At 35.4% G+C, this 107,554-nt stretch overlaps 8 protein-coding genes and 1 long non-coding RNA gene across 10 annotated transcripts; 5 read left to right on the forward strand and 4 right to left on the reverse strand.

Moving 5' to 3' along the window:
• Positions 1-4,207: 4,207 nt before the first annotated feature.
• On the reverse strand, positions 4,208-21,481 carry LOC128217507 (ADP-sugar pyrophosphatase-like). Its single transcript, XM_052924677.1, has 9 exons — positions 21,175-21,481; positions 19,789-19,856; positions 18,841-18,893; positions 16,915-17,022; positions 16,071-16,166; positions 15,173-15,228; positions 12,100-12,145; positions 6,594-7,709; positions 4,208-5,196 (listed from the first exon to the last, which is right to left on the reverse strand). Exons 1-8 carry the CDS (start codon positions 21,370-21,372, stop codon positions 7,684-7,686), a joined length of 651 nt encoding a protein of 216 aa, XP_052780637.1. The 5' UTR covers positions 21,373-21,481; the 3' UTR covers positions 4,208-5,196; positions 6,594-7,683.
• Positions 21,482-34,152: 12,671 nt separating this feature from the next.
• On the reverse strand, positions 34,153-38,725 carry LOC128217501 (uncharacterized). The gene is made up of 5 exons (XM_052924665.1): positions 38,577-38,725; positions 38,163-38,216; positions 35,932-37,920; positions 35,221-35,491; positions 34,153-34,929 (listed from the first exon to the last, which is right to left on the reverse strand). Exons 2-5 carry the CDS (start codon positions 38,194-38,196, stop codon positions 34,455-34,457), a joined length of 2,769 nt encoding a protein of 922 aa, XP_052780625.1. The 5' UTR covers positions 38,197-38,216; positions 38,577-38,725; the 3' UTR covers positions 34,153-34,454.
• Positions 38,726-41,800: 3,075 nt separating this feature from the next.
• On the forward strand, positions 41,801-44,844 carry LOC128217510 (uncharacterized). Its single transcript, XR_008258228.1, has 3 exons — positions 41,801-41,937; positions 44,458-44,524; positions 44,710-44,844. It is a non-coding gene; the product is annotated as an uncharacterized LOC128217510 (long non-coding RNA).
• A 3,256-nt stretch (positions 44,845-48,100) lies between these two features.
• On the reverse strand, positions 48,101-49,187 carry LOC128217454 (tachykinin-like peptides receptor 99D). The gene has a single exon (XM_052924610.1). It carries the CDS (start codon positions 49,145-49,147, stop codon positions 48,101-48,103), a length of 1,047 nt encoding a protein of 348 aa, XP_052780570.1. The 5' UTR covers positions 49,148-49,187.
• Positions 49,188-52,355: 3,168 nt separating this feature from the next.
• Positions 52,356-55,395, forward strand: LOC128217455 (tumor necrosis factor-like). Its single transcript, XM_052924611.1, has 4 exons — positions 52,356-52,820; positions 53,210-53,252; positions 53,533-53,598; positions 53,919-55,395. The coding sequence occupies exons 1-4, from the start codon at positions 52,356-52,358 to the stop codon at positions 54,314-54,316; spliced, it is 972 nt and encodes a 323-aa protein (XP_052780571.1). The 3' UTR covers positions 54,317-55,395.
• Positions 55,396-56,866: 1,471 nt separating this feature from the next.
• LOC128217503 (sodium- and chloride-dependent GABA transporter 1-like) lies at positions 56,867-102,615 on the reverse strand. 2 transcript variants are annotated; one of them, XM_052924670.1, is made up of 14 exons: positions 102,491-102,615; positions 72,813-73,027; positions 71,133-71,264; positions 69,717-69,861; positions 68,236-68,400; positions 67,724-67,856; positions 67,118-67,356; positions 66,480-66,604; positions 66,159-66,271; positions 65,789-65,926; positions 65,173-65,275; positions 64,437-64,537; positions 57,916-58,086; positions 56,867-57,641 (listed from the first exon to the last, which is right to left on the reverse strand). In XM_052924670.1, the coding sequence occupies exons 2-14, from the start codon at positions 73,012-73,014 to the stop codon at positions 57,501-57,503; spliced, it is 1,908 nt and encodes a 635-aa protein (XP_052780630.1). In that variant the 5' UTR covers positions 73,015-73,027; positions 102,491-102,615; the 3' UTR covers positions 56,867-57,500. The 2 variants fall into 2 exon arrangements, with proteins under 2 accessions (XP_052780630.1, XP_052780631.1); XM_052924671.1 differs by lacking the exon at positions 102,491-102,615 and adding an exon at positions 73,268-73,395.
• On the forward strand, positions 77,189-77,863 carry LOC128217456 (uncharacterized). The gene has a single exon (XM_052924612.1). It carries the CDS (start codon positions 77,189-77,191, stop codon positions 77,861-77,863), a length of 675 nt encoding a protein of 224 aa, XP_052780572.1.
• Positions 87,642-88,316, forward strand: LOC128217457 (uncharacterized). The gene has a single exon (XM_052924613.1). It carries the CDS (start codon positions 87,642-87,644, stop codon positions 88,314-88,316), a length of 675 nt encoding a protein of 224 aa, XP_052780573.1.
• LOC128217508 (uncharacterized) lies at positions 102,422-106,043 on the forward strand. The gene is made up of 6 exons (XM_052924678.1): positions 102,422-102,643; positions 103,524-103,643; positions 104,217-104,298; positions 104,890-105,045; positions 105,665-105,759; positions 105,968-106,043. Exons 1-6 carry the CDS (start codon positions 102,500-102,502, stop codon positions 105,989-105,991), a joined length of 621 nt encoding a protein of 206 aa, XP_052780638.1. The 5' UTR covers positions 102,422-102,499; the 3' UTR covers positions 105,992-106,043.
• The last annotated feature ends 1,511 nt before the right edge of the window (positions 106,044-107,554 follow it).

Genomic DNA, 107,554 nt, shown 5'->3' on the forward strand with positions numbered 1-107,554 from the left:
ATAAATCTTTTAAGAACTGAACATGACAGATGATAAAAACTTAATGTATCACATTATGTAAAATCAATTATTTTCATTGTCATATTGAATATGGCATTTAAAATATTCGAAGAAATCACAATGGTGACCTTCTATATGTATTAAAGTCAATCAAACTTTGATTTATTTTTTCCGGAATTAAATTGAGGATGCAAAGTTTGTCAGAAAAAGTTTTAAAATATGCAGGCATTATGGTAAACAAGGAAAAATCAGTTTGGTATTCGGTTCAATGACTAATGCACCAGTCAATTGTAACCACGCCCCAGGTCCAGGGAATAGCGGGGACTTTGACTTTCGGTCCAGCCAAGCCCGGGTAAGACCCCCCCCCCCCGCCCTGTGGTGAAGATTTGCTGTTAAAATCCCCGCCAAATGCCCCCGCACCCAAGGTAAGGCCCATTCCCCGCTTTTTTGGTGCGAAGACAAAACCACCGCATTCACCCGGCACTGAGGGGCAACATGTAAAAGTAAAAACACGGCCCATTCCCCCGGCTTCCTCCGGACCTGGGGGGGGGGGGGGTGCGTGGTTACAATTGACTGGTGCATTAAGTGCATGAGTTTATGGGATGGTGTACGGTTTTCTATTTGCATCCCTGATTGGAGTTTTGCAGATTTAAAATCTGTTTTGTCTCATGTAATAGGTTCCTTGTTTATGGTGAGCACAAGATAATTTGCTTTAATGTTTGGAAAAATAAATTTTAGGTTGTCTATTATCGGTAATCTCGCTAGACTTTGTATGAAGAAATTACTTCTCGTGTCACTAGGGATAAAAAGTTTGCCTTATCGTCAGAAAATTTTAATGTGTGTTTCTGAACTTGAGTTCTGGATGGATCGTATTGACCACATCAATTGTAAGATTTTGAGTAAAGATACATCCATTGACGTTTCAAGTTCATAGCGATTGGTAGTGGTTTTGCATGTAGTGCTTTGTTGCAAATTGTACAGGCTTCATTTTTTCATCATATGAGGTTTGACGAAGATTGTTATAAAAGTTCAACTTAAACGGAACTTAACGCTATTTTCTTAGCACACATATCTTATGGCGATATTCTTGCACATAAATCTGTTAAATGGCTCTCCGATTCACAGACATTTGTGCAAGTAGATAAGTAAGGCACCCCCAAATTAGAATTACACGAATTGGCGTTAGGTATTTTTAGTAAATAATTCACCAAGAATGTTCATCAATGGGGTACCTAGAGAGTTGAATAATATTGCTGATGACATTAGTATAAACAGAAACACTGATGACTGCGTGACGGGACGTAACGCTGATTGTTTTCCATTATGTCAACGGTTCTTGGGGCCCCTTTACGATTGATCACCAATGCAAATTTAGAAAGGCTGCATGTAACAATTCCAAGTTCTTTGATTTTGAAGCAGGTGCTTTTAGACAGTTTTACCCAAAATTGGGGAAACGATAACAACTGGCTTATTCCTTCCATTTATTTAGTCAGTAAGACAATTTTACATGTGTTAGCTTGTCAAAGTGACACACGGTTTTTTGGTAGTTCCAAAGTGGCCAAGCTTACCTCTGTATCAGATACAGATCAGTCGTACTCTGAGTGCGAATATCGATTGTGTATTAATTGTATTTATTTTCGAATTGATTATTATGATTATCCGTGCATTTGGAACAAACAAGAAGAGCTTCCTAAGGATCTCAGATGTTGCCGTGAAGCATTCTTGAACGTCTTTATATAATAGCCTTTTCCTAAAAAAAAACACAGGAACTAACTTTTAAACAATACGACTGTTATTTCAATTTTTCTTTACTTGGTGTAAAAGATATAATTTTAAATCTTTGCTTTTTGGTTAGTTGATGAAATGAATTATGACTGTTTAAATGCTATTTTCTATTAATGTATATATTTCACAATATATTTTATATTATATCTATATTTATATATGATCATTGTTATGATATTATTTGTTGTACACGTACCCGTTCTTTAACTGTCGATAAAATACCATGTTTGTTGGCACACCTGCACTGTGTTTATTTATTTATTTAAGGTCCATATAAGAAATATTTTATGTTTGGCATAAAGTGAAATGAAATAGAAAACATTAATCTCCCTTAAACTCATTTTTATTCTTATTTTCGATCGAGTGAAATCTATCGACAACGCCCGAGCTTTTCCTGCTCATAGTTCTTAGAACAGAAAATGACATTACGTTTTTGTAATAGCTTTTTACTGTTGAGATCGCAAATTGTTGATGGTGTATTTAATGTTTGATGTAGAAAACGTGCATTTTAATGCATCAATCATATCATGCACATTGCATATAACCTCGACCTCACGGTTAATCATGTCTGTAATAATTGTCGGTTGCATTAATCAAATAAATTAACCTTTTTTTATCTAGATGCACAAATTTGCATTTCCTATAAAAAAAACAACATCAACAACAACAAAACAACAACATCTGTCTATAAAAAACATAAAACTTAAAATTCAAGAAGACACCTGATAAATTCCCCCGATGCGACTTGTCTGAGTGATGATATCCCTCGACTGGTTATGCAAAGTGGATGGAAATCAAATGATTGTGAAATATTCCAACCGAAACATGCAATACGTGGATGATGGACTCTTATGAGCCTTGGACACAAAATATGAATTTGTTTGCAATCATTGAAATAAAAGAATATTTTTACCCCACGTTAACTAGTTTCAAACTAATAAAAACATTCATAAAGGCAAACATTCGGATTAAGTTTGTAGAAGATTGAGCCAGAAATATTGCACAAAATAAAAGTCTCTAGGTTGTTAACAATGTTTTTCTAAGCTTTGACCAAGTGACCTATTTTTCGACCCCATGTGACCTGGTTTCAAAAAAATCCAAGACTTCTCCAAAATTTAACCTAATGACTTGGTTTTCGACCCCATGTGATCTAGTTTTAAAAAATCCAAGACTTCTCCAAAATTTAACCTAATGACCTGGTTTTCGACCCCATGTGACCTAGTTTAAAAAAATCCAAGACTTCTCCAAAATTTAACCTAATGACCTGGTTTTAGACAATGCGACCCAATCTTAACGTCTTCCAGCGTTAAACAAAGGGGAACATTCTGACCACAGCTTGAACAAAGTCCAATATTTGATTCCGGGAATGACTTCAAAAGATTTTACCAAGTGGGCTATCTTCACATTTCTAGTATGTTCCCGAGATTTGACCTAGTGACCTTGTTTTTGACCCTATGTGAACCATTTTTAAACGCGATAAGATGTCATTAGAGTAACATTCTGATTATGTTTTAACATAATCTGACCAATTATTACCATGTGGTTCCGCCAATTTTTAAGAGTTTATCAAAAGGAACCGTTCAGATAAAGTTCTGATGAATAGTGGACCAAATATAATGCCTCAAGTGTGTTACAAGGATTTGACCTTGTGACCAAGCTTTGACCCCATGTGACCCACTTTTACAAGCAGGTCGACTTGATAAAGAGGGACATTCTGTTCAAGTTTGAACATAATCTAACCCATCACTACCAAGATATGGTTTCAAACAAATGTTTTCTAAGATTTGACCTAGTGACCTATTTTTCTCACATATTACCGAATTCAAACTTATCCAAGTGGGAAAAATTCTGATTAAGTGTGGGAAATATTGGACCAAATATAATGCCCTTAGTTTGTTCCAAATACTTGACCCCATGTGACCCAGTTTTACTAGAGGTCGGGCTTTCATCAAGGGAATCATTCTGACCAAGTTTGAACTTGATCTGACCCATCCCTGCCAAGACTTGGTTCTGGATGGACGAACGGACGCAATTCAATAACTCCCTCCAGAAACCTTCGGTTCGGCGGGATGATAACTAAAGAGGACAACCTTAGACCAAAGGATACTCTAGTTAGAAATAGTACAAGCTTTTTGTGTTTTGTTTTGACCCTGAACTTTGACCTAAAATCAATAGGGGCCACTTGTGGGCATGACCAACCTCCCTACCAAGTATGAGCTTCAAGGTCACCATGACGTAGACATGAAAATCAAAAGGTGCTATTTGCTCTTAATGACCAACTCTTAACAAGTTTAAGGACCTTAAACTCAAGTCATTCTCTTGTTATCAATAAGACAATGTTTTGTCTACTGAACAACATGTACAAAGCAATAAACCGCTACTTCTTCGAAAGGGGGTATAAAAACTGAAGAAGTCGTTGTAATGCCAATGTTTAATAAACATAATACATTAATTATTTCAGAAATTCTTAACACATTTTATTAGTAGACACTTTTACAATTAATTACTGTGTACACATTTTGGTTATAAATTTTGAACTTTTAAGAAAAAGTACTGGCACAAACCTAAGACAAAAATTCAGCGTATATTCCGATTCGATCAGTATCATATATTGTATATAAAAACATATATGTCAAGGACTTAGGGACGTTTTATTAATCAAACTGGCATTTCTTATACAACTTCCCAGTGCTGAAGAAGTCACAAATACCAAGAGTGCTATTGAGTGACCGATGGTTGTTTTTCAGTCATAACAGGGTATAACTCTACAATTATTAAAGCCAGAGATATTGCCTTGCAAAGGTTTACATGTATAATCATGTAAAAAACTGGTGCTTACAGTTATACTTATATTTTAGGTCTATTATTTAAAACTATAAATATACACCTATATACATTATCATCATAGATCTGAATAAGATTCATCTTAAAATTTCAATTCACATTACAATAGTTAGTATAATAAGCTGTTACTAAATGTTACTTATAATACAAGTAGATGGCATTCAATAGTCTTGTTCATAACCTCTTTATGCAAATACCTGTCATAAAGACATTTCAGTAGTTCCAACAAATATGCTTTAATATTTCTGATTTCCATCAACTTGACAAGCTTAAATTCATGTTACAAAAACTTCACTAGGTACATTAAGGTAATTTCAGCCTTAAACAACATGCAAACTCAAGAGATGTTAGAATGAAATGTACATGTAGTGAGGGAACATTACAGTCTTCGGTCTTCTGTGCGAGCTTGAATTCCTGAGTTGACAAGTAATTATGTATCCAATCAATAAAATTCTTCAAGTGGTCATGACAGATCTTTATTTTGCTGTAACATTTTACGAGTTTGTTCCATCCCAATAGCGTATGCAAACACACGAGAGTCGACTACCATACCCGCATCAGAGAACTCTGAAAATATAAAACAAACATGAGTTACCAAAATTATAAAACAGGAGCACTGCATGGGAGTGTCAACACCGGTCTGTTGTTGTTGCTGTTGCTGTTGCAACTTGATTAAACAATATTTATGAACCTTGCTACATATATGGGCATTTGCCACTGGTAACATGTGTATTAAGTTTCATGTGAATTTCGTTTGACTGATGGCCAAGTTTTTGCATGATTGTGCTGACGACACAATAGCTGACAACACAAGGCCATGACTGTATACCACATGACGTTGCTGGTTTCGAGTGTAATACAACCAATACATGTTGATATTGATGCGCTTCCATTGAACTTAGAGGGCAAGAAATTCATGCATTTCAAGAAAGGAAAACAATTACTTCTATTAGTGGACAAACAATTATTTTGAATTTAAAGATCTAACAGAAATGATTTTTGACATGTTTTATGCCGAAGTGGTTTGCATATTATGTCATAAAAAGGCAATAAGCTCATTTTAAACCCTTTGGTGCGTATACCTTGCTGGCACAACTCATCTTAATAAAGGCTGGTTGTCAGAATCTGGCGTTTTAATGGAGTCAAATTATGCGAGGTATTTAAAACACTGAATGTTGGAATGATGAGAGAGTAAGTCATCTGGCAGAATATCATTTTTATCCTGACTTGTTGATATCATTGTTTCCATTACACAAATCTTTTTGTTTTGCTCATAAGCATATGCTGATATTTACGTTTAAATTATTTTTAAATACCGATAACCTTAACTCATGCTTTTCAGAAAAGGGCGTTTAATCTGATGAATTGAAATGATCTTGCAAATTTGGTATAACACATTCAATAAAATTTGCATTTACAATTAAACCACATTCTAAATAAACAAGATAATGAAGAAATTATGCACAATCACTGACACGTACAGCTGTCAACTCTGATCCATCTGAAGTATTAAAATAACTGTTGACCTTATATATCAAACCCCATTCATGTGGTTAAAATATAAATTATTGTTATTCAGTAAAACGACAGGTTTGATATTTCATAAACAAAACAAGAATATAAATGTTTTAACGTGACAAGAATAGACGTTGGGAAGCATTCTATGACTATGTTCATGTACGTGTACCAAGTTTCAACATGGATAAAACAACTAAAGTCAACGGGTAGGTTCCCCTGTTTGACCCTAAATCCCCCCCCTATTCCCTGAACATCCCGAACATTTCAAATCTACTGTAAAATAAACCTTTCAAATGTGTACTGGAAACCTTAAATTAACAAAGAAAAATATCACTGAAACATATCTCAAATATTATTCATGTAGGTGAGATAAAAAAAGGTTTACATCCGGTTAGAAAGTCATGATAAAGAACCTTGCACTGTTTGTACGGTACATGTACACCTACCATTCAGCTTTCGGAGGAAGTCATCCATTGGAACACATATGACATCGATATACTCTGCATTGCAATATAAATGTGTTAAATAAGATTAATTTAAATAGTAGCATTACTATTAAGTTAAATTTAAAAGTAAAAGAAATATATATCAATTAAAAACATCACATAAAAGACAATCAATGTTTAATTGATTAATCTCCCTTTTGAAAGAGATGTTTGTCAAACATTATGCCCCACTGAGTGCAATGTTGTCAGAAATATGTGGACAATTTAATGAAATATGCATGGACCGAAATGACAGCTGATTTATCATTGAAATTAAATATCTTTGAGGTAGTTAAAGATTATGACCATTCAAAGTGTGAGGATAATAGGTAAGAATGATGCCATACCAATGGGGTAAAAATGGAGAGGATGAGGCATTCTTCAGTTACCAATCAGAAAAGCTTTTTATGTTGAAGGTCACAGTGACCATTTAACCTGATGACCCCAAAATCTATAGGGGACATCTACTGGTCCACACACACCATCAAAAATCCAGCCTCCATTTTGAAAACTAGCAAGATGGCTCCAGAGCAAACTAATGCTTGTCTTTTCATTCTTCCAATCAAAAAAGGGGCAAATTCGACAATTATTGTTATGTGCCTCGCTATAAATAGCATTTTGTCTCTGGCAACATGTGTACCAAGGTTTCTGCATGACCATAACCCCACCGCTGCCTAACCACACCAAGGCCATGTGAATAACTATAATTTTTCCTTTCAATGAACAGACAAGTAAAACTAAAAATAAATCCTTCAAAAAGGCCAAACTAAATCTGTTAAAACTTAAAGGATATCTTTATACAAGATATATTTGACAAAAGCTAAAACTATAACTTAATAATAGAATAAAAAAAACCCATTGACTTTGCCTTTAAAAAAATCAAATTGCATATGAAAATCTGAATTTACATATTTTCTATGAACAATTATTTTGGTGTCAGTAGTGAGATGCCATAATTGTATAATTTATCTGAATTTTATTGAAATTTATTGGAAAATATGGAATTATTTTAGAAATACTTAGGTTCTACAGAAATTGAAAGCATATAAGATTAATGTTTTAACATACCTCCCTCATCTATTTATACAGCCAGCAATATGAAAAGTAGAAAATAAATCATGGTTAACATTCTGCTGAAAGTTAAAACACAGAACAGTGAGTGCATCAATAATTGTTTTATATGAAAACTAGAACTCCGCGAGTCGGATGTGTCGCCTGACGAATTATTTACTGTCGACATTATAGCTGTTAGATTGGCATTTTATTCATTTATAGACAGTGATGTTGCCATTTAACTTTCAAGTGTAGGTGGCATTTGATAGTTTACGAGATATGCCACGGACAAAACCTAAGCCAGAACATTAACAAAGGGAAAATGGCAATAACTCTAAAAATATGGCAGCAAGAGTAACGGTTCTTGTGCATTGCACTTGCCCTCAATGAGATCTATCTAGCTATGAAGTTTGAAGTTGATACCTCTTATATTCTTCAAGATATGCCCCTGACAAAACTTACAAAGGGCAATAACTCTAAAAATATGGCAGCAAGAGTTACGGTTCTTGTGCACTGCACTTACCCTCAATGAGATCTATCTAGCAATGAAGTTTCAAGTTGATTCCTCTTATATTCTTCAAGATATGCCCCGGACAAAACTTTAAGCATGAAAATCAACAAAGGGCAATAACTCTAAACATATAGATGCAAGAGTTACGGTTTTTGTGCACTGCACTTTCCCTCAATCAGATATACCTACGGAATAAGTTTCAGGTTGATACCTCCTATAGTTCACGAGATATGCCACGGACAAACCTAAGCAAGAAAATTAACAAAGGGCAATAACTCTAAAATATGGCAGCAAGAGTAACGGTTCTTGTGCACTGCACTTGCCCTCAATGAGATCTATCTAGCTATGAAGTTTCAAGTTGATACCTCTTATATTCTTCAAGATATGCCCCGGACAAAACTTTAAGCATGAAAATTAACAAAGGGCAATAACTTTAAAACTAAGAAAGCAATAGTTACTGTTATTGTGCACTGCACTTGCCCTCCATGATATCTATCTACACATGAAGTTTCAAGTTGATAACTCTTATATTCTACAAGATATGCCCCGGACAAAACTTTAAGCATGAAAAATAACAAAGGGCAATAACTCTAAAAATATGGAAGCAAGAGTAACAGTTCTTGTGCACTGCACTTGCCCTCAATTAGATCTATCTACATATGAAATTTCAAGTTGATACCACTAATAGTTTAGGAGATATACCCCGGACAAGCGAAAATGGCAATAACTCTAAAGATATGGCAGCAAGAGTAACGGTTCTTGTGCACTGCACTTGCCCTCAATGAGATCTAACTAGCTATGAAGTTTCAAGTTGATACCTCTTATATTCTTCAAGATATGCCCCGGACAAAACTAACAAAGAACAATAACTCTAAAAATATGGCAGCAAGAGTTACGGTTCTTGTGCACTGCACTTGCCCTCAATGATATCTATCTACACATGAAGTTTCAAGTTGATACCTCTTATATTCTTCAAGATATGCCCCGGACAAAACTTTAAGCATGAAAATTAACAAAGGGCAATAACTTTAAAACTAAGAAAGCAATAGTTACTGTTATTGTGCACTGCACTTGGCCTCCATGCGATCTATCTACATATGAAGTTTCAAGTTGATAACTCTTATATTCTACAAGATATGCCCCGGACAAAACTTTAAGCATGAAAAATAACAAAGGGCAATAACTCTAAAAATATGGAAGCAAGAGTAACAGTTCTTGTGCACTGCACTTGCCCTCAATTAGATCTATCTACATATGAAATTTCAAGTTGATACCACTAATAGTTTAGGAGATATACCCCGGACAAGCGAAAATGGGACGCGGACGCCGCCACCGCCGCCGCCGCCGCCGCCGCCGCCGCCGCCGACAAAAGTAACCCCTATATGTTGTCTTTTCAGGCGACACAAAAACTGGTTTGTAAATTATTTCAGGAGAACAGAAATGCAGCGTAGTGAAGGGCAACACGGCATCCAGGTATCCATGGAGAGATCAATGGTGGGTTGGGTATCCATGGAGGGATCAATGGTTGGGTTGGGTATCCATGGAGAGATCAATGGTGGGGTTGGGTATCCATGGAGTGATCAATGGTGGGGTTGGGTATCCATGGAGGGATCAATGACAGGGTTGGGTATCCATGGAGGGATCAATGGTTGGGTTGGGTATACATGGAGGAGTCAATGGTAGGTTGGGTATCCATGGAAGGATCAATGGTGGTGTTGGGTATCCATGGAGGGATCAATGGATGGGTTGGGTATCCATGGAGGGATCAATGGATAGGTTGGGTATCCATGGAGGGATCAATGGTGGTGTTGGGTATCCATGGAGGGATCAATGTTGGGTTGGGTATCCATGGAGGGATCAATGTTGGGTTGGGTATCCATGGAGGGATCAATGGTGGTGTTGGGTATCCATGGAGGGATCAATGGATGGGTTCGGTATACATGGAGGGTTCAATGAATGGGTTGGGTATTCATGGAGGGATCAATAAATGAGTTGGCTATCCATGGAGGAATCAATGGATGGGCTGGGTATCCATGGAGGGATCAATGTTGGGTTGGGTATCCATGGAGGGATCAATGTTGGGTTGGGTATCCATGGAGGAGTCAATGGTAGGTTGGGTATCCATGGAGGGATCAATGTTGGGTTGGGTATCCATGGAGGGATCAATGAATGGGTTGGGTATCCATGGAGGGATCAATGTTGGGTTGGGTATACATGGAGAGATCAATGGATGGGTTGGGTATCCATGGAGGGATCAATGAATGGGTTGGGTATCCATGGAGGGATCAATGTTGGGTTGGGTATACATGGAGGGATCAATGAATGGGTTGGGTATCCATGGAGGGATCAATGTTGGGTTGGGTATACATGGAGGGATCAATGGATGGGTTGGGTATCCATGGAGGGATCAATGAATGGGTTGGGTATCCATGGAGGGATCAATGTTGGGTTGGGTATACATGGAGAGATCAATGGTGGGTTGGGTATCCATGGAGGGATCAATGGATGGGTTGGGTATACATGGAGGGATCAATGAATGGGTTGAGTATCCATAGAGGAATCAATGGATGGGTTAGGTATCCATGGAGGGATCAATGGTTGGGTTGGGTATCCATGGAGGGATCAATGGTGGTGTTGGGTATCCATGGAGGGATCAATGGTTGGGTTGGGTATCCATGGAGGGATCAATGGTGGTTTTGGGTATCCATGGAGGGATCAATGGTTGGGTTGGGTATGCATGGATAGATCATTGATTGGGTTGGGTATCCATGGAGGGATCATTGGATGAGTTGGGTATACATGGAGGGATCAATGGTGGGATGGGGTATCCATGGAGGGATCAATGGTGGGGTGGAGTATCAATTGAGGGATCAATGGTGGGGTTGGGTATCCATGGAGGGGTTGGGTATCCATGGAGGGATCAATGGTGGGGTTGGGTATCCATGGAGGGATCAATGGTGGGGTTGGGTATCCATGGAGGGATCAATGGTGGGGTTGGGTATCTGGAGGGATCAATGGTGGTGTTGGGAATCTATGGAGGGATCAATGGTGGGGTAGGGTATCTGGAGGGATCAATGGTGGTGTTTGGTATCTATGGAGGGATCAATGGTGGGGTAGGGTATCCATGGAGGGATCAATGGTGGGGTTGGGTATCCATGGAGGGATCAATGGTGGGGTTGGGTATCCATGGAGGGATCAATGGTGGGGTTGGGTATCTGGAGGGATCAATGGTGGTGTTTGGTATCCATGGAGGGATCAATGGTGGGGTTGGGTATCCATGGAGGGATCAATGGTGGGGTTGGGTATCCATGGAGGGATCAATGGTGGGGTAGGGTATCTGGAGGGATCAATGGTGGTGTTGGGTATCTATGGAGGGATCAATGGTGGGGTAGGGTATCTATGAAAGGATCAATGGATGGGTGTGGTATCCATGGAGGGATCAATGTAGGGGTTGGGTATCCATGAAGGGTTCAATGGTGAGGTTGGGTATCCATGGAGTGGTCAATGGTGGGATTGAGTCTCCATGAAGGGATCAATGGTGACAATGGGAGGAACAATGATCGGGGTAGCCATGGGAGGAACAATGATCGGGGTAGCCATGGGAGGAACAATTTAGGAGGTGGTTATCCATGGCCTGACGAAGGCATCCAATGGAGGATCAATGATGGGGGTGGGTATACATTGGAGTTACAATGGAAGGGGTTGTTATCCATTTGAGGAAAAATGGTTGGGTATTCATATTCTCTATCCAATTGAGGTCAAACTTTGATTTGATTTTTTTTTACATAATTATCATTTTGGAAAATGTTCTGATTGTTATGCAAGAAAATCATTCAAGCCGAATGTTTAGGGAAATAAGTTTAAGTATAATAAATTATGTAAACATGTAAACAGCTGGCTTACCACAGTTTGATTTAGGACTTTGGTTTTCAGGTAAATCCCCATCAATCTAAAATATAGCAGAATATCTTTCATCTTTTGAAATCTGTGAAATCACAATTGAAATTTCAAAATAATGCAATATCATTTCACCAGAGTAAAATGAGTTTAATCATTAGGACTTTTAAAAATACAAGCTTACAAAACACATATGAGCAAAGTCAGGAAACAGTACAAAACTCTTATGAGCATTCATGTGACAGTACATGACACTTATGAGCAAAGTCATGTGACAGTACAAAACACTTAAAACCAAAGTCATGTGACTATACAAATCACTTATGAGCAAAGTCATGTGACTGTTACAGTGACAGTACAAAACTATTAAAAGCAAAGTCCTGTGACAGAACAAAATACTTACAAGCAAAGTCAGGTGAAAGGACAAAAAAGTTATGAGCAAAGTCATGTGACAGCAAAAAACATTTATGAGCAAAGTCATGTGACAGTACAAAATACATATGAGCAAAGTCATATGACCATACAGAACACTTATGAGCAAAGTCATGAGCCTGTTACAGTGACAGTACAAAACTTTTAAAAGCAAAGTCAGGTGAAAGTACAAAAAAGTTATGAACAGTCATGTGACAGTACAAAACAGTTATGAGCATAGTCATATGACCTTACAAAACACTTATGAGTAAAGACATGTGACAGTACAAAACACCTACAAGGAGCGAAGTCATGTGACCATACAAAACACCTACAAGGAGCGAAGTCATGTGACCATACAAAACACTTATGAGCTAAGTCATGTGACAATACAAAACACTTATGAGCAAAGTCATGTGACAATACAAAACACTTATGAGCTAAGTCATGTGACCATACAAAACACTTATGAGCTTAGTCATGTGACCATACAAAACACTTATGAGCTAAGTCATGTGACCATACAAAACACTTTTGAGCAAAGTCATGTGACCGTACAAAACACATATGAGTAAAGTCATGTGACAGTACAAAAACTATTATGAGCCAAGTCAGATGACGGTACAAAACACTTAAATAATAATTCATGTGACAGGACATAACACTTATGAGCAAATTCACTTGACAGTTCAACACTTAAGAAATAAGTCATGTGACAGGACAAAACACTTATGATATAAGTCATACACAGTACATTTATATAAATATTAGATGGCCAATTATCTATTATTTGCCAGTGATAATCAAATTGTCAACTTGAAGAAAAACTGTCGAATCAGGCTAAGCTGAGGATGACAGTAATCTTGAAAGATAAAAATGTTGCTATCACTCTATCAGCAATCTAATATTTATTTCATAATACCAAACAATTTAAGGAGATCAAAAGCTTGTTGGTAATACAAAATGACATTTAAAACCAAAAAAACCTTCAATTCATCACACTAGACAGGAGAACTTCAAGTACGTAAAAGTCACACTTATCAAAATATCAACAATTACAATGTTTTTATATCAAGGACTTAAGATTATCAGTTTTTATAGCAATTTATATTTGTCTTTTAATAATAAACAAGTGAAATTTCTGATGTAAACAGACAACATTGGTCAATCAAAATGGCCAATAATAAATGATTTAATGACTACCAGCACCCCATCAGCCATCTAATATTCATTTTGTTAAATAAAAAAATTTAAGGGGATGGCTTTTTTTTTCAAACCTCATTTTCAAACAAAATACAGTCAATTACAACATTTTTTTATTGAATGATTAAGGAGTGATCATCACTTAGCTATTTCTTCACAAAACAAGTGAAATGAATACATGCTAAATATGACAGGTCCAAAGACTGGCAACAATTTACATTAAAAATATTACCAATATTTGCCATTTATTAAATTTCTAACAGCAAATGCTGACTTGGTTAAGAAACAGAGGTTCTCCTGACCTCTCCTGATGAGGAAGTACATGAGGTCAAACCAGACCTTGTTTTGTAGTCAACATGTGGTGGTAACATTGAATGAAATACAATCTTTGTGCAATTTTCTTAAGATCGCTGCCTGATAGTAGTTGTTTCACCTTCAATTTGTAACTGTCATTGCTAGATTAGGATACCTTGTCATCTATGTAATTTGCTTATTTCTATCAGAGGTTTGGAAATCCCATACTCCAGACTATCAAGAGAATTTCCCTTCAGCTCTTCACCATTTTTTTTTCTTTCAGAAGCGTAGAAATATCGCAGGCAAAAGCCCAGAGCATCAACCAGATCACTTACCAAACGGTTGCCATACAAATACTCCTTAGAAGGGTTTTATCCCCTTTTGTCCTACAAATTTCCTATTCTTCGAATGTTTTTTTTTCATCAAGAGTAATCAAACTGGCTTCAACTATGACGCAAAATCATTTACTAGCCATATTATTATTTGTTGTCGTATATTATTTATTATCTTACTTGGTTACTTAAGTAGATTGGATGGTTGAGTACCATTGTATAAAGTCTCGATGCAATACATCAAGTAGTTGCTGAGATATTAACCTACATGTATGTGTGCTTACATGCAAAACCTTAACCAGAATTTCTAAGTTAAATAATAAAGGCCCATTTTTTGCATTATATTCAAATAATTGTTATCTAACTCCATTAATTAAGTAGGTTAGATAGTTGGGAATAAATATCCAAAGTTTTAATGCAATAAATGATGCATTTACTGATACAATGACTTAAAGGTGCTTACATGCAAAACCTTAACCAAGGTGTGACGCCGAGGGTGAGTAGTATAGCTCTCCTTACTCTTCGAATAGTCGAACGAAAAACTTATGAGATAAGACATGTGACGGTACAAAACAATTATGAGTGAAGTCAAATTACAGTACCATGCATTTGTGAGCAAAGCCAAATGACAGCACAAAACACTCACTGGTATAAGCGAAGTCAGATTATAGTACAAAACATTTTAATATGGGATAAGTCACATGAAAGTACAAAACACTTACCGATATGAGAGAAGTTAAATTACGGTACAAAACACTTACAGATATAAGCCAAGTCACATGACAGCACAAAACACTTATGAGCCAAGTCATATGACAACACTTAATTATGAAGCATACCTCAACAGAAACAAGCTGGGCTGTCATATCACCAAGTCCTGGCTCCAAACTTGTGGCTGTAAATACATTCCATGAATAACTATGTTATCCGTGTAATATATATATATAATAACAGTTTTTAAGTCATGACCTGCAGGAACACCAAGGCTTTGACAATACCTCAATTCTTTATATATCACAGAATACCTTTATCTGTGGTATGCCATGTTATATCATAACAAGTATCATTACACAATGTTTAAATGATAAGAACGTTATTAAACTGTTATAACTTGTAATCTTTATGATTTTAACCAGTAAGGTATACTACAAGCCTAAAGGTGACATGTTGAGCTAGTTGAAAGAGTCCTAGACACAGATGTAACACTCTTCCATGCAACTGCAATACAGAATAACGTGGAGTTGAACAATACATTGAACCTGTGACACTACGCCTCAGCATGGTAAGCCTCCATGGAAAGTTTTTTGAAAATCCTAAAGTGTATGGTCAAGATACAGCGCAGACAAGGATCATTTCAAGCTTTGTCCTCTTACGCCGTCCTTGAGCGTACAGACCTGGGTCTTGTGCAGACCAAGCCGCCACATCATGGTTAACCTTTATGGCAAGTTTTTTTTAAAATGCTATAATACATGGTCAAGATACAGGCCAGACAAATTCAGTCAAGATGGTCATACACAGAACCGCAATTGTGACAACTATGTCTCACTCTCAGCAAGCGGGCTTGACAATAATAAAAAGAGTTATTGGTATTGTTACATTATTTCATCTGGGAGGTCTTATTCTACTTTCTTAGATTTTTTTTTAGATTTAATCTAAATCTGTCAACTCCAGTGAAATATAACTTGCCAGATCAAAATGCTGTAACAATAACCCAAATGTTTATTTACAATCCAATACCAGGTGATGTGTGTTTCACTGTGCCAGTGTAGCCTGTCTCCTCAAGCAGCTCCCGGACAGCACACCTCTCAGCTGTCTCACTGGCATCCAACAGACCTGCCACAATTATATAACAATCATGTAGTTGCAAGCTGGGGAAAGCATTTCAGAAAGTGTGGCTACAGTGCTAGGACATGTAAAGCATGTCATGCAAACTTTTCAGAACACATGGTAATGGTACATGTATATACTGGTGAAGACAAGTCTCTTATGAATCTATTTTAAACCAAAATAAACAAACAAATTATAAAAAAATGAGCATTTCCACTTACATTATCCACATATTGAACAAAAACTTGGATGGGATAATGATTATGATGCTTACATGTGTAATAGCTTAAGTTGCCTTTTACTCATGAAATACAACTTATGGACAACAACATATGAAACCTATATTTGTGGCTGGATTGGGAAACATGGCACACACCAGGGTTTAAATAATTCCAGTAACTCACAAGGGCATTATTTAATCATTCAAGTAACTGTCCAAGGGCACACTTTTACAGTGCATGCACTTAGCCAGTAATCAAAATTAGACCTTTTTATCAACAAAATTGAATTCTTATCCTTGTGCTAGGCATTAAATCTTCCAAGCCCTGCTATATAAAATTCAGAACTTTATCAAGCTTCCAAAACGTAGTACCAGTTAGGTTCTTGGAGGTTTATTCTCATTTCGACCACGGCTTAGTAAAACAACTTTAAGTGAGTCACCATAGTGATCAAAGCTTTATAATATTGATAGAAAATTGAATTTTGTTTAATAACATCCATATCAGTTATTAAATGAAGTATTTAAGAGAGGTACCTGCAGGAAACTCTATGGTGTATTTGCTGATGGGTGGACGAAACTGTTTGATCAGAATGAAGCAATCATAGTGCAGAGTTCTTCTGAGGATTGGAATAGCCACAACAGCTGAAATGTAAACAGACATAGGTTTTTTGGGAAGCATAACACATAAAGAGAACAAAATTTTCTTGGAAATGTTTACAAATGAAGTTAATTTCAATCCGCATTGATTTCATAAGACACTACACATAGATTTCTGGTAGCCATCACATCACACGTAAGTGAACTTGACATGGGTCCAAACTAGCTCAACATTCTCAAAAAAGGTAATAATTTTTACAGCATGATAACACCATATTTTACAGGTTAATTTCCCGCTTAATTTATGTGACATAATTATCATGTCTAGACTCAATTTCATGAAAAGTTTAAGACAAAATCTTAAGCATGAACCATTACGTTAAGAAATTCAAGTAATAGTTTCAGAAAATAAGAGGATGATGTGAGTGGTTTAGTGGTATAGGTGTCCACCTCTCAAAGAGGTTTTTGGTTTGATCCCCAGCAGATATACTATTCACAGCCTAATATGTTTTGTAGTAAACCTTCTAGCAGTTCACTTGTACTAGCTGTAACAGCTGTAGATTACAATTTGTGATAAACTGACCGTCTGGGATGTTGCTGGCTACTACATTCGTGATTGTGTATAATGTAAGTTGTTATAAACTGACCGTCTGGAAGGTTGCTAGCTACTACATTCATGATTGTGTATAATGTAAGTTGTTATAAACTGACCGTCTGGAAGGTCACTGGCTACTACATTCATGATTGTGTATAATGTAAGTTGTTATGAACTGACCGTCTGGAAGGTTGTTGGCTACTACATTCATGATTGTGTATAATGTAAGTTGTTATGAACTGACCGTCTGGAAGGTTGCTGGCTACTACATTCATGATTGTGTATAATGTAAGTTGTTATAAACTGACCGTCTGGAAGGTTGCTGGCTACTACATTCATGATTGTGTATAATGTAAGTTGTTATAAACTGACCGTCTGGAAGGTCATTGGCTACTACATTCATGATTGTGTATAATGTAAGTTGTTATAAACTGACCATCTGGAAGGTTGCTAGCTACTACATTCATGATTGTGTATAATGTAAGTTGTTATGAACTGACCATCTGGAAGGTTGCTGGCTACTACATTCATGATTGTGTATAATGTAAGTTGTCATGAACTGACCGTCTGGAAGGTTGCTGGCTACTACATTCATGATTGTGTATAATGTAAGTTGTTATAAACTGACCGTCTGGAAGGTTGCTGGCTACTACATTCATGATTGTGTATAATGTAAGTTGTTATAAACTGACCGTCTGGAAGGTTGCTAGCTACTACATTCATGATTGTGTATAATGTTAGTTGTTATGAACTGACCATCTGGAAGGTTGCTAGCTACAACATTCATGATTGTGTATAATGTAAGTTGTTATGAACTGACCGTCTGGAAGGTTGCTGGCTACTTCATTCATGATTGTGTATAATGTAAGTTGTTATAAACTGACCGTCTGGAAGGTCACTGGCTACTACATTCATGATTGTGTATAATGTAAGTTGTTATCAACTGACCGTCTGGAAGGTTGCTGGCTACTACATTCGTGATTGTGTATAATGTAAGTTGTTATGAACTGACCGTCTGGAAGGTCACTGGCTACTACATTCATGATTGTGTATAATGTAAGTTGTTATGAACTGACCATCTGGAAGGTCACTGGCTACTACATTCATGATTGTGTATAATGTAAGTTGTTATAAACTGACCGTCTGGAAGGTTGCTGGCTACTACATTCATGATTGTGTATAATGTAAGTTGTTATGAACTGACCGTCTGGAAGGTTGCTGGCTACTATATTCATGATTGTGTATAATGTAAGTTATTATAAACTGACCGTCTGGAAGGTCACTGGCTACTTTTGTGGTTCTTCTTACAGCCTCCCACTCCCTGCAAAGTAAATGAACTTCAGAGGAGCGTAGCCACTGGTCAAATTTTGCCGTGCTTGTTTATAGTTGCAGTGTAGAGCTTGTTATGTTTTTGGATACATTGCAATGCCAAAAGTAATTTGGCTTAGAGTGGTTTCAATATTTTTTAGACTTCACACATCATTAAAATTATGATCTATTTTTTTAAATTAAAATATGAATTACTTAAATCTATAAGGAGTAGGATTTCATTTTTACACAATTACTATTGCTCTAGTCTTTTTTATTGAGCAAAACTTTATTGTTCATCCTGCAAGAACCAGAAGGAGTTGTGACAACATTTTTTATTTTTATACTGCATTCTGATGAAAACAAGCTAGACATAGTTTGCAGAATAGTAAACAACACATCAAATATAAGACATTATTTTCACAGGAATAAAAAGCAAAAACAACCTTTCCATAGTTTTTCCTAAAGTGTGAATTCAAAACAGGTAGAAGCAACAGAGTAAAATGTAAATAAAAGGGTTGATAATCACTTCGAAAGCATTCATGCAATCATGAAGGCTCTGGTCAATCTGGCAATTCATCCAACAAATGCTAGCGGGAGCACAATTCATGCAAATTGCTACGTACTCCAACCAAGACTTTCAAGATAGCATGAATGTCCCTAAATACCTAACTGAAGAAATTTACTTAACACTTCTTTAAAAACAAGTTGATTTAACATAATATAAATCATTCTTGCTGAAGCAATGTTTTGGAAAATGTGGAATTTTATTGTAGGGGAAACCAGAGTTCTTAGAGGAAACCCACTGGTCAGACTTGGTGACACCTCACATATGCAATATCATAACGCATTGGTGAGAAGTGAGTGTGGTAACCACAGCAGTAACCTGACAAATTAGAGTTGCTTGCCTTTGTTTTCCTGTTGGGTCAGTGTATGTCACCTTTGAAAGCTTCACCCATTTTCCACTTGCAATATCCTGAAATTAAATGTGGAGTCTACATACATGTAGTTATAGATAAACAATACAAGATTCAATCATACAAATAATGATTTATCATGCCATTTCAGGCGTGTAGCTGCCTATATGCGAGTACGCGGGTGAATCCACATGATTCTGACAAAAAAATAAAACAATTCTGCCGAACTAAATGGATGCGTACTTGACTTTACATGCTGTAACAGACATATGGTCATTGACATTAAAAATTAAATGTACAGTTCAATTGCAAAAAGGACAGAAAATAAAACTTCTTTTAGACAATCTGAGTGTCATCAATTTAACATAACTGGGGATTATTTGTTTGCTATTTGAGAGAAAAAATTCTGAGGAAAGGTTTATTTTTTGAATTTGTATCCTTAAACTGTTCATTTTCCAGTACTAAACAAAACACCTCAAAACACCCAGAATGCACCAGATTGCAGCATACCCCCAGACCCCTAAGCAAAATTACCAATTACAATCACCAGACCGCTTACACACCTCCTCACTACAAGTGTAGGTATCGGTACTGTGACATACTTCCCTGCAAACTGGAAATTCATTCCAAATTTGATGAACACCAGTACTAAGGAATATACATAAATAACACTGAGTGCATGTAATGCTGCCAAACAGTGCCGCCAGTGCCTTTTGGTGCCAAATGTGACATGGTGAGAAAATGTGCAGCCTGACCGGAACTCGAACCCGGGACCCCTTGCTATCAGGGCCAGTGCTCTACCGACTGAGTTACCCAACCATTTACACACCTCCTCACCACAAATGTAGGTATCGGTACCATGACGATTATTAAAATTGCTGTTTCTCAATCTATTTACAATACAGTAACACAATAAAAACATTTTGTAGACATTCCTATCTTCACAGTGTATACACGAAACTGTAGGCATCTAAGATATTGCAAGGTGATTCAAATGGCTGATACATCTTTCACAACATTCTAAAAAGGTGTTATTTTTATAAGGGTTAGATGGTATTTGTCCTGTAGATAATATTCAGAAATGTAGTCAAAGCTTTAATTTGAATACAAGTATGTCAACCTTTAACTTGAATACAAGTATTTAAGTATTTTGTGGGATTTTTTTTTCTTGGAATTTTTGGTTGATAGTTAGTGTTTTGTGATAGATGATCATGTTTTGAGTAATTTTAGTCTTGAAAAAAACTGCCACCTATAGAAACTTTGCACTCATTTCTAACGCAAGCTTCTGAATCGAGATCAACGAATCAATTCTCAACAAACACAAGTTTTAATAGATAATAGGTATATATAAAACTGAAAGTTTTTGAAATACCCTACCGATTCACTCACAAATCTGCATTGATTTGCGTGAGCAAGGCCTGAACCGGCTTCCATTTTCTTTGATTTCCACTGGAAGTAAGAATTTATCGCAAACAAACGCTTGCAGAATAGAAAAACAACGCCGGTTGGGTATAACTGATTAGGTTTGAAGAGATGACACGGTTTAAAACCTTTATAAACAGTTATCTTAAACATGAAACTTTAAGTGGTTTTTCCCTTATTTTCACAAAATATACTTCCTTGAGAAATTGGCAAACTGTACTGGAGCACACAATACTTTTGATGATATTCACAGAGCGGTTACTTCCCATGCATTCCTTCTAAAATGACCTCACGATATGTAATATTTAATAACATGTACAGTATAAATAATGTATGATTTTCAGTCGTTTACATGGAAAGGTTTAGCAGTGAAAATAACTTAATAGAATATTTCACTGTATCAAACAGTTCAGTTACAATTACATGTATCCGTTTGATAAATTGTGTTTTCGCTGTTGTGTCATTTTTGTACCGTACATTGTGTACAGTACATGTATTACTTTACTGGCAAAGACATTGTTTATTATAGAAAAATACTGTAGTTATTCTCTCTGCCATTTGACTACCTGCGGTGACGTTCTGAAGCTACTACTACTACTACTACTGCTGCTGCTGCTGCTGCTGCTGCTGCTGCTGCTGCTGCTGCTGCTGCTGCTGCTGCTACTACTACTACTACTACTACTACTACTACTACTACTACTACTACTACAACTACTACTACTACTACTACTACTACTACTACTACTACTACTACTACTACTACTACTACAACTACTACTACAACTACTACTACTACTACTACTACTACTACTACTACTACTACTACTACTACTACTACTACAACTACTACTACTACTACTACTACTACTACTACTACTACTACTATTAAAACTACTACTACTATTATCTAATAATAATAATAATAATAATAATAATAATAATAATAATAATAATAATAATAATAATAATAATAATAATAATAACAATAATGCACAGGAGTTATGTTTTAACATTTAACATAAAAATTAAAAACACATGCAACGATATGTTATTACGCGAAATATGCGTGGATACGATTGCCCTCATCGGAGGTGATTTTGGCGTCATTGTAGTGTTTGTTTATGCCCGCACGTCTATATGTACACCGAGCGGCCATCCAATCAATAAAGAATGAGGCGTTTACCCTGCAGTGGCATGCCTTGTAGAATTATATGCGTTATCTTACGGATCTATGTACGATTGTTCATTCAACATTCTTGTCCTCCGCCAAGGTCCCTAACATATTAAGTGAAACGCAGTCGTAAAATATTTACATCCGCCGTTTCCCGATATATGGTACGGCGTCGTCCTTTTCTAATATACTGCTGCAAGACCAAATAGTAATTTTATTAACTTACAATATAAATTACGAACTTAATCCCAATGGAATTGCTCTGCAAATAAAAAGTTTGAAATGCAGTTCTATACAATACTTTAGGTGGGGATTGAGCTGTAATCTTCTTTTTCATAACGTGATGAACGTAAGATGATCCGTTCTAACAAAAATGCATTTGCCTATATTAACCCTGAGAACATCCATAAACATACAAGTTGCACAAAATTGTTAACTTTTGGTGGAATTTCAGCCCTCGGCTTCGTCGAAGTTTTGCGACAAACGAAATTTTGACAACCAGTGACGCTCTTGTCTATATCTGCCTTCATACCAGGCTAATAGAATCGCTGTCTGGTCTACCACATGGTCTTATTGCCGGGTCGTCCTACGTCGACATGAACGCCTTCAATGAAGGAAAGTTCTCCCAGCTCTTCCACGAGTCTATGCATTATTGTTAATTATAGAAACGAAGCAAATAACGAACCATCATTTATCAAAAGTTCATTAGCAAGTTATAATACAACAATTTCTAAAAAGTGTGTGGAAGATTGTAAGTATCTATCATGTGTTTCCGGTACGGATAGAAAAATCCGACCCGAGGGCACGCGCGTTAGCCGGTAACGAGGCTTGCCGAGTTACCGGTCACGCAGCGTGCCCGAGGGTCGGATTTTTCGATCCGGACCGGAAAAACATGATTGATATTTTTTCTTGCATACCTAAAATTATGAATTTATGGAAAAAAATGACGTAGAAAACGAACTTTCGTACATTTACACAAAAAAGCGCGTGCGACGTTGTTTGCTGACGTCATAGAGCGCAGTAATTTTAAATAACTAAAAATTAAAAGACTTGCAAACATATATATTTGATTGCGCTTTATTGAAATGGCATTCTATATCTTTCATAAACCATACAAAGGGTATATAAGAAGTGGCGCGTTGTTGCGCGTGACTCATCTTACATGGGGTATGTAAGATGGGTTTTTCCAGCACTGGTCACATGACCGGAAACACACGTCCGGTATGCAAGAAAATGAATTATATTGATTTGAGAACAAGATATTTCAGTAATACAATGAAAACTACAGGGACATGCACAGAAGTCGAAAATTCCAAAATTAACTCTGTCAATGGCCAAAAGAACAATTAAATAAGGACACAATTGTATAAACTCCTTAAAAGACCCCCCCCCCACACACACACACACGCACACACATACCAAGTAGGTTTATCGATAAATGATGGGATTACCGCATTGGAACGGTCAAACATTATTTATGCCAAAGACCTACGACACAAAAGTTTACAACATACATTTCATCCGACCATGTTTAAGCTCATTTTTATGTTGGTTTTGCTATTTATGGCGATGCATGTGCATTATGTGGAGATTTTTTTTATTGCAAATCATTTATCATATATTTAATACACGTGAGAATAAACTATATTTTGATACAGTACAACAGATATTGACTTCATCGTTGCAACGTGCAATACGATAAACATGTATATTCCCTTTGATTGACTTTGTACAACTGGACCAATGATAACTGCAACACGAGATTACGAGAAAACGAACACACGGAACACATTTGAATAATCGATTACTCAATACATGTGATAAATTAACATGCCATCAAAATAAGTTCATAACAAATGCTACGTGCTAGTCTTGCTTGATAACGAACAGTTTCAAGCCCGAGACTTTAGAGAAGCCCTTTTATGTAATTTTAAAGAATCATTTTTACAAACATAAATGTCAATTTCAAATAGAAATACAAAGCAGTAAATTTCACAATCAATACTCAACTATAAAGAAAGTTACATTGAAATGAAGATATGCAGTTTCGATACTTAAAGGGACTGTGTCACAGATTGGCACCAAAAAAAAGATTTTTTTCTGTAACGAATCTCAGGACAATTATCTAATAGAATGTGTTACGCTTTGATATCGTAATTGTAAAAAAAGTACCAAAAAGTAAAAAAAAAATGTGTCAGAGACCGGGTTCGAACCCGCGTCGCCAAAATTGAAGTACAAAGGCTTATTCTAATCGGGTGACATAATTAAGCTATACACCTACCTCGGTAATATCACGTGATCACACCGACTAGCCAATCACGCATAAGGAATAAATTCTACCTGGTAGACATACCCAGTAATCTTTTTTAATGGAAAAAATATGAAATAACTGCTAAACTTAAATAAATTGTAAACTATGTTGTACTTCAGTTAGTAAGTTTCAATGCATTGTACACTTCGATGCCAAGTTTATGTCAGTTTTCGACAATTTTGTTTTCGCTATTTTATCATACTTGAGACAGCCCCTTTAAGTCTAATCTTAACTTGTGATTGTTCGAAATAATGGCGACTGGTCGCTGTTTCATCAAGACTCGAAAGAAGCAATTTTGTGTATAGGAAGGACTTCAAACACAGAAGCATTACTGTTGAAAATCGTGCTTGGTACGAAATTGCTCAAGATTTTCTGATGAAATGATCCCCTGCTCTATCACTTCAATTTCAAAATCAAAATCATGATTCATTAAGCATTAAGAATACATACACATATAACTCTATCAATAAGACATATCTGAGTAGGGATCACTGAAATGATTTCGATATAAAAGTCACAGACATTTGAAGCAGCTATGTAACTGAAGAAAAATATATCAAATATATTTATAAAACCTAGTGATCGATGACTTTATTAAGAAAACATAACATAACATATCACATTTAGTCGTAAATTCATGAGGTAGATATGTAAATAAAAGAAAAATATTTCATAAATAAATGTACAAGTATAAATGCAAACGAATGATAAATAAGGTGTGCTCCCTTCCTAAAATAAAACTGAATAATCATGAAATATTTTCAGACTTTTGAGGAAAAACAACAAGTACAGATACACTTTCGAAAACACAAGAATATTGATACTCATATAAATACTATATGAAAACATTTCATTTTATAGATCAAAAGTTATAGTATCATTATTCTAGAAACAATGATAAACATTTCGCGAAAGATGCTTTTCATGAGCTCAAGTCTAGCTTTTTTTGCAACTCGTGTGCATATTTGAAGTTCCTTTTCACGTTTGCATCAATTTCCTTACGTTTTCGTACAACTACAGCCTCTTTCAGGACGGTGATCACTTTTTCACGAGTAAACGGTGATTCTCTATCAAACCAGTCAAGCTTTGCAATGCTAAAAATCCCGGGGGCGTTTTGTATTTTCTTTGAAATTTTGGACTGGAATGAACGGGTTTTAAAATACTATTTGGTAGCATTTCCGTCCCTGTTTCATGGCTTTCTAGGAACGTTCTCGCTGTCGCTTCTTCACAAAAAAGGTTAAAATACGGCGTGTTAGAGTTTTGAGACAGATAGAAGAACACAATGCAGCTTCTTGACAATATATCAACTATGACTTGTATTTTGGACTGCGCAAACTGTTCACTGTCAAAAAGTTCAATTCGAATGATATCTGGTACTGGGATTTCCTTTGTAAGTGATTCAATAAATGATTTAAACTGCAATACATAGTCATAATCTCTTGAATCGTAAACAACGACGGCATCAAAACATTTATACTCTGCAGGCTTTGCGCGGACTATCTCTGAACGAATGGATTCGCGAATAAACACTTCAATAACGTTTTCATTTTGGTTTGGTTCTGTTGGTTTTGTATCCCTAGGAACATCGTTTGCATTTTTAGGCATTGAATCTCGGTGAAGCGCATAGTTTTTCGTCTCTTCTATTCCATGAAGCACATGTGTCTGTACTGGATCTTGGCGGATGTTTGTATTGGACACTAGAGTTCTGCCTTTTCTCATACCGTTTTGGTTTGGCCTGGATGATCGCGCACAGGAATATGGTTCTTGGCTACGCGTAATGGTTTGTGAATTATGATGACGTTTATCTTGGTAGTTCTCGGTGTGCGTGACAATATCGCCCTCTTCCGCCGATTCATCAACGCCTTGAACAGATTAGATATTGCAAATTAGGTGATGTATTACAAGCGTAGGTAAATTTACACACGCCCAGACTATTAATTAATTATATAAAGATTCTATTTGTAGGTGGGAGTTAAACAGTTTTTAAGATATATATTGTAGAAATACCGACAACATCCAAACAAAAACAACAACCAAAAGACCATAATAAAAATAAACCGCAAAAGTAGAATGTGATTAACGTATTATGTATTGGTTGTGATGTTTGAAATAACAAAAGACTTATCTTATACACATGTGTATGTTTCTGCGTTAAAAACGTTATGTTATCAAGACAGAAATAATTATAGAAAAACATTTGATCGATCGAACAATAAGTTTATTCATATTTATATGAAAAAACTACAGAAACAAGCCAACAAGCCAAAAGTTTAAACATACATCCCGCTTAATGGCACAGGGTAAACGCAAAATACATAGAACACAAAACAAAAACATCACAAACAAGAAACATGGAATAACAACACAAAACTCCACAAAAACACAGTTCATATATACTATATAATTGTAGGTGTGTTTATCATGGATTGTTAGCCTAAGAACGGTTACCCAAATAATATTTTTTTACTTACATGTGCACCCGCTTTTTAAACTAAGTCGGAACCTTAAAAACATCTTGCTCAAATCTTCAGCGGTAGAGGAATAGAAAAGTATATAAACTATTCAACTTTATACCTGTATGTTTTACGTCGCAGGGCTTCCCGCTTATGCATACGAAACATTCTACTTTTCCTTTCGAAAAATAATTAAATATGGGCTAATCTACTTTTTCGTAGAAGAGAGACAGTTCCGATTTCCGCAAATACAGAATGGTGACTGGTCGTTTCTTTACCTTACTAATACAAAATATCGATGTCTTGTTTAAATTTGAGTTTAAAGAAATAGTTCACAATACTAAAACAACATTTTTGTTTTTGTTGGTAAGAGTTGACATAATATAGAATAAACTAAACTTTACACCGGACAGTTAATAAAGTTTCAGCATTTCATATCTGTAATATTTTTCTCTTTGCGCCTTAAAGTAAGTCAGAAATTCACTCAGAATTAATTATTGATCATGATTTTTTCCGTTTTTTTTTTCAAATGTTTAATCGTTAGTAATCATAATTCCATAATTTTACTCAGGTGTGGCATTTGGAAAAAGACATCAGCAAATACAGTACTGCAATTATATTTTTTATTAATGGTTTTCTTTGTTTATTACCAGCATAAATCGTATCTGTTAGTCGGCAATCTAGAGTCGAGATCCCCTATAAAAGAAATGCTTGTGTTTACTTTTCATTGGCTATCATGATTTCTTTCATTCTTATGTTTCATCCAGTCAATTCATACTTTGTGTTCGCGCGTATACGAAGTCAATGCCGATCGAGGATTTACCCCATTTACTGTATCTCCATTTTTGACGGTGAATAGAGCTGCAGTAATTAGTGTTCCTGATTGTCATTTGCCAACAAATATGTGCGAACACCAAGTTTTTAACACAGGCATCTGAATCATTGTTTGCCTGTGGTTTTTAATAAAGCATATTTTGTCGGTCTACGTGACTTGGTACAGTGGATCGCTCTGCCTTATGTGCAAGGCTGGGGTTGTCTGGAGGATGTTTAAGCTTACGTTATGAACCAGAATTTAACATTAATGTGTAAACACTTTACAGCTTACTTATCGTATTGACAGCTATTTAGTAAACAAATGGATTATTTATGTGGAAATATTCGCCACTCGAGGAGGTATGTTTTCTATGATAAATGACAGTCGTGACATAAAGTACGATCATACACTAATATAAACAATATATCTGTTTCTTTTATGCTTATTTTCGGACTTTCATAAGGTCTTAATATTTTTTTCTAAATGCCACCTTTTTTGAAGAGAGCATTTTCTATTATAGCTGTCAATTTTCTGTTTCCTGCTTGTGGAGAAAAAAGTTATTCCATATGTTTTTATAGTTTATTATGCATTCGTGTTTGGTGCATTTAATTGATTAACATTAATAAATGATCTTTTATGAATGTATTTTTCTTCCAAATAGTAACAGTTACTGCAGGAAAGCACATTTTAATTAAACAGGACATAAAGACATGACCGAATTAATACGCCGCCATGTATTGAATGAAAGCAAATGGTTTTAGCAAAACAATTGCGGATAATCATTGTAAAAATAACTTTTCATAGTTTTAGAGTTTCTTCATGAAACATAGGTATTCTAAGTGACCACAATCAATGCAATCGTTTTGATTTATCGAAAAGGATGAATAAGTCTCGAAAACAATGGTTCTTATCGTGTTTACTTTCATAGAAATGTGCACAGAAAAACACGGTATATCTACCTTATGAGATGAGAGTTGACCGCTGCAAATATTTGAGGAGCCACCAGTCATTTAATATTTGTGCGATTTTAGCTAAAACATACATGGATACACTCTTGTTATCAGTAATTAATATTTTTCATAAATGCATTATCCAGTGAGTTGTTAAAGTTTTATCACTTAAAAGGTATGTTTGTATACATGTGTATGTTTTGATTTTAAATATGAGTATCACTTTAACCATCAAGCAAATTCAGAACGCTTTGTTGGTCCATATGAATAAAAAATGAAACAAGGTCATCCAAGTAAAAGTTATGTACTATCAATACGGAAAAGGGAAACGCACAAGGTTTCAAAATAAACCCCGTTTAATGGCACTGGGTAAACGCGAAAGACATACAACACAAAAAGCAAAAACATCACAAACAAAAACATGGAACAACAGCACAAAACTCCATAAATAACACAGTGCATATATTCTATATAAAGAAGTAGATGTGTTTATCAAGAATTGTTTGGTACCGCTTTGGAACGGTCTGTAAAATATTACCAAAATATTGATTTTTACTTACATGTGCACCCGCTTTTCAAATTTAGTCGTAACCTTAAAAACATCTTGCTCAAATGTTCAGCGGTAGAGAAATAGAACAGTATACGAATTATACAACTTTATACCTATATGTTTGACGTCGCTGGGCTTCCCGCTTATGCATACGAAACATTCTACTTTTCCTTTGGAAAAATATATATCGGCTGATTTACTTTTTAGTAGAAGAGAGACCGTTCCGATTTCCGAAAATACAGAATGGTGGCTGGTCGTTTCTTTACCTTACTAATACAAAACATCGATGTTTTGTTTGAACTTGAGTTTAAAGAAATATTTCACAATACTAAAACAACATATTTGTTTTTGTTGGTAAGAGTTGACATAATATAGAATAAACTAGCATTTCATATATGTAATATATTTTCTCTATGCCCCTTAAGGTAAGTCAGAGTTTAACTAAGAAAATATTTATTAATCATGTTTTTTTCCAGATTTTTTTTTTATTGTTTAAACCTAAGTTATACTGAAACTGTCAGATACCTGTCTGATTCGCTTGAAGACAGGGCGTTTTCCCGGTAAAGAGTGAAAAACAGCTTAGGTTGTTAACACATTTTGAGGCGTGGATCGGGTTGAAAAATCATCTGTTAATTGATGTATAAATTTTTAGGGAAGTTCGTATCAAGTTTTACAACAACAAACAGTTCAAAAAATATTTGAACGATGATGTACGTGTAATTTCAAAATATTTTTGAAACATTTTCTGATTTAAAAGTGATGTGTTTTGTTTTAATCAAGATTTTTTTAAACATCGTATTACTGTTCGAGAGTTTGTTTTCGCCTGTCTGTTATTTGTTTTTAATGATAGCAAATGTTCGAACATTTAGCTTCAAAGTTCAAGAAAATGTTTAAAAACAGGATTACCATTTTTCTAATTAGCGTTAACTTGTTTATTTCCAAATATCTTTATTTAAACTTATGAGACCTTTTTTAAATTTCAAATTATTTTTGGAACACTTTCTTATTTAAAGTGTTTTGTTTTGATCAAGGGGAAGTTACTACAATATATTTTAAATGTAGTTCTTAAAGTTGATAATTTCACTCCTTAGTTTGAAATGAACATATCTTATTGGTATTTTCACTGTTGTTATTTCACTGATAAAATTCCATATTTCATCAATAAGCATGAAAGAAAAAAATAAGCATATACGTTTCTTTTTTAAATATGCTCTTTATAATATTTAAAGGTTCATTCTTATTGCAAAAATATGATACACCACAATTGATACACTTGTTTTAATGTACCGAAAAAGATGAATAAGTCTCGAAAACAATGGTTCTTACCGTGTTTCCTCTCAATGAAATGTGCAGAAAAATACCATACCTTATGAGATGGTAGTTGATCGCTGTAAATATTTGTGGACCCACCAGTCATTTAATATTTGTGTGTTTTCAGCTAATAAATACAGAGTTACATTCTTGTTATCAGTAATTAATATTTTTCATTAATGCATTATCCAGTGAGTAGTTAAAGTTTTATCACTCAAAATTTATGTTCGCATACATTTGTATGGTTTGATTTTAAATACGAGTATTACTTTATCAAATCAAGCAAATTCAGAACGATTTGTTGGTCCTTATGAATATTTTTTTTTAACGAGGTCATCCCAGTAAAAGTTATGTACTATCAGTACGGAAAAGGGAACGAACGCGATTTCAAGATAACCCCGTTTAATGGCACAGGGTAAACGCCAAAGACATACAACACAAAAGCATAACAAATCACAAACAAGAAACATAGAACAACAACACAATGCATATATACTATATAAATAGTAGGTGTGTTTATTAAGGATTGTTGGGTACCGCATTGGAGCGGTCAGTAAAAATGACCAAAATAACAATTTTTACTTACATGTGAACCCGCTTTTCAAACTTAGTCGTAACCTTAAAAACATCTTGCTCAAATCTTCAGCGGTAGAGGAATAGAATAGTGTATAAATTGTACAACTTTATACCTATATGTTTGACGTCGCTGGGCTTCCCGCTTATGCATACGAAACATTCTACTTTTCCTTTGGAAAAATAGAATATCGGCTGATCTACTTTTTCGTACAAGAGAGACAGTTCCAATTTCCGCAAATACAGGATGGTGACTGGTCTTTCGTTTACCTAACTTATACAAAATATCGATTTTTTGTTAATATTCAAGTTTTAAGAAATATTTCACAATACCTATATGTTTGTTTGTTTTTGTTGGTAAGAGTTGACATAATCTAGAATAAACTTAACCCTACACCGGGAAGTTAATGAAGTTTTAGCATTTCATACCTGTAATATTTCTTATCCTTGCCACTAAAGGTAAGTCAGAGATTCACACAGAAAATATTTATTATTCATGATTTTTCCCGGATTTTTTAAATGTTAAATTGTAAGTTTTAACTTAATTGAAACTGTCAGAGACCTTTCTGATTCGCTTGAAGACAGGTCGTTTTCCCGGTAAAGAGTGAAAACCATGATAGGTTGTTGACAAAATTTGAGGCATGGATCAGGTTAAAAAACATCTGTTAATTGATGTATGAATTTTCTGGGAGGTTCGTATCAAATTTTACAACAACAAGGAGTTCAAAAGGACATATGAACGATGATATAACATTGTTTTTATGTTCGAGCGTTTGTTTTCGTCTGTCTGTTATTTGTTTTTTAATAAAATCAAATGTTGCTGAACCGCTAATTTTCTTGTATTTTAGTGTCAACGTTATCGCAATAACTTGCTTTTGCTTGGAAATTCACTCTTTCGCTTTTCTTTGGGGGAATTGTTCTTGTTTTGGGGGAAAACTCGCTTCGCTTGTAGAGGTTGGGGGCAGTTCAGTTAACAGTCCGTCTTAAGCCTATATACAATATCCAGCAAAGAGCACAGTTAATAGTTTATTACGAAGATGTTATTTCGTTAAGGAATCAATGTTAAGTGAATATATTGTTTGCAACACGGAGATCTTCGAGAGCTGCGCGCTGATACCAATCAACAGCCAATCACCATCGATTCCCTGATCGGTCACGGGTCATGTGACCAATAGATCGATTACTATTGCACTGTGGGGTCCCTTGACCCGCGTGGATGTCACGCCTCTTGTTTAGGTAAAATGCCCCTAAGGCAGCCATAAAGCTGCTAAAATCCGACTTAAAGGTATTCTATTGATAAAAGTATTTGTAGACATTAAATTACCCAAGAAGTCAAATTGAGTGATAATGCATGTCATTAAATGACAGCATGAAACGTAATTTATCTTTAAACTTAAATTGCTATCAAACCGCCTATCTACTTTATTTAAAACAAAGAAGCCATACTTTAAAAAGTACAACTTAAGCAAAATGTTAATCATATAAAAATAAACAATATTAATTTAATTAAAAGAGCTACAAAAAAGACTATTTTATTTATCTAAAGTAATTTATACAGAATATAACTCTATAAGAATTAATTTAATAATCTTAAAAGGCGACCATGAATTATAGCATGGTAGCAATGTTCGAACGTTCAGCTTCATAGTTCAAGAAAATGTTTGAAAAACAGGATTACCATTTTTCTAACTAACATTAGGTTGTTTGTTTCCAAATATCTTTACTTAAATTTATGACACCTTTTTTAAGTTTCAAATTATTTTTTTGCAATATTTTCTGATTTAAAAGTGACGTGTTTTTCTGTTTTGATCAAGGGGAAGTAACTACAATGGAATTTAAATGTAAGTTTTATAGTTGATAATTTCACTCCTTTTGAACTGAACATATCTTATTGATAATTTCACTGTTGTTGTTTTTTTTTGGATAAAACTCCATATTTCATCAATAAGCATGTAATAAAAAATAAGTATATACGTTCCTTTCTTAAAAATGCTCTTTTTAGTATTAAAGGTTCACTGTTATTACAAAAATATGATATATGTATACCAGAATCAATACAATTGTTTTAATTTACCGAAAAGGATGAATAAGTATCGAAAACAATGGTTCTTACCGTGTTTACTTTCAATGAAATGTGCAGACAACACGGTATTTCTACCTTATGAGATGATAGTTGGTCGCTGTAAATATTGACCCACCAGTCATTTAATATTTGTGCGTTTTCAGCTATTAAATACTTGGTTATCAGTTATTAATATTTTTCATGAATGCATTTTCCAGTAAGTAGTTTATTTATGTTCTTATACATGTGTATGTTTTGATTTTAAATACGAGTATTACTTTAACCATCAAGCAAATTCAGAAAGCTTTGTTGGTATATATGAATAAAAAATAACGAGGTCATCCCAGTAAAAGTTCTGTACTATCAGTACGGAAAAGGGAAACGAACGAGATTTCAAGATAACCCCGTTTAATACCCGGCACATATCGTATTTTGTCCCCATGACACGGCTCCTGTTGCTTCGACCCCGAGAATAGGCGACACTGTGTACGAATTATATGCGAGAATAATGAGTGCTTCTACGCCGTTCCCATAAATATGTGAAGAATGACGGAATAAGTTCAACCTCTTATCGACATTCCCATCCTGTGTGACATTGTAATAATGATACATTGCTAAGTTTATATTGAACCACGCTTTATAATATTAAAAGGCTTTGACTACGTTCGAACCCTGCATTTCTGCGACGCATTTATGTCTTTCAGTTCGACCAATTGAAAACTAGTGTAAAAATAAACAAATTATTTCCATTGAGTTTATTTTCTTTATTTTTCACAACACAGATTCAAAGTGATTAAACCAACATATTTTTTGTAATATTTTATTAAACTTTAATAATTGAGAAAAAAATAATCACTCAAATATATATACTAATGGTTATTGATTGTATAGACTGGCTTATAGCAGTCAGTTGTGGTTACCCGTTGAGCCGTCATCTACAAAATCTTGAGATTATTTATTGGTTATAATTAAAACCAATTTCAGATTATAACGATACTCGGATTATCGGTGCTAAATAATTAAGACTTAAGTTTATAACATTAATCTACTTCGGAATTAGAATTTGACTGACAAAGACTAAGTTTAATTTTAGAAAATGGTCCTCGTAAAAAACCCTGTATTAAACAATCACTTTTCATCTTTGTATTTTTTATCTGATTAAATGAAAATGTTCGTTCGGATATTGAAGAACCATCAGAAAATAATTCAGAATCAGAAATAAAATCATCGACATGTATGTTTGATGTAAATCTTGATCTTGCATTTGTTGTGTTTTCATCGTCTAGATAGTTGTTTTCCGAATCCTTTCGACGATATTTATAGCTGTTAGAGACATCGTTTTCCGATTCCTTTCCACGATCAATATGGCTGTTAGAGACATCGTTTTCTTTATTAGGCGTCGTTGGTCTATTAGATACCTCACCATCTATAATGTTGAATTTCTCGTCCCAATTTGTCTTTCTATTACCATTTGTTTTCATCGATGAATTTTCTTGATATTTACCTTTCAAGCCACTGAAAAATATCATATGATACTAAAATATAATTCTTAACGATTAAGATAGAGATTGTTTTCATAATACTACAGTATGTCTGGTTTAAACTAGGTATAACTGGTTAACTGATTTGTTTGCATTCTTTATCGCGTGATATTCCGTGTACAGTATCCTCATGAAACTTATCTCGATAAAGCCAGTTTATTCACAGCGATAACATGCGTTCATGCTGATTTAAAACTTTAGGTTTATTTAACATATCGGAAATTATAAGATCATGTGACATATGCTACATGATTAATATACACACCTTTTCCGTTCGCCAATGGTGGTGCTAGATACACTGTTATTGCTGCCTATCTGCACTATAGAACTGCCAACAATATTGACAGTTTTACCGCCATGAGGGTGGTTCACAAAGAATTTAGCAAAACCCTCGTCATCGCTGTCAGACTCGCCCTCGTCATCGCTGTCAGACTCGCCCACGTCACCGCTGTCAGACTCACAGGTAGATGACTCTGATGTTTGGTCCTCTGTAAGGTACTCGTCATCTTTAGTTGCAGCAAATTTGTCCTCGCTATCTAAAACAAGAATTAAGAACATTAAGAACGAAACGCAAACAAATTTAATTCGGTATAATTTAAGTTACCAGCCGAAAAGAAAAGACAATTGTCCATCAAGGTCATACGCCGTCAAAGCTTATTTTGCTTAACACTAGTTACTGAACATGATTAAAATTATTCCTTTTATAGGTAAGCTGTAAGCTAAATTTACGTCGAAATGATCATTGGTGACCAAGAACATGTAACATAAGCTTTGTTAATGAATTAAGTGTCGAACGTATGTACAGCTTTTAAAATTTATATATACACGTGATTAAGAACCGTTTACCATTCTATAACTATAATTGGCAAAGCTCGAAGTCCAATACGCTAACCACGTCAGCGTTACTGATAAGTGAATATTTAAGTTCCCAGGAAAACAACACTTTCAGTAACAGCTTTTTCTTAGAAACACTTACTGTATTTATGGAGAGTGTCAATTGCTGCTGTATGATTCGACCGTGAAGAGTGCTCTGTGTCTATTTCAACATCATCTGTTGAAAGCTCTGGGTTTATGATTAATTTTCCTGTGACCTTTGACACAACCGTCAGCTCGGAGTTCAAAGGTGTATTATGAGTGTCTTCATGTAGAAATGAGTGTTGGCGGCTGGATTGGGGATTGCTAGTGACACCGTCATGACTAGTTACACTGTATTGAGGCTGGTGTTGGCGACTAGAATGGATTTCATTTGTATCACCGTCATGTCTGGATACACTGTTTTGAGGCTGGTGCTGACGGCTTGCATGGGGAATGCTTGTTTCACATTCATGGCTGGTTAAACTGTAGTGAGGCTGGTGATGATGGGGAGGTAGATTGTGGTAGAAATTAGCTCCGTTTCGATGATATCCATGATGGTGTGAATAGTCTGTTGGGTACGCACGATTACCGTATGCACCTAGATGCTGACCATTTGTCGCACTTTGCATCGTATTTAACGTCGGTTCTGCAAAAGCCTGTTGGTTAACTCTACCGTTTGCGGCCGGTGTTAGGTTTTGTTCATGTAGAACATACTGAGTATCTCTTCTAGCATAATCATAACTATTGACATTATTATTTGGCGTGGTTCTGGTCAAATTCGGTACCATGTGAAATGTGTTAGATGGCATTGCCTCATAATAATGCCCATGTTGATGTCCACCTGTACTTGTCTGGTTAACCGAAAAAGGTGAATGGGAAACATTGCCGTTATTATGATTTAGAGGTATATTGTGTCTATACAAATGATCGTCATTCTCATGCAAGAGCATCCTCGATTGTCTTATCATTTCTTCATCCTGCTTTGTTTTAAAGGTGTCTTGTGTATCTAATTGAACATGATGATTTCCTTGGTATGGTGGGAATTGACGAGTTGGTGGTGCCGGCACTGAAGTAAACGGCACAGTTTGTACATGTTCAGTTGTACCATTAAAGTTACGAGTGTGACTTGATGCTGGAATTGTAGATGTTTGTTGTTCACGATAAATGTGCTGGAATTCCCGATTAGTGTTAACTTCAGTTTCATGGCGTTTTCTAAGCTTCTTTGCACTTTTCATAAGTTGTATTATTTTATCACGTGTAAACGAAGACGTTATGTCAAACCAGTCAACTGCATTAATAGAGAATAGCCCCGGTGGTGTTGAATAAGTTCGTAAATGCTTTGGCTTTGTATGAACTGGTTGAAGTAAACACCTTGAAGGTGTATCTAAGGCAAATGCGGAAGCAATTTCACTCTGGTTACATGGATCAAGACGAAGTCGTCCAATAGCCTCTTCACAAAAGAAATTAATATCAGGCGTATTTGTATTATCAGTCAAAAACACGAATATTACACAACATTTTGAAATAATATCTTCCACATTTCGAACTTTAGATTGAATAAATTTTTGACTTTCAAATAATTCTATCCTTATATGTTCATGTTCCGTTCTCATAACATCTTCAATAAACCTCTTAAACTGCAATACATGTTCATAATCTCTTTGATTAAATACTATAACACCGTCAATGCTTTTCCATTGCTTAGGTTTTTTACTTTGTAAAACATTTTTAACAGTAGATTTTATCCACTGACGTAACGTGTCTTTGTCAACACCGCTGTTTCGGTCACTAGGTGTATTGTCTTTCGCAGAAGATAACCCCTGATTTTGATTGCAAGTCTCTTCCGCTGATCGCGTTTCAGCCCTGTGGCTCTTGAATGTCTTCGCGTTACCGTGTGTTGTACTGTGTGTAGATGCTAACTGATCAGCCGACATAGCCGACATTCTATCGTCCTCGATAGGAACAAATGAAGATGGCACACCTCGGGTAACATCTCCAGCTTCCTTGCTGGATTCTTTACATACACCAGCCTCATTTTCTGATTCCGATTCCGAACTCCCACTTGAGTCATCCTCGCTTAGATCGTTGATATGTACATTCTTAGTGTCATCTGTAATTTAAAACGTTAATTAAAGTCCAAATCGATGCACTCAATATCAAACTATTGTTCAGTATCCATTTATCAGTACATCTGTAGACAATTTACTGTCAATTTAATCCCAACTGTTAGCTAGGTTGAACATTTTGTACAGTTGCCAACTCTATAATGATAAGTGGCTGACATGTTTCTATTTAAAGAATGTGCTTACAATTCCTATTCATTTACTGCGTCTCAACTTTCAGTTAACTTACCCTCGTCAGGTAGTGGATTTGCCTTAACACCCATGGTAATATCTTCCTCAGAGTCTAAATAATAATAATAATAATAATAATAATAATAATAATAATAATAATAATAATAATAATAATAATAATAATGATCGAACTACTTAGTATTTTTGTCGAGACATGTTTATTATATTTATAACGGATGAGCAAAATAACAATTGTACTGTATAATATGTGGTCAAAGCTTAATATAATAAATACATACATAATGTTAAGACATAGAAACTGTATGTACAATAATGAATATAGTCTTATTTTTTAAAAAAAATAATATATGGATATATTTTATTTATTCACCAATATATGAATTAAGGCTTAACATATACCGTGAAAAATATTTATCTTTAATACATAATTTCAAATAAGTTACAAAAATACCTTGAAATGGGTAGAATAGACGTTTAACCTTCACAATTTTGTAGAATTTAGTTATGTATCCAACCAATTTGCATGGAGAAAAAGTCCGAATAGCGGGTTGCGATCGCTTTTATAGAAAGTAACTTGGATTTTCCTATGTTACTATAAATACATGTTTGGTTACCGGCCATATTCATTACTACTTAGAATGGGAAACAGTGCTTATCTCGTTAACTGCGTCTAGCGATACACCTAAATGAGATCAATAATCGTCGCTTAGTCGTATATTATTTTAGGATTTTTAATTACCGTATTCATTTACTCTCGTCATAGCGAGGATATTTATTTCCTTTTTCCAATTTATTACTTTATACACGTTTCTTCAATCCTACGCATTTATAAATATCAATATTTACAGGAAAACACGTCATTTTTCCGAGCAGTAAAAATAGAAGTGGTGATTCCAATATTCGCAAGTTCTATTCCGCGGGTTTACACAAATTCTCACTCAAATTAAAATGAATATATTTACTTTTGTACGTAGCACAGTGCATCGGTATATTCATAAAGCCGACACGTTTATCAGTTGACGAACAAGATTTATAACTTAAGCTGTACTCTAAGCACCATTCGGAACACCTCGGCCATTTTCAATCGAAAACGACCTAGGATGTATGCCGGTACATCAGTACTGGTAGTAAGGTTGCTATTTTCCCCAGATCAGTAGAAGTAGTTCATTAAAATTTTAATAATAGTATTAATTAATTATAGAGTTTTAACGTGTGGTTTTTAATAAGTTTAAAATAATTGCCGGTGACATGTCTTATTGCATAAATAATGAAGATTCACAAGAGAGAAGTCATTTATTTTAACTGCTAAATTAAAAAAAAAAAAAAACACCATCTACTTAAAGCGTAGTTAAATGTTATGATTTCTGACAATGTAAACCGTCTGTATACTTCCGTGATTGTTTTCGATGGAAAATGGCATTTGCAGCATATGCAGAATGTTTCAGTCAGTGGTTTTGTGCTATGGTTTAAATGGCCGACTTGGTTCTCCAGGCTACTTTTATCTGTTATATATCTGCTAACAGCTAAACCTTCGAAACGGCCATTACACCAAGCATAAATTGCAGGGGAGCAATATGATTTGGGTCGGTTTTGGAACAATCTTTCTACTTAGGTTAAACGCTTTATCTCAATTTGTTTATTTCGATACTTGTCAAACATAAAACAAATATTTCAACAGTAGTTTATCTTTGAAAATAGACATGGTTTCCTCAACTATAATCTAAGTATTCAATATTTGATATTGTTTATAAACTTCCTCCTTGACAACCCTCTAAACCACACACTTGAGTTATGTTTAAAGATTGAAAATATCAAGTGCAAATCGATGGGTGAAAGCGAAAAGGTTCTATCTGCTTCTTTATTTAATGTCACTTAAAACCTTTTCGCATTCACCCCACGAAATGTAACTAATTATATTTACATCTAAATATATTAATATAACGCCTTTAGCTTAAATTATGTCGGCAAGTTTAACAACTTGATTACGGTATTGTTGTATGAGGATTTTGCCTGCGTAACGATGTATTTTGACCATAGAATCACGACCGCCTCAACCTCCACCCCCAGCACCCCCTCCGAGGTTAAATTATACTGGGAAGTCATTTTTCTGTGGATGTCGAATATCTGCATAAGGGTTCATTTTATTTCATGGCTTCATCATTATAAATAAATTAATGCAGTGTCTTCGCTTTGATACAAAAAGTCCCTTCATCCACAACAACATAAAGTTGATAAACGCGAGATTAGCAGCAGCAATAGTAGTTAATGGATAGTTAGTGGTATGAGTAGCAGCTGCTGCTGCTGTTGTTGTTGTTGTTGTTGTTGTTGCAACATTATCATCATCATCATCATTATCATCATTGTCATCATCATCATCATCATCATCATCATCATCATCATCATCATCATCATCATCATCATTGTCATCGTCATCGTCATCATCATCATCATCATCATCATCATCATCATCATCATCATCATCATCACAATCGTCATCGTCATCATCAACATCATCCTCATCATCATCCTCGTCATCATCATCATCATCATCATCATCATCATCATCACCATCATCATCATCATCATCATCATCATCATCATCATCATCATCATCATCGTAATAATCGTCATAATCGTCATCATCGTCATCATCAATCATCAACAGCAATAACTGCATGATCACCAGCTGTTTCTCTCAGAGTTGAAAGCACACGTATTAAAATACCGAAGTATTTAATTCAAATAATGGTACTCGATGTTATTTTTTATCAGGAGTTATTGCTTATTAGATGTTCATAAGTTTAATAGTACCGATATCGTTTTTATAAAGGTTTGAAATTTCTTATAAAACGTTAATGTTTCAAGTTTTATTGGCAATATTGGCAATACATATTGGCTATGAAACATAATAGAAAAGGGTATTGAATGATATTTACAGATCCCCCTCCCCCCTCTTCAATTTTGATATTACACGTTTTCATTAAAAAACTTCATTTCGCCTTGCAAGATACTCTTTAATATAGAGAATATACTAGGTTAACGCCGTGGATGGAGGAAGTTTATCTGGCAAGGCGGAGGAAAGGCAAACCCGACAAATTCCGAAGCCGAACCAGATAAACTTTCTCCATCCACGGCACTAACTTAGTATTTTATTTATTCTGCCTCTTTGTTAATGAAACACTATAAATTATCTTAAAATTATCAAGTATCTTTAGAAATAAGGGGGGCAAGTGTTCTTCCCTGTTGACGTGGGCACACTCGGTATCCATGTTTAAATGCGCCCCCAAAATAGTTATCAAAGCTGTTCATTTTTGCAATACGTTTACAGTCAAAGTAATTGCAATTTAATACGTCAATATCAATTCAAAACATAAAAAGCTTTTAAAAGTGCATAAACTTTATTAGTCACCAAACATTATTTTTTTCATGTAACAATTATTCCGCAAGTCATAGACTACACAGGTCATGGTTCAAGATCACGAGTGTTTACAAACAATCGCCACATGTTCATTGGATTTTATGCAACTTGATATTAAAGAATAAAGTGCTGGATGTTCAGAACTGCACCAGCTGTAAGTGAGAGTTTGCCATTCACCACTAAAATGGAATTCACTATCGTTGTATGCTGCACATGAGTCAGCATTTGCGGGTGGAGTAAGTGCACATGACTTTTGTGCATGATGTACGTAGATCTTCTGGCCGTTTTTCTTTGCCAATGTTTTTATCCTGCATATTGATGGAATATTTTGGGTGAGAAGTTGTTGTGGTCGGTTGTTCAGCAGTGAGGATATACCTAGGATCAAGTATATTAGGTAATAGTCAATATTGTATTGTTCTCGTTAGGTCCCGAATTGTTTATAAGATTCTGAAGCAGTATTTCAATAATAGTTTATTATTAAGTATTGACATGATTTTCTAAACTATAAAAAGTATAATTATTAATTAACTAAGCTAAGCATTACATGGTTGATATTGTTTATGAACAATCTCCTTGATAACAATATTTAACTATCTAAACCACACTCTTGAATTATGTGTAAAGATTGAAAACATCAAGTACAAATGTACCAACTATATTTCTTAGTTCCCCAACAGCTAAATATTTTCCTCACGCTGGCCAAATCCTAATAGCCTCTTGTAGAACAATACCGTAATCAAGTCGTTTAATTTAACAACTTGATTACGGTATTGTTCTATAAGAGGCTATTAGGATTTGGCCGGCGTGAGGATGTATTTTGACCCAAATAGAATCACGAACCCCAGTCAAACTTATCGACTACCGGCTCAAAATGTTATGACTCATGTATATTTAATAAAATGATACCGGGGAGTCGTTTATCTGTGGATGTCGAAAATCTGCTTTAAGGGGCTGTACTCCGTATGATAAAATAGCGGAAAAAAGAAAATTTTCGAAAAATGACATAAACTTGGCATCGATGTGTACAATGCATTGGAAACTTACTAACTGAAGTACCACATAGTTTACAATTGATTTAAGTTTCGCAGTTATTTCGTATTTTTCCATTACAAAGATTACTGGGTATGTCGACCAGGTATAATTAATTCCTAATGCGTGATTGGCTAGTCGGTGTTATCACGTGATATTACCGAGGTACGTGTATAGCTTAATTATGTCCCCCAAGTAGAGTAAGCCGTCGTAGCTTAATGGAAACGACGCTGGACTGCAATTTTGGCGACACGGGTTCGAACCCGGTCTCCGACACAATTTTTTTTTACATTTTGGTACCTTTTTTACAATTATGATATCAACGTGTAACACATTCCATTAGATAATTGTCCTGTGATTCGTTACAGAAAAAAACTTTTTTTGTTGCGAATCTGGTGTACAGTCCCTTTAAGGGTTCATTGTACTTTGCGCTCGTTATAAAAAGATAAATGAAGGGTCTTCGCATTGATACAAAAAGCTTAGTTCCTTCGTTCACAGTAACATATAGTTGATTAACGCGAGATTAGCAGCATCAGTAGTAGTTATATAATAGTTAGTAGAAGGAATAGTAGTAGCTGTTGTTGTAGAAGTTGCAACAAAAACAACAACAACAATTCAGCAGGAGCGGCAGTAGTTTTAGGGGTATCATCATCAATATCATCATCGGTGGTGGTGTTGACAGTGGCAATAGCAGAAGCAGTAGTGGTAGTATCAACAGCAATAGCTGCAGGATTACCACCTGTATTACTAAGACTTAAGAGCACACGTATTAAATGACCAACATAGTCGGTTCTGTTCCGTGGGGTTTAATACCTATTTACAGTAACGATCGTTGGGAGTCATGTTATCATTTGGGGTGTGGGGGTGTGTCAATATTTACAATTTACAGAAAAGGAGTCACTCAAGGACAGCGACCATTGTCGTGATTTTATGTGGGTCAAAATATGTTCTTTCACCGGTCACGGTATGATGACAATGCCAGATGAACACAAAACTAAGCAATTTTCTAGATTGAAACATTGCAAAAACAAATCGCAATCAGTTATACGAAAATGCATTTTAAACGCCTCAGAATGTGTTCATGATGATGTGAACAAAATTTAAGTAAATTTATCATTTGGAGATTCAGTTTCGCCAATGAGATGTATTTTTTCAAGTTTTGTTTGTATTTTCCATTTTCCATGGTGTATACGTATACTTACGAACTCAATATTTTTTTACAGTGAAAAAAAAAAAACTAAAACAAAGCTATAAAAATGAATATTTAGAGTGTGGATTTTTGTTAAAAAATATGCACCCAATCAATCTGACATTTTAAAATCAATATCCATACGCTTAGTAAAGCATACCCTTAAATATAATTCGACCTATGGGACGGCCAGATTCATATATAATGTAATATAGGTAACATTTTCATTCCAAATAAAACGGTTGGTTAAGCATACCATTTTCATTAACATCTGTCATATGTCTAAAAAAATGTTACTCATTAAAAACAACATATTTTTGTTTCAGAATATGTAAATAATAAGTTTTACTAAATTAAGTACTCAGTAATTATGTCTAACACTTGATACTTATTCACGTCTTTCAGGGCAAAATTAAATACATTCTTTTAAATCTTGACCCGAACTACAACAACTCCCTAGATATGATACATGATTAAACACATGGTCAGATTCTCGGTCAATTAGGGGTTAATGTGTAGCTGAAATTGACTCTCGTGTAGAAATGAAAAGTGGAAAAATTGGCTGGTATTTCTTGGCATGTTAATATACAACACGAAAGCCGAAATCGAGTAGGGTACCATGAGCTAGCTATTTTTTTGGATTCCGTGAAGAAAGAAAATATAAAACACTCATAAGTTTTGTTGTCTAAATTTCAGTCTGGTCGTTTGCATTTGTTGGTCACGTGATTGTTGTGCTCCCTCACACTGACAGTACAAACAACAGGTTAACAATTTATGTCTTAGAAGTAAGTTCTTCCTTGAACTGACATAAATTCAATTCAAGGACCTTAGAAGACCTATTCGCTGACAAACATTATTTACCGAAGATGATACTGGAATGTCCATCCTTGTCGTATAGTAGAATTTACCTTGTAAAATTATCAAATATCTTGATAATAAATATTCCAGGTTGACTTTACTGTGAAGCTGGCTTATGAAAGCAGAACAAAAAATAATTATCCAATACGATGTATGTCTCTGACGTAAGTAACTACGTGATAGGATTTACCACACTGCTTCTCAGAGATCCACTGTCTACCTTCGTCATATGATCATATCGTAAACCTGTACTGCTGGTTTTCCTTTATTCAAATTTACTTTTGGTTGGGATGTCATGTATGTTGATGAGTTTGCGATAAATGTGTATCGGCCATAATTATTAAGTGCATTTCAGGATTTTGTCAACTTCATGTTTATGTTTGAAATTCAACAGCTCCTAATGTGATATCATGTGTTATTCCAAAATTATATATTTTGTAATTTTGAACCTGCCCATAATCGCAAACTTCAGATTTTTTGCTGACGCTATGGTTTTACCTTTTCAAGAGTGGAATATCCCAGTATTGTCAAAATTATAAAATAACAATTCGTGTGTGACGTTTAGAATTACTTCAAAGGCTTAAACTGCGTCAGATAACAAAATTTTAAACCTAGATTTTACATTTAAGTCTCGATTTAGTAAGATCTTGAAAAATGATATACTGAAATTATGTAAATGTGGCATGATCACACGAGGAAAGAAAATACCTGCTATTTGTTTCCTTATATAAGATATAAATGGCATTCGAGTATTTTATAAGACAAGGTTATATTACGAGGTTACTTCAAACAGTTATGTAATAAAGAAACTCGAAACCTCTTTGTTGAAGCTCCATAATAATTTCCTTATTAAGTCATTGTCTAAATGCGGCAGAGTGGTTTTCCTTTGTTATAATATTTCTGGCACTAATGCATTTCCTGAATGGGCTATTTTCTAATATTATGTATCGGACCAAAAATATACAAAAAATACCATGGTTGTGTGGTTAGTTTGAGATTACATTTTTTATAATGTTAATTTTAAACCGAACTGCCAAGTCGTAAATACAAGGTCAGGTATTTGCTTAACGTGTGATTTATGCAATGTTTGTTGATAATTCGCTGTAAGAAATGGAATGAAACTACCCAACCGAGCCCTAATTGCTCAGTTTAAAGATAAAATAAAGTAGACAGCTTTCTTAAAAATGGGCGTATGTATGTTTCAAGTACCACTTCCATCTAAAAAAATGAATAATTTAACATTCATTTAGTCAGTGCTGCTAAGAATATGTACTCCTACATTTACATAAGGTTCAGCGACCAATTGTCAGACGGGATACAGGCGCTGGCTTCAGGATTCAAACGATTAACTAAAATTCAAATGCTCTAGTTTAGGAACTATTAAAATTCACTCTCATTTTGTACGGCTATTTACCAAACGGCATAGTCTGTTTTTTACCTATAGTTTTGTTAATAATCGTATGGTTGTAGTACAGAATGCTAATGAATAACGGACTTACACAGCACTTTTACTTAACGTGTGTTGTAGTTGTACTAATGTGTTTTAACGAATAAGAACATTATGTCATTTATGATAAAAACAACAACATAATGATGTTGCAGTGACATCAAAAGCTTAAACATATTTTATTATTTGCAAAATTTAATTTGTAGTTATATTAAGGCACACTACATAATTCAGGAAATAATAATGATAATAATAAAACTAGATAATCGTTAACACCAAGCAGTGAACAAAAATGTAAAAATTGTGTAATACATTCGAGGACGAGTTCCATTTTCTCATCGCGTCCATTATATTATGATTGACGAATATCATACATCAAGCGAGACTAATGGCACAATCCAAACATTTAAAAAATTATCGAACTACTCTCGAATGTTAAAATGAATGCAATATGAAAACTATCTTCTTTAGTTTACAAACGTTTTGAAAGCGTCAAAATAGTTAGTATCACTGCTGAAGCTAAACAATGGCCGTAATTTAGGTATACATGAGGTGTACTATGATTAAAGCCGCTATTGAATAACCATGCACGATGTTAAATAGAGGTACTTTAAGTTTATATATATAATAGTAATAATACTATTGTTTATAGTCATATTGCATATGTAATACATACATATATGTTTAGAATAATGAAACAATTGATCTTTTACACGTTATATTTACCAATTTGTTAAAAAGTGATATGTTTCAAAACAATTTGGTTTTACACTCAAACGGATCTTAATTTTGTTAAGACAATTAAAATAAAACTATGAAAACGCTTAATCAATTGTCTGACGGTTTTGTTTTGTATGTTTTAAATTATGCTTATGAAATTTGGGGAAATTCTAAATCAAACGAAATAGAGAGAATACACCTAAAATTTTGTAAAAGCTTGTTGAAGCTGAGGCCAAATACAGGTTATGCTTGTATCAGAGGTGAACTAGTTAGATATCCCCTACTACGTTTATACTTCTCCAGACTAGGACTATCTGTATTCCCACTGAGAATTCAGACTGGTAGGAATGCCAGAAACAGAACACCTAAAGAGGAACGATATTTTTTATTTTGTAATACAAATGATAAAGAAGACGATTTTCATTTTATTTGTATATGTCCATGGTGTTCTGATGTAAGAAAGGGATATCTTAAACGTATTTCTACATGCATCCGTCTGTGTACAACTTTCTACAATTATTAAAATTAAATGACAAGAACGACTTAATTAAAACAGCATTTTATGTCAAAGAAGCTCTTGTTATAAGAAATAGTTAATTGAATATTGAAAGATTAATGTTAAGTTCAGCCTCTAATTATTGTTGTAATTAGTATGCTGTGTTATGATTATGTGAACACTGTCGTATGACTAATTATAACATCAAACACAATTTACTATTTACCATTACACGTTGTATAACCGTTGACATGATATATGAAAACATGCATGTATATGTAGACGATGTACATTGTACAAGTCTGAATAACATGTCTGCTCTGTTCTGTTTTGTTCATATATTTACCATTCTTGAAAATGTTGTTCCGGCAATATTTTAGTATGCAAATTATCATTAAATTATATGTTACTCATGCATGGGCTCTATGCTTATACATATGGTTAAAGAAACATTTTCTTCATAATTCGGGTCCTTAAGAATAGAATAACAAAAATAACCCCATAAAGTTATGCCAACACGAAATCAAAAATATTTTGAAAAGTGAATATTAACTGTTTGAACATCTTGTTTTACTCTTGCGTATTAGTGGAATTTCTGCAAAAATGGTCACGCCCTTACTAAAGTACATGTACCCGTTTAACCAGTAAACAGTGGTCGAGAGTTCGTAATTTATTCATACAGCTTTATTGCAGTGATTTACGTTTCGGCTACATAGAATAAATCATCTAAACATACAAAGAAAAAATAGACTGTGCAAGACATATACTACGACACAAGAAAACCGTTTTTAAATACGACTTGTTAACGCTGATAACAATTAAAATTCCGTAAGACTATGTCTGTGGGCAATTGTCGGAGATTCACTTCCTGTCTGTGTTCTGGCCAATTTCACTCTAAATATCGATGTCCGAAGGGTGTTCATGATGTTCTTGGCTTCATCACGAAATCTACTTCCCATGAGGCAATACAGCAGGAAGTTGCAGGTGTTGTTTGTATACATGAGTAGATTCACAACCGCCCACCATGGATCCTTGAGTCTTAAGTCATCAGGGTGGTCCTTAGGTAACCAATATGGACGTCCAATGAGATATATACATATTGGTAGAGTGCACACTATGAACACAGCATTCAAGGTCAGCAATAACAATGTGAGACTTGATGTTTTGTTGTTTTGATTTGCGTTTTGAGTAGTTCCTGGTGTAATCTGACTGCTAACTCTTTTCTTACTTTGCATCAGTTTATATACAATGCATATATTGCCACTAGATAAAACAATGAACGGAATTATAGAAAATTTACAAAGGTCAATCCAAGACCAAATATTGTCAAAGAAATTCTCGTAAGCTCCAGCGCGTGCTCCGCATATAACTGTGGTGTTTGTAAGGTTTGATATTGCATTCTCTGTTAGCTCATACCCAATTAATACATGCAAATTAATAACCATTGCACTAATGACAATCGTTATCAACGAAATAATTGACAAGTTCTTTGTACAGATCCGCTTACTGCTGAACGGTCTAAGCGTGACAATAATTCTTTCAGTTGTCACGGCAACAAGAATCCAAACAGTGCAATCGGCAATAACATAAATTAGCCATCCATGGATTTTGCAAGTTATCTCCGAAATGTCCCTAAAATCCACGGCAAACACATACTTGACCCACTGCCGTAAAAGTCCAACATACAGCATACACAGATCTGCCACGGAAAGTCCAAGGAGAAGCGTCGTCGACGGCTGCTTCTGGAACCTTTTTTGATTAAGTATTGCTATAGACAACACATTTCCAAATGTCCCAACTAAAATCAGGAAAGGGGAAACTATTTGCCAAAGCAACACTCCAATTTCTGGTTGATCCTGTGCCATGTTTTTCTAAGATATCATTGCTATCTGATGGAACATTACGAAAAAGGTTTGTTAATGAGAACTGTGCCCCAAGTGAGGTTGAACATCGCTTCTATAAACTATTTAAATGTTCATACCTTTATCTGTAGTATTATTATCATTATCATCATCATAATAACAAATTAGACTTACTTAATTCGCCGCCACGATCAGAATATGACAAACCGGCCACACATCTACTTAGACATGCGTAACTTCAGTTGGCAGCTATGTGGATGCATTTTCATTTTTATTTATATTAATTATTTACACGGAAAATGTTCACGTCGCATATTTATTCATGTAGCTTCGATATCGAAAGGATTATAATCACAGAAGACATTTGGGTTATGAAAATATATACACAGGTATATAATGTGCACTGCAGTTATAAGAACAAATAACAGGTTGTTGTTCTGTGATAATTATAAAATAATGAATAATGTTGCTTCCTATTTATCATTTGATACAACTGAAAGAAATGCTTAACTTCACTTTATAATATATGCCATGTTTAGTTGCGGTTCATACTTTTCTCCTTGCGATACAAAGTAAAATGATTCCATAGTTAGTTCATATTTATACACTCAATTTATGTTGTAATTAATTGCCATCCTTATAATATCTATCATGTTTTTCATTTCTGAATCCTAAATCCGACCCAAGAGCACGCGCGTAAGTCGATTACGATACTCGCGGAGTTACCGGCAACGCAACATGCCCAACGGTATATGCATGTGCTTTGTGTGCAAAATGGGAGTCTCCAGTATAGCTTAAGTTACCTGAAATACCTATACGGTGTTCAACAGAGTATATTCGTTGTGTATCGGTGATGATCTTATCGTATATTCGGTTTGTTTAAATCTTTGGCTTCTGAGCTTGTTTCTGTAGCTTTTCATATAAATATTATCTCAGAACTGTTTATACATAACTTATCAATAATACAAATCTGTATTAGCCTTCTATTTACTGAACTGAAAATAATCTCAGACACTTTAATAGTAAAAAAACTGAAGAGTAACTTTTTCTTCTTCAGTGAAAATATGATTTTGAAATGAACAAAATTGATACCACCACTTCGAATATTATTTATAAGTGTGTGAAAGTTCTTTATTATAGTTTATGTTTGTGGATTTCTGATATGTGTTACCATATTGTTCTAGTTTTAGATTAAATATTAAAATAATTAAATCACAGCCTATGATTTAAACAATTATTAGCAAAAATGCTAGCAGGAAAATATTACAAATAACATCAAATAACTTATGGGTATCTCATGACTTCACAATCAGTTCTGTAATCTAAACCAATTTGCCTTAAGTCCATATTGACCTTTTTGCAGATGATTCACACGCATTTGCCATGATACAAGGTTTTACCCTCGCGAAATAGCTCTTTACATGTGTTTATTAAGTAAGGTGCACGCAAGTAAAAATACCAAAATGGATATACCAACTGAACAATTTGTTTAAATAATCTGCATTGTGCCAAGGAAGGTCATTAAATCACAAGGTTTTTCTAATGAAATTTCTTAAGTCATTGCCATTGACTTAAGTCGATTTCCTAATTCAAGCGTCTCACTGCTTACATGAAACGATAACTTGATACTTTTTGAAATATTGAGTTTCCATTACCTTTTCTGCAAATTCATAATTTTATCAAAAACACCCGAAACTCTTTCTTTTAATTTGACAATGAAAATGTTAATAAATCAGCAAAAGTTATTTCAGATTTTTTTTATCAATACAAGGTCTTTCTTCAAACAAAACATGATCATTTACAACATAATTTATCAATAGTTGAATGTTTATGCATTCGTCGTCGAAACCAAAGACTCATATTTTTGTATTCCTGGGCAGTATTGCAGAACGATAGAGCAATATATTGAGGGTTTCGCATTAATATTGCGACTTTTGCTTAAATGTGGCGATATTTGCTTTACTATTTCAACAATAACTTTATTGCATTGCCGCAACGCCATCGGTCCAGGACTTGTCACGCATATTTTCCAGTTTGGGTCACTAATCATTGTATCTTACCAAATCGGCGTCTATTTTCCGAATCAGTCAGTATAGAGTTGGCGTCTAAGTCAATGTAACTAGGTTGTCTGCGTAATACATACTTAATAGAGGTGCCCCGAAATGAGATTAACGGGGCGCAGGAAACCATGTTCGGGTTCGAACATTCTATTCCATATTATTTGTGATAAAATAGAACTACGTGTATATGTATTCGAGAGTGACGTCACCTGCTATCGTTTGATTGAGTAAAGTAATACTTATAATAAAATTTCTTTTTAAGTGCTTTAAGTCCGGCCGGAGCATACACTCATCCGACCGGAAACTATTGTTCTCTTTCACTTTCTTTTAAGCACTCGTAAATGTGACCTTTGTGTGGTTTGGGAGACGCCTACCCTCCACCACATTTTCGTCACCATTAGTGGAAAATTAGTTTACTCGTTACGGCTGGGTCTGGTACTCACTAGAGTAAAGAAGGCGAAGTACCACATATAAGGTGTTGCTGGGGACGTATCCACCTACAATTCCGTAAAGGTCAGCACTCTAAGAACACTAGTTAACTAGGTTAGAGAACACGCAAAATTGCCGCCAAAACGATAGAAAACCAAACTTCGGCTTCGTTTGGTACTCACGAGAGTTACCTAAAAGGAGTACAACCTCATGAACACGCACACTTACCAGCTGATAGAGGTCAGCACTTTGAGAAATCTCACAGCAATCGCAAAGTTCGCACCAAAACGATAGAAACCCGTTTACAGGCTTCCTTGTGTCTAGTTATCATAGAAATTTATGCGGAGTACAGTCTATTCAGTTTGTTATAGGGGACACGTCCATCTACCAACAATATAGGTCAACACTCTGTGAAAAATCGATTACTCTCACTCGAATTGAATTGTTCTTGAGTGGTGCCTATATGGGGTGAAATGTGGTTGTGTTTCCTACAAAACCTTCTAGGTTGTACTCCACCTTCTTCACTCTCTTGATTATCAGATGCAGCGAGAAAACATCTCGACCGGATAATAGATAGTTCCGGCCTTACATTGAAATTTTAGTTGTCATTGATTGCGGTTTTGGTATGCCAGATGAATATATATTCGGGTTCCCATTTCTTTATTCTCCTATATATAAAGTCGATTCTGAAAGGGCTTACTCAGTTCCGTGTCACGGCATACATGGCTATGACTATACCGGCGTTAGTTTACGACAACTTGAAAGAAGGGGAAGGTGTGAATGAAGGGGTGGAAGCACAGCGCTTTCCACAAAGGGAAATAGATGAATTGGGCATACATAGATCAGGGAAAGGCCATGACGGCGCGGATGACCGGAATAAAGCATGGTGTTGCTTTTGCTCAAGACAAAAAAGCGTGAACGAAGAAAGGGAACGTAAAAACTTGCTTGCGAATAGTCGAAGTCATGAGGAAAGTGTTATAGATATTAGCAACAGTGGGAACTCTTCAGCTTCCAAATCTTCCTCGAGTCAAACGGTCACCGGAAGCCGTGCGGAATGGACATGTGGGAGTGTGTTTTTGTTAATACTAGTAAGCGCCCTTATCGGATGTCTGCTGTCGTGTGCTGTCATCATCCCAGTTTTTTACATGAGCAGACCGTCCACTTTCGGGCTTCTCGCAGTTCCGTCGGTATGACGATTTTTAAATTTTAACGTATACTAACTTGTGAAAAGAACGGGTTTTAAATAGAATAAAAATGAGACATATATTTTTAATTAACAGTTGCACTTGCGCTTGAAACTTATATTTGTCCATTCAAAATGCATTTACTTCCCCATGCCTTTAAAATGAGCTTTTTTACCTCAGTTGGAAAAACTTAAATTATTTTTAAACAAAACATTATTGACCAAGTGAAATAAAATAGTTTTAACGTTTACATTATCAACATAATCAATTAAACAAAAATATGGAAATACCACGTTTTCAAGGACAAATTGGATGTGTTTTCCCGGTCAAGATTGACTTCATATTGTTGGTTAGGCCGTTCCAATAGTTCTACTTTCGTTTTCTGTTTGTAGGTCAATGAAATGAAAACTTCCCAGGAGCACTGGCATGAACGCTGTAAGTCAATACTATTATTGTTATAAAGCTGAAATACAATAAATCTAATTGAATATCATTGGATTATGAAATAAAATGATTATTAACCATGATCACAACTTTGAAAAGTATAATAATAAATGCTGCGTTTCAAATTAAGGTCGAATAGAAACGAACAGTTGTATCAGGTACATGTATATGACTGTTGACTAATTCGATTAAGAAAACTATAAAAGAAGCCCTTTATATGAAGCCAACAGGTATATCGTAAAATAAACCTTGATCTTCTACATTTATCTAGATACGGACAATGAAGATCATAGCAAACCAGTTGGAAGATTTGTCCTAGATCAGAACTCTTTGATGGGTATGTACATGTTAGAGCGGGTGCATTATAAGCTCTTTTACTGACAAACTGACACTCATTTGCGAGATGAAACAAAACATGTTCCCTCCCAATCGCATTACAAATTGTTCAGTAATAAAGGAGAACTTGTGAAAAGCTTTGGTAATACAGTACTCAAGACTCATACTTCCCTATATCCCGTAACACAATCAGACTACCTTCCTAGCTTGCAGGCGATGGCCGAGTAACTACGATTGACCCGTAACGTACAATTTAAAACATGTCTTTGCCGTGCATCGGTAAAATACATTTTAGTTGTACGAATTTTGTCTGTCTTACAGAATATGGTTTGTTACGATGGAAGGAGTCGGAGCAGACAGCAGGCTCCCGCGTGCATTCGAGCAGGAACGAGTCCTGTGTGGTTGTGCCGGAAGCCGGGCTATACAGGGTCTACTCACAGATTACTTTCACCTTCGACGGGCGAACAACCCGGTCCGAGGTGGCACACAGCGTCCTCGTGCGGAAGGGCGAAGACGAGAATATGGTGCAGAAGAAGTTGATCAGCGTCCCATTCAGAGACCCCGCGCTTCCGGAGCGACAGCAAATCATGGAGCCCAGCAATCTCATAACGTCCGCGAAAGTCGCGGTCAGCGACCGCATATGTATAGAGGTCAGCCCAGTGGATCTTGTGTACAAATCACAGGTAGACAACGTACTTATGGTGGTGAAGGAAGAGTGAACTGAACGTTAAGTCGGCTCCAAACCGATGGAACACATTTTGTCAACACATAATAGGAACAAGCGAGCAGCGGCAAGTGTAGTTTCCGAGAAAAGGATAACGAGATTAGATATCAGACTCTCAAAGGTGACACGGCTACGTGACACCTACGCATAAAGGATAGACAAAACGCAACGAAAAATAAAATCAGCGCGTGAACTGCTAAGCTTGGCGACGTTAAGCAACATTATCAAATATCTCACGGCACCAACTCGGAGGCGTTCCTTCACCATTATTTAATATCATCGGCATGGCTACCTCTGAAAGTGGCAAACACTACGATTTTGATGTAAAAATAGACTGAGAAATCGCAACTCAATATACATGTTACCTATTAAAGACAAACATATTTTTATGGACAAATACACGTTCCTCAAAGTTCTGCTGTTTTTAAAACAAAAATGCTCATTTGAAATATTAGTATTATTGTGTTTTTTTTTAAATTAACGCGCTTTCATAAAATGAATTGCATTTATTTAAAACAAGCATACAGAAAACTGTCACCATTGTCAAACATGAACTGTAATTGTCTCATCGTCCTGAGACGGTATTCATAAAACTGCTTAAGACATTTCTTATGCTAAGTAAGTTGCCTAATATTAATATCTCATTCCTTATACGAAATAATACTTTAAAAAATCCTAAATACATTATTTGCAGTGTCCTTATTGAAAAAATTCAATATACTTTAATGTTAAAAACACTTCTACATTAATTTAATTTGACTACATGTACGAGGTTATGTCCGCTGATCGACAACGAACAATGGACGAACGTCGCTGTACGCTTGTGATTTTACTGTGCAATCTTATTTGAGGGTTTTTGTGAAAATTTATGGCACTTTGGGAAATGCTTGTCTTTGCAAAGTTATGGTACATGATCACATGTTTGTTTTAACAGAGTTATGGTACTGAAAGACATGCTTCTTTAAATAAGGATAAGGCGATGTTGAAAACGATTGACGCTGTATGAATTGATTGTTTTAACATTAATATACGTTGTCATTGTTTACTACTTACTTATGTATGATATAAAATTTTGTTGGCTCAATAAACTGTTGTTCTACGAATAAAACTGTATAAACGTGGTCGTTATTCAAAGTTCATGAAATATCACAGTAATGACATTTGCTTGAATACATGTTAATAAACCAAAATGTGCAACACAATAAAAGAAATCAAAGTAAGATAGGTTCTTAGCAGAGGAAGGAACCCATGACCAAACAGTTCACATTTGGTAGACAACATCGCACTGATTATCATCGGTTAGGATGTGAAGAAGATCATGACATATGATTTGTTCAGTTTAAGACACAACTTAAGACTTCATGAAAAAGCAGACAACCGATGTTTTGAGTACATTTTTCAAGGTAGGTAAATGGTTATGTTGATTTATAGAAGAAATATGTTTCTTGCTTCACTGGGTAACAAGTAAATGCCTTGATTCGGCGAATGGCGGCTTTAGCAGATACGACAGTCTTGGATTATTGGTGGCACAGTGTTGATAAGAAAGAAATTGGATTGACATTTGAAAGATTTCCATAATTTAATGAAAACATCTTATTCAATAATCTCTGCAGAATCTGTTTTATCAATGCTTGACATAAGATTCTGCCTCCCATGGTGATGTGGGTACTGAAAACTAAACGAGATATGTTTAAAGTGCAGCATGTAGATTTAGAAGTAATTTTCAGTAATGTATCTTTTTCATCAAAGTACTAGTAAGGCCTTGAAAAGTCTTGATGTACCTAAGGTCAAAATTCTTGAAATCAAAATGACACGCTGATGTTTTACCCATGGATCGCAGGTTCGATCACCTGCCTCACCATTTATGCATACGATTCGTCAGCTGGGGGGACGTTAAACGGGGGTCCCGGTGTTATACACTAGTGCACGTGTGTATGTTGAGGGAAATAAAAGTCGTAAGATTATACGCCAAGTCCATGCATGAGTTATTCATCTTGGATAGTTTGGGTTCCAACAAGTATCATAATGAATAAGTCAATAACCAGATAGTAGTATTCACAAGAAATATCGAGAGATTATTTTACCCACAAAGTTTTAGTTTTATTCAGTGACGATTTAAAAAAAGTAAAAAAAGAAGATTCTAGGACAAACTACTTGAAGTCGTGCGGCTTTGTGGACTGAGACTGTAGGTTAGTCCTACAAATGCAACATTCGATATCTAAATGAGGTGAAAGAAATGTAATTTATGTTCTATTGTTTCCGGTGTAATGGACAACCTTATTTCACTATGTATTGTAGGAATAACAACACGTGTTTGAATTGAAATATTGTCCTAACTTTTTAACTATAATTCATGGAATTATTATTTTGTTAAAGCTTCAGCTTTACACAATTAGTATGTGTCCTCTTCGCTCTCTATGGCACAGCAATTTTAGAACCTTTGGTCTACACCATTCTAGTGAGCACTAGACACAACACCGTGAAACGAATTTTCAATCATTTGGACCAAATGTCGAGTTTTCTAAGAGTGATAACCAATAAGTGGTATTCCGAACCAGTTTAATACCATGTATATAAATATATATATTCGGAGTAACAAATATCCGGCCGCAAAAGATATACGTCCGTCCAGAAGAAAAAACTTATTGTCGAATAATATATGTTTCGGGTAGAAATTGTTCCGGCTGTCCGGCTAACAGAACAACCAAAATATTTGAATGATCACAGATGACCACAACTGAGTCAAACTTTGTGACGATATACACTCTACATGTTCCACGGTCTATACTCAATAGAACCGTCGCAATTAAGATGGCGAAAGGCTGTCAGATTGGAGGGCATTCATCATATGCGGAAGAATATATCATGCATGTGTCACAATTGTCTAATTCAAATGTCAACTATAATTTAGCGAAATTACAGCCCAATATTTACTGCAATGTTAGGTACCAGTTCGAAGATAGGACTGATTTTGCTACAACAACACACGCCTGTTGGCAAATATCTGTAAACTACTTGTTTTATGTCGGTTTGTTCCGCCGACTGAAGATGACAGACAAGTGGCAAACACTCTTACTCTTCAGTTATCCGATCAGTGTTACCAATTTATATTCAGAGGTATATATGATAATTAGAATCTACTGTTCACAACATTAAACTAAACACCTCTAACTATGAAATTAAATCCCCGAGTCAAAGTTGAAAGGGTTATTAGCGTCGTGACTTTTGTATTCCACTTGACTCCACTTGTAGTTTGTATTTTCCCAGCCCGGGAAGAGTTGATGTTTCTTCAATTCTGGTGTAGTAAGCGCTTGCCATCTCTAAAAAACGAGCAAATTATGTAACTGAAGAACTTAAGTGTGATCAAATTATTTTTAGATTTTGACGACGTACGAAGTGATTAACAAATTGCGGATGAAATAGTAAAGTTTACGAAGTTGGAATGTTGTGAAGATTTTCTTGTCTTGAAACGTTATGGTGACTAGTAGATGAGTTATATGTAGCTGATCTACAAACTTCGGCAATTGATCGGAAACTATTATAGAGGATAAGTGTTTGCGTCAGTGTAGGAGCATACGTGAGATAGCAGCATACCTCTCTCAGAGAACCAGGAGATTTGATAAGGAGATATACAGCTACCGCTGGGACACATGAAATTGATGACAATGTGAAGAACACGCCGAGAGCCGTTGCCCAAGGAGCGTACTGGTAATCATCGCTGAATGTTAAAGGCTTATAAGTAGAAAGCTGGAACCAGAATATACCCTGAAAGTGAACAAGTTAAAGTCATTGTTTTAAAAAGTATGTATAGATTCGAATGTTACACCATTATAAAACTGAGAATACATCTGGAAGAGAGATTTTTCAGACACAAAATATTCATCTTTTAATTAGAATTAATACAGCATTGTCTCAATCGACAGCCTGTATCAGATCGTTATGCCGATTTTTAGGGAGGTTACATTCGGCGATTATATGTGTGTGTGTCACGTGATAGATTGCATCATAAATGCTACGTCGGAAGACAGCATTTTGGTTGGAATGAAGACATAAAACAATGATAACTTCTACTTGTCTTTACAATTTAGAGTGAAAGAAACGGCAGTCTATGCCGCTTAAAGAGCCCGGTCTTCGTTTTATTACAGGATTTTGAAAACGTGCTTACGGTTTTCTCAAACCTCTCGACCAACCTGTTTCCAATATAGCGTTTTGACAGCGCGGCAGATGGTGAAAAGGTTTGTCGAAGTTTTTTTAAGAAACTAAACTCTCAATCAAACTCTGGTAAAACACCGAAGGCGGGGCTCTGAATTCCCGGTAGACTGCTCTAGTTTTCATTTAAAATGTTGAACAAATAGTAAAGTACACCTTGTTTTAAGTCTTCATTCGAAGCAAAATATTGCCTTCCGACGGAGCAGTTATGACGCAATTTATCACGTGGTATACTCGCACTGTTATACTTCCTGCTGAACATTTCCAAAACGTTGTCAAACTCACATTTCCTGGCTTTGTTCTGATTGAAATGTGATTAGAATCTCTTTTTACTTTTTCCCCCAGATTGTTTTTCGTGTTTGTTTTTGAATCATTTGTTTCAATCCTAATGACATAATTATGTTTAAAGGATGAGAAATTAGGTTTTAAATTGTATTTAAAGTCTACTTACAGATTCGACACAGTTTTTTACTGTCAGTTTGCAAAACAGGTTAAACTTTAAATTAAGCAGCACCTTTTAAAGCTGCTCTCTCACAGATTTACTGTCTCTTCAAATGTTTTTTTATTGTTTGTCTTTGAATGAGCAAATTATTGCATAAGTATCTACAAACCAGTGATAGAAGACTTTTGACAAAAGATCAGATCGCAGATTTTCATATTTCCATTCCAAAATTAACGTTTTATGGATTACTAACGGTTTAAGAGAAATGCATTAATCATCGTCTCATCGATTTTGGAACGGAAATATATGAATCTGCGATCTGATGTTCTGTCAGCAGTCTTTTATCAGTGGTTTGCAGATATGTACGCAAAAAAATGCTCGTTCCAAGACAAGAAATAAAAAAGTTGTCAACACGTTCAATCTGTGAGAGTGCAGTTTTAAGGTTTACAATTAAGAAAAAGAATGTTACATAAATAAATGCATTTAAAGCAGGCGCGTACCCAGGCATACGCCAGTATGCCAATGCGTACACTTCGTCAGAAAAAAGCGAAAAAATAAAAGTTCCAAAAATGCAATAAAAAGTAAAGGCTCGGGGGGGGGGGGGGTATAAGAAATAATTACGTCCGAATTTTATCGTTTGTTGGTTTTTATAGTGTAATACCTAAATTCCGCAAAAAGGTGATCACGATGTAGATCTCAACTAACGTTATACACGCGTTATTTTCCCATAACCTGCCAAATCGGTGTGGATCCTGTTGACCTCCTGGTAAATGATCCGACTGATGTTTACAAGGCGGGACTTTTAAAAATGACTGAACAGACATTTAATCCGCCTTACAGTGATATTTTCGGGCAAAAACTAGACGACAGTGAGAAGAAAGAGCTATTAACCGCAACTTGAAACAACGTTCACCAGTATAAGTTCCCTTCCAGGTCAGTACTATATAATGTTACGATATATCATGCATGATTTATTAAAACATCCTTCTCGAAAGTCTTCTCTTAGCTTATCCACATCCGTTTGTTTGCTATCTCGGCTCGAGGAGTAGATTCGTCATCGCAGAGTCATCGTTGCACCGCCTTTCTGTGCCGTCTGGTCTTGATCTGATTGGGTGGCTGTTTGTTTTGCATGTGGTGTGCCCTGCAAGACCTTCAATCTACTTTTGATATGCCCTTTTATCACATAAATACTCTTATCTTCGATTTGAGAACAATTCACGGAACATGTGTGATAACAAAAAAACGAAGTGAATTCGTAAGCATCGCATTTCATACACAAAACTGTTTAGGTAATAACAATAATCCGTCACTCGTTTTCTTTTGAGATCCAGATCTTAAGTTCGTCTCGAGAAAGACATTTATTAACCTCGCAAATTGTCTCGGTTAATAGCTGTTAATTTCAAGACCCATTTAAGAAATGTTGATCTCCAAAGAAAACCCAGCTCGGCGTCTCATTTGGATCCAAGTTGTTTGACATTTTCACAGTGATATTACCAAAAGGTCGAGGGAGTGTGAGAAAACAAAATCGGAAGTTGAAAAAATATCGCGCATGTACACGACTTGCCTGCCAGGTAACGGGTTAGTATCTGAATACATTTACATGCGCATGCATTAAAGATATTAAAATTAAATAATTATTGATCGTTTCCACAATAATAAGAAAATCCTAATGAAACAAATGAAACCCTTTAATTTAATAAGCACCGGATCATTGGCCGCATATATTTAAATGGCATAAGTGCGAAAATACAATAAAGATTTATTTGCAGGTCGACGGTCTCACCCATGCCGTAACGATAGAAATATTCCAGGAGTTCAAGTTAGACCTGCCAGATGACGAGCCGACTTTCGAGCGAGAGTGTCAACGTTGGACAGCGAAGTGGACTGTAACTTTACCTGCTCCCTACTCAACCCTGGAAAAAGCATTGGACGTAGCTACTGAGGCATCGTATCCTAACATAAGGATCTGCCTCTGTTGTGTATGCCAGTAGCAACGGCCACGGCTGAGCGCTCATTTTCGACAATGCGTCGAGTCAAAACGTATTTGAGGAGTACCATGACAACTGAGCGAATGTCAGGCCTGGGTTTGATGAACATTTACAGCGAACGCAATATCAACGCCGAACATGTTGACATATTTGCAAGAAAGAAGGATCGTCGCCTGGCTCTTTTATTCAGAATTTAATAACCATTGTTATGCACAGTGCCATATTTAGGGAATAGATCCGCTAAAGACAGGTTGACTGTATCTTATTCTTAGACGGTCATTAACAAACAGTATTGAAGATTATTAATGACAGCTGGTGGCTTAATGCCAAAAGAAACTATTCTAGAACGCTCTTATAAAAGCGTTCTGCATTAATTGAACACCTTTTTCAAAGACCACACTGTCCTAGTTTTTGGTTTTGACTGGTCGCTTAAAACTGATTTGACTGTATTTCTTCCTAATATCCTACCGATAACTATTATGTAACATGTTGTTGAAGTCTAGGTAATATATTACATTCGCTTCTTCAGTTTAAGATTTTTTTAACTTTTTTGCTTTTAAATTTAGTCCAATCAAAACACTCATACTTAACAATTAAGAAAAACATAATCTTAAGAAGCTACTGGAATATGAACTTATCAGAAGCACGGTGGAGAACCCAGAGATTTGTCAAAAGCCGTGTACTTTGCCTTAGATTTCAACTCTGAGAAATCAGTTGGTCAAGATTTTCAGGAAAGCATTAGAATATTAGAGAAAGTTCTTTATTACCGTGGATCGAGCTCTTAAATGCGGGGTTTATGGTCTTTATTTCACAAAAATTCTCCAAATATTAAGAAAGTTATCTTTAAAAACCTTACCTGAATCGAGACTTGTTGACATTTGTTGCCGTGCACTTTACCGAATAAGTCACGTGGGTTCTCCACCGTGAGAAGAGTAAGAAATAACTGATCCGATTACGATAGTTGTATGCCTGAGTGATAAATTTCATGTAAACGCCACAGCAAAGCACATTAACAGGTGCGTTTAATTATCATGTTTACAAATCGTCAGGTGTGCATGAATACAAGTTCGATGATATTCTGATTGTTATCATCATTTTAGTGCCGTGAAAGAACAGATATTTTCCCATACATTTTAAAAGCAAAATAATTAAGTATAGATCTATTTGTGTTAAGTTACAATATTTTATTAACTTATCTAGATACTGTTAAGCATAGCATGGAGACAGTTTCAGACTCCGCATGTGATTAAATATACCGGTGAGGTGCGCGGCTGTCAGACTTTTCAACCCCAAGACTTTTAAACCCCTTTGTCATTTGTGAAATCAAAGACTTTTCACCCCCTTTGTCATTTCAACCCCTAAAAGTGCTAAGCCGTTTCAACCCCACCTTAAACAAACTTTTCAACCCCTAATAAACGAAGACTTTTCAACCCCTTAATTTCTCACCTTTTTAAGAAAATAACTACAACAGTAAACAATTTATTATGAAATTTCTTTTAAAAATCAAGAATATATTAAGACTAAAAATATAACAATCAAAAAATATGTAATACATACAAAATATACATACTTAAAACACATGATAATACAATAATTCATTAAATATTTACATTTAAATAAGTAAAAAAAATGCTCGACTGTCCATTTAGCTATTTAGTCATTTAGCCATAAATCTTCCTTATCTCCCTGAGGAAATCCTCACACAATATATTATGTGCATGGTACTGCTCCATCAAATAATTGAAACAGCGTTTGTTTGTTTTTCTTTTAGTTTTTTTAAACACTTTTTTTAAAACATTTTGTCATCAATAAAAAAGACAATAAAATGAGTTGAACTTTAAATAAAATTCTTCATAATATTTCAAAATATCATGATTTAGCAGACAATGTTTAAGAAATACAAAAGTATACATTGAGTTCAAAGATGTTATAAATGTATTATAGATTGAGTTCCAAATGCTTTCAAATTACATAAATGTAACATAAGATTTTATTAACGTTTTTTATTTCTCAGTTTAAAAAAATAAGGACATTCTATTATAAAGTGGTATATATGTAAAAAAATGCTATAAGCATTGTATTGTCTTTTCATATATGCAATTAAAGAATGGAATGAAGGTCGCACATTCAATAATGGGCAACACGTGTGACATTGTCATAAATTCCTAAGGGATTAAGGGGCTTCATAACACCTTTAATTGAGGTTATAGTAACTTGAAAGTGGCAGTTAACTAAGGTTCTAATATCATGGCCATCATTCCAAACTATGGCCAGCTTGATAAATTTTGTGTATAATTTTCAGGATTTTAAATCAAACAAAAAATATATTTTATTTATTTATACCCGCAAACTCTGAATTTTTAGATAATACATTATCAAGAATTAAAATCAAACTGTACTGAAATAGCAATATGGTACTACAAAAATACTTTCCACTGTTGACCTTTTTTAAAAGCAAAGAAAGTTTTATAAATGTTCAAGTTCAGGTTTTTATTGGCATTCTACAGGCACAAAAAGTAGAATGTTCTTTTATTAGTTATTAGTTGTAGTTATTCTTTGCATTCATTTTCTTTTGCAATTATTCAAATTTGTTATTTAAAGAACACAATTATGGTAATAACATTGTACATAATATATGTGAATTCGCTGAGATATGTAATATCCTTCAGAATAATACAACAATTGCATGTTCGGAGTAACCAAGCACCAAAATCTTACTTTACCGTACCATTGTTAATGGTCGGAATATTATTTTGAAAAAACCTAACCATCAAGTGCTTAGTAAATCAAGGCAAAGCCTTTGTAAATTTCATCCAATACTTTGGAGAAAAGTGTAACAAATAAGCCAAACAAATCTCTAATTGTATTTCAATAACAATTGGTTAAGTTTCTTGCAAAAACAATGAAAAGACAACACCTGGCTGACAAAAATAATAGGGGTTGAAAAGTCTTTGATATAGGGGTTGAAAAGCCTTCAATATCAACTAGGAGTTGAAAAGTCTTTGATTTAGGGGTTGAAAAGTCCAAACAGGTAGGGATTGAAAAGTCTTTAAAATAGGGGTTGAAAAGTCTTCGTTTTGAGAAGGGGTTGAAAAGTCTTGGGGTTGAAAAATCCTGCTCCCGTGCGCAAGCCTTTCTGGTCAACGCAATATCTCAATTATTCAGCGGATTGGATGTTAAATAGAGACGCCACCCATCACCCAGATCTTTTTGTTTATTTAAATCAAATACAAGTATTGATTTTTGGAAAAAATAATAAAAAAATATCGGGACTAACAATGTTAATTAAGATAAATATTCATCTATTTGTATGCTTTTATACGTGCCAAAAACGCCCCTAGATAGCACCAAATGCGATGTTGGATTTCATACCCCCGGACCCCCCTAGACTGTGCGTATCCTAGATTTTGACCTAGGTACGCCCCTGATTTAAAGTTATAAAAATAATAGCTCACGATTATAAGATGGTTACTTACATTTATGACTAACGGAGCTGTGAATTGCCATGCGATGCGCATCCATGGGCCACATCGATAACCAATCATCATTTCTAGGGAGTCGTAATATCGACTCGCTCCTACAAAAGTAACTTCATTTAGAGAATGCAGACGTATATTCATTCATTCGGCCTACTAGTTTAAAAAATACTTAGTACATATAGTGAAGGTAATATACCGACACCAGTACATGCATTAAGTTTGAAAGGCCAGGAGAATCTGCCTTTAGGCGAAAAAAACAACACGTTTGTTTCAGGTTTAAGGCCTCCCTAAAATAAATAAGGCAGGTAGAAAAAAAGGCATAGTGTTTTGACCAAAAATATATGCTTATAAACTTCTAAACAATAAGTATTAGCATCACTGGTATTTTTAAAAGCTAAAGTACATTTTTTGTAACTTTAAAAAAAGATAAAACAATATTTCTAAGGGGAATAAGAAGTTAAAGGGTGTAGATTAACGAATAGGGTAGGTCGGGAAACATGAAAGAAAATTTATTTTTTACGCCTTAGAGATAAAATTATTAATTCTTTTGAAATGAAAACGAAAAAATATACACATTAGAATTGTATTTTTCTGGAAAGCATCCAGTTTTAAATTCAAAAGCATAGTTCTTGAAATCCTTTTGAAATCGACAGGTTCAGATGTGTATCAATACTGTCGTCAAACGAACACTAAATGTTTTATTAATACAACAGAAATCCCATTCGAGAATTACCGTAAACCCATCCGATGGCCAGAGTTTCGAAGAACACCATTGCCAGAAGGACCAGACCACTGGCACAATAGTAATCTATCAGTCGGAATAGGTAAACGCCTCCCTGTAACACCCACGGTGTCTTTGAACTTTGAAACTTTGATATCAAGGCATAAAGTATGCATGCGATAGCAACAGGTTAAACAATAATGAAACAGTCAATGACAACAAATATATTAAACTATTTGATATCGTAGTAACACTCATATATCTATAGATGTATATCTAGATCTTCAATAAAATGATCACAAACAAGTAATGGAATTCATCCCCAATAATAGTTTTTCTTCAGAGTCTTTGATTACGTTCAATGCCTCAGTGGCTTTCTTTTTCTGTTGTCATGGAATGATTCATAGTCAAATTTTTGACGTGGCAAGCTGTATACCATATTGTCAGATATCGATATGTGTAGTGGTAAATACGGGCATACGAACGCATATAAATCATATTGCATTGTAATAAGGCGAAGAAATGAAGGTATTGCATTAATTTGGATCGAATTTCCATGTGAGACCTTTATGAATTCCATTGTAAAGATGAACACAATTCATGATTGCTTTCTGAGCTTGTCCCATACCTGTGTAACCATCGATAAGCCAATCAGAAAGCAGAAAATGCAGTAAACGCCCACAAAAATCATCCTGTTTCTAGGCTTGTATAGGATCTTCGGGTACCTGTCCATGAACGGCGTAAGGAAAGCCTCAACTCCTGCAAACTTTTATTGTATTGAAAATCATTATTATGTGACTGCAGTCGTACGTCTAGCGTTCTTGGACGTTTTGCAGTTTAATCTTTTATTTAATTAATTTAACATATATTGATCGCACAGCCAATATTATAATGATATCATCAAATTAGATCTAACACTTTTAATCCGGGAATATTATACTTTGTATTGTTTATATAGCCAAGGACCTATTGATCGATTACACCGTTTAAGTTTGTACCTCGCTATCCAGCCCAACAAACAAGATGGTCATGAAGAAAAGCACAGACCAGAGTGGAGATAGAGGCATCTGAGTCACCGCCTTAGGGTAGGCAAGGAACACCAACCCGGGACCTGCGTAGAGATATAACATATCTGATTCTCTGCTTTAGGATAGACGAGAAACAAAACAACTGGACCCTTGCAATAAAAGTATATAAAACTTTAGACGTACTTTAAAACTGTCTCATCTGTGATTTACTTATACGAGTGGCCCCTCGTTTGTAATGTTGTGTACATCTCAATTAAAAACAGATAATTAATTACATATAACAAATATTACCTGTATCCACGACTTTGTCTATTGGTTGTTGTGTCTCGTGAGCCATAAAGCCGAGAATTGCAAAAACAGCAAGACCACCAAACACGCTCGTGAAACTGTTTATTACCATAATGATGAGTCCATTTCTGCAGAGGAGAAAATAATTACATTGATAAGTTTGTATGTTTTTAATGAGTTTTTGAAGTGTGTATAAAAACGTCCTTCGATCGTAATAATAATTGAGTGATAAACCTTTATCTACTGACTAAATAACGCTTTTATGAAAAATATAAATTACTGATAACAATATTGTAACCGTATTTAAAAGCTGAAAACGCAAACATATTATATGATTTACTATCGTCTTATAAGCTAGAAATACTTTGTTTTATGCATCTTTATTTCAAATTAACTTCGGTAGCCTTCATAAGAACCACTGTTTTTGACATGGATTTACCCGTTTTTGTATATTTTAACAATTGGATTATTTGTGGTAAATCTTATTTGGGAGTAAGAGTGCATCTTTAAATGAGAAAAAGTAGGACATGGTGGAAATGAGTGTTTTCGTTACAAGTCGTGTAAGTGTTGCCTTTTCCTAGCGGATATATATATTCGCTTTAAACTAGAACTACGAGCTTCGACAAAAGTCTTAGACTAACCTAACACAATTTGTTTTGAATTTATTGTAGCTTCCTAGAGTTATCATGAAGCCTTGTCCGACCCCAATGGAATAAATGACTTGAGTTCCACCGTCTATCCAAACTTGAGCGTCCAGGAGGCGCGAAAAATCTGGTCGTAGGTAGAACACTAGACCATTCGCAGCTCCCTCCAGTGTCACTCCGCGAATAAATATTACCGTCAGAAGTACATAGGGGACAATTGCTGTGAAATACACGATCTAAAATAGCAAAACAAAGCATTATAAAAGTGAGAAATGACAATGTCAATACGTATAGTTCTGATATTATCCTTAAACATCTTGATTTACTTTTTTGCATAGCAGCGAAATACTGCAACATCAGACGACCAGTGGACCTTTTTACTATCAAAATACTGAACAATATTAAACGTATCGTACATGTATAATCTTACTTAAACATGTATCAAAAATGTGCGTAGCTACGCTTTATGGTTTATTTCATGTTGTTTGTCGATTCTTCAAATGATTTAAATTACACCTATTATCAAACAACACGATACTCGAGTGTGAAATATTGGCTGAAAATTGGCATCTGGTTATTTGTTTCGACGGTTTACATACTCACTTTCCCTGTCCATCGCACGCCCCGAAATATACACAGGTAAACCAATACCCACGCAACCAGAAGAGCAACAGCCAGGCCGGGCACAACCCGTCCCGGTTCTTCAAGTCCGCGGGATATTTGCAAGACTCCCCGTCTACAAAGAGAGATATAAGTGTATTATCTTCTCTAGATGAAGGTTGCTACAACATTAGGAACGAGATTTAACTGCTCATTGCTACACCATTTGCAAGATTGCATGTCTGAACGGAAATGCGATATATGAACTAACTGATATATCAATAAATCCTTAGTCTTAAGCATCTAACAAGGATCATTTATAATCTACTATTAGTCAATTGAAATAGGGAAACAAACTACATAATGAGCATAACCTTTTACAAACGATGATCCGTAGAGCTGATTTGAGCAATATATTGGAGATACTTGTGTACTGAGGTACTTTCATTCAGTAAACGTAATCTACACATATACACAATATATAATTATGCATATTAAATGTAAGCCGTTCTTACTCCCAATACTCCACCACAGCATCAACAGGCGGGAAAGTTGATCCTGGAGACGTACATTCTGTTGTATTGATCATGACAGAAGAGGAATTGAAGACAGACGAATTGTTGGTGACAGTCTCACAATCGGTGACAGTATGATTGAGTGTCATCCCAGTTACAAAACATCTGGTTTAAAAAACAACAATTTTAGTTCTCATATAACGTAAATGACAGACAGACAGACAGACAGGCAGGCAGGCAGAGAAAATACGGTAAAATTATTGAAAACGTAGAGCGAAAGTAGATCACGCTACCTATCTTGATTTGAATCAATGGTGTGTGAATAATGGCGCCATTGTGATTTTTTAATAAAGTTTTCCATGCAAGCTATCTTGATTTAATTGAATGGTCCGTGTATGTTAAATGGCGCAATTACGGCTTTTTAAGCACTAGATGTGTCGTAATTTAAGGTAAATGGAAACTTTCCATCGAAATAAAGTTAGTTTAATACAATCAAAGTACGTTTGTGTCATGCTCCTCTTAATATCATGCTGTATATTGATCATATTTTATTTTCTTCATCGCAAAGTATCCGAACTATTTTAGTTGTGTAATGGCCAGTATCTAGTTCACAGTGTTCTTATCGTTCAGGTCTTTCGGGACCACTTCTTCTTTTTTCAGTTAAATTTGTTTTGAACAAGAAACGACAGCTCAAGAACAAAACCATAATGTTTCAAATCCAAATCTTTCTCGATAAGACTTATTAGGTGGCTAAGCGGCCGACATAGCCATTTAATAACCTTTTAAAATTTCTATCTTTAACTGTTTTTTAAGGAATCTAAAACTATTTGATATGCAATTGACGGAATGAAACAATTTAACTCACACCGAACTGTTGGACATTATAGAAAGCTTTCAAGTGCTTATGCATTTTGATGGTTTATTAAAACTAACTGAGGATTATTCCCTGATTACTAATTAAAGTAAAGTCATCGAAATATAATTTCACGATCTCTCCCCCATTTCCCAATAAACCGGTACATACAAGAACACAGTGCATGTCATTTCCGATGTAACGTCATTTAGACCTCATTTGGCGATATTTTTGAATTAATCAACAAGTTAATATTATTTTGGATTTATTTTAAGCATTCTGGTTTAAAATCGTGTGCCTTGTTGGAAACTAATTTAGGATTACAAGCCTTTAAAATACTTAAGCTACTTTGTACGGTTTGATATACCAGTTGTAGTTAATATATTGATTTGGGAAAACGACAAAATGCGCGACGAAAGAAAAAAACAATCGGGTAAACACGTTTTAACTGTTGGCAAACGATTTACGAAATAACAACAAAAATATATGCATCCCTAGACTGTCCAGTGCAATTGGCTTTATTCATAAGTTTGTGCACTATCACTATAATCAACAAGATATATAAGAATAATATCAGTCATTTCGCCATGGTGATATACTATCAAGTACAAATAATAACAAATAAAACCTTTCTGTGTTCCAGGGATTACCGCACGATGCCCAGGGCAAGTTGGCTGTAAACGATACTGCTATATAGTAGAGAGCCCAGGCGACAACGACGATGTAGTAGATGTTTGAATATAAAGTTATTATTTGCGAAGCAAATCCTAGCCCTGAAAAAAACAATTGAAGACACAAGTTGATCCAGACATTGTGACGTAATACCGTAATACTTTAATCAAAGTTATATTTAAGATATAATTAAGATTTAATTAAATGTATATGTGTCTACATACTGTATGTTTAGTAATGTAGGGCATATTTGATTGTCATTTGAATATGGAGATGGTTGACAGCCGACCTGGTACAAATGTACAAAATGGTCATGTTAATTACAAAAACGTGTATTCCTGTGGTTGTAAAGCTGTCATAGGTAGACAACAAATTAGTATAAGAGAGATGATTTTGGATGTGAAAACAGAAAGGGGTTAGGCAAGGCAAGAAAAGCGGCCTTGGGTCCTTAATGGACGGCAGTTAGGATGCGGGATTACCTTAAATGTCATGCTGTATTTAGAACTTATTATTATACGTAGAAAGAACGTGGAACAATAAAGAACTGACATTCGAACGGTTGTTGTTTATTAACTTAAAGGCTTCCAACAGTTTAAGTGAACACTTAGAGAGTTCTGTGGCTGTTACGTCACAACATGCATTCAGAATGTTAGCTAAAATAGCAATGTTATTTCGGCTATAATTTTTATATAAAGATGTAAGCTGAAGTGCTGAATATTGTTTTGCCTCATTGTGTAATTCATTATGATCAGTATTATGCTATGTTTAGACGTGCCAGGTGACTTGGTGACTCGTAAGTACTGAGAAGAATTTAATCATTTTGTTGCATGAAATGTGGATATGGTCACTAATGTTATTCTTTGATATATTTTGTGGCAACCAATCGTAACGAAAGTGCGCTGTTTGCGGGCTTCACTGTTTCACATCTGATTCAGTTAAGGTTTTCTTTAAATATTTTTTCCACCGTGACGTCGTTGCAATTGGATAAGCCCGATAAGAAAATCACGTTCGGCTGGCCGCGGCTGATCGCCGGGAGGAAGGTAGGTGCGGCTGGCGTCAGGAGACCTGGGTGATTTATATCACGGACATATATCTCTCAGACACGTTAGAAGATGGGTCCGCCCTCTAGGCCTGTACGCCTTCTGTGCTCATGCACAAGTCAAGGCTTATCTCCCGGATGTAAGCTTACGCGGACGGCATGAGGATTCCTACCTGGTACATAAATGGACCTGATACCTATGAAGATGGGAACCGCCATCAAGGCATGCACGACCCCTGCACTCATGTACTGACCAAGGCCATTCTATGAAATAATGTGCGGTCGGCACGTCGAGCCCTTGGTAATACAAATCTGGTAAATATATGTACGTACCTTGGAAGATGGGAACAGCCTTCCAGGCATGCACGACCCCTGCGCTCATGTACTGACCAAGGCTAATCTCCATGATGTATGTAGGTGCCGCCGCCAGGATAAACGACAGGAAATAGGGGATGAAGAAAGCACCTAGATAAGAAGTATGAATGGTATATTTATGCCAACCTCTGTTGCAGACTCAAAAACCTCACTTATACACACTCATCTCTCCATGTGCCCCCGTTGGTATTCGTTATAAACTCCTATACAACGGCTGGAACTCATACTTGTGTGCGACAGTATGCACGGTTGTTTTTGTGTATTTTTCACGAATATTTCCCAAAAGCATCACTAATTTTTTTATTATTATTGTTATTTATGGCAAAAAATATAAATGGCTCATTCTTATTCAAATCTATTGACACGGTTAATGTTGTTTTTATTTCTCATCAAAACACCGACGCATGTGCATGGGAGCCAGGCCCATACGCGTTCACTCACCCGCGAAAGGCGTTACTCAGTAACGTCAACCATTTCCTGCGTCGATGGTGAACGTTAAATCAAATCATTCAAACATTAAATTCGGAACTCCTCGGCCATTTTTATCGAATACAACCTCGGATGTTAAGTTTCAATTGATTGCCAGTGAAATGTATTGTTGCAAACATATTCGATATTACCAAGAGTTTTAAAATTAAATTACAACGCGATCTATTTGCAGCGGACTTACATACCAATTTCTGAGTATGTAAACCGTCAATATACATCCAAGGTTGTTTTCGATAAAAAAAAATGGCCGATGAGCTCCGAATGTCAACCATTACTGAGCCAGAATGTTTGTGGAATAAAAAACACACCAAAATTATGCATTTCTTCGTGGCTTGGCTTTTTGAAACAAAATCTACTCTACGTATTTGAAAATTATCCGTGTAACATTTTACATCGAGTGTAGATTCATTAAAGATGCAATATTACCCACAAATAAGATGTACCACAATTAAAACAAGTGTGTTGAATTACCGAATAGGATGAAAACATATCAAAATAATGGGTCCTGTGTGAGATATCATGCTAAATTTGAAAGACAGGTGCAGAAGTCTACCGTATAAGACGATAGTTGATCACTGTAAATATTTAGGACTCACCGATCATTTAATAATTTATGCGTTTTGAGCCATTAAATAGACGGTGAGAATCTTGTTTTCAGAAATTAGTATTTTCCATTTATGCATTATTTATTTAATAGTTCAAGGTTAATCATTCATTTTTCATGTTAATTAAACATGTTGATGTATTAATTTTTAAAAAAATCTTGCAGTATTCATAACGCATGACCAAAATTACCCTTTCGTGAGTGATGTTTGTCTTTCGATACGGAACAGCAATCATATTACGGCGATGCGATATGTTTTCATGTTTACTTGTTTAATGGGGACTCGCAAGTCATAATAGTTTGTCATTTGAACCAAGATCAGGTTTGACGTATAGCTTCTTATGTTGATAACATTAAAATAGTAAGCAGAAGTGATAGCAACAAACCCCTTGAATACACTGCGCATGAGACATTTAAATGGGTTTAACAAAAACACATATTACACAAATAATACAAAAAATGCAAATGCTACATAAAATATACTTTCGTATTGTGTTTGACCGGTCATATAGATACAAATACAATTCCAATTAAACAGTATTTACCTCCTCCATTTTTATAGCAGAGGTAAGGGAATCGCCAGATATTTCCCAGCCCAACTGCACACCCAACCGAGGTCATTATAAAGTCGATCTGAGATGCCCATGTCTGGCGCCTCGTTTTGGCGCCATGTCTTTCACTGTCAGTCTCCTCAAGCGAGTCCGTTTCCAGATCAAACTTCGAAATTTCCTTTGAACACGAATTCATTTTTTTCTTTTACCTGAAATAGTTTAATGACTTAGACCTCCTCTTAAAAAGCATTTTGCATAAATCAAACATAATAAAGAAATCGATTAAATAGTATAATTTATTGACATGTATATTTATTTATATATACACTTATAAAGTCTCCACGAAAGTACATATATTAACTTGCATTTCGTTAATACGCTTCATCTCATAAATCAATAGTATATTCAGGTATCTGTCATAAAAATAATCCTATAACGGTGGCAATTACTTAATCTGCATATTTCTGTAATTATTATTTTTTCCAAGCATAACTCCGATCCAAATGCGTCAAACACGAATCAAGAAAGATATGGGTCCAGTGTGTATTAACTCGTTCAAATCCAAAGCAAAGTCAATATATAATTTTATTTTTTTGTAGTTTTCCACTGTAAATAACAATTGCAACATATGAGGGCCATTACAAAACCCGTCGTCTTCCTGTAAAACTTAAAGATTAATTTAGGTGTTGACGTTTTCTAATAATATAAAGTATAATTAATACACATCTGACATTAATTATCAAAGCAAACAAAAGCATAAGATTTGTAAACAGATCGAGATCGCCTTGATTGACAAGTCAAGTCAAGTCAACACATTTATTCACTCAAATTCATGCACAACATGAAAAAATTGAGGAAATTGATAAAGACAATACATTTCAGAGGCTCAAATTGAGGATTCAAAGACATAACATACATTTAAATAAATCAAATATTTAAAGACCAGATAATCCCGTTTAACAGGATAAATATTGCAAATGGATCATTGGATTCAAGCAGTGTTTACGAAACTTTACGAGTTATAAAATGGGTTAAGTACAATGGGAGAGTCAACTAATATATGCAAAAAGTCTTAGATAAATAAGATCAGTAATGTTTAACGAAGTTGTTTAAGAATAACAGATATCATTTACACATGTTCAAAAAATCCTTTTTAATAGTTGTGTTTACCAATTGTTCAAGTTTATATATGTTTGGATGTCTGTTAAAATATGGTTTTATATACTGCTTACGCTCGTTATCAAAAATGTTACACTCGAATAAAAAATGGAATTCATCCCCTAGTTTGTTACATGTTTGGCATTTCCTTTCATTGACTGGTGTTCTATTCCAATTGCCCGTTTCTATTGGTAGTCTGTGGTTTCTTGTTCTAAACTTGATTTAGTGGATATAATAATGATTTGGGTGTTGAATGAAGATACTTTTCATAGCCAAATCACGTTTTGAAGATTTTATAAAATTGACTGTTGCTATCATTTTCAATAAGGGAGTACCACGATGTTGAGAAAAGATCTTTAAGCTTGCGCTTAACCGCAAGATTAAGCCATTTAGGATTTACCTCTTGTTAATATTTCCAAGTTCCTATAAATCCTCACTTTGTTAGTATTGACTTTATTTTGAAGCACTTGATATCGTGTTCTTATTATGTCTGGAGGTAAAGTCTGAACTGTTTTGTATATGCATTAATATATATATCATCGATGATAGTTTACTACTACTACTACTACTACTACTACTATTATTATTATTATTATTATTATTATTATTATTATTATTATCATTATTATTATTATTATTATTATTATCATTATTATTATTATTATTATTATTATTATTATTATTATTATCATTATTATTATTATTATTTTATTATTTTTATTACACAAACGTACCAAGTATGACATCATTTTCTCTTCTATATCAATGACAACAAAATAGGAATTGCCGACTTCCGGTTTTGCTTCAAAAGCTCCATTGAAACTACTGAGTCAAACTTAATTAATTTTCACAGGAAGCTCTACAAACATATTTTCCAGACATAAACTGTATATAAGAAATATAAGTTAAACTATGATAAATTAGAGCAATTTTCCCACGATATGTTATGGTGTTATTGTAAAATAAATATAAAATATGAAGAGTAAAAATCCCATATTTTTAAAATCCTATAGTTTAGTAAAACTCGGTGCAACAAATATGTCATTATTGGATTTTTTGTCTATTTATAGTGACAAGGGAATTATTTTTATATATTTTATGAGTAATGAATTTAATTCTCCATATAAGTCACTGCTTAGGTAGATATTGGTCTTTTGATTAACTCTGGTATCCTGGCGAGGTATAACTATCACCGGGATTTAGGAAACAATATTAAATTCCTAATTTACGCAATTGTTTTCAGAGGATATTATTTAATCAGCATTATATCGGTGATGCCTTTCTTGTTCTGAAGCTTTATTGGAGTTTTCACAAATCTCCGGAGATAGATTCAGCGCCATCATGGACATCTTTTTGTATATGTAAGCCTATAATGGTATCAAACTTCTGAATTGAATGCACTGTTGAACTATTGGTAAAAAGTAAGAATAATAAACAAATCCGAGCAAATTGTTCTGAGAATCAAGCACACATTTCCGAAGTGAGTGATAGAAAATGTTGACGTCGGAATATGGACGAAACATCTTCTTATCGTTATTTCATGTAAATCTGATTTCTGTTCATAAAATTGCTGTAAATTAAAACAAGTGCATTAAGACCACTTATATACATACGTTTTATGTTAAATCTGAAGCTGTCATAGATTCGTCCTGTTGTTTTACATAACAAAACGAAACTCCAAAACATGATATTTAGGTGTTATATTAGCTTGCTCTACTTGACATACAATTATGCTAAACTCTTCAACGAACTGTATTATTGGTGTAATTTTGCATCGGTTTTAATTACATACATCAATCAGTAGTCAAAGGTCTTAGTTGTAAATAAAGAAAATAACAATAAATTTAAGCCTTTATATCTGTTTGTTCGCAAACATGAACAAGTCCATCAAATGACGTCATTGAATTGACATCATTTGACGTCATTGAATTGACATCAATTGACGTCACTGAATTGACATCATTAGGCGTCATTGAGTTGCGCCGTTTTACTCTAGCTACCTTGATTTAAAATGAAAATTTATCAAGCAAAATCAACTTACCTTAGCTAATTATTCAAATTAAGAATAAAGTTCTGACGAGTACAGTGAAGTATATATATAAACAATTCTGTAAAAGTATAGATTTTTAATGTTCAGTATATACGTAGTTTTTGAACGGCCCTCGCAGCGACATGACAGTCAAGCTTCTAGCACTCACTGGTGTTCATAAAGATAGCGCTTAGAAAGGCACTCGAGCGCAAACTTGTCTAATATAAACATTTTTTTGTCGTAAATTTGATAAAATACTAATTCCCAACGATCTAACAAAAGTACTTAATAAAACGACAAACTAAAAGACTTTAAAAAGTTAGATTTTATACATAATCCCTTTTCTGTTTTATAAGGTAAATACTATATATAAAACTGTATTTATTGTATGGACAAATAACAAATATATATAAAAATATTTAATTTTGATCTTAGTTAGACATCGAACTTTATTTCTTAACATGTGCTGGTGCAATAGGCCAATTTCAAAAGTGATAAATACATTAGATACCTCATACATTTTCCTCGGATAAGTATTTGTTTTATATCTTTGATATGAACTTGGCAGTCTTTAAATGTCGCTTCGGAAGAGCAATTCTTGTTTACGATGACGATTGTTTTAGATGTTTAAAGACTATGCCGATCATTTTGATATGTAACAAAACATAAATATACAAAATCTAATGAGCTTCAAGAAGTAAACAGGTTTTGGATCCATAACATTAACATACAAACCTTTTTTAAGTGGAAAATGTCAGTAAAAAACCTTATTATATAAATAGATAAAATCTTTGAATTTTATATTGTTTCTTTTAACAAGTAAATTCAACTTAAAAATATATTTACTGGGGTTATATATAGAGGAAAATTGCTTGTTTCGGTGTAAGATCGTAATATATTTTACCGCGACACCACAACCGAAGTGTTTGTAACAGCGCCACCACCACCGAAGTGTTTGGAACAGCGCAACCACCACCGAAGTGATTGGGTCAGCGACACCACCACCGCAGTGTTAGTGACAGCGACACCACCACCGCAGGGTTAGTGACAGCGATACCACCACCAAAGTGTTTGGAACAGCGACACCACCACCGAAGTGTTTAGGTCAGCGACACCACCACCGAAGTGTTTAGGTCAGCGACACCACCACCGAAGTGTTTAGGTCAGTGACACCACCACCGAAATGTTTAGGACAGCGACACCACCACCGAAGTGTTTGAGACAGCGACACCACCACCGAAGTGTTTGGGACCGCGACACCACCACCGAAGTGTTTAGGTCAGCGACACCACCATCGAAATGTTTGGGACAGCGACACCACCACCGAAGTGTTTGGGACAGCGACACAACCACCGAAGTGTTTAGGTCAGCGACACCACCATCGAAATGTTTGGGACAGCGACACCACCACCGAAGTGTTTGGGACAGCGACACCACCACCGAAGTGTTTGAGACAGCGCCACCACCACCGAAGTGTTTGGAACAGCGACACCACCACCGAAGTGTTTGGGACAGCGACACCATCACCGACGTGTTTGGGTCAACGACACCACCATCGAAGTGTTTGAGACAGCGACACCACCACCGAAGTGTTTGGGACAGCGACACCACCACCGACGTGTTTGAGACAGCGACACTACCACCGAAGTGTTTGAGACAGCGACACCACCACCGAAGTGTTTGGGACAGCGACACCATCACCGAAGTGTTTAGGTCAGCGACACCACCATCGAAATGTTTGAGACAGCGACACCACCTCCGAAGTGTTTGGGACAGCGACACCACAACCGACGTGTTTGGGTCAACGACACCACCACCGATGTGGTTGGGTCAGCGACACCACCACCGAAGTGTTTAAGACAGCGACATCACCACCGACGTGTTTGGAAAAGCGACACCACCACCCGAAGTGTTTGGAACAGCGCCACCACCACCGAAGTGTTTGGGACAGCGACACCACCACCGAAGTGTATGGGACAGCGACACCACCACCGAAGTGTTTGAGACAGCGATACCACCACCGAAGTGTTTGGAACAGCGACACCACCACCCGAAGTGTTTGGAACAGCGCCACCACCACCGAAGTGTTTGGGACAGCGACACCACCACCGAAGTGTATGGGACAGCGATACCACCACCGAAGTGTTTGGAACAGCGGCACCTCCACCGAAGTGTTTTGGAACAGCGGCACCACCACCGAAGTGTTTTGATTATTTTCTTTTTGTTGTTGGACATTTCTTTGTGCGAAAACTGTATTTTTCTTTTAATTGTCAGATAACCGTGCCTTAATGCAAACTCTGATGTTACATCTAACTTTGCCATTTCTAAACGCATAACATTTATCTATTTGAATTGTTATGCTTTGTTTTAAATGATATTACGCTTACACATTCCGCTTGTTTTATTTTGCTTGAATGCCCTTTGGATGACCTTTTCCTGGCATGCATACTTTACATCCACATTATACTATATACCAGGAGCAGGGTATACCGGGTCATGCCATAGGCAGCAGTTACGTTGACAAGACCAACTTTGATGTGTTTTTTTATTATAGAAATCTAAAAATTAACAAAAAAAATCCCACGTACATTATTTCGGTGAGTATGGGAGGACAGAGGGGTTATAATTCCATTCCGAATGTTGAACTGTATCACCGTGTTTGTTAATTTTATTTTATCTAATGCATTTCCGAAATTCCAATTCGCCTGTTGAAGATTAAATTACCTTGTGTTTGTAATTTTATGTTGATTAATGCATTTTCATTGCGTCTTCATACATGCACACATTAACTTTGCTTTAATAGTTCCATTTATTTGAAGACATCTTTATAAAGTTGTTGCAATTTTATAAGAACTACTTCTATTCGTTTACAGGAATCATGAAGCTACATCAAGTACAGTGACATTATCAAGAATATAAATTCATGCAGATTTTGTTTAAATAAAAATAACAGACATTTATTGAGAGTATGATTAAAGCTTCCACCCTATTGCACTGTGATATACACCCATCACACTTCCTTAGCATATGATCCAGAGGATTTGCTTTTACTCGAGAAAGAATAAAATATTTGAAAATGGGCATTTTGCAACTACCTAGATTCTCGAAATGTTTAAGAAACCTGCTATGACGGATTTCTTCAAAAATAATTATTTAACCAAGCAGTATTATGCCACACAAAAGCTAGTTTAAGTGGTCAGTATTATATTTTGTCATATCAGCAGTCAACCGTTATTGATTTGAATCAGGTGAAGCAGTAGATATTTACAGTGTGTCGCATTGATCTATGATGACAACGCGTTGATAATCTACTATTCTGTTCTTGTTTTTTATTCAAGTATAAGCGATGGAAAAGTTAATGATCTAGAATGTCGTAAAATGTTCGCCTAATGCTTTAAATGTTAAACATTGTTGTGTTAGAGATATTATTACGCGGTATGAACACGTGTGTGCCGTTGCACGGAACTCATTTATCCACGGATAATCCACGGGTATTAGAGACGATGTTGAACACGACGCGGACTTGTACATGTACGTGTAGCTGCATGTACGTGCAAAAGTTCCAGCTCGGTATTAAATTCGTTTGCGAGATTTCTATTGAAACGTCGTCTTGTAATCTCGTTGATATAGCATACAACTCATTTGTTCGTGCTATATCGTATGCCATTTTATACTACAAACATATGCACATACCTTGATGACTTGAGGCATAAACTGAGTCCGCACATACACGTACCCGTACAATTAGTGTTCCAAAACCACTCTTGTATGTGTTGCTATGCAGGCAGAAATCATGAAATCAATATTTCTGCTATTTGTCACTTCGCCGTTTTTGAACAATATTACATTGATTACAAATAAACAAAACTGGAATTAAAAATAACTACTAGGAGTATTTAAAGGAGAGAGTTGTGTATTGAGAGCTTTCTTTTCTTTCAATAAAATGTTGACAAAGGTTTATAAATTCAGTAATTCGTTGTAATAATAAGTGATCGAGTCATTGACATTGGCGTTATCAAAAAGTAATTTATTGGCTGGTTCCCCTTGTTGTTTTATTTTATTTGAGAAGATTTAAACTGCTGATTACGACTATCTAAATTTTATGTCCAAAACTGAAAATAAATCACTGAACTATGAAACATACTTCATTCTTTGTTAGCCGTGACTATAGGTAATAAGAAAGTCACGGCTAACAAAGAATGAAGTCACCATACAGTCGGTCGGTCGGTGTGTTGCAAAACGTTTGTGGCGCGAACTATGCTCGTACATCTACATTTTGACGGGTTGTTCTGAACCTAGGTATATATGATCATGAGAGGTACAAGTGCTTAAAGGCGAAGCTCCCTGTGCTTTACTAGTTACTAAGGTCTGCAGTATGAGTTTGTGTCTCAGAATCCGAGATGCGAAATTTTGAATGAAAAAAACAACATGTTGTTTCCGTCTCTATGATAGACTATGGATTGATAATAGTATATATAAACTGTTATCGGTAAAATTGAAAGCATTTAATCACCATTTGTTTTAAAGTAGTTATTTTTAATTATAAATACAACAAAGATTGAGTCGCCATTGAGTCTTTGAGTACTGAGTCTGAATTTAGACTCTGAACGAAAGTTAATATAGGCGTAGTTTCTGCAAGGAACCGACGAGCTGTTTCTCACCAATCACTGAATAAAATATTTCAGGCCCTTTTTGTTGAATTTATTCATATAAAGTTTAATCAATCAATGGTCTCAGTTTATTGCCAATGACCTACATACAGGTTAATCTATGAGATATTATATCAGAGCCCAATGAAGTGTACCACAAACATGAGCATGGAATTTGCGTACTTATTTACTGAAAACTATGTACACACTATTTCTTTAGAAACTAAATACCTTTTGAGTACGTAACTAGGGACAATATTTTTCGCTAGCAGTTTTACAAAATTGATTTTATATGTAATGTGAACATCAAAAATATCTGAAGTAAAGAAATATGTCAATAATTAACATAATACCTCAACTGATCCTTATATCTTTAAATGCCCATTTGAATGAAATCACATGAAATATTGTACACTATAGAAGTACTATCTTAATCTAAAACTACTTTCATGACTGTTCTCGCAAATGGATGGATTGTTATCCTGGCAGATTTAAGATTTTTAAACATTGTTGAAACTGTAAGCTGCACTCTCACAGATTTATCGTTTATAGAACTTTTTTTATTTTTGTCTTGGAATGAGCAAGATTTTGCGTATATATCTGCAAACCAGTGATAAAAGTTTGCTGACAAAAGCTCAGATCGCAGAAATTATATTTCTGTTCGAAATCTTTAATTTTACCACATACCAGTAACCGGAGAAGTTCGCCTTTATGTTATATACCAAATAAGAATGTTCCAGAAATTGCTTTCCGCTTGAATTTCTCTCAAATTCTATAAGAAAATTGTTCTTCCTTAAAAATGAATCATGGAATGAATGGAAAATTCTAGAACAACTCCAGACAAATGCATGCTTAAAATCCTTCGGGAAAATCTAGTTTACTTCAATGACCCTATATAGGTCACCATGCAGTTAAAACTAAGTTATTAAATAATGAAGCACTTTCAAAATTCATAAGGTTAACAGACGGTTTGTTTCAGAATACATTAGGCAATATACCCATGCGTACACAATCAGTAAAATATGTGTTTGTTTACTATTTCATTCCATTTCATGCCAAATATAAATCATTTAATTATAAACCGCAAGGACTATAAAACGCAACGAACATGTGTTTAGATGCGCCCCAGATGGAATCATCAAAGGAATTTCCAATGTTACCATGTACAAACGGCACTCCGGTTCAACAGACCGAGTAAAGAACAAAAAGAGCTGTTTAATTCCCGATACACCAGACTATATAATAGACGAAATGACATTTCACATTTGAGTTATCCATCAAATCAACATTTAGATTGCACATCACCATTGTCATTTGCTCTGTAATTGATTGCCGGAAAGATATATTTTACACAACAAACAAAAGCATTTTTGAGCGAATACAGACTACGATAATCATATAAATTCCTAAAGTCAAGCTTGAAATTACCCTTTAAGTCGATAAAAAAGGGGAGGGGTTAAATTATTCCTAAGAAAATTATCTCCACACTTAAAAAAAAGACTCTAAAAATTGAACAATGCACATGTCCATGACAGTCCTAGAATGACCTCTCAGTTTAAGGGCAGCAGTAAATGCTTTAAGCTTTACTCTAAAATGATAAATCAAGCAAGAACAGAATACAAGGGGAAGATTCAGGAACGATGACATTAACGATTCACATTGTGTAAGCATTTGGAAACCTGTCTATCTCTCATATAAAAGGCTTGTGAATTTTCACTCAAAGGAAATGCATATATCGTACGTAATGGCGACGCCAGTAAGTGCTTCAAATGGAAACCAACACCTACAGTGGTGACATGTACGTGAAGTTAGCGGCCTAGCGGCCTAGCGGCCTAGCGGCGTGAAGTTAGCGGCCTGGCGGCCTAGCGGCCTAGCGGCGTGAAGTTAGCGGCCTGGCGGCCTAGCGGCCTAGCGGCGTGAAGTTGGCGGCCTAGCGGCCTAGCGGCCTGGCGGCCTAATTATTTTTTCTATTTCCAAGCAATTGTTAATGCGTTTTTTTTAAAACAATGATAAATCAAGGTTTTTTATTCATATAGATACATAGCGGCCTTAAATTGTTATATATTCAGAATATTTTTCTTTACCTTTTATTCTAAAACAATTCTAAATTTACTGTTTTAAGCTATTAGCGATAATCAACATCTTTTTTTTCTCAAAAAAGTCGATTAAGCAGTCAGCTATTTCAAAGCATTAAACATGCCTGATCTTCTTAATCAATGATATATTTACTGTTTATATGCACAAATTATCACTCTGAAGCGTTTTTCAACTTTTTTTCAAAAAAGTCGATCGAGCACTTCAGCGGCCTAGCGGCCTAGCGGCCTAGCGGCGTGAAGTTAGCGGCCTGGCGGCCTAGCGGCCTAAAATGGTATCCTATTTCAAAGCATGTATACATGCATTTTCTTCTAAAACAATGACATATTAACTGTTTTTATGCACAAATTAACACTTTGAAGCTATTAGCGATAATCAACATCTTTTTTTTTCAAAAAATTCGATTAAGCAGTCAGCTATTTCAAAGCATTAAACATGCCTGATCTTCTTAATCAATGATATATTTACTGTTTATATGCACAAATTATCACTCTGAAGCGTTTTTCAACTTTTTTTCAAAAAAGTCGATCGAGCACTTCAGCGGCCTAGCGGCCTAGCGGCCTAGCGGCGTGAAGTTAGCGGCCTGGCGGCCTAGCGGCCTGGCGGCCTAGCGGCCTAGCGGCCTAAAATGGTATCCTATTTCAAAGCATGTATACATGCATCTCTATCTCTCATATAAAAGGCTTGTGAATTTTCACTCAAAGGAAATGCATATATCGTACGTAATGGCGACGCCAGTAAGTGCTTCAAATGGAAACCAACACCTACAGTGGTGACATGTACGTGAAGTTAGCGGCCTAGCGGCCTAGCGGCCTAGCGGCGTGAAGTTAGCGGCCTAGCGGCCTAGCGGCCTAGCGGCGTGAAGTTAGCGGCCTGGCGGCCTAGCGGCCTAGCGGCGTGAAGTTGGCGGCCTAGCGGCCTAGCGGCCTGGCGGCCTAATTATTTTTTCTATTTCCAAGCAATTGTTAATGCGTTTTTTTTAAAACAATGATAAATCAAGGTTTTTTATTCATATAGATACATAGCGGCCTTAAATTGTTATATATTCAGAATATTTTTCTTTACCTTTTATTCTAAAACAATTCTAAATTTACTGTTTTATGCACAAATTATCACTCTGAAGCGTTTTTCAAACTTTTTTCAAAAAAGTCGATCAAGCACTTCAGCGACCTAGCGGCATAGAAGCCTGAAATTAGCGGCCTAGCGGCCTAGCGGCCTAAATTGAATCCTATTTCAAAGCATGTATACATGCATTTTCTTCTAAAACAATAACATTTTAACTGTTTTTATGCACAAATTAACACATTGAAGCGATTATCAACAGTTTTTTTTCCAAAAACGTCGATAAAGCAGTCAGCTATTTCAAAGCATTAAACATGCCTGTTCTTCTTAATCAATGATATATTAACTGTTTATATGCACAAATTATCACTCTGAAGCGTTTTTCAACTTTTTTGAAAAAAAGTTGATCGAGCACTTCAGCGGCCTAGCGGCCTAGCGGCCTAGCGGCGTGAAGTTAGCGGCCTGGCGGCCTAGCGGCCTAAACTGGTATCCTAGTTCAAAGCATGTATACATGCATTTTCTTCTAAAACAATGACATATTAACTGTTTTTATGCACAAATTAACACTTTGAAGCTATTAGCGATAATCAACATCTTTTTTTTCTCAAAAAAGTCGATTAAGCAGTCAGCTATTTCAAAGCATTAAACATGCCTGATCTTCTTAATCAATGATATATTTACTGTTTATATGCACAAATTATCACTCTGAAGCGTTTTTCAACTTTTTTTCAAAAAAGTCGATCGAGCACTTCAGCGGCCTAGCGGCCTAGCGGCCTAGCGGCGTGAAGTTAGCGGCCTGGCGGCCTAGCGGCCTAAAATGGTATCCTATTTCAAAGCATGTATACATGCATTTTCTTCTAAAACAATGACATATTAACTGTTTTTATGCACAAATTAACACTTTGAAGCTATTAGCGATAATCAACATCTTTTTTTTCAAAAAATTCGATTAAGCAGTCAGCTATTTCAAAGCATTAAACATGCCTGATCTTCTTAATCAATGATATATTTACTGTTTATATGCACAAATTATCACTCTGAAGCGTTTTTCAACTTTTTTTCAAAAAAGTCGATCGAGCACTTCAGCGGCCTAGCGGCCTAGCGGCCTAGCGGCGTGAAGTTAGCGGCCTGGCGGCCTAGCGGCCTGGCGGCCTAGCGGCCTAGCGGCCTAAAATGGTATCCTATTTCAAAGCATGTATACATGCATTTTCTTCTAAAACAATGACATATTAACTATTTTTATGCACAAATTAACTCTTTGAAGCAATTAGCGATTATCAACATTTTTTTTAAAAGCGTCGATAAAGCAGTCAGCTATTTCAAAGCATTAAACATGCCTGTTCTTCTTAATCAATGATATATTAACTGTTTATATGCACAAGTTATCACTGTGAAGCGTTTTTCAATTATTTTTCAAAAAAGTTGATCGAGCACTTCAGCGGCCTAGCGGCCTAGCGGCGTGAAGTTAGCGGCCTGGCGGCCTAGCGGCCTAGCGGCCTAAAATGGTTTCCTATTTCAAAGCATGTATACATGCATTTTCTTCTAAAACAATGACATATTAACTGTTTGAATGCACAAATTAACACTTTGAAGCTATTAGCGATAATCAACATCTTTTTTTTTCAAAAAAGTCGATTAAGCAGTCAGCATACATGCCTATCCTTCTCAAAAATATGTTGATAATCGCCTCAGAGTGATAGTCTGTGCATAAAAACAGTTAACGTATCATTTTTTAGAAGAAAATGCATGTAGTCATGCTTTGAAATAGGATAGCATTTTAGGCCGCCAGGCCGCTAGGCCGCTAGGCCGCTAACTTCACGCCGCTAGGCCGCTGAAGTGCTTGATCGACTTTTTTTTTAAAAGTTGAAAAACGGTTCAGAGTGATAATTTGTGCATAAAAACAATAAATATATCATTGTTTTAGAAGAACATGCATGTTTAATGCTTTGAAATAGATGACTGCTTTATCGACGCTTTTGAAAAAAAACTGTTGATAATCGCTAATAGCTTCAAAGTGTTAATTTGTGCATAAAAACAGTTAATATGTCATTGTTTAAGAAGAAAATGCATGTATACATGCTTTGAAATAGGAAACCATTTTAGGCCGCTAGGCCGCCAGGCCGCTAACTTCACGCCGCTAGGCCGCTAGGCCGCTAGGCCGCTGAAGTGCTCGATCAACTTTATTGAAAAAAAAAAAAAAAAAAAACGCTTACGAGTGATAATTTGTGCATAAAACAGTTAATTTAAAATTGTTTTAGAATAAAAGGTAAAGAAAAATATTCTGAATATATAACAATTTAAGGCCGCTATGTAACCATATGAATAAAAAACCTTGATTTATCATTTTTTTTAAAAAAACGCATTAACAATTGCTTGGAAATAGAAAAAATAATTAGGCCGCCAGGCCGCTAGGCCGCTAGGCCGCCAACTTCACGCCGCTAGGCCGCTAGGCCGCCAGGCCGCTAACTTCACGCCGCTAGGCCGCTAGGCCGCTAGGCCGCTAACTTCACGCCGCTAGGCCGCTAGGCCGCTAGGCCGCTAACTTCACGTACATGTCACCACTGTAGGTGTTGGTTTCCATTTGATAGGATAATTCTTGCCCTTGAAGATGATGTCTTGTTTTAATTGTATGATTTTTAAATTTTGGTCCTTTTTTAGGGTTTTGTTGGTCACCCAAACTTACATTGAATTAAGAAGGAGCTTAGCTTTCAAATGCACTTTTCGGAAATTAATTAAAATATATATTTTTGTCCTTTTTGAAACAAAATCGTGTGTACAAAAATACTTCACAGAGAACTCCGAGTCTCACCCAGAGCAACATAAGGCCAAAAAAAAACAACCTTTGTTTCCGGTAACATGGCGAAAAAAAGGTCGGTAGGTTTTTTTTGTGTTTTTTTTTACACTTTCCATACCATGCAATTTTTTGTTACATCGGATCAATTATGTTATAGCTACGCGTTTCCTAATTTACAAAAAGTCTGATAAAACAGCATTGTTTAATGTCTGAAATCCTATCCTTACCTTCGACTACCGTATTTTCCCGCCAATTTTGCCCATGAAATCGGGTGTTTTTTTGTATACAGTTAGACATCGAACTTTATTTCTTAACATGTGCTGGTGCAATAGGCCAATTTCAAAAGTGATAAATACATTAGATACCTCATACATTTTCCTCGGATAAGTATTTGTTTTATATCTTTGATATGAACTTGGCAGTCTTTAAATGTCGCTTCGGAAGAGCAATTCTTGTTTACGATGACGATTGTTTTAGATGTTTAAAGACTATGCCGATCATTTTGATATGTAACAAAACATAAATATACAAAATCTAATGAGCTTCAAGAAGTAAACAGGTTTTGGATCCATAACATTAACATACAAACCTTTTTTAAGTGGAAAATGTCAGTAAAAAACCTTATTATATAAATAGATAAAATCTTTGAATTTTATATTGTTTCTTTTAACAAGTAAATTCAACTTAAAAATATATTTACTGGGGTTATATATAGAGAAAAATTGCATGTTTCGGTGTAAGATCGTAATATATTTTACCGCGACACCACAACCGAAGTGTTTGTAACAGCGCCACCACCACCGAAGTGTTTGGAACAGCGCAACCACCACCGAAGTGATTGGGTCAGCGACACCACCACCGCAGTGTTAGTGACAGCGACACCACCACCGCAGGGTTAGTGACAGCGATACCACCACCAAAGTGTTTGGAACAGCGACACCACCACCGAAGTGTTTAGGTCAGCGACACCACCACCGAAGTGTTTAGGTCAGCGACACCACCACCGAAGTGTTTAGGTCAGTGACACCACCACCGAAATGTTTAGGACAGCGACACCGCCACCGAAGTGTTTGAGACAGCGACACCACCACCGAAGTGTTTGGGACCGCGACACCACCACCGAAGTGTTTAGGTCAGCGACACCACCATCGAAATGTTTGGGACAGCGACACCACCACCGAAGTGTTTGGGACAGCGACACAACCACCGAAGTGTTTAGGTCAGCGACACCACCATCGAAATGTTTGGGACAGCGACACCACCACCGAAGTGTTTGGGACAGCGACACCACCACCGAAGTGTTTGAGACAGCGCCACCACCACCGAAGTGTTTGGAACAGCGACACCACCACCGAAGTGTTTGGGACAGCGACACCATCACCGACGTGTTTGGGTCAACGACACCACCATCGAAGTGTTTGAGACAGCGACACCACCACCGAAGTGTTTGGGACAGCGACACCACCACCGACGTGTTTGAGACAGCGACACCACCACCGAAGTGTTTGAGACAGCGACACCACCACCGAAGTGTTTGGGACAGCGACACCATCACCGAAGTGTTTAGGTCAGCGACACCACCATCGAAATGTTTGAGACAGCGACACCACCTCCGAAGTGTTTGGGACAGCGACACCACAACCGACGTGTTTGGGTCAACGACACCACCACCGATGTGGTTGGGTCAGCGACACCACCACCGAAGTGTTTAAGACAGCGACATCACCACCGACGTGTTTGGAAAAGCGACACCACCACCCGAAGTGTTTGGAACAGCGCCACCACCACCGAAGTGTTTGGGACAGCGACACCACCACCGAAGTGTATGGGACAGCGACACCACCACCGAAGTGTTTGAGACAGCGATACCACCACCGAAGTGTTTGGAACAGCGACACCACCACCCGAAGTGTTTGGAACAGCGCCACCACCACCGAAGTGTTTGGGACAGCGACACCACCACCGAAGTGTATGGGACAGCGATACCACCACCGAAGTGTTTGGAACAGCGGCACCTCCACCGAAGTGTTTTGGAACAGCGGCACCACCACCGAAGTGTTTTGATTATTTTCTTTTTGTTGTTGGACATTTCTTTGTGCGAAAACTGTATTTTTCTTTTAATTGTCAGATAACCGTGCCTTAATGCAAACTCTGATGTTACATCTAACTTTGCCATTTCTAAACGCATAACATTTATCTATTTGAATTGTTATGCTTTGTTTTAAATGATATTACGCTTACACATTCCGCTTGTTTTATTTTGCTTGAATGCCCTTTGGATGACCTTTTCCTGGCATGCATACTTTACATCCACATTATACTATATACCAGGAGCAGGGTATACCGGGTCATGCCATAGGCAGCAGTTACGTTGACAAGACCAACTTTGATGTGTTTTTTTATTATAGAAATCTAAAAATTAACAAAAAAAATCCCACGTACATTATTTCGGTGAGTATGGGAGGACAGAGGGGTTATAATTCCATTCCGAATGTTGAACTGTATCACCGTGTTTGTTAATTTTATTTTATCTAATGCATTTCCGAAATTCCAATTCGCCTGTTGAAGATTAAATTACCTTGTGTTTGTAATTTTATGTTGATTAATGCATTTTCATTGCGTCTTCATACATGCACACATTAACTTTGCTTTAATAGTTCCATTTATTTGAAGACATCTTTATAAAGTTGTTGCAATTTTATAAGAACTACTTCTATTCGTTTACAGGAATCATGAAGCTACATCAAGTACAGTGACATTATCAAGAATATAAATTCATGCAGATTTTGTTTAAATAAAAATAACAGACATTTATTGAGAGTATGATTAAAGCTTCCACCCTATTGCACTGTGATATACACCCATCACACTTCCTTAGCATATGATCCAGAGGATTTGCTTTTACTCGAGAAAGAATAAAATATTTGAAAATGGGCATTTTGCAATTACCTAGATTCTCGAAATGTTTAAGAAACCTGCTATGACGGATTTCTTCAAAAATAATTATTTAACCGAGCGGTATTATGCCACACAAAAGCTAGTTTAAGTGGTCAGTATTATATTTTGTCATATCAGCAGTCAACCGTTATTGATTTGAATCAGGTGAAGCAGTAGATATTTACAGTGTGTCGCATTGATCTATGATGACAACGCGTTGATAATCTACTATTCTGTTCTTGTTTTTTATTCAAGTATAAGCGATGGAAAAGTTAATGATCTAGAATGTCGTAAAATGTTCGCCTAATGCTTTAAATGTTAAACATTGTTGTGTTAGAGATATTATTACGCGGTATGAACACGTGTGTGCCGTTGCACGGAACTCATTTATCCACGGATAATCCACGGGTATTAGAGACGATGTTGAACACGACGCGGACTTGTACATGTACGTGTAGCTGCTCGTTTGCGAGATTTCTATTGAAACGTCGTCTTGTAATCTCGTTGATATAGCATACAACTCATTTGTTCGTGCTATATCGTATGCCATTTTATACTACAAACATATGCACATACCTTGATGACTTGAGGCATAAACTGAGTCCGCACATACACGTACCCGTACAATTAGTGTTCCGCAACCACTCTAGTATGTGTTGCTATGCAGGCAGAAATCATGAAATCAATATTTCTGCTATTTGTCACTTCGCCGTTTTTGAACAATATTACATTGATAACAAATAAACAAAACTGGAATTAAAAATAACTACTAGGAGTATTAGAATGAGAGAGTTGTGTATTGAGGGCTTTCTTTTCTTTCAATAAAATGTTGACAAAGGTTTATAAATTCAGTAATTCGTTGTAAAAATAAGTTATAGAGTCATTGACATTGGCGTAATCAAAAAGTAGTTTATTGGCTGGTTTCCCTTTGTTGTTTTATTTTATTTGAGAATATTTAAACTGCTGATTACGACTATCTAAATTTTATGTCCAAAACTGAAAATAAATCACTGAACTATGAAACATACTTCATTCTTTGTTAGCCGTGACTATAGGTAATAAGAAAGTCACGGCTAACAAAGAATGAAGTCACCATACAGTCGATCGGTCGGTGTGTTGCAAAACGTTTGTGGCGCGAACTATGCTCGTACATCTACATTTTGACGGGTTGTTCTAAACCTAGGTATATATGATCATGAGAGGTACAAGTGCTTAAAGGCAGAAGCTCCCTGTGCTTTACTAGTCACTAAGGTCTGCAGTATGAGTTTGTGTCTCAGAATCCGAGATGCGAAATTTTGAATGAAAAACAACAACATGTTGTTTCCGTCTCTATGATAGACTATGGATTGATAATAGTATATATAAACTGTTATCGGTAAAATTGAAAGCATTTAATCACCATTCGTTTTAAAGTAGTTATTTTATAATCATAAATACAACAAAGATTGAGTCGCCATTGAGTCTTTGAGTACTGAGTCTGAATTTAGACTCTGAACGAAAGTTAATATAGGCGTAGTTTCTGCAAGGAACCGACGAGCTGTTTCTCACCAATCACTGAATAAAATATTTCAGGCCCTTTTTGTTGAATTTATTCATATAAAGTTTAATCAATCAATGGTCTCAGCTTATTGCCAATGACCTACATACAGGTTAATCTATGAGATATTATATCAGAGCCCAATGAAGCGTACCACAAACATGAGCATGGAATTTGCGTACTTATTTACTGAAAACTATGTACACACTATTTCTTTAGAAACTAAATACCTTTTGAGTACGTAACTAGGGACAATATTTTTCGCTAGCAGTTTTACAAAATTGATTTTATATGTAATGTGAACATCAAAAATATCTGAAGTAAAGAAATATGTCAATAATTAACATAATACCTCAACTGATCCTTATATCTTTAAATGCCCATTTGAATTAAATCACATGAAATATTGTACACTATAGGAGTACTATCTTAATCTAAAACTACTTTCATGACTGTTCTCACAAATGAATGGATTGTTATCCTGGCAGATTTAAGATTTTTAAACATTGTTGAAACTGTAAGCTGCACTCTCACAGATTTATCGTTTATATAACTTTTTATTTATTTTTGTCTTGGAATGAGCAAGTTTTTGCGTATATATCTGCAAACCAGTGATAAAAGAGTGCTGAAAAAAGCTCAGGTCGCAGATATTATATTTATGTTCGAAAACTTTAATTTTACCACATACCAGTAACCGGAGAAGTTCGCCTTTATGTTATATACCAAATAAGAATGTTCCAGAAATTGCTTTCCGCTTGAATTTCTCTCAAATTCTATAAGAAAATTGTTCTTCCTTAAAAATGAATCATGGAATGAATGGAAAATTCTAGAACAACTCCAGACAAATGCATGCTTAAAATCCTTCGGGAAAATCTAGTTTACTTCAATGACCCTATATAGGTCACCATGCAGTTAAAACTAAGTTATTAAATAATGAAGCACTTTCAAAATTCATAGAATTAACAGACGGTTTGTTTCAGAATACATTAGGCAATATACCCATGCGTACACAATCAGTAAAATATGTGTTTGTTTACTATTTCATTCCATTTCATGCCAAATATAAATCATTTAATTATTAACCGCAAGGACTATAAAACGCAACGAACATGTGTTTAGATGCGCCCCAGATGGAATCATCAAAGGAATTTCCAATGTTACCATGTACAAACGGCACTCCGGTTCAACAGACCGAGTAAAGAACAAAAAGAGCTGTTTAATTCCCGATACACCAGACTATATAATAGACGAAATGACATTTCACATTTGAGTTATCCATCAAATCAACATTTAGATTGCACATCACCATTGTCATTTGCTCTGTAATTGATTGCCGGAAAGATATATTTTACACAACAAACAAAAGCATTTTTGAGCGAATACAGACTACGATAATCATATAAATTCCTAAAGTCAAGCTTGAAATTACCCTTTAAGTCGATAAAAAAGGGGAGGGGTTAAATTATTCCTAAGAATATTATCTCCACACTTAAAAAACAGACTCTAAAAATTGAACAATGCACATGTCCATGACAGTCCTAGAATGACCTCTCAGTTTAAGGGCAGCAGTAAATGCTTTAAGATTTACTCTAGAATGATAAATCAAGCAAGAACAGAATACAAGGGGAAGATTCAGGAACGATGACATTAACGATTCACATTGTGTAAGCATTTGGAAACCTGTCTATCTCTCATATAAAAGGCTTGTGAATTTTCACTCAACGGAAATGCATATATCGTACGTAATGGCGACGCCAGTAAGTGCTTCAAATGGAAACCAACACCTACGGTAGTGACCCGTATTGTCCAAATGATCTTTCTTGTATGTTCCTCTTCTCTAAAATAATCACAATACTACCAAATCGTGTATATCAACAACCTGCTACAATCAACACTACGGTACAACCACTGCACATAGATAACACACCGCCATCGTTGTTTTCACTACATATAAAAACATAATTTTTATATAACAGCGAATGCAGACTATGATTACCATGTATACTCCTTAAGTACAGGCTTTAAGTTACACTTTAAGTCAATAAAAGGGGGGTTAATTATTCCAAAGAAAAAACTCTCAACACTCTAAAACAACTGAACAATCCGCCATGACAGATTACAAAATGACATTTCAGTTAATGAGTAAATGGTTAAACTATGCTATTAATGTTAACTTAAGCAAGACTAGATTATCAGGGTATAAAAGTTTCAGGAATCAGGACATTTTTTGTTTGTGCGTATGAAAACCTGTCTATCACTCATAAAAACTTGAGAATGTTCACACATCGGAAATTATTCATATGTCGTAATGGTGATGTCATATAACTGCTGGAACTGGGAAGGCAACATGTACAGTGAAGAACCGTATGTCAAAATTATTTTTCTTTTATGACTACCTACTCTGAAATAATCTCAATACTACAAAAGTGTGTATACTACACTCCCTGCTACAATAAACACTCCGGTCATCCTGACTTAGTAAAATCATGTCCAGTGTGTGTATACCACGTGATAAATTACGCCGTATATGCTACGCCGGAAGGCAAAATTTTGCTTTAAATGAAGACTTAAATCATCTTTTCTTTTACAACACCGTTTTAAATTAAACAAAGGACAGTCCAGAAAGCTTAAAAAGTCCCGCATTTGTTTTATTACCGAAAATTGATCAGGTCTAATTAACTAATGTTTTATCAAACACTTCGACAAACCTGTTTCCAAAATAATGTTTTGACAGTGCTGCGTCAGACTGCCTTATTGTGAAAAGGTTTGTCGAAGTGTTTTAAGAAACTTAACTCTCAATCAAACTCTGGTAAAAGACCGAATGCGGGGCTCCGTAAGCGGTGTAGACTGCGCTGGTTCATTTAAAATGGTGAACAAATAGTGAAGTTATCTTTGTTCAAATAAAAATATTGCCTTCCGACGTAGCATTTATGACGCAATTTATCACGTGGTATACACACACTGATGTCTGGGGCTTTGAAAACCCTTGGTATATTGGAGCAACTTCATTGTACTTTTTTTGCGTCGGAACACATATACTAGAAAGAGTACTCTACGTAACATGCTCTACTCGGAACTTGGTAGATACTCTCTTAAAACATTATAGTTAAAACCAGAATGGTAAGTTACTGGAGAAAACTCATTTCGTCCCATGACTCGAAAATAAATCTCTTGATACATATAACATAGCAATAATTCAGTTTGGGTCAATAACATCAAGTCAATATTTGACTCGACGGGTTATTCATTCGTCTGGCTTAACCCAACAAGAGTACATGTAAAACATGTTAGGAAACTCGTGAAATCTTATCCTGTTAACCAATTTCAGCAAACTTGTTTTGAACAATTTTAATATTTCGTCTAACAGCAGAATGTATTTTCTGTTTAAGTCTGATATTAAATTCGAGGAGTACCTTAATAATTATCTTAACCAAATCTCTAAGATTAAATATTTGCATTTTCGCACTTGCAACCATAAATTTCCTCTCGAAGTCGGTAGATACAGACAAAATGCTGTACATCATGTCAACAGAAATCGTATGTTCTGTAATCTAAACGATATCGGTGACGACCAGCATTATTCACTTATATGTCTTTTTTTAAACATTATCAGGAAAAATTTCATACATTGTCGCTTCTACTCAAGACCTAATATCCTGAGTTTTAGTGAAGTTTAAATTGAAAGAACCCGAATACCTTAAAGAAAAGAACATTTTTAAAAAATCTTAGTTAATCACTTTAAATGAATCTGATCATGTGTTCAGTTTTTTCATCTCATTACAGTATCAATTATACTGTACCTTTATTGAAATATGTGAATTCATTTTGTTATGAAATAAAACTTATTAAACTAACCACATTCCCCTAATTAACTAATTATAATTATTTTGTATATTTATTAATTGCCAACCTGTTTAGAAGCCGCTATTGATCCACCTATTATATGTGTGTTAAACTGTAGTAATATTGAGTTTTCACATGCTTTTCCTTAAATTGGAAACTGTGATGCAATAAAAGAATATTGAGTTGAGTTGAGCAAAATTATATATCATTCGGTTCGCATGATCACATTATTCACAAAATGATTTTGTGTTGCTTAGTCTGATGATAAACGACATTGAAATAGGTATTTAGAAAATCATTTGTTCAAGAAAGGTTACTTTAATTGGTCACAAAAAAGTTATCGCTCAACATGCATCCTTCTCATTAACTAAACTTTACCATACTAGTATATTAAACAACACTGAATTTCCCATTTTTGTTCAGACGATTAAACTTTTTGACGTCTTAGTGGGCTCAGTGCTAAACTTCTGCTCAGAAATTTCGGTTTTCATCAAGCCACTGACAGAAATAATTCATGTAAATTCTGAAATGAAAATTTGGCCTCTCAATATTTATGCAAAAAACTACAGAAACAAGCTCAGTAGCAAAAAGTTTAAACATAAACCCGGTTTAATGGCACTGGGTACACGCCAAAGACATAGAACATAAAAACAAAAAATCACAAACAAGAAACATGGAAGAACAGCACAAAACTCCACAAACAAGTCAAAACTATTTTGAACGACCATGATTCCTCAGATATTTGGTCAACAGAAGCTATCGATAATTACGCGTTGGATATTATAAAAAAAAAACCCATTAGGTACATGTTGTCAAAGCTGGTATTCAGGCATTGACAATTCACCAAAATTAAGAACATTTCGCTTGATTTTAACACACTTTCAATAGAGAAATCTAATTACATTTTATACATAAAAATAAAATTTCGAATTGCTCTCTAAAGATTTCGAATTTTTGCTTAAAAATTAGTGATTGAAACGGGCATATATAACAATACAGATATTATTGAAAAAATGTGTGTCTCATGCAACATAAATCAGAAAAAGTTCCATTTTCTTCCCGTATGCCCACAATATAGGAAACTAAGATGTAAAATCTTTAAGCAAACTTCTGCCATTGGCCAATTTATATGAATAAATTCAAATACCTATTTTCTTTGCTAACCAGATACGAGAGGCTGATATGAACTGATTTAGAAATGACATTATTTGTATTGAACAATGCACACAACAATTTTTATAATCAGGCAGATTTTGGATACATTTACTAACACATGCATACTTGCTATAATAGGATGTTATCATATTTCAACCCGTATCTCTAGGAAATGTGTTTGTGTACTGTTTCTCCATTAATTGTTTTGTTTGTTTACATGCTATGAACATTGCATTATGTCTTATGCAATAAACATATCGTATCGTATCGTACACACGAGTGGGGTTTAATGCATTCAACGAAATTTTAACACCAAAGGAATACCCAATGAAAGTTTTGTGTCTGCCTCTTATTGTCTGTGATTTTTTTTATAATGTTCATGATCTCACACTTGTCCTGCCATTTATCAAATACTGCAAAACTAAACATAATTATAAGCATAATCGAAGCGAGTTTCATTTCGATAATAGAAGTTAAAACGCATAGACGAAGGAAACTACATTTCGTACTGAAACTGAACGTTGTGACACATTCGTGTTTTGTACGATAAATATGTTGTTGTTTTTTGGTTTGAACTCATTTTATTGCATGACGATGCATTTACCCAATATATGATGTATATAACAACAAAGAAACAGAAACAGTGCAATGTAACAAAGCTTACGTTTATATAAAAAGGACATGCAAAGGGATTTGGCCACGAGTTTTTCCAACATCATTTACGACCCTTTTCCAAAACGTCACATGAAAAGCAAAACTGATTACGTTGTCACATGAATTATGACACCAAATGTAATACTGCATGCATTTATGTCTTGTTTTATACATAGGAATGAGAAAAATGTGTTCTATAACTACGAGAAAAGTGATTTCCAATTAATAGATCGTGTAATGCAATAAATAATAATGGAAAAAAGTATAAATTAAGCTAAGTGTAAGAAATAAGATTGGAGAGAGAGATATATATCAAGTGTGAAAAAGAGAAAGATAGGAGGGGAAGTTGAGTGCTCCTTGTGCTTACTGTGGAGTGTTTAGAAGCGATAACTGAAGTGTGGTGCTTCCGTAAATATTACAACATTACCATCATTAGGGAGGTTAGAAGATCCAAAAAGTAGTTTGTTAGTGCTCAGAGGATGAGCTCGTCTAGTATTATGAATCTCTCCCTTTCGACTATAAAAAGTGAGAAGTTAAATAAATAGTGATCGGCATTTCCTTCAGTATTACTGTGACCTCATAACGGAGAGTCTCTGTGTGAAAATTAAACAAGTCCGAATTAACAACATTGCAGTTTTTTCTTATACGTGCATGATTAACCGACCTGAGCGGCGTTCTCCAAAGACAAATAAAGATGAAACGTCAGGCCTTTAAAACACTTATTGTAGATTACGCTTAAAAGGCGAGTGTCTTTTGCATACATTGAGTATATTACAAAATGTAATGGCGGAAGGAATTGTAGAACGGCTACAGATTTCTAATCTCATATTATGTGTTACTACATTTTTACTGTTTCGTAGATAATTAGGGTTAGAACCATTTACTGTCACTGGGAACAGCTGCGATAGGTAAGATGATTATTCTTCACAATTAAATTTATATACAAGGATGTGTTTTTGCATTATTCTTCTATCCGATAAGGACACCCAACCGATTTCTTTAATCAAATTTGCATGTGACACATACCGTGTAAGACCTGTTGCAATTCTAGCTGCCTTATATTGAAGTTTCTCGAATGTTTCCTTTTCATACTCAGTATAATAATCCCATACTACTGAAGTATATTCAATGATTGGTCTTAAGTAGGAAAGGTAAATTTCATTGAGAGTTTTTCGAAGAAGTTTAGATTTAAGAGAATGCATTGAACCAAAAACTTTCTTTGCAGAAGCAATACTGTTTTGTTTTGTTTTTTCAATATGTTGATGCCAGGTTCCGTCAGAACTAAGAGTGACCCCTAAGTGTTTGTTTGTCGTAATAAGTAAGTGCTGTTGAATTAAATACAAGATGTAGGCGCAGTTTATTTGAAAGTGCGCAAAACATTGCTTGAGTTTTTGATGGGTTGATTTTAACAATATTTATGTGAAAATCTACAGAAACAAGCTCAGTAGCCAAAAGTTAAAACATAAACCCCGTTTAATGTCGCTGGGTAAACGCCAAAGACATAGAACACAAAAACAACACATCACAAACAAGAAACTTGGAACAACAGTACAAAACTCCACAAACAAAACAGTGCATATATACTATATAAATATATATATATATATATATATATACAGTAAAACTGCGCCCGCTCGAGGACGTCGGGGACCGAGCCGAATCCTCGAGGGAACCGATGTTTCGAACGACCCGAGTTTAAATTTTCCAGTCTGTTATGAAATATCTTGGATCAGTGTATTTTCGTATGAAGTCGTCAAACCGACTGTTTACTAAGACAACGATTATGTGTTGCGTTGAGGAAATCGCTCATATGTTCAAAGGTTGTCGTATTCTCAATGTAAAATGTAAAAACAATAACAAAAATGAATAAATAGAAATGTTTATTTTTACAAAAAGCTTCATAATTATCTCCTCAAATGCCCTTATCAACTACTATCGGTCGTGCATAAACAGTGATAAACGGTTTTTCACACCTTACCTTTCAACTGTCATTGCAATTTTTACAACTTGCAAACAATTTTACACCTAGCAATTGTTTGTTAATTTTGGAACACGCGTTCGGGAAAAAGGGTGAAACTATGACCTCGAGGGAGCTATAAGGTTTTGTGCATGATTTATGTACTTGGGACCGACTATTGTGCTCGACTCCTCGACTTATTTAGGTTTCGATGCAGCGTAGGTATATTTTATATGAAAATAGAAGGAAAAATGTTCGGGACCAAGCTCCGACCTCGAGGGACCGCCGGTTCTCGAACGACCGCTTGTTCGAACGACCGCAGTTTTACTGTATATGTATATATAAACTAGGTATGTTCATCAAGGATTGTTAGGTACCGCACGGAACGGTCAGTAAAAGGTAAATTTACTTGGGGTTTGAACCAGTTAGTGTGCACAACCTCACTCTTACGAAAATAAGCCATTGTTTTGACCAGTCATTAAAGTGTTGCACGTTACTATTATAGTACTCTCTGTATGATCTGTGCTAGCTGACGAGACAGCGAGGGAACAATCATCCGCAAAATGTCTAGCTGTGCTTTATAGTGCGTCAGCTATGTCAATTACGTATATGAAAAGGAGAAAGGGCCCTATAGAGAGCCCTGTGGTACCCCTGCTGTAATGAGTTTGAACAGGAAAAAGATGTGCCAATGAACACTGTTGTCTTCAGTTAGGTGAATAATGTAATATCCATATGATAACATTATCGGTAAGTCATACTCTTTAAGTTTAAAAATAAGTCCCCGGTGCCAAACTCTATCAAATGCCTTGGATACATCATAGAAAACTAAGGTAGTTGCTAGTTTCGCATCGAATGACTAATGCTTTTTTGATTGTAGAAGCTGAAAGGTTGTAGAATGTAGAAACTTATTTCAAAATTATATCTTCTTTAAGTCATTTTATCACCGATATTTGGTTCATATGAATAAAGAATGATGCAACTGTTGGCAAGTTGATGCTGTTGTTTGTAATGTTGCTCTTATCCAAGCACTATCTGCCATTCTGAAGAACTTGAGTGACTATGTATTTCTGATTTGCTTACAAGTTCGGTAAAGCATAAGTACAATCGACTTAAGTACACAAAACGTGAAATGAATAAATAATTAATAATAAATATGATAATATACGGGCATATTGTAAAAAGTATTTTATGAATTTCATAAAAATATGAGCCAGCACGCGAAATAAATTTAAATTATTTATTCTAATGATATAAAAAGAAAATTCAAATCTCAATTCTTATGATTTAAAACAAATGAACATATAAGTGCCAAACACGAACTTAATTGTTTAAATATATTATTAACTGATATTAAATAAACGTTGAAGCTTAATTAACATGATTTCGACGAACATTAGGTTCAGGGTTGGATAAAATAAGGCCGAAAAGAAACAGGCCGAAATGTTAACTAGACCGAATCGCCCCGACACCACTGAATTATATTGGTGATAACGCATTGTACCAGTCTATGTAATCCTATAGTTTCGCTGTTCTGTTATATGATAAACCCGCCATAAATCGAATATATTTGGGTTCATTCGGAAGGTTTGAAAAATAATGTGAAAACAAATGAAACTTTTGATATATTGTCACATGGTTTTATAAGCCAACTGTGTATTGATAGTTTCTCACGTGACACAAAATTCAGTATCCTACTTCATATTTGAAGGAAATGGAACGCGAAAACCCACGATACAAAGAGTGCATTTTAGGACGTATGCAGCAGCGTCTTTCAGGCCATTCGTCTTGTAAAAAACGTGTTAGCCAGGCAGTCCGGCTTCCTTTTAAAAAGTGACTTGCCTTTAATGTTTCAAGTCAAATGATTGTTTGAAATACCTTTTTTTCAAACTCGAGATTGATTTACAATGGTGGTCATATACGCTCGCGAATGAAGTGTCATATAGACGGTTCGTAACATGGTTCTCATTACGCACATCCAATTGTTTCCTTATCACAAACCATTTTGGTTTATAACATATAAAAAAACATGATAAAAAAAGCACATTTATTTTGAACTGTTTATTATATCAGCGTACTTCATACGTCGTCAGCAAAAGTGGTCCATAAGATGTCACAATCTATGACAGATGTACGAGTGAACTTCTCTCTTGTTTGCGTAAAGATAAGAACAATCTACGACATTGCCTTATATATGCTCGCTGATAAAGAGACTTCGGACACATGTATGTGCTCCATAAAAAGTGTTATAAAATGGAATCATTTTTTTACGAAAGACCCGTGGTGACATTTCAACTTCATGGGTTGACTTCTGGTATTTCAACTTTACGAATTCACGATATTTCTGCACAAATACACGCTTTCGCAAATTCTCATTTTTTCTTCCAGATTTGAGGAATTGAAGATTTCAAGTTCATCGTCAATAGACTTCGATATATACGAACTTCATGAGTTCAAGACTTTAAGTTGAAATGTCACCACGGGTCTTTTGTACCTACTTATTATCTGCACACACCATATATCATATACATAGTTATATATCCCCAGTTGTACGTTTTTATACGGACGCTAAAGTTAACCCTACGCCATCCCCATTGAGTCTGACGAATACTCAATTATTTTCTACCCGAATCCTTCATTACAAATATTACGAACTCTGACTTTCTGTGTACCTCGTTACATCCTCTTGAGACCGCAAATCCCTCTGAACACGTACAAAATGGGATATATCCTCGTATGGATGGAATACGAATACTGGCGATACCACAATGTAAATACAAAATAAGCTTGGCGCTCTCTCACGATTTTGGCTAGAATTTAACACGATTTAGGTAATCGAATCGTGTTGATCCTGTACATACCGACAAATGTGTAAAAATAACAGATCATTACATTTTTAATACAGTCCGACCCTCCACGACCTGATTTTCTTACCCACACATGCGTGGGTATTTCTGGTAAATCGGCGAAGCATCGCGAGAGTTTTGAACTGTATAAAAATATAACGTTTCTGCTCAGAATTGATACGAGTGTAGGTTTTTAAAAAAAATAGTACCTCTGGCGTAAGGTTAGGCAACGAGTGCAACGCTTATTAGCGCAACTCATACTTTTTACCTGTTCTAAATTCACTAGGACTTAAATGAGCTAATTAAAAAAATATCAATAACAGAGAGTGTATTTGTATTTTGGAAACATTACTATATTAAGATGAAAATGACTAATGACCATTTCCATATTTTTTATGAAATCATTTACATAGTAACTAATCGGTGAGATGATGAAATGTTCCACTATTATTTTGGAATAAAAATTGAGCGAGAAATTGACTCCTTGTATAAATATGGTGGATGATCGCGACTTCAATTACATAACAATTCAGTACGATTGGACAAGACTTTGAACAATTTATTACACAATTGAGAGTTGTAACACACATTTGAGAAATCGTCCTTTGTCTTAGAATATCGATGATATTCGTCTTCACGTCATTGTTCAATCGCAGGTAGTCGTTTCCCGACTCATCATAATCATGTAACATATGTCGGGGGATTGGGGAGGGGAGGTTGAAATTGTGACCGTGAGTGGCCTATTTTATCTGACTAGGTGAATATATCAATGTTATATTTTATTTAAATTGTAATAGACAGCACTGTCAATACCTAACTAGACTACGTCTAACTAGTTCGCAATAGGCATATTTAAATTCAGAGATAAGATATTTCGAAAGGACACTGGTCTATATTCGTTGCCAAATAGCTATAAAAGAATGGTGAGATACTACTGATGCCATCTGCTTCATAGCTTACCATTACAGCATGTTGAAGTATATGTTAACTCTAGTAGTTGTTGTCGGGGGTTGTTTGGCTGCAGACAGATGCTGCTTTTATTCTAAGTTTTCTGGTAAACTGTTAATGAAATCAGCAATCCAGGTGAATGGATCAGATCCGAACGTATTCCAGGTATTTTCTTTTTCTAGCCTTTACTTTAAAATATTGAAAACCTGATTATTTCAAACATATTTCTTTTTGAGAGGTAACGGTGACCTCATGTTCGTAACATAATTAATCATTAACATATACATAACTTATATACTGTATTATATATATATAATGGATATTGTATGTATATTAAATTATATTGTATTAACGTATATATTACGAATTATGTACGCATGTGGGTTATTCATGTATAACACTGGTTTACTATATTTGATATGATCATGGTAAAACATGATGTGTAGGTTCATTTCCTTTTTTGAAGTGGTACATGTAATAACAACACACAGGAAATAACGTTACGTTCTTACAAAAATTTCTGTACTAACAACATAGGATATGTATAACAAATCAAAAAATAGAATAAAACGATAACTTCTTACATAGATTGGTAAATGTAACCTGTCTGAGACTTTGTCCGTTTGCCTTTTGACTGCGTTCTTGTGTCTGGCACCTAATCCCAAGCTTTTTTTCCTTCCAAATGCAAGTGAGCGTAAAACCGACTTTAACAAAACATGTAAATTAAAACGTCATAATTGCAAACGGTCAAATCACAGCAGGTCACACATGCTTTCCGATGAATTATACATATAAACAGTAAAGAAAATGATCAGAAACATAATGTGTCAGTGTGATGCAATAGGGTTTGGCTCGTGAAAAGAAAAACACAACCGATGATACGACATAAAATATATTTGCTACTCGAGATAATAATTAGAACATTGCAAAACATATTTCGTCCCTAAAAACGAGAATAAAAAAGAATACCACGATTAATACGAGTACATTGCAATAATGTAAAAGTATACGGAAGGGGGTTATACATTACTGTTTTGTCTTTCAGCAAACGGTGGACATAGATTACGACTATAACCGGGGACTTATAAAAACAGTGTCTCGCGGACACAGCCTTACAATGGACAACGTCAGTTTTGTCAGCACCGATTACAGCGACTACCATCATGTAGGTCTTTTACTTTCATTGATTAAAGAAGCAAGAGTTTGTTTCTATTTGTAAAATTCAGAAAAACAGTTCTCTTCTAATATTTAAGCTCAGCACCTTCCTTAAACTTTTGCTTAAGGCCAGTGTGTTTATTTGCTAGCCAACGTATCATTTAGGCTAGATCTGACGTTCACCATTTCCTCCATAACTTTTATGATAATTGACATAAATTCAATCATTTCTTCACGACGCTTTTTAAAAGGTTAAATTGCATGTGACGAAGCCGGGCCGAAGCGTGATAATTGGCCCGAGTGTCTTTGCCCAAGACGTAGCTGAGGGACGTTATGAGCACGAGGGCCAAATATCACACAATGGCCCTGTTCCTCCATGTTTAAACCCCTTTAATATATATGTTATTTTCTTCTTTTGTAAGTAAACTATATATTTGTGTTAAGTTGTACACTCCGATCACTTTCAAGCTCGACGACGGTAATTAAACTTACATTAAATAGTTTTTTTAGAGTATTAATAAAGCCAAGTCGGAAAAAACAACAACATTGAATAAACGCTTTAATACAACATATTTGTTTCCAGCATAGGGCTTATACGATTCGTGAAGATGGAGTCTGTGAATCGGAGCCACTGATGGAGACTCAGAACACTCCGTGTATTCCAGGTAACCACACGGTGTTATTCACCTCTTGTCATCCGATGTATTTTATTCCACCAGGGGCCATATTCATGAAGCACCTTAGTGAAACATTTCGATTAAGTGAAAATATGCTACTTTTAGCAATGTTTATTTAGAATCCTGTATTCTTATGAATTTATATGTTATGCTATTTTCTTGCATAATTTCCTTTTTCGTTTTACGAACATTATAAGTTTTGTTCAAATTTACTATTAAGTTGACAATCCATTGATTGATAATACAATGATAACTACAGAGACAAGCCCAGTATTCGAAAATTAAAATAACCCTCCTTAGTGGCGCAATGTAAGATCCAACACGACAATGAATTAGAGACACAACCATATAAAATGCCACATTCACAAATACAAACACAACAGACTGACCACATACTCATCAACATAGCTTTTGCCGATAAATGGTGGGAGAACCGCCTTTGAACGGTCAGTATAAATCCGAGTTCACTATACCCGAATCTACTGGCGGCTTCAGCTAGTTTGTTTGGCTATAACCTCACATTATTGCTCCCATTTAACAAACGGACTTCTGACTTCATATCTTACATCCACATTGCAGATGGTTTTACTTCCACTTTGAGCGCAGTAATCGGAACGCCACCAAATTCTATGAAGCTGACATATTGGGCGGGAACATTGAACGGTGCACACGTGACATACTCCGTAACGGATGACTGCACGCCCGTTACCATGGAAGTTGTAGGGGGAAACGCAGGTAGTCACCTCTCACATGTCCCTTCTTAAATTACAAGGCCTTATTTGTTCTCCTTGTTTTTGAGAAATAAACACAACAGGTTTTTAAATCGCACTTCAGTCATATGTACATTTAACTGGCCCTAATATCACGAAAATACTTAAGTCAAATCTCAGTCTCAACTCATTTGACAACATAGCATCAAACTTTATTAAAATCACGTATGTTGTTAGCACTTTTTACTATTGACAAAATCTCTTTTCAACATATTCTATGCAAAAAAAAATACGTTTTCAAAAAGTATAAAAACTTGCAAGATTTAGAATCATATCATGATTTTATGTGCTAAATTGAGTTAAGATTGAGATTAGGATTAGACTTGAGTAATTTTGCGATATAGGGGCCAGATCATAAAAATATTTAAACTACAGTATGTTATTTTACAGTTTTATAATGTCATCAAAAGCATGAACTAACAGTATATTCAATTCCAGCCACGAATAACAATACATTTGGAGTAATTTCTGTTTAAAGTTTTCGTGTTTGTTTTGTGTTTATTCGATCAAATTTGTCAGCGTTATGGTACTGGGTTTGTCCCTGGATATATTTCAAGTAACAATATCAATTGCACTTGCTGTAGACACACGCTACCTGAACACCTACATATTCGCAGACATCAAACCGGACATGCTTAGTAGTAACAATGCCCTTGACCTTCCAACGGCCTGTACACACGTATGTTTTTTTCTCATTTCTCAAGAAACAACGTGATTTTAATTAGTTTTCATCAGTTATTGTATGTAAATTAAAATGCAACTAACTATGTTATATTGCTTATATAGTCAAGTTCAAGGTAATTACTAGTATACTTCTTATGATTTGGTATTTCTTAAAAATTCTAGTCGAAATTTATTTTCACATCGTTCTTTTTCTACCATTTCAGGCTGGTCCTCCAGTTGGGAAATAGTTTTCAGTCCAATTTCATAAAACGAAATGAATAAAATCAGAAAAAAATGTCATTTCTATTCACATGTGGGTTGTTCGATACGTGTAGTCATTCACACTCGGATCTTACCCACGCGATGTCTGAGTGCATATGCGATTAGATGGTGGTTACCATGCCGGAAAAGCGGCTTGCCTTCAGAACTTAAATATTTCCTTAATGATATCGTGTTTTACAATTGTTACCTTTAAGGACCTTCCACTATACTGGGTGGGCGAGGAAGGTCAAAATTTAACATATTTTAAAAATGCATTGTTTATATAGTTTCGGGGTATATTCTTTTACAAACACTCAACCGCCTATTCAATTGATTGAACATTAAAGATTGCAGCCAAGTTAAAATACCGCGTAGAAGAATAGAACATAATATTTTTTTAATTGAGCCATGCCTAATTATATTTATATGTTCTCCATTCCCCCGACATTGATAGGAAATGTCCCATAATCCATTACGAATATCAAATTTTCGCACAAAATGACCCCCAAAGTCTATTTCGATAACTCCAAAGCTGATAATGGATATCAAATCACTTAGTAAATGAAAAAAGTTGTATTCGTTCCAGCTAGCAAAGCAGCAAATAATGTAATCATAGTTTGACGTTTGTATTAGTAAATACTATCATTGAAGAGTTAACATCTTCTAGAACTTTATAATACGTTCCCAGCCAACTCGATGATCAAAGTGTTATTAAAAATCGTATTGATTCTAATGTTAAATTTCAAGTTGTGTTGATTGATGATCATAAAAACACTATAAATGTTCTAAGAACGTTCATAGTCCAGTTGTTTTCGTATCAAAAGTGATAAAAGAAACTATGAGAGACCCCTCCCATGCTTAAAAATAAACCAAATAATCCTTTGTACTTGCCTTAAAACATGCAAAAACGTTTAATCAAATGTTCATTTTCACTCTGACTGGTTCCCAGAATATTTCATCATCTAATTAACTATAAATAGCCACATGGTTCTCCGTAAATGTTGATATATGTGGTTTAAAGGGTGTACAAGAAAGACCATTGATGCAAAGCATCAAAGGGCGCCGTTTAATAGTTTATGCACTTGTTATATGTTGAAAAACAAGGAATGTCAAGGCCAACAAGCATATTATGGTGTATTGAACCGCATCTATGAAATTCTCAAAATATTTGTAGTATTCTGCATGACAACATAGGCAAAAGCATTGAAATTGAAGATTTTCAAGTTGAACATTTCATTAGGGGTGGGGTACATTAATGAACACGACATAATTAGGGTGCTTGTGCACTATACTTTTTGTCATTGCCACATACCCATATACCAAGTTTTATTTTAATACCATAAGTAGTTTTAAAGTAATGCTCTGGTCAAGAAAAAGCGGCAAAGGGCAATAATTATGTAATTAGCTTAAAAACAGCTATAGTCATTGTGCACTGCACTTCCTCTCGTTGTGCTAAATACCATTGAATGATGTTTAATGAAATTCCAAAAAAAGTAGTTTTCTAGTTATGCTCCAGACAGGAAAAGATACAAAGGGAATAACTCTTGCAA

This window comes from Mya arenaria, chromosome 14 (genome assembly GCF_026914265.1).
Source record: "Mya arenaria isolate MELC-2E11 chromosome 14, ASM2691426v1".
In the NCBI taxonomy this organism is placed as follows: Eukaryota; Metazoa; Mollusca; class Bivalvia; order Myida; family Myidae; genus Mya; species Mya arenaria.

Excerpts from the sequence above, each read along its gene's own strand:
- LOC128217507 (XM_052924677.1), bottom strand. The coding sequence starts at position 21,372 with ATGTTTAAGATAACTGTTTATAAAGGTTTTAAACCGTGTCATCTCTTC. Across the intron at positions 19,857-21,174 it reads GCAGATTTGTGAGTGAATCG|GATATTGCAAGTGGAAAATG; the intron begins GTAGGGTATTTC and ends ATTTAATTTCAG. Across the intron at positions 16,167-16,914 it reads CACCATAGAGTTTCCTGCAG|GTCTGTTGGATGCCAGTGAG; the intron begins GTACCTCTCTTA and ends TAATTGTGGCAG.
- LOC128217501 (XM_052924665.1), bottom strand. The coding sequence starts at position 38,196 with ATGGGTGTTAAGGCAAATCCACTACCTGACGAGG. Across the intron at positions 35,492-35,931 it reads TGACACTCTCCATAAATACA|ATAGCGAGGACAAATTTGCT; the intron begins GTAAGTGTTTCT and ends TTCTTGTTTTAG. Across the intron at positions 34,930-35,220 it reads ACCATTGGCGAACGGAAAAG|TGGCTTGAAAGGTAAATATC; the intron begins GTGTGTATATTA and ends GATATTTTTCAG.
- LOC128217454 (XM_052924610.1), bottom strand. The coding sequence starts at position 49,147 with ATGGCACAGGATCAACCAGAAATTGGAGTGTTGCTTTGGCAAATAGTT.
- LOC128217455 (XM_052924611.1), top strand. The coding sequence starts at position 52,356 with ATGGCTATGACTATACCGGCGTTAGTTTACGACAACTTGAAAGAAGGG. Across the intron at positions 53,253-53,532 it reads GGAGCACTGGCATGAACGCT|ATACGGACAATGAAGATCAT; the intron begins GTAAGTCAATAC and ends ACATTTATCTAG. Across the intron at positions 53,599-53,918 it reads AGATCAGAACTCTTTGATGG|AATATGGTTTGTTACGATGG; the intron begins GTATGTACATGT and ends TCTGTCTTACAG.
- LOC128217503 (XM_052924670.1), bottom strand. The coding sequence starts at position 73,014 with ATGAATTCGTGTTCAAAGGAAATTTCGAAGTTTGATCTGGAAACGGAC. Across the intron at positions 65,927-66,158 it reads TTGTTGGGCTGGATAGCGAG|TTTGCAGGAGTTGAGGCTTT; the intron begins GTACAAACTTAA and ends ATACAATAAAAG. Across the intron at positions 64,538-65,172 it reads GGCCATCGGATGGGTTTACG|GAGCGAGTCGATATTACGAC; the intron begins GTAATTCTCGAA and ends TTACTTTTGTAG.
- LOC128217456 (XM_052924612.1), top strand. The coding sequence starts at position 77,189 with ATGTTTAGGACAGCGACACCACCACCGAAGTGTTTGAGACAGCGACAC.
- LOC128217457 (XM_052924613.1), top strand. The coding sequence starts at position 87,642 with ATGTTTAGGACAGCGACACCGCCACCGAAGTGTTTGAGACAGCGACAC.
- LOC128217508 (XM_052924678.1), top strand. The coding sequence starts at position 102,500 with ATGTTGAAGTATATGTTAACTCTAGTAGTTGTTGTCGGGGGTTGTTTG. Across the intron at positions 103,644-104,216 it reads ATTACAGCGACTACCATCAT|CATAGGGCTTATACGATTCG; the intron begins GTAGGTCTTTTA and ends ATTTGTTTCCAG. Across the intron at positions 105,760-105,967 it reads TTCCAACGGCCTGTACACAC|GCTGGTCCTCCAGTTGGGAA; the intron begins GTATGTTTTTTT and ends CTACCATTTCAG.